The sequence below is a fragment of the Amblyomma maculatum genome, chromosome 2 (assembly GCF_055883805.1).
Source record: "Amblyomma maculatum isolate TAMU_Amacu chromosome 2, ASM5588380v1, whole genome shotgun sequence".
Lineage (NCBI taxonomy): Eukaryota > Metazoa > Arthropoda > Arachnida > Ixodida > Ixodidae > Amblyomma > Amblyomma maculatum.
This window is the reverse complement of record NC_139345.1, coordinates 128727235-128849130: the sequence shown is the minus strand read 5'-3', so window position 1 is coordinate 128849130 and position 121896 is coordinate 128727235. Positions and strand designations below refer to the sequence as shown.

At 46.5% G+C, this 121896-nt stretch overlaps 2 protein-coding genes across 2 annotated transcripts; one reads left to right on the top strand and one right to left on the bottom strand.

The window, feature by feature from the left end:
• Window positions 1–6715: 6715 nt before the first annotated feature.
• On the bottom strand, window positions 6716–60397 carry LOC146199816 (transmembrane 9 superfamily member 2-like). Its single transcript, XM_084595256.1, has 16 exons — window positions 60122–60397; window positions 54803–54870; window positions 54437–54530; window positions 53014–53271; window positions 41091–41236; window positions 38040–38157; window positions 36504–36583; window positions 33472–33580; window positions 33093–33225; window positions 31102–31163; window positions 28413–28470; window positions 27420–27637; window positions 25923–26074; window positions 17879–17990; window positions 16883–17051; window positions 6716–10447 (listed from the first exon to the last, which is right to left on the bottom strand). The coding sequence occupies exons 1-16, from the start codon at window positions 60287–60289 to the stop codon at window positions 10380–10382; spliced, it is 2013 nt and encodes a 670-aa protein (XP_084451382.1). The 5' UTR covers window positions 60290–60397; the 3' UTR covers window positions 6716–10379.
• A 27409-nt stretch (window positions 60398–87806) lies between these two features.
• LOC146199815 (uncharacterized) lies at window positions 87807–95580 on the top strand. The gene is made up of 6 exons (XM_084592200.1): window positions 87807–87957; window positions 90491–90573; window positions 92690–92803; window positions 94284–94322; window positions 94787–94831; window positions 95363–95580. Exons 1-6 carry the CDS (start codon window positions 87807–87809, stop codon window positions 95405–95407), a joined length of 477 nt encoding a protein of 158 aa, XP_084448326.1. The 3' UTR covers window positions 95408–95580.
• The last annotated feature ends 26316 nt before the right edge of the window (window positions 95581–121896 follow it).

The window sequence follows — 121896 nt, the reverse complement described above, 5'->3', positions numbered from 1 at the left end:
TGTTAAGTCTAGGTCAATTCGAGGGATGAAAATACAGCGATATAATCCTTGATATGTCATTTCAATTCACTACAATGATAAAGCTAAGGTGCCTCAAGAACAGGAATCATTACAGTGGAGAATGGGCGATTATATCACTCTTTTTTTCACGCTGCGCATGAAGACATGATTGTGACGTCACAGCCATCTCTTGGATAACGAAACCGAAACTGGTGAGAAAGGAAAATTTAATTATAAGTTATTTTGCGATCGTAAACGAAAACTGCGTGCGGATTGATATACAGTAATGACTTACACATCATTAACAGGAAGAAAAATGCCACCAAAGTTTGGTGTCTATAGTCCTTTAACGGAATAAGGATTCTGGGCAGGAGTTGCGATCAGGGGCCCTATTCTCGACACCATGGAGGAAGGAAACAACTAAGGAGAGGCCCTTGCCATTCTCAATGCATTGGAAAAAGTGTGGCGGAAGTGACGTTAAAATTTAGGGTTAGCCAAGTCGGGCATTAGCAACGGCATCGGTGTTGCTATGAAAACTCGGGCCACTAGCAACAGCGTTGCTAAGGGCCCGAGCTATACCGCAAGGCTTCGCTCAGTCTCAGCAACTACCAATCTGCCGCGCTTTTAGTCTAGGCAAAATTTCGGTTCGTTGGTGTCAAGCATTGCATCGCTTTCCTTTTCTGCGCGCTTTTGGAGTTTCGAGTTTGGTTTCTCGTTTGGTTGGTGTGTATTTCCTCCAGTGTCCCTTTGTGTTCTTTTTTTTTGTTCTTGATGCAGTCTCAGTGTAGTTGAGAAAGAAATTGCGGAGGGTAAAGGAGAAGAGACATTGCAGTGTCCAGTCGCGGAGCGGCCGCGCCGACTTCAAATAAGTGACGGCAGGGCCTCTCCTATGTTGCTTCTTTCCTCCATGCTTCTAACACTACCTCGACCAAGGAGGTTATATACCTCGACACATATGGCTATAGTGCCATATTCTAGGCACTATAATATGGCCGCCGTTCGGCGCCATTTTGTTTCTCTGACTGGTTCTCAGAACAGTCACGTGTTTCAAATTTGTGGCGTGAAATTTTGGTGTGTCAAAATGGCTTTTTGCGGTGACGTAAAAATGACGTGAGCGTGAAAACGAATTTTTAGCAGCGGTATTCATGATGTCTGGATGGTATTTATAAGTAATTGTGGAGGGAAAACAGAGGTATATATGATAGAAAGGGAAGCACTCACCCTTGTATTACGAGTGGGCTGAAATGAACTGCCCACTGTCAAGAGCCGACTCCTGAAATCTGATTGGCTCACGTTGTACGGCGGGAAATTCGTCATGCATAAACATTTAATGATGACGTCAAAATGACGTTTCATTATAAGTTGGGCGCCGCATTTCGAACCACTTTAGTAACTTTACAGTGGCTAGAATATCTAATCACTGTAGTAACTTGAATTGGCCGCGAAAAGCACATGACGAATTCGATGTTCTGTACAAGCCGCTGTTAGCTCACCGCAGTTTGGTAAACTGTTTGGTGGGCGGTGAAGTAAGCTGACGAATCTTGTTGTAATTGCATAAAGTACCGAAACGACGTCATTAAGAAACTTTTCAGCTGCGTCATCTTTCAGATGATTAATAATTAAGACGCAGATTTACAGCCGCACGAGGGTCGTAGCTACCCTCCCGTTGCAAATGCTTTGCACTCATAGAGAAACCGTCGATCCGCTCCGTCGTTGTCAAGCGCAGCAATGTGGCCCGCTAACTCAAGAGGTTGATCTGCGTGAGCCGAGGAATTTCAGAGAGCAACAGAAGGGAAAGGTGGGCAAGTTGTAGGTTATTCATGATGGTTTCTTGAGCGCTCTTTAGCACAGAGACAAAGAAAAGAAGCGAAATAAAAGCGCCAGTCCCGTGTTTTCTTCTCTTTGTGTTAAACAGCGCCCACCAAATCATTATGAATTTCAGAGAGCACCGCGATGCTTTCTAATTATCTGTCTGATCGGAGGGGTCATATGGTTCGATGGTTGTGCAGGAACTTCGCGCGACAGGCAGCGAGGGATCACCAAAGACTTTCTTAAACGTCTGCCCTAAACACTGCCTTTTTTGGCTTGCACTATGCACTCACTGCAATGTTAATGAATTGAACAACCTTTCCACGATGAGCAAAGCAAGCAAAAATACTCACAGCTTCTATTTTAATAAAATAATGTATGTTCCATGTACATGGCGCATGTTTGCTTGCCACATGCGATGTGTTTCATATATTAAATTTTGTTTTAATATATGCATGTGGGCTCACCATTTGCTTATTTTTCAGAAGAAAAAAAGTACTCCGGAGCAGTACGGTACCATATGATGTAGTTGAGTGACATTTTGGGTTGATTGCTTAATACAGCCGGAAAATAAATTTAGCCGGAAATTTATTGATTTGCATTTTACCGTTTCGACAGTAAGGAATACGCGCGTGCGGCGCCACCCTAGCTTCATACCACGATTTCCTCAGTCATCTTTTGCTTTATTTCCTTATTCTCCATTTATCCCCCTCTGCACGCGTACGATAGCCTGGGCATCGCCTAATTAACCTTCCTGCTACTCCGTTCTCTGTTTTTTTCTCTTCGCAGTGTATGCCTTCCACTTCGTGTGTGTGTGTGTGTGTGTGTGTGTGTGTGTGTGTGTGTGTGTGTGCGCGTGCGTGCGTGCGTGCGTGCGTGCGTGCGTGCGTGCGTGCGTGCGTGCGCGTGCGTGCGTGTGTGTGTGTGTGTGTGTGTGTGTGTGTGTGTGTGTGTGTGTGTGTGTGTGTGTGTGTGTGTGTGTGTGTGTGTGTGTGTGTGTGTGTGTGTGTGTGTGTGTGTGTGTGTGTGTGTGTGTGTGTGTGTGTGTGTGTGTGTGTGTGTGTGTGTGTGTGTGTGTGTGTGTGTGTGTGTGTGTGTGTGTGTGTGTGTGTGTGTGTGTGTGTGTGTGTGTGTGTGTGTGTGTGTGTGTGTGTGTGTGTGTGTGTGTGTGTGTGTGTGTGTGTGTGTGTGTGTGTGTGTGTGTGTGTGTGTGTGTGTGTGTGTGTGTGTGTGTGTGTGTGTGTGTGTGTGTGTGTGTGTGTGTGTGTGTGTGTGTGTGTGTGTGTGTGTGTGTGTGTGTGTGTGTGTGTGTGTGTGTGTGTGTGTGTGTGTGTGTGTGTGTGTGTGTGTGTGTGTGTGTGTGTGTGTGTGTGTGTGTGTGTGTGTGTGTGTGTGTGTGTGTGTGTGTGTGTGTGTGTGTGTGTGTGTGTGTGTGTGTGTGTGTGTGTGTGTGTGTGTGTGTGTGTGTGTGTGTGTGTGTGTGTGTGTGTGTGTGTGTGTGTGTGTGTGTGTGTGGACTCTCTGCGCGGCTTTCCGCGCTCTAAACAACTCAAGCCGACACAATATGTTAGAAACTTAAGCAGACTTGGTGACCTGACTGTAGCTGGTCATAACGCGGCTTTTCGAAAAAGGTGGGTAGCACAGCCGGCACCTAGCAGTAATTGATACTTTGAGACTGCGAGCGTTGTCCTCAGAAATGGACAATGCCGGCCTCACCGGCGCCTCTTCGTCAGTGCTGGAGCTACTTTGGAAATCTGTCGATTCCTTCTGTGTACGACCAAGTCTTTAAACGTTTTAATTCCTACATTTAAAAGTGGCTGATAAGTGAACGTCATCGGCGCTTATGAACAGCAATGCTACTTCCCGCTCCCATTTTGCACCACTGCGAATATTCCGTTGCCGTTTTTGCTCTTCAGCAGAAACTCGCGCAGCCTTTCTGTGCGTAGCTGATGCCGAATGTTCTACAAGTATGTCATGACACACTGATACCGCAACGCTACAACGTACTTCACTCGCCTCACTGCAACCCGAGGCTTCTGAATCGCGGAATGCACCGCAGCGTCACGGTTCCTGGAGGAGCATCGTCGTTTTTCATACTTGGCGCCAATATATAGTAGCAGACGACAGCGCGTTTTTTCTGTCGCTTTATTTCTCTTTTTCTTCAGACTACGTAACCTGGCACCGCCCTACTGCACACGTCACGTGTACGTCACAATTTGAACAAAATGGGGTAGGGGGCCTCCTACATCGGTGGAAAAATAAAGTTCATAACAACAAAACAAAAATGGGGCCCCAGGTGGCATGTGAAATTCTTGAAGCGTTCATGATCGAAAAAAAGGGAAACACTTGTGTTAGCGACTCTCCTGTATCCCACCGCAGAAATGGTTTCCTTTCTTGATTTTTTGTGACCATGTAATGTGCGACTTTTCAACTCTGCTTTTCTAGCAGCAGTCTGAATTGTTTGTTTAGGCGGGTTGTTAAATTTGTTATCGGTTTTATCGTTTTTTTCTGACTGTTTTTGCTTCGTCTGTTTGACTATGCTTTTACAATGATTGTCTGTGGTTTTATTTTTTTTTTTTTTTTTATTGTTGGCTTTAGGTTTCGGCCTGCTTTTGCTACGATTTTTTGACACTGCTTTAGCTAAGAGATGGCCCCTTTTTTCGTTTGACTTTTTGCTATGATTGACAATGCTTTTGCTAAGAGATGACCTTTTTTTCGTTTCTAATTTTTTTTATCAGAATCTGTTAGGTTATCTGCAGGGCTTAAAGGTTTCTGGTATATTATTCTGTTGTTGCCGCTTGTTTTCCATGTGTTGGGTTTGAAGCGATAATTGCGATGAGTCTCATTCTTGAGCTGAATGTATAAATATGCCACTTTTCCGGTTAATAAATAGTTGGTAGTGTGCGCATGGTAGTGCCTCCTCCTTGTTTTTGTCCTTGTTGCGCCGCCGTTAATTTCATAAAAAATCAGCCAACGTGGGATGGCTGGAAGGCGGCCCTGTCTAGCTCGGACCTTGAGGAACAACGAGCCCTCGTCGAAAGAGCACGGACGGCGGCTTTTTACCAATGATATCCCGATGATATCCCAATGATGTCCCGATCAGCCTTCCCTTAACCTAAGTACTTGCTGCACTCAATAAACGGACTCCCACCTTGCCTTGTCAGATGGAATGATGCACAGGTGCGGCCACATTCCTCCCTTCCCTTACGGCGGCGCGGTTCAGGTGTCCACAGAAAAGTGACAGATACTGCGCCTTTCCTTTCTTGTCAACCAATAGCATGTCAACGCCGAATTTGGCAATGTTACTAGAACCAGCGCCTCCTTTGTAATGCCCACACACGAAGAGGCGTCCGTGTGCTGTGCGACGTCAGCGCATGTTAAAAATCCCCAGGTGGTCGAAATTACTCCGTAGCCCTCCACTATGGCTCCTCTTTCTATCTTTCCATTTTCACTCCCACCTTCCTCCCTTCCCTTACGGCATGGTTGCGGTGTCCACAGAAAACAAGTGAGACAGTTACCGAGCCTTTCCTTTCCTATAAATCAATCAGCACGGGTCTGTTACTAGTAGGCTCTGTAGCTAAGCCACCTCCGCTGCCTCGTGCGGACAGAAGTAAAGAAAAAGAGGAAAAGACGCCCGCCGCAACAGCCGTCGTCCACCACCTAAGCGGTGGCGGGTGCAATGACGGCCTGCAACAGAAAAATTCAGTGGCAGGCTAGCCCCCGCTGCAAGCGGCTTTGAACTACCAGTCCCGTAGGGCCAGGAACGGCCACCCTTCACCGCTATCTCTACGCACATGCGGCGAGCTCGGACGCCGCTTCGTCAAACGATCGTTTCCCAGTGCGCTTTCAGCTGAACACACAGTTTGCGCTCGATGCAATGCCCAGGCTGATTCTGACATAACCGTCCCATTTCATAACATAACGGTATCTCATACATAGCGACGTTTTTTTTATGCATCAGAAAAAGAATTGGCTTTACATTCTGAACATTTTGACATCTTTGTGCCCTTTTTCCAGTTTTACTTTTTAATTATTTGAATTGGTGAATTACGCGGTCTAAGTATTCCTAATTAGCATCACCAAGCATTGGCTTTTTATTCTGGGCATTTGACACCTTTGAACCCGCTTTCTACAATTTTTCCGACGATTTCAATCGATAAACGCTCCAATTTTTTTCGATTAGCATCATTAAGCACTGCCCTTCAATCTGAGGATTCCGACACCTTTGAATCCCCTTTTCTCAATTCAATTAACAATCAATTACAATGATTTCATTAACTCACTATCACCCATCACACACCAATCAATCATCAATCACTAGAACCACGAATTACCGTAATTTCTTTAAGCAGCCCCATACACGACGCCCAACTGTGAGGACCACAGAATGTTCTTTCCCACAAAAAAAAAAAAAACAGTGCCAGTGCCACACGCATTTGCACTGTGTATTCGTTTTGTAATCATAGTCCTGCAAGCTCACAGAGCCCAGAAATATGAAATACAGTATTTTCGGCTAGACTGTCGCTTCAAGCTATTTTCTGGATTTTAACCCAATCCCAGAGCATTCGCCATGAGCAGAATGAAACTCTTAACAACCAAGCAGCATCACAACCAGTTGAGGCATCGCATCCAACAAACTAGTATGCAACCGTTAGGAGACGATATGCAGTGGCATTTCGCGTATGCAACTTTCCGTTGGCAATGTGCTTTACCACCGTAACTAAAACTTCTCCTTTTTGTAGTACTACCTCTCGATTAACTTTAGCCCCCCTTCTCGTCCTCAATTAGTGGGCCATTAAATTAGGCACAACAACTCAAGCATGCAATGTCTGAACTAGGCTCCTGTAACGAGTTACTACAAAAACCCCAAGACCTATAAAATGAAAAAGGGAGGGGAAGAGCTCGCTCTAAGAGACAGTAATATTTTTTATTTACTCAGAACACTTCCCAAGATGTGCACAGATAAATACGCCTGAAAATTCAGAGCTGTTGCACAGACTGAACGACCATCTGGCAAAAATAATTGGCCAAAATCTCCTCTTGAAAGTTGAAAAGTGAATGAAACAGAGCCTCACAAGCACTGCGGCCTTCTCAGTAAATGACAAATATAACATCCCACCTCTGGACACTCGGCATGCGACAGCCAACGAGCAAGCAAGACGTCAGTCACGACCAGCGTCACGCGTTTACCCACTCCGGTACGAGGCCCTTGCCTGCTATTATAGGCTATGGATATCTGAAAGTGGCCAGTAGGATGCCAACTGATTTAACTTTTTTGTCTCGCACGATGCCTCCAAAATGCATGTTTATCACAACCGCTATGTGTATGTGCAAAATGACTATCATACCTCCTAGTCATAAAAGCCTTGAAATAAATCCCCTCCACAAAACTTGAACTACTGCAAAGCACATCCAGCTGGATAATACACAAAGTAAAGCTAAACAAATGGCGATAATGGAGGCTTGAATCATAAAAAAAAAGCAGGTTAAGGAGAAGAAAAACCAAGATTTTTTTCACAAAGGTGTCAAGAAGTGAAGACAATGACATTGTACGCAGTGACCAAGGTGTGTATGCGCGAAAATTTTCTAACCAATCGTCTTTATACTTTCCAGCGTACAGACCAATATAGTTTTGCATAACACTGCCTCATTGCTTGATCACTGAATAGCATGCCTACGTGCAAATGTGAGCAGAATCCTGGTGGTCCAACATGTAGCATGGTGAAAGAATTGCATGAAGAACAACTCGCAGCAGAAATCCAAATCCCACCACACAACGTAAGGGGTTGCCACTGCCACAACCGGAGTAGATATCTAGCAAGTAAATGCCCTGTGCTCGCACACCACATAAAAGTGGCATTTTTTTCTTCCAGAGGTTAACAAATCACACTGAATTATAAGCGCCTGGTTAACATACTTTCTTAGCAGTATATACTAAATTATGTCTAGCAGATATCCAAGGTAATCAATGAAGCGTTGCCCTTTAAAAGAATGGCTGCTAAATCTGTGCGAAGAATGTAAAACTGCTGGGGCTGGCTATCGTAGAAAGGTGAAGTCATCAGTGGTTGAATCCTTAGGAATAACAAATATTCTGCCTTTAACCAAGAATCACATCCAACCAAATCCAAAACTGCTACCAGGGTACTTCAATCATTTGCGGAATACAGCTGGAATTTAGCCTCTTTCAGTGATCTCATAACAATGAATAGGCCTTCCCATTACGCTAGCACACCAGCAATAAAAGTAGGGAAACCTTTGGTTGCTCTGCACATGATCAAAAAAAGACTTGTCAAATATCACTCAGAGATCATTGCATCTGCAACACAAGAAATTGCATGCTTCTGAAACAAACAAACAATAAAAGTACAAAAACACAGTCCTACCAATGGTAAGCATCACTTTATGCAGATATGCAGTGCAGAACACAGCACAAAACAAAACCATTTTTTAGCAACACTGCTTCCTCCATGTGCAGTGTAATGTTGCCAGAGCCCGCCCCCTCCCCAACTTGAGTGCACACACAGCACAACATACCATGCAGCGTTGAAAACTGAAATGCAGGACGATACTTCACATTATAGCGAGCAGTTCCTCAGCTGCAAGCTGAGTGCACATCATGCACGTGCTTGAAGAACTTTTTCCCAGCACGTAATTTTGCAACAAGGCAAAGCAGCAGTAACGAAAGTGAAAAAGAGAAAAAGGAAAACGTGCCAGGAAATATTTGCACTTCTCTCAAAAAGGATTCGTGAAAAGAATACGAGGCACAACGATCTGCGCCAATCACATCATGAACGCTACAAAGCACGCACACTTCTATATTCTAAGATTCATTTATTCAAGAATCTTTGCACCTGACTATCACAAAAAGAAGGAAGGGAGAAAAAGGGGAAGTGCTCGTCAAGTGAGGCCACTGCTGGAAGGGGCGACGTTTCATACACCCATGAATAACATGCACATTATGTAAAAACCATTCTGCAAAGCACTTCTCATGTCATGCCGAGCAAACCTAACAGACGCAGCAAATTGCCTGGACAGAAAATGTTGTGCACTGCATCAAAGCCTAGAATGCAGTGATCAGTTTTTTGGTCAACAGCCGCCATTTTCTGCCACCTTCATCAATGGGGATTTAGGCACGGGCACATCATGCACACACGTGGCAGCAAAACAGATGGATCGAGACACAGCGCTTATCCATGTACACCGAGAAAATAAAAACAACGGAAAAGGCGTCATTTTACAGCCAACTCCCACTCAATTGCCTGTACATTTTTTTTCCCCTTCACTTCTTGGGCTACTGAACTAGAAGAGCTAACAGGGCATGAAAAGTGCACAGAGCAAAACATGCTGGAAATAATGAAGTTATATTATACACACGCTGGTTATATTATACACACGGTGTTGCTACCTCTCTGTCTGCAATTGACTTCATAACCTGAACTGACCAGTAAAATCCACGGAGGGTCTGCGAAACTCCAAAAACAGACTGCATGAACCAATAAAGGGGCAACGCTCACCTAACACAGGAAATCCACTAATGCTTAGGAGCGTGCTTGCACAAGTAAGCATTAATTTGAACATCACACACACTCGGACACACGCATATACGCATATACATACATGCACAATTCCCAGGTGAGGGACAAAAATAGCGATGAAGGAACCTTCCTTGAGGTAACCTGCACGTTCTGAAAGCAACTGAAGCACACCTGCAGACTGATGACAGACGTGAAGGCAAAGATTGAGGAGACTGACTGACTGCCAAACTCAATCACGAGGAGAGCACACCACAGGAGAGCAATGTTTGCGACAAACAGGCAGAAAAAAGAAAAGAAAAGCAAAAATATAAAGATAACAATAAAAAGCTGGGAGATAAAGAGTTGACTGAAAGCAGGAACCAACAATGCTCAGGAGAACTGGTGCTGCAGCTTCACCATAGGCGAGCGACGCCGTGATCTGTGAACGTGTCCTTCCCTTGCCTTGGCCCGGCCACCCTGTTCAAACTAAGACGTGCTTGACACGAGACTCAGGTTGATGAAAAAAAAAATAATAAAACTGACAACTCAACGCACTGCACACCGGGCAAAAAGCAACAAGCAGTTGAGACATGATGAACCAATTCTTGCTATAAAAATCAACACTTCAGACTACAAAACCAACAGAAAATTATCATAAACAGACAAAAACTATTAATTACAATGCGAGAAAGCCAAGCGGACACACGCACCGCTGTCAAAGGCCCTTTCCGGCTAGTGGTCGTGGGCCCGCTTACCTTTCTCCGCTCTCCTAGGGTACACTACATATATACCTCCTGGGAGTATATAAACACAGCCTAGTCACTTCAGCTCTAAAACACCTCTCGTGCAAAGTCGTTGCCTGCTTTTTGTTGCTGGACAGATGAAGCTGTCTGCAGCGAGACAACTCGAGTCTATTTCCCTCTTCCTTTTCTCCTCCCCCTCTCCTCCTCCCGCCACGCACTGCGTCCCACGACAAGGGCGCTTGGCCAGCCACGACAACCACCGAGCATTGGAAGAGCGTGGTGCCACAGCTCTCCACCTCCTTCTCGCCACCACTCAGTCAACCTTGACAACACTGTAGATCTTGCGCACAAACCAGAAGCAGGAGAAGAAGCCCACCGTACCTGCACAGAATGAAAGGTACAGCTGTGAGACAGTGCTGTAAACGTCGAGATCGACTTGGTGCGGTTATCCATGCAAATCCATCTCAGACTACAGTCTGCGATAGCTGCTCTTGGCTGTGAAGGGAAGGCCACTGGGGCAGAGCATTCCTAACTGCATTGTCCCAGCAAATACTGTATACTGCCGATTATAAGTCGACCCCCCAACTCGCGACCCCCTTTGGGCAAAAAAAAAGTTATACTTCGAATTTAGGTCGACGCTGCCACACTCTGCGGTCCTAGCTCGCCCAAAAAGTATTTCAGAAGGCCGAGTCATAAAGAAACATTTATTCGTTCACGAGACATCTGTCGTCGCTCGTGAGGACACAGTCGCGATCATGTTATGAGCCACTGCTGCCGCTGGTCATCGGAAGCGGTGCCGAGATGCCGCACGTGGAGAACGCCGCTGAGACAGTGTCTGTTGGTAGCCCATACCAGGCATCACTGACCCATTGAGCCACTTCGCCCAAAGAAGCTCGCTTCAGCCGCCCTGTTGGTGTCTGGGTTTTTTTGCTGGAGCCACTCGTAGAATGCACCGATGCAGTCTTTGAATGGCTTGTTCAGCGCCACATCCAGTGGCTGAAGAATAGATGCCAATCTGCCCGGAATGATGACTAGGTCGCATCTCGCGTCCGCTACCGCTTTTTTCACATGGTCGGTTATGTGGCCACAGAAAGAGTTCAGGATGAGCAGCTGCGGGGCTTCAGCAGTGCCCCCAGACGCCTGCACCACATGAGACGAAACCATTCGAGGACCATTTCATCATTAAAAAAATCCCTTCTCATTCACCCGCACGATGACTTTTGGCGGGAACTTTTCCTTTGCCGGGATCATTTTCCTCTTGGACAGAAGGAATGGTGGTAACTTGTGCCCATCTGCCGTACAACATAACATAACCGTGAAATGATTGTGCGTGTTGCCCGTTGTCAGCTGGCGGACCTGGCGCTCCCCTTTTGCGGACACTGTCCTATTTCTAGGCATATGAAACCAGACTGGAGTCTGGTCACCGTTGCCTATTGACCAAGCAGGAATGAATGTGTTGCCCGCAGGTGACTCACATGGCGCAGAAAGGCGCTCAGTTTTTCTTCGTAGGCTTCGGGCAACCGTTCGCATACAGTCGTTCGTTGCCTTAGGCTTTTGCCGTTCCTCTTCATGAAATTCGTCACCCATTTCTTATACATTTAAGGGGAGATGCTCCTCGAAAACATTTTTTTCTTAATATTGATGCTAGGTGAATGAAAATTGCACCACTTATAGAGATTGATCTCCTCTTTCTAAATATGCTTTTAGTTTTAAAATAGCTTAATGTTTTTATATTCTAAATGCCATGCATAAGTGAAAAACAATGCATGTTTGTGCAGCTGCTGTACACAGCAGCAAGCATGGTAGGGCAGAGCCAACTAGTTCTTCTTGTCCCCAACACTCCACTGAGTGCAAATAAGCAACATAGCAACAATCCCTTGGCATGCAATGTTTTGAGACAATTTTATATCTGGTGCCTTGTTTTTAGTGGCTAGCACCAGATAATTTTTTAAATTTGCATGCCCAAAAATACTGCTGATTGCATTTAAACCTAGATACTTGCATTCTACACATCCTAAAGATTATGCATGCCAAATTTGGTGTTGATTGAACTAAAATAACGACATAAAATATTGTGCACAAAACTCATATTCGGCCCAAAATACGAATTCGAGAAAAATGCGATTTAAAGATACAAAAGCTGTTTATTGCTGTTGTAGCAGCACTATCTGCATGAAAATTGCACACAATGCAGGCCAGGGTATTATGATACAGTGCACAGTTTTAGAATTCACCAGCATCATATGTTGCTCCCACAGTGACATTGTGAGCAGCATTCTCAAGGCGTGCTTTCTTGGCTATTTAGTGATGCTGAGACCTTGCTTCTGTCCGCCACTGCTTTGTAACCACAAGGTGCACATTTTTTGTTATGGCATTAAACTCCTTACGGTGCACTTGTTTCGGCAAACCAAGAACCACACAAAATCGGGAAAGTTGATTGTATCCAGCACCAATAACGAGCGCCGCAACCCCTGCATTGACGTTCACGGCAAAAATCTCCCTCGGGCTGGCTGAAGGGCGTCGTCCACCGGAGCTGCACACCGCGCACGACTACGACACAACGGACGTGGCACACGCTACACTGCTGCAACGCAGCTCTAGAAACGACGAGAGTCCTTTTCACTTCTTGGCCAACTCGCGAACGGAAAGTTAGCAGCGTCCGCGCTCCCGACATGCTGCTCGCTCGCCAGTGCGTTCGCGGCACCGATCTCGCCGATAAAGGCACTCGCCGTACTAGGTCTCCTCAACGCTCGAAGATCCTTATCTTCTTATCCAATGCACTGACGAAATCGTCTAAGCTGTCACTGAAACTTCAGTGCCCAGCCAGCTTCGAGCTGTCAAAAGTGTCGCCTCCGCCGAGGTTAGGCCTAGCTTCCGCGGACGTCTCCACTGCACGCCGTTTCACTTTGCCGGTGACTTCCCTTGAACGCGTGGTTTGATCGGTACTTTCGACACCGAAAGTCACGTTTCTTCTCGGATTCTATCGCAGCGACGAGCACGAAGATGCATGAAATTTTGAAAACACGCCGAAAGAAAACTAGCGGGCCAGCGTGACAGCGAGCTACGCGTCGCATGAAGAGCAGACGAGCTATGGCCGCTTCCCACACTGACAGCCAATGGCGTGGTCGAAATCGCACCACGTGATTTAAATGGCCAGTGAAAATGCTAGGTTTGGGTGGCGAAACTTTTTTTTTTTATTACTTGCTGGGGGTTTGTGAAGCGGCAAAGCCAGCTTTGGGGAGAAAAAGCGTAGGCCTGCCGCCTTGCAAAATTTCAGTGGCGTGCGACGCCGCGATTTGACGCGTCACGCGCTTGAACATGGGTCGTATCTGCCCCTTCTTCAGCCACCTTGCGTGCTTTAACAGACTTTTTAAATGATTTCGCGACTGTTTTCGGCTCTGATTTTTTTATATATTAAAGAGGAAGGATCAGTGTTGCTGAAACAGTCAAAATCACAAAAGTGACTTTTTTACTGAAAATCGCCGTTTTTCGACCCGCGTCTCCCCTTAAACTCGGTACGCGGGATGCACATCTCCGCGACAGCGTGTCCCTTTGTTTCAATGTCATTGTAGCAAACACTCAGGCTCTTGCTTCTCTGGTCGTGAACCCAAACTCAAACCGCCTCCTCAACAGCAGGGTATTGTCTGGACTTCGGCCCGCGAAAGCAACGGCGTGTAGCAGTACACGCAAAAAGTTTACTTCTTTGTTTTCTCCAGCCTCTCATGCACTTTTCTGAGACGTCGAACTTCCGACCTGCTTCGACGTTGTTTTCCGACTCGGCGCAGAGGATGACTTGCCGTTTGAAAGCAGCGCTGTACTGTTGTCAAGGTTACGGCGGCATCTTGCAAGGCGTCCGTCGAGTGACACAAACCACATACACCGCTGTCAGCTGTCACGTCGGCTAAAGTCCAGGCGGTGCGACGAGAAGAAATGGCGAAATGCATACAACGTTGCACAACATGCGAAAATGCTTCTTGGCTCATGTGACTGGTCGCATGGTTGTTTTGGACTGGGTTGGATTTGTAGCTGTCCCATTTGTATCAAACATTGCCAGCCCGCCCGGCTTTGGCCATTTTTTCGTGGAACGCCCACGGTTTGTCGATAACACGTCATCGCATTAAAACAAGCCTTTGGTTCAAATCTCGATTAAAATTCATTTTTTTTTTTTAAAGCAGATTCACTTTCGCATTGTGTCTGACAACTTTTATGGAATTATGAGCGCACGGGGCATGATATTATCCGCGACTCGGTTGAAATTACTTTTGACCCCGCATATAAGCAGACTTTAAGACTCCGCATATACGTCGACCCCGATTTATAAGTCGACCCCCCAACTTTTGGAAGGACATTTTAAAAAAAAGGTCGACTTATGCGCGGCAATATACGGTAGTCTTGACTTTGCGGCATGTTTACACCCTTTCAGCTAGAAATGCTGAAAGCTTCCTTTCAGTCATGAAAACTTTTCTGAATGCTGAAAACTGAATGCTGAAAGTCGTCAGCTGTGTTCCAAATATGCATTAAACAATGAATACTGACAACATACTTTGCTTCAGGGTGAAAACTAAAAACAGCAAGCAGGGACTGCGCAAGAAGAGAGGGTATGTTTTGGCTCCACAGCTTCCGCTCCATCAAAAAAGAAAAAAATAAATTTGACGGCAAGTACAGTCGCCGACCGTTTTTTTTTTTGGACTTGGCGGGACCCGGAAAATGGTCCGAATAATCGAACAGTCGGAAAAATCCGTGAACTTGAAAAAAATCCCTTTTCTGAAAACGATCAGCTTTAAAAATCGCGAATTTCACTGCTCCCCATATTTCGTTTATTTCACTGCTCCCCATATTTCGTTTATATGCCAATAACAGGGAATCAGCATAGAGTCCTCTGCTACTGTGATTGGCTTCCGCGCGCCGCCGCCAATGTGCATGCGCTGGCGTGATTCGATTTCGTGGGCACGGCCTGCACGGCTGTGGATTTCGTAGGCGTTCGAATATCACTTTGCGGAGCCCCATCTGAGTAACACTGCTCTAGAGCAAGCTATGCCAGTGCAGGATGCAATCGGTGAGGTTCTTCTGGGCCATCTAAAAGCTAACGAACTTCAGCATAGTCTCACTAGATATACAAGTAACGCAACACTAGCCAACAAACAGTCATTGCAGCATTGCACTGCGACGCTTACATTTCGCAGGAGTTCTTACATTTGCATGCTTCAACTTGAGCGACATCAAGGAATTGAGAAACTTTGTAATACTGAGCAAATTTTTACAAGGAGCCATGTTACATTTGCATTTAACTACACATCAATGTTGAACATGACAATGCAGAATACTGACTACTGGCCACAGAGCACAAAACGCAATTGATAATTACAAAAAAAAAAAAAAAGAGGCATGTACAGTGAAAGCTAGTTAATTCGATCCTCGATAATTCGAATTTTTGGATAATTCGAACTACACTACTTGGTCCGGCCAAGCTCCATAGAGATCTGTGTATTAAAAAGCCCGTTAATTCGAACGCGAGTCGGTTCCGCTACGGATAATTTGAACTACGCGCCGCCGCGTCTGGATAGCTTGGCGCACATCACGCTGCAAAAAAGAAAAGAAAAAAAAAAAGTAAAGAGAGACCTCCGCGATCGGTAGGCATAATTAGAGGCTGCGCACGTCCAAAACGGGGCAGAATAAGGAACCAGGTAAAACCATCGAAGAGTGGGTAAAACTTAAATGGCGCCATGACCGGCGTGGTGGCCGGCGGCGTTGAAGGGAGGCGACGCGGCCGCGACAAGGTCAGTGCATGACCGCGCGGCGGCGGCTGCCTGCTCTCTCTTCTGCGCAACCTCCGTAGCTCGCAACTAAATACTCGTTAATTCCAACCCTGTTAATTTGGAAATAGGGATAAGTACTGTCGGCGCTCCCAGCCAATGCCCATAAAAGGCTATAATCTCAGACAGACACTATGGGTTAAACTTTCTTTCTTTTTTTTTTTTTTGCGATAGCCATCCATCCTTCCATTTATCAGTCGTCAACAGAAGCAGGCGAGTCAGCCGCGATCAGCACCATTCGTTCGGATGATCGTTGGGGTGATTGGAGTTTGGAGTAGCAGTAGACGGCGGCGCCGCCCGCCCAAGTCGCTCACAGCATGATAAAGCGAACATACCTATTGAAAAGGAGGTTTGCACAACCAGACAAGCGCTGGCACTTAGCCAAGTTCACTTTCCCCCTGCCCAAGCTAAAGTCAAAAGATAAACACGCCGTTATCGCCGCGCAGCATCTTGGCGCACTGCCAAGAAATGTGTTGGGGACCGTGAAGGCGCGAAACTGAGGGACGCGCTAACGACTGACGCCTTTATTATTATTATTTTTTTTTTCAGATTCCTACGCACAAATCGGGGCTGGGCGGGTTCATTATGCGAGCAAGTTCGTTACGAGACTAGGTAAATATGGTACATTTACCGTAGTACAAACAGTTTTGGTCAGTTTTTTTCGAGGCCATTCGATAATCCGAACATCAGACAATTCAAATTTTTTTCCCGGTCCCGTGAAGTTCGAATTAACGAGCTTTTACTGTATTGAACGACAAATAAAGTGTGAAGCATTTGAACATTTCTGATGAAGACACTAAGCTACCGAGTGTTTCAAACAGACTGTTCCACTCAAACTATTCCACTCAGGTTGTTTCGTTGCAGGAACATCGTTTTAAATAAGCATTACAGGCAGATGCAAATGCACCAGATAAAGTTAACTGCTAAATGCAGTCTCTGCCTGATGACATCTGGCTCCAAACAAAGGCCTCCACACGAGTGAGAGGGTGTGTGCACTACTCACCCGTGAGCAGGAAGAAGAGGAACACAATGATGAGGGTGTACCCAAAGTAGAGAAAGGTAGAGGCCACACCCGTAATGCTCAGCCGGGTGAAGTAGTGGATGCAGTACACAAACAGGTAGAAGGCCGTGCAGCCACTGGTCAGGAAGGACCGCCACCACCAGTGGTAGTCCTGCAAGGCATCATCATCCATCAGGTCACCCGGTGGAACTGGCAAGCCAGCGAAAGAAGCCAAGCAACGCAGTATGCCACTCGAAGATTGCATAAGATTGCATCAGCATAAGCTTTCAGCCACAGTCACAAAGAGTTCCACTAGCAAAAGTGTGTCGATTACTTTCTAATTCATGCAGAAATGACATTCAGTAGCTGGTTTTGCTTAGTGAGATGTAGTTTTGCTAACAACGAATCGATGCATTCTGCCTTAAAAAAAAATCTAAAAGAAGAAAACAGACTGAAATCCTGGTGGCATCATCTGTTTGCATGAAGCAAACCTGGAATAGTGAAACTAACGCGCACTTGAGTGTCATTAACCTCGTTCTTGCAGAGAAAAGCAGCAAGCCCCTCACTGCAAATCTTGCTCTTGCCGCAGACAACCCAATTTATGACTTGGAAAAAGAGTGGGCTTTCCACTGTTCCATAAAAATAGGGCCCAGTACGCAAACCAGGGTCAAGCTGCACTCTAACTGAAATGTTTTTTAGCCACTGACACAATGGATCAAAGTGGAGCTGGACATAAGTGCAACTTGTTCGATGCATCTTGCACGTGGCTTTCAAACTCAAAAGAGCGGCAATGAATTTATTGCTACAACTTGCCAATTTAGCAGACATCACCCTTGGTGTGATGTTTCCTTCTGCATCTTGGCATGAGTGCAACTTTGCTATGACACGACACTACACATTTTATCAGTTGCAATGTTCTAACAACAGTTGGTTAGCGTGAGCCAGAGACTGCAAGTGTTCGATATGTCACACGTGTGGCTAGTAGCGACTGCGACCCACCTCTGAGCAGAGGTGGAAGTAGCAGAGCAGGATGGTAGTCTCCGAGCAGGTAATGATCAGGATGATGAACACCAGGAAGAGGAAGCCAAACATGTAGTACATCTGGCTCGACCTGAAAGGCAATCAGAACGTCAGCTATGAGCGGCAACATCACAAATGAGTGGTTCACAGTATACAGTAAAACCTCGTTCATCCGGGCCTCTTTACCTTAGAAATTCAGTTATCTTGGACACGCTGTGCGGTCCTGGCAAGATTGTGTACAGTTCAATGCCGATAAACGCTCATTATCTCGGAGGCATTTACCCACACATTGGTTAACTCTGAGAACTTCGATGAGGGCTACCGACCTTCCCGTGCGGATGTGCATCCATAGCGGGTGGGCAACAAGAAACTACACGAGGCGAGCCGGTCTGCATGCTGTGCGGCAAAATCGAAAAACAGCGACAAAAAAAAAAAAAATGCATGGCTAGAAATGTGATGATGATGATGACAGCAGATTGGGTGAGCAATGACTAGGTGGCGCTGGCAGATGCACAATGGGGGATGTGACCATGCGCTTCAAAGGGAGAAGCCACATCATAATCATCATCATTGTCAGGGCGGTGAGACTGTCTTGAGTGTATTAACTCTGTGGTTTGCACTGCTGTCACTTGGCTGTCACGTGGCTGTCACTGCTTTCCCGAGGCTGTGCTGACTACACGCTTGATTTTTTGTCTCAATGTTTTGCGGTGCGACAGTGACAGTGTGCGAATCGTGCCGATAAGCGCCCGCCGGCCTTGCGATCTACAACAACGGCGACCGCCTCTCCAGTGAAGCAACCACAGCAGCCAGCAAAAGATCTAGAAACAAAGGTGAAAATACTAAAGGAGCTGAATGAAGGAGTTTCTTGACAGGCAATCATGAATAAGTATGGCATCAAGAGGAGTACATTTGGTGACTACGTGAAAAATCAAGCAAAAATCTTTGACGCGAATGACAGTGGTATATTCACCAGAAAAAGAACCTGAGGACGGTAGCGAACCCGAAGCTGGAAGAGGCTCTTTTACGGTGGATAACAGATATCAGATCGACTCGTTCAGTGCACCTGAAGGATGGTTCACTCGCTCCAAGGAAAGGAGTTGGTTTTTTGGAGCGTGTGTGGCGAGAAAGCAGCTGTGAACAAAGGTCGCATTGATGACTGGAAGGAGCTTCCCCAGTACCTGGCTTGCTATATTCAATGCAAATGAGACTGCACTTTTTTTCAATGCCTTGCCAGATAAAACCATCACATTTAAGGGTGACCGGTGCGTTTGAGGCAAGAGGAGCAAGGAGCGCATGACCGTGCTTCTGGCATCAAGCATATTAGGCATAGGGCACTGCCGCTCCTCATTGAGAAGGCAAGCCACCTAAGATGTTTTAAGAACATTCACCGGTTGCCTGTGAAGTACAGAGCTAATCGGAAGGATGACCTCCGACACCTTCTAAACTTGGCTGCGGCAGCTTCACCGCTGCTTTTCCGCTAAAAAGCGGAAGGTTTTTGCAGTGCGCACATAGCGTGACGGGCTTGGAGTGCATTGAGCTAGTGTCTCTGCCTTCACACACGACGGCGGCTCTGCAACCGCTGGATCAAGGAATAATCCAGCACGTGAAAATCAGATACCAAAAGCTGCTATACAAGGAGGCAGGTTGAGATAATTACCTAAACCTCCTCGGCACTATTCATACTTTAGCATGCACCTGGAGTGACACGTTGGCAGACGTGATAGAGAATTATTTTTGACACTGTCAGATGTAAGAAGCCAAATACAGAGGCGTTTTGCGAAAGCAAAGAAGACGACGATGGCGAAAAGGATTGCGTGGACCAACAACGAAGAAATAGAAGAAGTAGTCGGTGACATGGCAAGCACTGATTGGTGAACAGAAGACGATGAAAACGACAATAAGGCTGATGTGTATGAACGCGGAGGTTATAAAAAGGCGTAATATGAAGAGGCAAGGGGGTAGAAGCCAGAGAAGCGGAGGCTCCGGGAGGTGAGGGACGCCTTGGCTGGGAGTAAGCAACGCCAGCTGCTGTACCGGTGTACTCATGTTCCACGGCACTGCACCGTAGACTCCCTGCTGTTCTCGAACCGGTTCAGGTGATTGAGCGACTATTCAATCACCTGCTACGTCCAGGGGGCACCTCTAGAGCTCGTACCACCGTCCACCTGCAGCGCCCAGGTGGTTCACCTCAACGCCGCCGCGAGCGCCAACGTTGCTTCAGCCCACACTTCAACGGGAGTTTGTCCGTTGTAGCCAACTAGACCAGCTCATTGCAAGCCGAACACCACCTCGATGCCGAAGCCATTGCCTGGACCCACGAAACACATCGCCCGCTTCGAACTGTAAGCTCGAAAGTGGAACGCTGTCTCTCAGTGTGAAGCATCGTGTCTAGCATTAGTCTTTGTAGGTTGTGTTAGTTTTTGTTAATTTTGTTTGCGGGTTAGCGTCTGTGAGCGTGTGTATTAAATGTGTGTCCGTGTGGGTACGGCTGGCATCTAGTTCATGCTTTCGGCCTGAGCGACGCCGGATATCCGTGACAGACACAGTGGATTCGTTCGTCCCAATGACTGTGATTGACCAAATGAAGCTGTTGCTGAAGACATCCCAGAGCCCACTGAAAAGATAGACGATGAAGAGGTCAGACAGTTTCTGCTCCCTAGTAGTGTGCAGCTTCGTGAGTATACCGCAATAGAAGATATTGCCGTCGCTGGCATGCTGACCAATGACGACATATTATTGGAAGTTCTAGATGGAGACAGAAATTGTTCCAAAGATGGAAGTCATTAGCAGCCTCTGCCACGATGCTGCATTATCAGGGGTGGAAGCAGGCTTGAGCATTTTGGAGCAGCTTTGGGAGCAGTAATAAAGCCATTTCGGAGCAGCTTTGGAGCAACGAAAAGAGAGTTTTGGAGCATTTGAATGATGTTTTGGAGCATGTTTCTAAAGCATACTCCTTTGATAATTGACGTTTTTTTAGTTTTGAAATATAAAATCTCCCATCTGATTCCTTTTTATGCAAGTTCAATGCCTTTCCAACTTTGCACTCCTCTCCGACAAGACAAACGACCAAAGCATGTAAATATATGCAGTAAAACCTCGATAATTCGAACCCGGTTAATTCGAAATCCCGGATAATTCGAAGGTTTTCTGCGGTCCCGTATTTTCTAATGTAAACTTGGCCGGATAATTCGAACAGGCGGCCTGCGCCAGCCCGGTTAATTCGAAAATTTGGACTGCTATGCGGCAACGCCTGATCCACGTTTCGCCGCGAACCCGGCGAAACGACGGCCCTACGGAGCTGCGAGGCAAAGCCACATAGTAATGGTGATGATTTATAGGCGAAGCGCCCCAGCCGGAGCACTCTCTGCACAAAAAAACGGTCCACAGTGCGCCTCGCGCACCGCCGAAACACGCGCCTGCAGAGGAGAAGACGTGCTACACTGCAACACGGCGGGCATACCGGTTTTTATCACGTGACCTCGCCCCCACTCCATCCCTTGGTGTGCTTCGCCCACTCTTTCCCCGTGCCTCCGACGCTGCAAGTACGCCACCACCACCGCCGCGCCGGTCTCGCCTGCGCCATTTCTTTGTGTTGTGCGCTGTGGTTAGGGGTCGGCTACTGTGCCGTTTTTTTTGGGCGGGACTCTGCAGAAGTGCTAGCTTTGTGACCGTAGCAGTGCAGAAATGCCAAAGTACAAGACTTTAACGCTGCAGCAGAAGTTCTGCTTGATCCAGGAAGCAGGCAAGAGCGCTTGTTCGAAGACCGAGTTGGCTGCTTGTTCGAAGACCGAGGATGAGTCCAACGCAGTCGGCTTCGCCGAGTATATCAACATTGAGAGTGAAGAGCAGACTGGCTACTCTGACTTGGAGAGTGAGATCACAGCTGGTACGAACATGTGCGATGACAGCGACGGTAGCGACGACGACACCGACGAGCCTCCACACCTGCTCTTGGTGAAGTTATCGGATCGCTGAACGTTATCCGCAGTTTTGTTGAGTGCCGTGGTGGAAGTTCAGAGATGTTTCGTCTATTTGACCAACTCGAGAGCATGACCTTAGGAGCCGCAAACTACTGGACGCGGCAAACCAGCATCTCTGATTACTTTCAGTAGTAATTCAAAATATGCCGAATAAAGGTAACACGTTCCTGCAACGAATTTTTTTGCCTAAGTCTTATTTCTTGGTGTGTTCGGTTAATTCGAAAACCCGCTTAATTCGAAGATTTCTCGCGGTCCCGATGACTTCGAATTAACGAGGTTGTACTGTATAATGGAGGCTGACCTTAGCAACAACACGGAAAGTACTAGCAGCAAACAGAACGCTTGCTGGTGCACTTCATAACTGAACACCCAGTCTGGCCTGAAGTGTTCGCCTATTATGACTTGATAGATTCAAATGTCAAGTTTCAATGTGAACTAATTTGGAGCTCAGATTAACGGGCACAACATTTCCGTTCTCTATCTTGTGCATATCCTTTCTGATCTCACCCCTATGCTGATAAATTCCTGATGAGCACTGGACAGTAGTGCCTTTAGGAAAGATAGATGGCACTGAAGGGTAGCCTTCATCCTTCAGCTTTTTTTTACTGCACTGCCTGTTGCCAATAGTTCATTAACCTTTCTAGATACATTATATCTTTGCACCTAGTGCTGTGACCTTGCTCCTGTGTCCTGCTAAATTCGACGGCAGAACATCAAGGCAGCTAGTTTGGAGCAGTTTTGGAGCAATATTGCATTTTGGAGCAGGATGGAGCAGGGAAAGCAGTTTGGAGCAGACTGGAGCAATTGGAGCAGCGCTTCCACCCCTGATTATGCAAGAGGCCGCCGAGGCTCTCTTTGTACTGGAGGAATTTTGCATTGGATCATGCGACAGTGAGTGTGTGCACCTCCACTTGATGGGACTGAAAAAGATTATCACGCATATTCCTATAAAGAACTAAACAAAAATAATGCAGTTTTCCATGAAATAACAGATGCAGAGTACATTTTTTTTTTGTTTTCATGGTAAATTTGATGATCCAGAATTCAGTTAAAGGGACAGAATACTGGCCAAAATATGTCATGAGATTATGGTGAAGATGAAAAGATCTTGCCTCATATAGTGCAGATCGAGCACTACAATATCAAGGAAAAGAGGCTTTACAATTTTAATCTGCCATTGAAAATCGCATAAAAACAACACAGGCGCTATCTAGTGGAGAAATCCCAGCACTTTCAGTGTAGCCTCCCACTTGACTACATGTCAGCAAAATATAGCTGATTTTCGTAACTGTGCACTGTTTTTTTTTTTCTAGGCGTGCTGGCCATAATTTATTATATTTTGCGCTCTCTCCAGTGCGTTCTTAACTGAAAACCACCCCTGCTTTCAGGTTTTGCCACTAGATAGCACCACAGTGTTTGCAATTTCGTGAATGAAGCGATGACAGTGCCCACTAAAACTTTCTTCGACGAGGGCGTGCATTATTGTGCCGTAACAACATTGAATGTGAAACTGAAAAGGACGTTACTATACGCAAAATATGTCTGATTACTGTCTGGCGAGTGAAAGTTATATTTGTTTTCGGTACGTCTTTTTTGTCGACCACCTACTCATGGTTTCCAGCATCTGACTACATAAAAGCGGGCGCACGCATTGAGCGAAAAATTCCCGGTAAAAATTTTATACACCGGTTTTAACAAAACCGTTATGGAATTGAACATTTCAGACATCAATTTTTCCACTGCCGAGAAAAAAAATTCGAGATCTAAATTCCAGTGTTCTGTCCTTAACTCGGATATTTTTGCCGGTCCAATTGAGATCCGGATTAAGGGGGGACACGGGTCTTGCGGACCAAAAAATCGCGAAAAAATCACTTTTTAGAAAATGTGATTTGCGAAATCAGTAGCTCTTTATCTACCTATCTGCTAAGTTTTTCATCTCTAGGGTCGGTATTTTAGTCACAATGCCAATTTATATAATCGATGTCGCCCAAATTTGGGCCGAAAACGACCCCCGAAACAACCATTTTCCGCGAGGCGTAGCTCCCATTTTGTGCGCGGCACCGTAGCCATCTTGGTCTTATTCGAAAGAGCCGCCTTTCGTCTTCAAACTGCCGCCTCCGCTGTTTACATTCGCCCATTGGTTGCATAAAAAATAGCAAAAAAGAAAACGTGGCATTTGCAATCCCATTGGCTTTCGGGGTGCACGTGACGATAAGGCGTCCCCGCATTGGTGGAGCTGGCTGACAGCGTCTGCTCGGCGCGCCCGAGCCGCGGGGAGACGGCGGAAACGTGACGCCGGCCGCGCTTGGTTCCGAACCGCGAGGTGCGTTCTTGGCAAATTTGTGAAAAAAGTGAAAAAAATAGTTGAATAATCATCTCAAGTGACGCCCTGCCCCGGCTGTGCGCGCTCCGGCCGACGGAAATCGTGCGCCGAACGATCGTGTGTACGAGCCTGAAGTAGGCCTAGCGTGTTCCCCAGCACGGGGGACTGCTACTGCCAGCGGTCGCACCCGCCGCGACAGTGATAACGCAGGCCGCAGATGAGCAGAAAGATAAGCTCAAAACAGGAAAAGCTTGAACTCGCGCCAACTCCAGCAACGAAGCGGTAGACGGATTGTGTTCGTAACGATGACGGCAGCGCGGCGGACAGTCCGCTTGGCGATGCGGAGTTCACGATCGTCAGATCTAAACAGTTTGCCGAGATTGGCGAAGCGTAAAACATACGGCGGTGATATTGGCATTTAAAAAAGTGAACGGGGATAAGGAATCGCCGTCAAACTTATTCTCCAATGCGTAAACTGCGGGACACGTCGTCTTCGTAGAGCTCGCCGCGCGTTTGCGCCGATCGGACCTCGTTCATAGTCCTTAGGGAATTCACTTGCTTCCAGTGCAATGCAGAGCACTGGGAAGCAGCAAACAGCTCCAAATTACATTTCTTTTCCGCAATAAACGTTCCTCACCGCGGTCTTGATGCGAGGACGTAGCAAAACGACGTACGTAAAAAAAGTGACAACTGAATGTGCTGCAACTGCAAATCAAAATGAAAGAGGCGACACTTGGACGTTCGAAAGCAAAGAGACTACATTCCTGGAGGTTTATAGCCATTTTAAATTGTAAACGTGTGCATTGCACCAGTGAATGTCTGAGAGCAGAGAGGAAGCGTGCTTCCTCTGCAGCTTTTCAGACTGCTGCAAAACGAAAGCAGAAAGGCAAACCCAATGCAGATTACTGTCCAGGAGCCTTCTAGGCCACAGTGGCCTGCATTTCTACAGTTTTTGTTTGATTAAATTAGTGTTTGACATTGCAATTCGTTTTTTCCATTTTTCTCAAAATGAAAATTTTGCCTACCCTTCTATTTTGCAGGTGGCATTGTGGCTCTCCTACTCGTTAGATTGTAATGATTTTTTTTTTACTGGCTCGTGAGTGTTAAAGGAACACAATAAAGCTATTATACAAGGGCTCAACTGCATGAAAAATTTTTAAACATAAGAAGATGTAGAAAGGGGGTGGTTGCACTTGTGAAGCTGAAACTTAAAACTTCCATAACTTTGGCTTGTAGTAAGGCAGGAGCACAAAACTTGTTTTATTGTGTTCCTTAGACATTCAGGAACAGATCCATGTGCGTTTTAGCAATTTCCCTTCAGTAGATATTTTTACAATCTTCCCGCAAGTCTGGAACAGCAAAGATGCTGTAACTACTCAGCAAATTTATGTAGAAGAAAACTAACAACATATTTGAAACCAGCACAAGAATTTACATAAACCCTGCAAATTTCATACTGACAGGACAAATATTAAGAAAATTTTGCTCAAGACCCATGTCCCCCCTTAATGAAGTTCTGCAACACTGAGTGCAGAATGCTTTTTGTACTCACTGCAAGCACAGTAGAGAGCTGACTGAGTGCAAAGTGCAATGAGCAACGTACCGTGCCAAATATGATAAAAGACACTGCAGCACTGCTAGTACCATGAACACAAGCCACTCAGCCAAAACCAGAAAGGGCGTTCAAAACAAGGAATAAGGCAGTGCATTTTCCACTCACCAGATGGAGTTGAGGATGAAGAAGAGCTGGATGAAGATGCAACCAAAGGGCAGGATGCCCCCCATGAAGATGGCTGGCACCACTTGGGTGTACAGGGACTGCTCAGGAATCTGGCGCGGGATCTGGTTGGTCCGCACTGGGTTCTCCAACACCTGTGGCAACCAGGCGCAAGAGAGGAGATAAAAGCACCGGTAAATGGCAAAACCTCTTATCAAAAGATGCAGAATCTTTTTTCTGGGCCACGTTTTTCTTGGACTTATTGTCCGAAAACCACAGAGCAAGAATATATGGGAGCGAAAACCCACCAAATGTGTGACCACAAACCGTCAGCAAGTTAACACCGTGTGAATGAATGCCAACAGAAGTGTACTACTGAGTGGTGGCAGCTTACCAGCAGTATAAACCATAAACTACCGTATTTACTCGCATAATGCTTGCACCCCAACATTGGGCGTCAAAAATAGGAATTTTTTTTCCTTGCATAATCATCGCATCACTAATATTACCACCGTGAGCGTTGTCTGCTAGTAGTAACAAGCGCCATCTTTGGAACGCTACTGAACCTAGCAGGCCTCGTGTGCACGCTCTGCAGGCGGCGATAGCGTGCTCGGGTAGATCATCATCATAGGTTATGCTCATCTTCTTTTCTTTTTTCTTTTCCATGATGGTCGAGGTGTCTCCGCGTCTAGCTGTCATTGTTCCTTCATTCTGTCCGTGTTACTTGCTTTGTTCCACCATCTACCGTGTTCTTGGTGCCGCATCGTTGGTGAGGCGGTACGCAAGTAATACAGCTGCTTTTAAGCTAAAAGCTTTCGAGTACAGGCTACAGCATAGCAACCGCGCTGCTAGCAGGCACTTCGACTTCAACAAGTTCTGCGTAGTGCGCTACTGGAGGCAGCGATTGCAGTGCCGATACGGACTCTGATCGAGTCTCTGATCAAGAGTAGAACTGTATGGTCTGCTGTGAGCATTATACCACGGAACGCGGGGAAAGCGTGCGGTAAATAAAGAGCTTTAGCAATTTGTGCTTTTGGGGAGTGTACTTTTATAACCTTGTACTTTTTATACAAAGGATAAATTCTGCTTGAACGTAATGTTTTGGTTATAGTATTTACAATAGCTGACCTAAGAATCCCGATTTGCACCTATTTAAATTTGCTTTTAGCGCTCCAAAACATTTGCTCGAAAATTTTCCCCGCATAATTATCGCATCCCCCAACTTAGCATCAATTTTTCGCGAAAAAAAAGTGCGAGCATTATGCTAGTAAATATGGTACTCTTCCTGTTTTTCTTTTAAAGGAAGCCACATCCTGACTCCCATGCCTTAGAGTGAAAATGAGCATCACGAGAGAACCAACATGTAGCCATGAGCATGGCTTTCCCCTTGGACACCAGAACATGGGCAGCTCTGAATGATCCATAAGAGAGCGTGCCAGAAGGACAAGGTCTGTCCTCCTACATATCTAGCTGCAAAGTGAATAGATTAAGTGCACGCACCCTCCTCTTGAAGCCAAAGTAGGCGCCCACGAAGGTCAGGGGCAGGGAGATGCCAAACCAAAGTGCCAGCAGGGCCAGCAGCGTGGTGAAAGGAATGGCAGCCGAACTCTCCTTGGCCCACAGCAGCAGGTTGAGCACAAAGAACACGCCAAACACCAGGCCGGGGCACACCAGCGCTGTCAGCAGCACGTTCAGCTTCCACTGCTCCCCACCAAATGCTGTGGCACACACACACAAGAGAAGGCATCAAAACACAGGTCGAGAGGTCTGAGAACATGCTATGCAGGCTACAGCCCTTCTCCATGATGCTGTGAGAGTGACTCATTACCAGTGTAACTGTGTTGGAACAAAACTGATATTTTTACACATTTTTAGACCTCCCATCGGCCTCTTACATCCTGCGGATACTGACCCCACAACCCATCTCTCACAGGCCTTTTTCACATTTGATTAGAGCCTCCATAAACTCCTGCATGCTGGCCCATCCAAAATAAAGAGGTACAAAAACACTGAATAATCATTAGTGACACCAAAACAAAGCCCTGCCCAGGCGTATTGCTGCTGATACATGACTCTAATGGTTAAAACTTGGTGCCCTCCTCCACTTGCCTTTGGTATCTCACCATACGAGACACAAATTCTGAATCAAGGCTTTGCAATCTGTAAAATTGAAGAGATCCGGTACTGCATTGTTTCTATGCCACCCTTGAAGATGACGCAGCAACAAAGTTTTTGCATTTTCATGTGTTCAAAAAGAACAAGTTTTTGCACAATTATTAGTCAAAAGTAACAGCTGGTAGCCTTTTTGAATCGTGGCTAAAAGCCATGTTTTGTTGCCCTTTTTGCTTTGTAACATCCGAGGCGACCTCTTTAGTGCCAACAGTGCCACCAGTAGGAGACAACACAACATTGACCTCCCAACAAGCACCGTGCATCTATCTAGGCAAACAAACGGGATGAGCGAACACTCATCCAGATCAAGCAAAAACTCACACTTGTAGATCCTAGCCGAGACGTAGCCAGCCGGTGTCCCAAGGCACACAAACAGGACCTGATACAGGGCAAATTACAAAGGACAGCTTCAAGTGTGAAATAAAAGAGTACAAAATTTTACAGTATACAATGTGACAATGACATCACAAGGGGAGCATGATGGAAGATGAGTCAACTCACAGGGCTTTGCACAGTAACCTTACTATACTTCTGGACAGCTTTCTGTGGCTTTATGGCATAGGCTAGGCAGAAACGGGAAGGAGACTGCCTCTGTCCCCATCCTCTTGGGAATAGTCCACCTCCACACCAGCGGCCCCGCATTCTCTCCTCACCCCTTCACCCTTTTACTGCCTAGCCTCCACTGCAGAGGCACAGAAAGCTGTGCGTGATTATGCATACCAAACATGTTACAAGGAATTTATTACTTGTACCAAATTAATATTTTTTTTCCCATTTTGCAATGTACTGATTTAAATGTATAATGTCCTCAGTGCTCCAATTATTCTTTACCTGCTAACAGAGCAAACAAAAAACTAACTGACAATTATTTTAGAAATTAGGATAGTCTAAACTGCTGCCCCCGTCCCGGCCTATGCCCATGTAAATGTAGAGCAGCAGAAGCTCGCTGCTGAAAACACTACAGGTCCCGCATCGATTGGGTTGAACCGGCTCCCAAAGAGAGAACACCTGCCACTATGATGGGAGTGGCAAAGATAACCGATATAGCCCCACTCGACACCTGCTCCATCCTACAGTCACGCACGTGTCTCTGACCTACAAAGACCCAAAGAGCTTCGTGCCAGCCAGCCCACAGTGATAGCTAGCTACCCAAGCAGCCAACCTAACCTAGCCCAGCTGAGCACAGTTTCAGATCCTGATTGGAGTGTCACACTTATAGCCTATAGACAAAACGGGTGCCAATTATATTTTTCCTAGCACTTTTAAAGTTTGAATGGGTGTATACTGAAACAGTTACCAGTCACAATTTGTTTTCAGAGACAAGTTTCGAGCACCTGAACGCGATGAGACTGGTGTAGCATGTAACTATCTCATGTTAGCGTAATAATGGCTGAGCCGAAGAGAAGCCATGTGCACGAAGACGTTGCAGCAGGATGTTCATACGTGCAAACCAGAATAGCCTGGATCTGACTATGTAACCCCATGTTCTGCATTTTGCCTTTCACCCCAATGGCACAGTAGAATGCCGTGATTGGTAAGCTTGGGTTTTATCGCCTCCAAGCATGAACAATAGCAAAGCGCAGACCATACGGGCAAATTTGAGGTGGAAAGTGGTGTCCTTGATTCTAAAGCAATGCACCTCCTTGCCACATGTACATGGAGGTACATAATTTCAGTGTTGTGGACAATGCGGGGGGAAAAAAAAATGCCCCAAGGAAGCTTCTAAAATAAAGTAAAAAATAAAACCACTTCAAATGAAATCACCAATGCACATATTGCAATAGAATAGTACTCCAGAACCCCAAGGACAAATAACCAGAAGAAAAATGCACAGGATGAAGCGCAAAATTCACAGTATTCATTCTACTGCGTGCTTGTTTGGTTTGGTCTCTCGAGTTGTCCCAGAGTGAGTCAAGATAGAGGGGCGCTGTAGTGGTTCTTGTGGTGCTATGGCATAGATCTTTATAGGTCACCTCTAGCGTTTATCGATCTCAAATTTTACTGGGATTTCCACTGTATGCTCTCAATTTGCTGGTCATTTTTCCCACATTTGGTGTGGTTTGATGCTTAGTTACCATACAAATGACGTTTTTTTAGCGTTTCCCAAATTTGGCGTCAATCAAGATTTCCAAGAGCAACCTTGCAGGCATGACACCCCTGGATGCAGAATTATCTATATTTGCCTTCATTTGGTGAAGGACAAAAAATCCTTCCTTTTGGTCGCTTCAGACACTCTAGCTGCAACTTATAAAGCCTGCACCCGATAGGACTTGTGACTATATCCGGGATGTCACAGATTGATCGGTAGTGAAGCCACAGGCTAGCCGAAATCTATTTTTAGTTCTCCAGTTCTTGCTCTTTTAGGATATTTGATGCTCTGTAAAACATTTTTTTTTGCAATTAAAAAAAAATAAAACTCGAGAGTGTGACGCCATTATAAACTCAAAATGCTTTTTAAAAATCTCCCGGAGCTGCCTTTTAACAACTTGCTGAAATTTCTACCCTTTTATATCTGTGCCCTGAAAATAAAAAGACGGATCAACAATAACATAACAATAAAGGATTGCTTCTCAGTAACTCTTCAGTTACTTTTCATGAACTGCAACTGACAACTGAAATAAGTTACATTTCAGATTAATTAACTGTAACCGTAATTGGTTATTTGTTCTATATAAAGTGACTCCCTGCACAGAAGCCGACCGATTCTTCAGACTACTTCCATAATTTGGACTTGCACAACATTTCGGACTACGTTCAGGAACTGTGACAGTGACACGCTCCCTAAAAATGTATCCTAGAAATGTTTTACATGTTCAGAACAGATATTTTGGGACTCTGGGGGAGGCGGAGTCCGTAAGTTGTAGTTTTTGGACTAAAATATATGCAAGACATCAATCACCTCTTGGCCAGAGGGAGGGAAAAGGGAGCTGCGAACGCACACACAAAAACTCAAAACCTTGGGGAAAAAAAACCTTGTTGTGGCTGGTTATCCAATGCCCTCACTACTCACCATAGCGCAGGTCATGAGGGCACCCCTATTGGCTGGCGACAGGAAGCCCAGGCAGGCAAACACTGCATGTCAAGAAGAGAGGCTCCCCATGAGGCCAACAGTCTTCGCGAGAACTTTCGAAACCAAAGGGTTTTTGCATGAGCTGAAAAATGGAGCCGTCACGACCCCATTAATGACAAAGGGGTCCTAAATGTTAGAAGCTGGTTCTTATTGCAAAAACAAACCTCTACCTAGCATTTCAAGCCACCGTGGTCTGTAATGGTGTTGTGACAGCTCCATTTTGCGGCTGATATGAAAATTCTTTGGCTTCCAAGACGTTTTAGCAAGACTGTACCCCCCCCCCACCCCCCCTTTTTTTTTAAAATCCAACTGCAACCAGACCTCCTTAATACTACCAGTTGCGAAACTTCCCAATGAGCCCATGTATCTAGAAATGACGGTTTTGATTGGTTAAAACTCAGGAGTTTACGAATGGTGGCAGCACCCGCGACCATTGAAGGAAACTGCGTCTGAATTCCAAACTGTCTGATTATTGATAAATGCACAACTATTATGGAAAATAAAATTAGTTGAAGACTTGCAGCAGCAAACAATTATTAGGATAACAGCCATATAATTAGTTAAGATGGAAAAGAAGAGACAAAAATTTGATTTCCAAAAGGCAATGGCGGCAGTAGCAGAAAGCTTGTATTGAGCGCTTCCAGATGGTGCGACAATTCATAGACACCTGAAAATTGCGTACAAAATTCGGTCACTTTTTGAAGCGGAGTTTCGCAACTGGTATGATCCAAAAACGACTACAACAGCTACTTGCAGCCTCATACTCTGTGCACAGTGCCACATCATACATGTCTACAGTTAGTGTAGCAGTCACACAGCACACAGCCACCTTGCGTTTTGCCCCCATCGAAACACATTTGCTGTGGCCGGGAATGAACAATCATCCTCGTGACTGGCAGTGAAGCACCCTAACTGCTGAAACACCATAAAAAAGGCTATACCTGATAGCACTGTGAGGGATGACCTCACTTCTGTTTTTATTTTTCCGACAAGACGACGTCTGACACCTCTGTTGTCGAACCATTACACGAGCGACGTCGTCAAGATTCTGTTGCATCATCAAGTGCAATTTCTGATGCATCTCGTAGCAGTGACTCGGAGGATGAATGGAGCTCATCAGATTTTAGTTCTGAAGATGGAAGAGACACTGGAAACTAGCCCGGGCTGTTGTTACTATTTTAATTCTACTGCTGTTTAGTATTTTGTTAAATAACCGTCGTTCAATAGCTCAATTATTCAGCTTTCTATTGATATTTATTCTAGCACTGTGCAATGAATATTTACGGAGAAAAAAATATATATAATTTTGCAACCTGGAGCAAGAAAGCAGTTTCTACTAGGCAGAAAAGATTTTTTTGTAACTCGTGTTTCTTGCAGCCTAGAACATTAAAACTTTCATGCCTTATAGACAGTCTATAAGAACACATTTTGTTTATTTCAAAATGTTTCCTTTCTAGTTTATTTCTGTATTATTTGCATGACAATGCACAATGTCCCGTCTATTTTTCAATAATTTTTTTTTTACAAAACATTTCACATAGCCTCAATATCTGTTTTCAAAATTACAATTTTTGCAAAGTAGTGTACATATATTTAGCTTTCAATTGATATATGACGACATTGTAACCATGATACTACTAATCTGAAAAAATCATTACTAAAACCTTCAAAAAGTGGCACATTTTCATCCCATAGTAAGGAAACAGTTAAATGATGCAACTTTTGAGCTAGGGATTGAATTTCTAAGCTCCCACAGTAACTATAGTACAGAAAGCTAATGCAAGCTTTTTCTGTCCCACCATCATTTGCAGTAGTGTGAAATTTCACACCTATGAGAACTCGAGCTCTGCTCACACACACAATGCATCCAGAACGTTTCTTGTGCACCTTAGAAAAAAAGAAAAGAGACATGACAAGCCAAGTTCACTCACGCAGAGTGATGAAGGTCATGAAGAAGATCTGTGTGCCACTGCCCAGAAACACCGACAGCAGCATGCCCCTGCGTGGCGTGCGGAAGACGTCGCCATGGACCAGCTTCCAGCCGAACTCCTCTTGGGCATCGTCCTACAAGACGAAAAATAATGAGGGAGCGTGGGGGAAGGGGGCAAGCCTGACACCATTCAGAGCATTCTGTTGCCAAAAAAAATCACCAGCTCACAGATCGGACAGGCAGCCATTTGATAATTCGAAATTAAGATAATGCGGACATCTTTTATGGTCTGTATGTGTCGTACTCCACCTGTTCGATGCTCAATAAGTAGATGCGATGGAGAGCGACAAAAAAGAGTGCAACAAGCGGAGAGGACGCACCCCGGAGTCCATCTGGTTGTAGCGGGCGATGTCCTTGTGCAGGGTGCGAAGCAGGATCATGGCCACCATGCCCGTCAGGAAGAGCACGATGATCAGGCTGTTCATGATGCTGCAGGGAAAAAAGATATCGTGTAACATGCATTTCAGTTGCCCCACAAAAGTAGTGATGGCCCTTCATCATCACTGCCATCTGCATGCAGTTTCTCTGACCATTTTGTTTCGTATGACTTTCTTTGACGAAAGTTAGCGTGAAATACCAACATTGTTCCTCCAGGAACTGTTCTCACTATTTTAAGGCTATTTTAAGAAAGTCAATGACCACTGTGTATTTTTAACCTAACTATTTATTGATGTGACAGCTTTTTCACAGTTTTCTCGGAGACAGTCAACAATTTCATCTTTGCGTGATTGATAATAAAGAAGTGTTACTGCATCAAGCCTTCGTGAAAAAAAAAATGCTTCATAGTCCTGGCATGCTGATCACTATGCCAGCAATCAACAGTGTTCCACTTCACAGCCCAGTGAAGCAGTGAACTCAGCAAAGCAGTGAAGATAACGAAGTTATCAATTTCTGCACTAAACCCAAGTTTCCAAACACGTCACTAAGTCCTTAGTTCTATACACTCATAAGCCTGACTGTAAAAGTGAAGGTCAGAGTAAAGGTAAGCCTTCAAGAGAAGTTTACTGGTCTGCCTTCTTATCTTCACAACAGGGTCGCACAAATATTGTTTTGAACGTTTCGAATATTGATGCAAATAGCACAGTACTTGATTTGGCCTTTGAAACAAATATCAAGGCTAGTAAAAAAAACCTTCAATATTGAAGGTATCAAGCATTCATAGGACGAGCTTCTGGAAGAAGCAGTCATTAATGACCTTATACACTCTCTGGCGCTTCTGCACAATTACACTGCTCTGGATGTCGATACATCATGCAAAACCCGCAGCTGCCGAATACTCGAACTTGGCCTTCGATATCTGTTTGACCCGTTGGTATCAATAGCATGCGATATGTGATTAAAACCCAGATGTGAAAGCGAACATGACATGACTGGCATTGCAATGCAGTGGCCGCATGGAAGGCCCGATAAATGAAGCTGATGCAAAAAGATAAGAATGCAGAACTACCAATTCGTTCGAGGAAGCACACCATCAGTGCCGCCACTTTTACAGCTGCGGTTTTGCTGGAAACCAGCTTCGAATCCACTGATGGCTTATAGCTTACACCCTTTGACAGATGACATCAGATGAGAGGTGAAACAGCAGTTATTATAGGTGACGCAATAAAAAAAAAAGCTGGGTCCACAAAGCGATTCATGGCGGGCATACAGTTTTCGCTTCGGAGGGCACTGCCATTTTCTTGCTCTCACAATTGTAGGAGATTGCCTCTGCCGCATTTCTCTGCTACCCTTCTGCGTGCTTAGATGAAAAGGACTCCCCTCAGAAATGTTTTCTTTAAACTTGCTCTTCTCGGATAAATGACTTTGGCCATATAGTCTAACCGAGCAGTGGCAGAAACGTGCAATCCCGTGTGCATGGCGCAGCCATATGGCTATACGCCGCATCAGTAAGGTCAGAAAAATTCGGATCCGAACTTTCAGCCACAAGTTGCACGCTAAATCTGGGATGCATGACTCTGTGTAGTGCAAGCCTAGAGTATGAGTGGTGTAACTTCAAAATTCTGTCAGCAACTTTTATGTTTAAAACCAGCACCACGTAAGAATCGCGTGGAAAGGACTGAGACTACGAAGCTGAATGCACTTTGGTTTGATGCTGCTTAAAAAAAAAAAAAAAAAAAAGCAGGTGTGGAAGCAACAGTTTTTATTTCGTTTTGTCTAACGTTTTTTTTTTGGCTGCCTGGTGAATATCACACACCATATCTTGGCGCATGCTACTGAGGTCGAAATGTTGCCTCTTTTTCTTGCCACTATAACTGTAATCTTAAAATATTCATTTCAAAATATTCGAAAGAGTCACTATAACTGTAATCTTAAAATATTCATTTCAAAATATTCGAAAGAGTAGCTATTCACTTTGCATTTGCTTAGAGCCAAAAGTGCCCTCTTTACACAACCAACTTTATACCATAGTCAGCAAGGTCTTCCCGTGACACTCTACCGCTCGTGGGCGGGGCGTACAAGCTGATTGGTTCCGATGCGCCAGGTCAATGTGCCGACATCAAGTATGTGGCGCCATCTATCGGCATGAAAGTGATCTGGGCATGCGCAATGGAACGCGCGGTGACGGTTCACGGTAGCGGATCGCGGATCACGGTATGCTAAATCTCTCTATTAGCCAGCGAAGTGCCAAGAAGATATGAACGCAGCTGCTTTCACTGCAAGAAATCGACGCAGGGAAAAAGCGATTCGGCCTCTACAGACAGCTAGCATTGCCCCATCGACTGCCGCGATCATTATGAAAGACCGAGACAAGGTTTTCAAAGCTCAGGGAGCATTGAAGATGGGGTCATAAAAAACTGCCGATTTTTTTTTTTTTTTTTTGCACATGGACAAAATCCGTACTTTCATTGCTTGGTGCCATCATGCACGCGATGAGGTGTTCCGGAAAGCGGAAGGTGTATGTGCTGTAGTGGTGTAATGTAGTGCGCGGTCGTGTTTGCTGCACGCGGCAGAAGAAAATAATGTATTTCTTCAAATAAATCAGCTTTGGAGTTAGTGCTACCTTTTCACTTGAGGTTTTGCTTGTCTACACACGTGCCTACTGCCAAGGTACGTCATTTTCATACCTAGGTTTGACCACTGGCTTATAATTCCAGAATTTTTCATTACAACGATATTTCAAAATAACGAATGATTTTTCGCGGTCCCGCGGGATTCGTTATAACGAGATTTGACTGTAGACAAGTGTAAGAAGCTGTCTACCCCCTGTCTCACTCTCTTTATTGCAAACATTGTAGAAACCTCGTGTCTAATTTTCCCGCTTTTAAAATCCCAGAATCGAAGTGTGAGGATGTGGAACTAGATCCCTAATCAAACTAGCTTTGTCAAGCAATGAAGAGAGTGAGGCGCTCACCTGAACCACTGGATGTTGGTCTGTGGCAGACTCTCGAGGATGTAGTCCCACCTGGACGACCAGCGGATGTGGTCGTTCCTCTGCGAAGTAAAGCAAGCATGGACGCATCTACATGACCCCTGTTACCAGCACAACGTAGTTACATTACACACTAAGCCAGCGTGAAATCGCGGGACTGAGCATTTCAGGCAGCGAGGAATGCTTGTAGTGGGGGACTGTGGTAATTTAGACCACGTGTAAATCTGCAACGTGTGAAGTCTCACAGTACAAGGGCACCTTGCATTTTACCTCCACAGAAAAGTGGCCACCGCGACCAAAATAGAACCCACGTTATTTGGATTGCCAGTTGAGTGCCCCAACCACTGAGCCACGGTGGTGAGGCCCACTGTCATGCTACTCAACAGAAAGAAAAAAGAAAATATTCTTCCCAAGAAGTACGCACAGTAACTGAATGCTGCACCTAAAGCCGTAAAGCAAACGAATTCACCGTAGCCTCCCTGATATTTTTACTGCAAATTTTATCTTGCTCTTAACAGTGCCATGCTTTGGTTTCGATTCTAAGTCGACCCCCCGCCCACTTCAGATTTTCAAGTTTTAACAAATGGGTCGACTTAAATTCGTGTAAATATGGTAAGACTGAATCCTCAAGGAAGCTTGCTTATGTTCAAATGTTCAAAAGAGCCTGAAGTCATTTCCTAACTTCAAAAGCAAGCAAGAAATGTACAAGGCAAGCATATCCTTGCAACAATGTGATGACAACGATTGCAACTTAAGTGCATTCTCAAGTTTTGACCTTGTATCTGTATTATGACCACAGGTGAGGTGCCGATAATTCAAAAACAGCTTTCAGCTTTCATATGCACTCAGTGTCGAGTGCATGTGTATGCCAGTGCATCCCTCTGTGAGCCTCCGTTAGGCAAAAGCGAGTGAGAGCTGGAAAATAACAGAAAAAGTGGAAGAACTAGGAAATGCCATGTTTCAGAGAGAAGAAAACAAGAGAAGAAAAGCATGCTGTGAAAGCTGGGAATTTGGGGTCCTATAGGCTGTCTCTTGTTCCCAGGCGGATGAAATACAAAAAAAAAAAAAAGCAAAAGAAAAGAGTATCAGTAAGTGTTGATGGCTGCAACTGCTCGTTTTGTTATCAGGAGTCAGTAACATAATCATGTACTCAGATATCAGCTATAAAAGACGAGCAGGTTCTAAGGTCATGTTACATATCTGCTTTAGTAAGAAACCTCCTGCGTGTAACACTATCACACAGCACTTATGGGTGCAGAGAAAATGGGGCTCTTCAACACCTGATAGCAGAGACAACAAAAAGTGTTCGCAAGGAAGAATGTAGGCAATCTGAGCATGCTATGGCTACCATACGGCTCAAAAATGAAAGGTTTGCCAACACTTCTTGCTATGCACACTTTTCCCCATCATAAAGCTATCAGCGGCGAGTTGCTAATCCCTTCTCTCCGATTCACCCTTTAACCAGCTTCTTCCCACATTTGCAAGAGGTGTGAAACAGAGTGCAGCAGTGAGACTCACCACAAAAGTCACACTGTAGGTGTAGGTGATGTTGAGGGCCACATTTTTATCCTTGAGGCTCAGGGTGAGGTGCTCTGTAGAGTCACATGTCGGCCTGTCGTCACTCTTGTGCTTGATGCTGTGCACAGCAAGAAATTACACAGACAAGAGTATTCTTAGCAGGCAGGATTCTTATCCTCAGAGCTGGCTTTGAGTGTACATTTGCTAGACTTTCATAAATAAGGTAATCATTGATTTTTATGCCTTGTAATGCCAGTACTACAGTACTAGAGCTCTCGCAAAATTTCTTGCCATACAAAAATGGCTACCTCTGTCAGCAAGTGAGCCTGCAAACTTGCTCAACTATCACTATGCCAATAAAGCCAAGCCCACAAAGATAGAAATCTGCCCTTTTACAGGTGTTCCATGTCCACTTGAGGGAATCAGAGCTTTGGAGAAAGCTGAACGAAAACTGGGGGCGAACACTGCCATAAAGCCCACAGCCTGTCCGCCCTGGTGACCATAGAAGTTGCTTTAAAATGTGATGTAAATCTCAACAAATATCACAGTATAATCTCAGCCCTAATCTCATGCTAAAAGCATTTATATATAACAAAATGTGAATACAATCCAAAATGAATTAAATCCTTTTGTGGAAGCAGGAGAAATACATTCTCACCGAACTTTCCAAAAAGTCACCGCTCACTACTGACAAATAAGCAATGCAGAACAGCGAGAAAACCGCTACTGTAGTCAGACAACACAGAGCCAGCCATTTTACATTTCTACAGGTTGTCGAGAAGGATCGACCTTTCTCCCTATGAAGACCTAAACAGGGAGCAGTGGGCAGCCTGCAGACAACTGCAAACAAATCAGTACGTACCTAAACCTAAGCCTGCTTAGTAAAATTCAACCCACAGTCTACGCAAGTAGATCCCCACTCAATAGAGAACACCCAACAGTAAGTCTACACACCATGTTCCCTGCTGTGTTGAGTTTGTAGTGCAGAGGCGACCAAGGCAATCATGCACTAACACAAGGTTTGATGAGTTCGTGAGGCGGGTGAGAAATGAAAAGCTTTTAAGATGACTTGTATACAATCCTTGCTTCTTTTAAAAAACTCAAAATACTAATACCACGTTGCATTGGCCCATTGAAAAAAAAACAGAGGTAGCGCTAACACCCCAACACGAGAGTACTGGGAGGCCCCTTGCTATCAAACACAAGACGAAGACTACCTTGAACTGAAGTGTGTGCCCCTCCACAAGATTTTCTTTTAACAATTCAATAGCTTTTTTTTTTTGCCTTCATTCTGTTATTCATTTATAATGCATACAGCACTATCGGTAATCACGATGTCAGCACTGGCCACACACTGCTTCTCGCAGGTACACTGTGACTGGCAATCATGATGTCAACAATGTATAGGCAGCAGCTCAAGAGTGTGATTGTGGGTTGTGTAATTGTATCATCCATAGCAAATCAGGACAGTGTTCAGAGCATCTGAAATTGTGCACTTTGTACACAATGCACTCCAGATGGGAAATTTTACGCATTCGTTCCACCCCAAAGTTCATATCAACTGTGCTTGTATTATTGCAATTCTACTGTAGTTGCCTTCAGAATATGTACTACAATCTCGACACACAAGAATTCCAGAGTTGAAACAGAGATAAATTAATGGTTGTGGATATGCCACGGCCAAGTTTACTGATCCGAGTTTTATGGTGAGAGCATTGCAAATGAATGTATTTACTCACATAATGAACCCACATTTTGAAGCACAATTGATGACAGTTTGGGGGTAGGGCTCATTATGCGGGAAAATTTTCTTTTTTTGCGAAAGTCGTCCACCCTCTCACCCATCAGTCATCAATGAAAGCATGCGGTTAGCCGCGATCATGACAACTTCATGCACGCTTCATGCATTCCAATCATCTTGTGGCAGCGCCCACCAAGCCCAATCACGGCATGTACTGAAAACCAGCACGCTTGTGCAATCGGACCAGCCAAGCAAGTAGCTGCTAGCTTACCAGTCAAGGGCCCTGGCATTCTGCCAAATTCGCCCCCCCCCCCCCCCTGCACTCCCACACACTTCAAAAGATACATATGCACTGGGACGGTATTGCTGCGCAGAGTCTTGGCACAATGGCGCAAAACGAAATGACGCACTACAAATTTTTTTTAAATTCTCAGCCGGCAAAAGTGGGGTGTGGGTTCATTACGAGAGTAAATAAGGTCACAAGAAGAAAAAAGGCTCTGCCTGCAGTACAATATTTATAGCAGGCAAGCCAATTTTACTAAGATCCTACCAGGTCTGGCTCAGCTAATCCCACGAGAGAACTTTGCATCCATAGAGACTCTCAGAAAGGCAAGAATGGGCATCTACCAGATGTGCTACCAGTATCATCCAAAGAAGGATTTCCAATGTTTGGACACTGGATAAATATGCTTTCCATAGAAAGAGAAGTTGCCACTATACCGAAAGACGTGTGTAGCTAGTGAAAAACCTTTACAGGAGAAGCTCAAAGTGGTAACACATGCAGGCACAAGAAGAATGCACTGAAAAACAGAATGCTGTGCTCAAAATACATATGAGATGATACGTATGACATACGCCGCAGGCAATGGTTCCAAGCACAAAAACTCGCTTTCCATGCCATTTCCTGACAATACTGTCCTCTCATGTACGCGACAATTAACTTTTAACTGCCACCCCCGAGATATCTCGGAAGACCATACGTGCACAACCCTTCCATTCCCGAGTATACTCATGTTGCTGTTATAACTCACTCCCTACCACTCCGGATAGTGCTCGTATAAAAATAATACACTATGAAGTGCTTGTTCATAGCTGCACCTGAATGTGTTATGAACTCAAGAGGAATCGATGCCAGTGAAAAAAGAATGCAAGGAACAATACAATTGCAAAATACAATGTACTCGCACTAAGGAAAAAGGACCATTTTAGGATGACTTGTTTAATGAAAATTTCAGGGTAATGCTCAACGTGACTAGGCTAAAGGCAAGGACCCTGGTGGTCATGGTGGAACACACGTGCGTGCAACTGACCTTCGTGGCTGCACCTTGACGGAGATGATGCGGCCGCCTTCTTCGATGAAGGAGCTGCCCCAGGACTCCCGCTCACTCTTGTGGTACGAGATCGTCAGGTCCACGTGGTTGAACAGGTAGAAGGTTTCCGGCTTGGAGAACTCAGACTGCACCAAACATCGAAAGAAGGAGGAAAGAAAGACACGACAAGCACTTTAACGAGCAACATTCAATGGTGCACAATGGATACAAACTGCCTTTACAAATGGACATCCCTGACTAAGTCTCCAAATCTTTCGACATTGCTTGGAACACGCAAAGCATATGATAAATAAAAAATAAGACACCCCTCACTTTTACCGCTACACTAGAGCATGCACTAAATCAACAATCTGGAAGATTAACTAAGTCCGTGCATTTTGATGGAATGTAGAAAAAGAGGTTTACTGAAATAGCAACAGAAAATAGGATTAACACACCACAACCATCTGGCAGCAAGAAGCCGATATTCAAAGCATTCACATGGTGGACTGTACACACTAACACAAAGAAGTCCAACAAACTAAAATGAGAACTAACTAACTAGGTTTTGTGATACCAAAATTCATCAACTGTGTTTACCAAGAGGACAAGCAATGGAGCTGCTGCTCTGACAATGGTTAGCATATGTTTCCCGATTTCAGCACTCTAGCAGCTGCAGAGACCACACTTATCTCAGAACCAGCAGCAATGCAAGCTCTGTTATGGGCGGTGCAGAAGGCAAAAATATGGCATAGCTTTACCGAGTGGTGCAGGCTGTGATCGCAGCGCATTTAGACATATCATGCAGCCGTGTGATACTTTAAACAACCTTGCTCGTTTTCTTGCCCCATAAAAGTGGCTACGCAAAGGCTGCTCGGTTAGACTTGAGCAGGACTATTTTCATGATAACTTTTCTATTCCCACTTAAAGCCAAATTTAAAAAGCTAATTTCAACTTTATTTAAAGAGAGGCAAGAACATACAAGACATTTATTTAGTGTGAAAGCAGTATTTTATGGGGCAAATCTAAAAACTAGGAGGTAGCATATTCAAAGTCTTGACCTTTTTTTTTACCTTGCCAGAAAATTTCTGTCCGAGCAGATGCAAACTCATGAATTTCTCTTAGGAAGCAAGAATGGAGCCTCATAGCTATCATTGCAGGCTATCGCTCCTCACGTTTTACTGTTACTCTCTCGCGCTGTGCGCTGCATGTTGTCTTCATCAACATCATCTGTGTGCGACGGATCTAAAACAAAATACTATCACATTGCCTTCATCAGTTCAGTTCAGTTCAGTCGTTCAGCCGTGTCCGACACTTCGTGACCCTATGGACCATGTCACGCCACGCTTTCCAGTCTCTATCTTCCTAACATCACATAACTTCATCTGCAGTGCCTCGAGGATGCCATCTAACCATCGCCTTCGCTGCCTACCCCTTCTCCGGCGACCCTCAACCTTTCCCAACATCAAATCTTTCTCCAGCGACTCCTCTCTTCTCATCAGATGACCAAAGTAGCTGAGCTTTAACTTTAGAATTTGACCCTCCAATCAGCAGTCAGGGTTTATGATCGACAATATCGACCGATTTGATCTTCTGGCAGCCCAAGGAACTCTCAAGAGTCTTCGCCAGCACCATAATTCAAACGTGTCAATTCTTCGGCGGTCAGCCTTTTTCACAGTCCAACTCTCGGATCCATACATCACAACTGGAAAGACCATAGCACGAGTTATACGGATCTTGGTTGGCAGACTAATGTCTCTGCTCTTTACTAGGCGGTCAAGGCTAACCATTGCTCTCTTTCCCAGAAGCAGGCGTCTCAAATTTCATGGCTGCAGTCTCCTTCCGAGGTAATCTTGGAGCCCAAGAAGAGAAAATCTGTCGCAGCTTCCACTTCTTGTCCACTGATGCTCCACGACTTGATAGGGCAAGACGCCATGATCTTTGTCTTTTTAATGTTCAGTTTAAGCCCAAACTTCTCACTCTCTTCTTGTACGCCCATCAGAAGTCTCTTGAGTTCCACTTCACTTTCTGCCATTAATGTAGTATCATCCGCATATCTAAGGTTGTTGATACGTTTTCCAGCAATCTTCACTCCAGCTGAAGACTCGTCCAGACCGGCCTTCCTCATGATGCACTCTGCATATAGGTTAAATAAGCAGGGCGGCAGTATGCAGCCTTGCCTCACTCCTTTCTCAATCGGAAACCAATCAGTAAGACCATGCCCAGTTCTGACTGTGGCCTCTTGCCCTTCATACAGGTTCCTGAGGAGACAGATGAGGTGAACTGGGACTCCCATCTCTTGGAGAGCTTGCCACAATGCGGTAGTTGGAACAATCTTTGGCCCTGCCTTTCTTTGGAATGGGAATGTAAACTGACCTCCTCCAATCCTGTGGCGACTGCAGGGTTGCCCAAATCTTCTGACATAATGTATGCAGAATGTTAACAGCGTCATGGTTGAGGTTTTGAAGCAACTCAGCTGGAATGCCATCAAATCCGCTAGCTTTATTCTTAGCAACGCTGGCTAAGGCCAATTCAACTTCACTCTTCAGAATGCCCGGCTCGAGATCAGTAATCACAACCGTCTTATGTTGGGTTTGCACATTCGGGTCCTTCTTGTACAGTTTTTCTGTGTATTCCTGCCACCTCTTCTTTACCTCTGAGACTTCAGTGAGGTCCTTGCCTCGTTTGTCCTTTATCACGCCCAGCTTAGCACAAAAGCTTCATTTGATATCTTTGATTGTCTTATACAGAGCTCTTGTGTTCCTTAATTGGCTGTTGTCCTCAACTGCTTGGCACTGTATGTTCAGGAAGGCATTCTTATCTCTCCTTGCTATTTTCTGAAAATTCGCATTGAGAACCTTGTATCTTTCTCTTTCCCCCATAACTTTTGCCATCCTTCTTTCCTCAGCTATTTGCAAGGCCTCTTCAGATAACCAGTTTGCTTTCTTGCATTTCTTTTGCTTTTGAACTACCTTAGTAGCAACTTCTTGTATTACATCCCGAACATCAGTCCACATCTCTTCGGGCTCTCTGTCTTCTAGATCTAATTCTTGAAATCGATTCCTCACTTCCACAGCATATTCTAATGGAATTTGATCCAGATCATACCTGAAAGGCCTTCTAGTTTTCTGCGTTATTCCTCAATCGAAGCTTAATTTTGGCAACAAGAAGCTGATGATCGGTGCCACAATCGGCCCCAGGCCTTGTTTTTACTGCTTGTATAGCGCTTCTCCATCTCTACCGGCAAAGAATATAATCCATCTGATTTCTGTACAGACTGTCCAGTGAAGTCTATGTGTACAGGCGCCTCTTGTGCTGTTGAAAATGAGTATTCAGGAAGGCATTCTTATCTCTCCTTGCTATTTTCTGAAAATTCGCATTGAGAACCTTGTATCTTTCTCTTTCCCCCGTAACTTTTGCCATCCTCCTTTCCTCAGCTATTTGCAAGGCCTCTTCAGATAACCAGTTTGCTTTCTTGCATTTCTTTTGCTTTTGAACTACCTTAGTAGCAACTTCTTGTATTATATCCCGAACAGCAGTCCACATCTCTTCGGGCTCTGTCTTCTAGATCTAATTCTTGAAATCGATTCCTCACTTCCACAGCATATTCTAATGGAATTTGACCCAGATCATACCTGAAAGGCCTTCTAGTTTTCTGCGTTTTCCTCAATCGAAGCTTAATTTTGGCAACAAGAAGCTGATGATCGGTGCCACAATCGGCCCCAGGCCTTGTTTTTACTGCTTGTATAGCGCTTCTCCATCTCTACCGGCAAAGAATATAATCCATCTGATTTCTGTACAGACCGTCCAGTGAAGTCTAGTGTACAGGCGCCTCTTGTGCTGTTGAAAATGAGTATTCGCTATGGTCAGGTTGTTTTTTTGACGACAAAGTTCTACTAGCCTCTGCCCAGCTTCATTTGGCTCGCCAAGACTGAACTTGCCTATAATTCCGGATATTTCTTCACTCCCGACCTTAGTATTCCAGTCTCCCATGAGAAAAACGACGTCTGATGATGGGGTGCAGTCTAAAAGGCATTGTAGGTCCGCATCCGCATAAAATCTCTCAACGTCAGCTTCTTCAGCAGTAGTGGTCGGTGCATAGACTTGGATAACTGTTATGTTGAAAGGGTGACCTTGGATCCAAAGTGAAATCATTCGGTCGTTTTTGGGGTTGTACCCTAGCACTGCTTTGCCCATTCTTCTGTTTACTATGTGGGGATTCACAATCCCCTTCCTTCATTATAACGCCCGCGCATAATTAACACGCGTGATTACGCGCGCTGGCAGAGAGGTTGGCGGAGGAGAGGGCATGCTTGCCACCCCCCGCCGCCTCCCGGGCCTGCGGCGACGCTGCCGCGGGCTTCCCTCTTTCCTGCCGGCGTAACCGGGAAACCTCCTCTCCCGTTCCGTGTCGAGGAGCGCGACTGTAGCAACTCGCTCGGGGTTCTTCGGCGAATAGACGCGCACGCGCGCGGTTAATGATTTCCGCAGAGGAGACCACCGCAGTTACCAAGAATCGCCCATTGACCGTAGGCACTTACCGCAACGGGATGTGAGCGAGTAGCCGTGTCAGGTGAGAAGACTCTTCCTCTCACCTCCCTGGCGCGCTTCCCATTAGGCGGTTTTTATTTCACCCCCGTACGCAGCGTTCGCTCGCTACACGGTGGTTGTTCTTGATTGCTATTCTCTTGCCGTGTACTCGAGCAGTGCAATAAACTCTGTTCGAGTACGTAACTCGGTGTTTGTCCCCTCTGGCCCGAACCCGCCGCAGTGGCGATTTCTCGCACCGCGGGTTGGGGGTCACAGCTCTGTCTGCTAGGGCTGGCACGTCGGGGCTAGAAGGCGACTGTAGGGTCTAGCCCCCCCGTGGCGCATTCTCTGCGAGAAAGAACCCCCATATTTTGGCGCCCGAACGTGGGGCCAGAGGTGTGACCAATCGAGTGTCTGTGTGTGTACGACGCCGACACATAGACTAGCCATGGCAGTGAGCAGGACTGACCTTTCAGTCTCTTCTAATACTGCAGTGGTGATTGCACAACGGCAAGCAAGCAAAACCACCTTAACTGTTATTATTGCGAGAGATCAGGCGCTGGACGCTAGCCACTGTGATCTTGTGATTTTCTGCGAGAGCAGGATGTCACACGACTCCACCGCTCTGTAGCAGGGTGACGCGCGGATAATGGTGTGATGGGCATTCTCTCGTAGTGTTTTGATTTCCCATGCTCTACGGGAGAACGGGAAACGTTGTAGCGTATGCACTTTCGCGCGCGCACGTTGATGGCATGAGAAGTGTTATTACTATCCTTTCTGCCGCGCCCGTTAGCCAGTTCGTCGCGATAGCTCGCAGCCTCAGAGAAGAGGCGGCCTACCCGGCTGCTCTGAGTTTAAGTGGTGACCGTTTTAATTCATCAGTGCAGTGGGGAGCCTAGTCAGCCTTAAGAGAGCTTTAGGAAAGCGGTAGGATCCTGTTTTTTATTTTATTTTGTCGACCAGTGTTCGACGGGCTCTGGGAGCCGAGCGGCGTGGCCGCGGCGCACAAAGGGCACGCTGGTATTGCTGCCTGCGCGGGCACTACACAGCTTGTATTGCTGTGAGCGCGTTGGATCCTTGCCATCTGTACTCCTATAGCACCTTGTGCAATTCTTTCCCCACGCGAAGGATACACGTGAGTCCTTCGAGTTTGGTCACACCATGCTGAGACGAGCTATATCGCACATGTGCATCGCTGAGCATGCGAACGGCCTTAAGGGGGGACACCCCTCTTAAAACTTTTTTCCTTATTTATGGGTGGATCTGACTGAAACTCGCACCATTAATGTACTTTTGCATGCTGATTTCAAATATCTGATTAGTTTTCTTGTAGATGAAATAGCTTTCAAAATAATCCCTAATTCATGTTCTTCGTTTGGAGGTGAGTTAATTACTAAACACTTTATGGCATGAGGAGAATAGCCCTGCCAGAGTGATCTAGAAGGATCATAGAGTGCCGCTAGTCATGAATTAACGTGGTAGAAGAATTTGAACCAAAGTTACAATAAGTCAAACTTTTATGAATAAAAGCCCAGGTTGGCACCTAAGATTGATAATTAATTCTGTAAATGTTGCCGCATAATAACTGTACATATTTTTGTCCTACGGCACTGTCGAAGGTTTTCTCTTTCTAACAAGACAAGAATGAGAGCTATAGCACAAATAGACTAAGAGATATCTCTCCTCCAAAATTGCAGCACCCTCAAAATTGCAGTTTTGAGAAAACGAGGAAAAACACTTCACAGCATGTAGGTGTAAATTATGTCAATGATTGATATGTCAACAAGATCAGAAACAGGTGGAAAGTGATCTGAAGCGAAAATTAATGGCCTATGCCAATTTGAGCCAAAGTTACGCAATAGGAAACGCTTGAAAGGAAAATTCCATTTGGGTACCGAAGACAACATAACCTTCTCAGCAAATTTTCTTTTGTCGTCACTGCATTTACCTTGGTTTCATGAGACTCGCAGGATTCCCTTTCTAGAAAAAAATTTTTTAAAGCAATAGCAAGAACAGGACCAGAGATATTGATCTTTAAAAAATGCAACACTACCAAAATTGGGGGATTGTCGGAAGCACTCAAGCCTCACGGCATTTAATCAGGAAGGGCAACCCCAAAGACCTCATGCTATTAAAATGCACCAGGAGCATAGTCGGGGTGCATGCTGTCGCGGTGTTTTCTTTTTTCTGTTTTAGCAACGCCAAGCGAAGCCGCCCGCTTCTTTGCAGAACGTACGCTACGGTGCAAGTCCTTTTCTTCAGCTCTCCTGGACCCAGTTGCTGTCACATTTGTACTGCATTCTTGCAGAATTGCTGCTGCTGTATGCTTGCAGCCGGCATTGAAGCGCAGCACAGCTTCTGCTGTGGCTGCTTCCACAGCAAACAGTGATGAGTGCCGCTCTTTGTGGATCAAGGTCCAGATGACCGAGTGGAAGCTTTCGTTCGAGTTCTGGGTCTTCCCCCGAATGCACCTCTGCAGCAGGCTCTTCTCTGATAAACGACTATAAACAGGCAAAAGAGCATCAGCCACATCTCTTGGCAGACTGTAATTGTGCTTTGGTGCAGGCTCCTCTTTTGCCTTTGCAGCGTTGTGGCGGCACCATGACTTCTCACCGGTAGGACACAAACTGTGTTTGGGGCAGTCATCAGTAGATGTGATGTGGTAATATGTCGCCATCACAGCTCGCTGCATGGCATCCACATCACCTACATTTGATCGAAGCGCTCGGCCATAATATATTGCCAGCTTGTCAACTAGATCAGCTGTCAGCCTTCCTCTGCCGCCAAGACTTTGCTTCCCTGCACCCTTGTGTCTCTGCAAGAGGTTGCGCAAAGCTGCTCCCATACGCTTGTGCACGTGATTTATGCAGTCCTCTTTGACTATTTCAATGTAGCCATAGATTGCAGCATCTTTAAGAGCACTGAACGTGCGACTGTCCCCATCGCATAGCATGGTTGTGTAGCGCATGTTGTGGCGCTGCAGAGATCTTTCAAACAGAATTTTGCCAGCCTCTACTTCCATTTGACCAGCCTTGGAGTTGGTGTTTTTTTGGCACTGGTGGCGTGATTTCCAAAGTTCGTAGCCGTCAGTGTTTGGCTTGGGACCAATTTCGCAGCCCAGACAAAAGTTTGACAACACCACATAATCAAGCACGTAACCAGTGAAGAGTTCCACCACGGCACCGACGCCTATATGTGATGAGTGTCCGCGCGTCATCCATGTGCCGTCGTAGCACACGGCAATGTTCCCCCTATGCCCAAAACACAAGTCATCGTAGACCTTCGCCACTGCCTGCGCGGCTTGTGCCATAGCGGTCGTGGCGGCTCGGGTAGCAGCGGGTTGCAGTGTGTTCTTCAGATGCCGTTGAAACGTCTTGTTGTGCATCCCGCGCCGCGACAACCCCATCGCCGAAAAGATATCGTTCATTGCTGTCTGGCCGTTACCGGTCGACAGCATTGCTCGACTAGCCAGAATATTCAGCTCAAAAGGATTGCACCTTTTCTCGCCGTCAACCCTCCGCGAGTTCCACTCGGCCGCAATCTCACCGCAGTTGTCGCACAGCACGATCAGTTTTACGGCGAGGCCATAGCTCCGGTCGCTGGTAATTAAACGCACGCATCCACGACACGTTTTGCACCGCACGGTATCCAGAAGGATATTCACAATGCTGAGGTCAATTACCGCATAGGAGGCTGTTCCGTCCGCATCTGACTCTGCGGACGCACCACTTGCATCGGCGAACAGCGCGGTCTTTCGTGCCGTCGCCGGCGTCGATACCAGTCTATCAAGCGTAGCCTGCTCACGGGCACTCACTTGAGTTATGTCACTGTTAGTGACAGGCGCGGTATCAATACGTACACGACTGCAGTCGGCACGAAGAACAGCGCCGTTGTCCAGCGGAATCGGAGAAGCGTCGCCGCCCGCAACGTGATCGTCACACAATCCCGCAGCACTGGCACTTGCTTCTTGCACAGTATGCAACGAAGTCGCATTCTTAACGCGTTTCTTTGGTTGCTTTCGCCCGAACTTGTGCAAAGAGCGGTACTTCTTCGCGCCTGGCATGACTCTCGCGTTGCACTAGCGTGGTCGGCAGAAAGACAAAATGGCGTCACTGGGAGTCCGCATTTCAGGGCTAGCTTGCTGGAACCAACCAAACGACGCCATTTTGATCACGTGCCTTAACCGGCCAATAGTAGCGCGCGCTGCATGCTATCTTTTTGCTTGTTTTTTATGGGGAAGGCGGAGCGCACAGGGTTGCTTTCCGAAAGAAAAAATAAGCCGAAAGCGCGCGCTTTCGAACGAGACCAAAATCGCCGCGGTGGAGCGCGTAGTTCTCATGCGCCGGGCGATCGAAATTGGGTGTCGTTTGTCCACAATTTAAAGGGCAGTGGGTGTGGTACTGCATTTTTTAATCGCTATAACTTAATAAATAAGCGGGGTATAAGGATGAAAATTTGCGTGCAGATGCGGAATGGTGCAAGGAATACGAAAATGAAAAAATTAAAAATCCGATTTTCAGGCCGATTTTCGGTGCCAAAGAGCCGTGTCCCCCCTTAAGACTTTTCTTCAAGTTGTGTCATTTCGCTGCCTAGTGATGTGCATGGTGACGTTGTCGAATGGGTAGAACTTGCTCTATAAGTTCGCAACAACGCCACGGTTGCTGCGTTGGGCACACGCCGACGTGCGACAGAGCTGCAAGCAAAGATGACAGAGCTAGACTTTACACAAAGCGCACTGCAATTCGAGCCCCGCTGCGTGGCCCGAGGAGGACGCACTCTCCCACCAGCAGGCAGCTGCAGCGAGAGGCAAGACTTGGGATTTCGAGCATTGCGCCTCGTTACGACTTGCACCCACGGCAGAGGTAACTCTGACCAACGCGCAGGGAGTAATTTCTTGTGCTGAATATAGATGGGACGCTCTGTCGATATTCAGCGCATTTTACTTCCAGAGCAAGCACGCGCTTTCTCTTGGAAAAGATCGAGTGAGGGTAGATTTGAAAAAGAAAAAAATGTAACTAGGGAAAAGACAGCATTGCAGCCAGCAAGGAGGGGAGCCGGCGGAGGCCACGATGACCGTTGCAGCAGCGAGGGGTAAGCTGTCCAAGGAGTGGCCGCGTTCCTGCACCCAGGGCATGCTGTCACCGTCAACCAGGCCAAGACAAACGGTTTCCGGTCGGCTATGGAGCGAGCCAGCCGGAGTTCGTGGAACGGGCCCATGCGTCTAGCAGGACAAAAGCTGCAGCAAAGGGACCGCCTCGGCGCCGTTCGGTGCTCGCGGCCGTGGCTTCACCAGCGGGAGCAGCTTGGCGCCCCACTGCCCTCGCCATCGGCGGCATCAACAACGGAGGGAAAAGAGGCCGGCCGGGAGCGAGCGGACGACCCGCTGAAGGGGGCCTGCAGCACGCTACGCAACGCGAAGACGCAGTTCCTAACTGTTCCCCGGCAGGCTGCCCTGGCTGACCAAGGATGAATGCAAAGGCCCGCCTGCGGCCATCGATATTTCCGTGCTGGGCTGACTGACGGTGAAGAAGCGGGACCTGCGGCCGCCGCACGTGTGCCCCCAGCTCCAAGGTCGTCTCCTGTGGTCGTCGGCCTTGCCTCCCCCTCCGACACCCGTGGCTGTGAGCTGTCTGCAAATTTTATATATTGGCACTTTTCTTTGGGCTTAAATGGTTTTCTCTGGGTTTAAAAGTTAAACGGCGTTTAGCCGGCCCCTTGGTATATCCCTCGGTGAATGCGACTACTTTTAGCCGTACGGCGGTTTTAAGGAGGGGGGGATGTGGGGATTCACAATCCCCTTCCTCCATTATAAAGCCCGCGCGTAATTAACACGCGTGATTACGCGCACTGGCAGAGAGGTTGGCGGAGGAGAGGGCATGCTTGCCACCCCCCGCTGCCTCCCGGGCCTGCGGCGACGCTGCCGCGGGCTTCCCTCTTTCCTGCCGGTGTAACCGGGAGACCTCCTCTCCCGTTCCGTGTCGAGGAGCGCGACTGTAGCAACTCGCTCAGGGTTCTTCGGCGAACGGGAGCGCACGCGTGCGGTTCATGATTTCCGCCGAGGAGACCACCGCCGTCACCGAGAATCGCCCATTGACCGTAGGCACTTACCACAACGGGATGTGAGTGAGAAGCCGTGTCAGGTGAGAAGACTCTTCCTCTCACCTGCTTGGCGCGCTTCCCCATTAGGTGGTTTTTATTTCACCCCCGTACGCGGCATTCGCTCGCTACACGGTGGTTGTTCTTGATTGCTATTCTGTTGCCGTGTACTCGAGCAAAATAAACTCTGTTCGAGTACGTAACTCGGTGTTTGTCCCCTCTGGCCCGAACCCGCCGCAGTGGCGACTTCTCGCACCGCGAGATGGGGGTCACAGCTCTGTCTGCTAGGGCTGGCACGTCGGGGCTAGAAGGCGACTGTAGCGTCTAGCCCCCCCCGTGGCGCATTCTTCCGAGAATTAACCCCCATAACTATGAGAGCGACCCCATTCCTTCTCCTGGATTCGTGACCACAATAAAAGACATAATGGTCGCTGGAGTTAAATTCTCCCATTCCGGTCCACTTGAGCTCGCTGATACCCAAGATATCAATGTTCAATCTGTCCATTTCTCGCTTGACGACATCCAGTTTACCTTGCATCATAGATCTTACATTCCATGTTGCTATGTAATATATCTCCTTGCAACATCGGACTTTCCGGTCGCTTCCTCGACACATCCACAACTGAGTGTCCTTTTGGCTTTAGCCCAGCCGCTTCATTCGTCCTGGAGCTACTAGGAATCGCCCTTTGTTTATCCCCAGTAACATGTGGGACGCCTTCCAACCTGGGGGGCTCATCTTCGGGCGCCATATCATTAATGGTATTGTGACTGGCCATAGGGTTTTCTTGGCAGGAAATACTGGAGTGGGTTGCCATTACCTTCTCCAGTGAATCACATTTTGTCAGAACTCTCTGCCGTGACCTATCTATCTTGGGTGGCCCTACACAGCAGAGCTCACGACTTCATCAAGTTTTGCAAGCCCCTCCGCCACGACAAGGCAGTGATTGCCTTCATAGAGCGTGTTAAGTGGTCCCAAAATGTTATAGTGTTCTAGCTTAACAAAGGACCCCATTGACTGATTTTGCTCATTTTTGCCTGAAGCTTCAGACCCTAGGCTCAAACCAAAAGTGAAATTAAACATTACATGCTTGAACACATTTTTCGCATTTGGCCAACTAAACAATATCAGCTACAATTTTTTTTTCTTCCTAACTTCTAACATACACTTCATTTCAAATTAGAATCATGCTTTTTTTTTTTTTATAAACTCGATCACTTTCAAATAAGGCAGCCCATACACAACAGGGAAACAGTGAAAAGGTAAACCTTCAACGGCTTAGAAAAGAACCAGACCCACCGTGACGCTGCACAGGCCCCGTGGCTGGCTGTTGCGGTAGGTGAAGCACCCCATAGGAAACCCCATGGAGCAGTACTGCTTGTCAGTGTCGATCAGGTAGCACCAAGTGACCGGCATGTTGTCCACTATCCAGTGGTGCCGGTACTGCTTCATCATGCCCTTCTTGAGCTGCTCCAGCCGGGCCACTGAACCGGGCACGTTGGGCCCATACTGGCGCGTGCACACCTTGGCACATGACTTGTTCACCATGAAGTCAATCTGCGCAGCCGGGGGAACAGCTTAACTCTCACGAGCTGCTAGCTCTTGAATAACAGCCATGGAGGACAGTGCATTGTAGCTTCTGGCTAGCCTTAGCCACTGCTGAAAGTATGCTACTATATTAGGCAATAAGCAGCAATGATACACATTAACAAAATTGTTTTAAACTTACATGTCAGACCTTAACGTTAACTGCCATAACTAACCCACATCACCTTACGTTTTGCGCATTTATGACCCATCCAGTAGCATTGCCCTTAATACTCAACTGTAATGATATTACAACTACCAAGAGACCTTGAGTTGACATGAACGCAAAAGCTTCCAATGCATCAATATTCATGGCACGATCGAGAATGTGTGCACACGGATGGGGATGACTGTTACTGAACACAGCACTAAACAAGCAAGATACTAGAGTGTAACTTTAAAACGTAACCCAAAGTACAGTGGTCCAAACAGCGTCACAGCACAGCTAGACAGCAATTTCAAAGGACAGTTTTGAATCATCCAAACAAAGCCCAATACATTTGGCCGCAATCCAATAAACGTGATGAAAGGCTGCTTGCTATAGTTTCTGTTCAATGCTATTCGCAAGTTCTTCCACTCCTGTTGCCCATTATAGTCACAACTACTTCCCTTGTGACAGTCGTGATAAGCAGTCCATAGCGACAGTCAGAATGACGAAAATGCTGAATATGCACATATTTCTCAAATAATTGAGAAATTTCCAATGTACATTGAAGGCCGAAATCAAAAGGCAAGAAAAAATCCCGTTCATGATGAGAAAGGAAATGCTTCGATTACTTTTCACCAGAAACTATGCAACCACAGAAAGTTTGCTACAATTTTTCAGCTTTCTTAACACTCAATTAAATTTAACGAACTTTTTGTTCACGTATGCCTTTCCCTGCTTTACAGCCTGAGCGGCATTACTTTTCACGCCAACTTAACTTCGCCTACCTGCTACCATTAGAGCCAACGGCAGTATATGCACATGAACAATAAAAACGTACAATGACAAATGAATAAGTAAAAGGCATAAAAGCATTGCAGTGGGCAACCATATCTGTGAGCTAATCCAGCATTAACAAGAGAACTCTCTATGCATGCACAGCTAGCAACAGGAAACAAACCGGATAAGCACAAAAGCCAGGCAACGTACCAGGTAGGGTGACAGGCGGATTCTCTCACCGAACACCACCTGCCCCAGGTTCTCGGCAGGAGACGTCGTCACATTGGTCGTGCAGAAGTCAAAACTGCGCACACAAGAAAAGGTAGCACATTTAGGACTCATTCCCAAACACTGTAGACAAAACTTCTAATAAATATTCAAGAAAGGGGAACTGAAAACAATTGCAGTGCAAACCCAAACCAGAGGTTTTTTTTTCTTGGACTACAATGTGCAGACTACGCGCGTTTAAATTTCCTTTCAGAAGCAATGATATCCTGTAGTTTTTGTTGTTTTACACAACTGGCCATCGACTCGGGGTCCCTTTATATTTCCTCAAAAGTAGCAAAACATACTCACTGGTTGTACTCATACGGAATGACCGATTCGTCGGAGTCTAGCCTGTTGACAAAGAGGTCGATCCTCGTCTGAAAAACAAAAGAAGAGGATTAATGAAATACCAAAAAAAAAAAGAAAAAAGCAGTGGTCAAAAGTGCTTGATATCAAGCAATTAAACAACATGTCTTGTCACATTAACCAGGTGGAAGTTTGGGCTGGTTGGTGCATGATCTGTGGCTAAAAACAGTGCTAAAAAGAAACGAGACAAAGCAGAGAGAGGGGACAGCATCTTGTCCCCTCTCTCTGCTTCATGTCCTCTCTCTCTGCTTTGTCTCATTTTTTAGCGCTGTTTTTAGCCACAGAACATCCTCTTACACAGAAGAGGTGGATGCAGCTTCGCTCGCAATGTTAGGACTTGAGCACAAGCTGCAGATGTACCTCCATCTCTAAGCAGTAAAACTCGACAGTAAAACTCAGCACTAAATGGGTGGAAAAAGATGAATGAAAGATGTTAACCAGGATCTCTGGGTGCTAGCACACTAGCTGCCAGCCTGTGAGCCACACATGCATACACAGGAAAGTATGACACAGCTCAACCCATCTTTCAAATGAAATGCACATGCAGCTTCACAGATGCTGTGCAAAGGAAACAACGCATGGAGTCCGCAGCTCTATGACCACAAAATGAAGCATGACTCACAAAGCAATGCTTCACTCAACAAACCACCCACGACTCCACTCTTGGTGCAAATAAGAGCCCATGCTCGACACTCCCCCAATAATTCTAGTTCTCACTCAAGAAAACTGGAACGTTGCCTGCAATAACAATGAAGGATTTGTTTTTTGTTTTTTTGTTTTTTGCGAGAAAAAGTCCGTAATGTCGAAACACCTTACATTTGCAGGAAGGCTTTCTTTGTTACTGAAATAGAACAAATTTTTCTCATGGGCATCTTTTAGGACTCTTGACATGCGTTTGAACAATAATTTCAGACTTTAAATGCACGCTGTAAAATAAAGCAGGAATAAAAATGCCTAAAAATAAAGCTGGTGCTCATCGATCATCATTAGATGCCCTCAGGTAACAGTTCTGGCATAGCGTTGCATATATTAGTTGCAGTCAAGCTAAAAAACATGATGGTCTGTATAAAAATGAGGCAGGGACGTCTAAGAAGTTACTAGTGAAATGCTTGTAGTCTTTAGTATTGCCTGTCTTGCACATGTCAGTATGTCATCATTCAGAGAAAGCATTTTGCCTACGTTCATGCATAACTACAAATGCTAAGGTCTTCAAAAATGCGCTATCAGTGTGTTGCAAATGAATCCTATTTTCTAGTTTCTGCCAACTCTCAGATCTGATGAGCTACCCGTTGAGTGTTAGGTTTTTGCCAAATAAATCTTAGCTTTAAGACCATCGGCAGAAAAGGTTATTGTTCCCTCCTAACATAACATCAAGGGAGCCCGGAAAGTAACACTGACGCTCTCGAAACCCACAGAGTGTTTCCCAAAACCCACAAGACGAGTAAGTCTATCTCATGAGCGACTGCTGCACACCAAAGTTTTGATGCCAGGTGTGCCTCCCCTTCAACGCGTTTCTGCCACCAAATCTCAGGAAAGTATGCGAGTTGAGAAGCGAGCTGCTTTAGCAAGGAGCATCCCCCAAGAGTTAAGGCCATCCAGTGCAACTGGCTTCCTTTGCATCCTGGCGCTAACATTTCTTACTTCTACAAGAAATACTGGGCACATACATATGGCAGGGTTTCAACACTAGTGCCTTAGAAAGAAGAAAAAAAATGGCAGTGTTGCCGCAAAACGTGCATTCATGGTTCCTGATGCCGCTTTTGATACCTTAATGCACAACTCTCGTGCTGCGCATAATGATGCTGCCATGCTTTCACGACACAATTTCCTCGCATTCCAAAACAGAACATGATTTCACAACTCACTCTCCCTGGTGTGGAACATAGTGCCGCAAGCATAAGCTGGTTTGCAACGCAATGATCAGCACCAGAGATATATAGAAAAACAAACACAACCATGGCTGACCAGTCATCTCAAGGTCAGCCATACTGGACTAAACGTAGTGCCTTGACTAAATTAGGTGCCCTGAAAGTTTTAATTACTGTACCTGAACATGAACAGCCATCCGTCGAGTATTATGCTGTGTTTTATGGTGCATAAAAAACAAAGGATATCATGCACTAAATACAAGGTTAAGTATCTGGAGCATTTATGGATAGTAGTTATTTCAATCTATATTTTGCTCAAGATATTTGCTTCTCTTAAAAATGTAAATACACAGGACCTATCAATAAAGGTATTTTCACTTGAAAGCAGTGCTGAGTGAAGGATGGGTTCAGTGTAAAACAACACAAAACATTTTTTTCTTAGTGTTTCATGTTGCCTGCACGAGAAATGTGATTGACCACATGCATTAAAAAGGGTTTTGCCATTATAAAATTCTGTGTTAGGTGTGTGCCTTATTCAAAGACGGCATAAAGTAATTTCCATGAAACAATCTTGGCATGCACATGAGTTCCACTCTTCTAACAAAGGAATTATGAAGTGCAGCTCTTTACTTACTCTGTTGTTCCAGGTAAGATGCCAATTTTTTATTAACTTATTATGCACCAACTTAATGCAATTTTTAAATGGTATGTTTACTTTTTCTTCCTTTTCTTGTCATGCTCTTGAGAAGCTCACATGTCTGCTCTTTCGTTACTTGTGATTCCAACTTGACTCTAGACCCAGGAGAATTTGATGCTCCATCCTTGAGCGTTATATTGTGTATGATATCTTCCAATACCGGTGTGATCGCATTTCTTGAGTGAAATGCTATAATTAAACATAAAGATGGTTTGTGTTAGTTCATGGGGTTTAGCACACCAAAGCGACTGAGACTATGAAAGACGGCGTAGTAGAGGGCTCCGGAAATTTCGATCCCCTGGGGTTCTTTAATGCGCACTGACAACACACAGCATGTGGGCGCCTTGCTTTTCTCCTCCTTCGAAAAGCGGCCAGGATTCGATCCCGCATCCTTGGGCACAACGGTCGGTCACCGTGACCACTGCACCACAACGGCAGGCCTTAGACTTGGATGAGTCTGTGTAAATGTCACTGTTGGTGATGATCTCCTTTTATTATTTCATTTAAAGCAACAAAGATGACATAATATTCAGCAGTGAAGATAGATGCACACTGTGGAGTCTTGTTGCTTGCCCCCAACCTCCTCATACTACTGCACTTTCAACATTAACGGCCGGTTTTGAACTGTTAGCATAGATGTCTGTGAAGGTACTGTATTTTCCTAGAGTCCTCCAAAGTATTCAATGATATGTTCAGATAGAGTTCATTCTTCAAGTGTTGAAATCAAAACCATGTGACAGAAAAAATGATTTATTGGACGCAGGCAAATGCAATATGAGGGTCCACATATGCTAATGTCTCATACATTACAAGAAAGAAACCATGCAACCAGCGGTTGATGCCTATACAGCGCTAAGCACTACCTGTTACCCATTCAGTCACACACGCAATTCACATAGAAATTCTGAAATGGCCAACTTCCCATTTAACAGCTCTTGGTGCAAAAACTGGAAGCTGCTTTGGTGGTTAAATTATCTGGAAATTGACTGCCTCAGGAGTGAAAATGTTACTGCTAGGATGATATGATTTCTATACAAATACAAAGAAGTATTTTTTACAGTTATGCCACATGCTTGTTCACAGAACAAGCGCAAAACTGTGCTTGTTCAGAAGTTTTTGTACCGCGTTCAATTAGCTGCATAACATAGGCCTCATGATGGCAGTTCTCAAATTGCTGTCAAGGATAATTTTAAATGCCTAGAGGTGCTCATGGTGTCCGCAAAGCTCTTGTTGTTTAAAGGAGTCCTAAAACAAATCTCAGGCCTATAGCTCTTAGGACACAATACATCAATATTTAATCAAAGAGCCAAAAGCGTGATACTTCGCGTTTTTAATTTCTCCACGAAGTGCTTGTTTCGGCAGCAGATTTGAGGCGAAAAATGCAGTAAAAGCTCCTCACAGGGGTAGGATGCAGTTGCATTTGACAAGTGCAAGTTATGACGAAAACCAGCGAATGAATGTAGCAGTGGAGACCAATGCTTCACAGATGCTTTGTGAAGGCACGTGAAAGAATGCGGCAAATGGATCAAGTAGCCGAAATCATAACAGTTACAGCAAGCGAAGCAGCATCAAAGGTGGGACCTTTAGCAGTCTACCGAGCTGAATGTACTTGAAAATGCTACAGAACTTGAAATTGCCATCCGGTGTGTGTCGTTCAGCGTAGGTGTATGAAAAAACTTGCAATGAAAGTTAGTTCATCTTTCTGTTTCTTATATTTCTTTATATATTCATCCACAGCGCTAAAATCTGCTTAAATATTTTTAATCAACACATTGTCATGTTGCATACAAATTTCCCATTGTCAGCATTTTGCTAACAGTGGTGTCATTAAAGATGCGACATGCTTATTAAGCAAGCTGACTACTCAGAAGATGACATAGTTGATCTCACTAGCCTCAACACTTAAAGCACCACGTGCGGGAAACTAACAAAGCACATCGACGCCTTCGCGACGTCACAGGCAAGTAGACGGCCGGAGTAACCCTACGAAGTTACAATCCGTGTCACTCCTTATCTCGACCGCTTATCACGCTACGAAGACGTGATGACTCATGGCCTCGCTGTAACGCCACACACATCTTTGATCGCAGCGCTCACAAAGATACAACCTTTAGTAAACGAACTCGGCATCGAATCATCCGTCACGCATACCGTCGCACAACGGCGGAAGAGCTACACGACGGCCCAAACATGCAGATTCGCGCGAAATCAAGCCGCGAGCGAGCGACGACGACACGCGATCAAGAACTACTCTCGCTATCATTTCCATGCCGATGTGCTGTCTGGGTGTACCGCTACAAGGCAAGGGGCGAGACGATGCCAACATGCATAAAAGCTGCGCATAGAGATTCGCGTAATTTCAGGCATCAACGTTAAAGATGAACAACGTGGCGCGCTACGACGTCGTGAGCGCTTGCGAATAAAAAAAAAAATAAATGCCAGCACAAACACTGTGGTTTCGTGTACACGACGACGGGACGGATCCCTTCGTGACGCAGCCCGCTGAACACCTGCGGCGGCGGCAGGCAGCGCGCTGCGGCGACCGCCTGGAACCGCTCGTATGTGTATACACTGCTGGCCTATTCTTGTCGATATTGGAAGACGGAAACCATCGCCTTCCAATCACACGAGTCTGTCAGCTGTCGCTGACATCTGTCGACAAGCGGTTAGGGGGTGGTGGTCGAGATCGCGTCTTACTTGGCACTGCTTGGTGGTTGAGCCTGGCTTGCAGTAGTTGACGGGGGCAAGGCCGGGCAGGTAGAAACCGGACGCAACGTGAAGCAAGACCGGAATTAGGACTGTGACGAGCACCGAAGTCTTGGGAGACATGGCGAGGCGTTTTCTTGTACACAGGGCGCCAAACATCGAGGTACGGGTGTTGAAAACCGCGACGACAAGGCGCCGTAAACCCTCCCAGCAAACCTACATCAGCCGTTCCACGGGTTCTAAAAAAAATAGGCGGCGTGTCTGTCTGTCAGGAAGCTCGTGACAACTTCCTGTTGTTGTGGCCAGACATGGTAGCCATGATAAAAAAGAAAGCGCGCAAAAACGAAACTGAAAGTAACTAAAGAGAGGATTTTCTCGTGAAATTGACTGAAAAATAAACAGCTGAAGGCACATATGAATACAAAGCCCTCTTGTGAAAAGTGTTTCCGGATTTTGATTAGCACAAAGCAAAATGATGCCAAAAGCCGTTTGTTTCACACACAGTGGTCACTCGTTTCCTCGACGTGTGTCTTCCTCACCTGCGACTGTGAACTGGTGCCTGCTGCGTCGTCGCCCACAGCGATGTGGCGATGTGGAGTGAAGCTTTGCAAAGCGTGCCGCTCGCGTTTTCAGAGCTACGGGTGCCTCTAGCTCCGGATAGAGTCACTCGATAATTTTATGCACTCGACTTACGGCGGCGAGCGCGTCCCTGTCATGAAGGCTAGAGCAGACGACGGCGCTCGCAGTGCTGTGCCGTGCTGCGCCCGTCATCATGAATGAGCTCTGCGCCTCTCTCTCGATCACATATTCCGCATAAAAACAGCTGGACACACTTCTGTGTTGTAGGCCACAGCAATACGCACAGGAATTCGCCTGCGGGAAAAAAATTTTACCGCTTTCCAACACGGCATTGGGAGACGGAATGACGGCAGCGCTGGATTAAATTGGTTCACAGGAAAGGAAAGGCGCAGTAACTGTCACACTTGCTCTGTGGACACCCGAACCGCGCCGTAAGGGAAGGGAGGAAGGTGGGAGTGAAAGTGGAAAGAGAGAAAGAGGAGCCGTAGTGGAGGGCTACGGAGTAATTTCGACCACCTGGGGATCTTTAACGTGCGCTGACATCGCACAGCACACGACGCCTCTTCGATTCGCCTTGTTCGTCGCGAAAAATAAATTTAGGCTGCTTTTTTTTACGCGCATCATGCTGCAAAAGAAGGCACTTGTTGAAGTCTTACAATATTCAAAAGAGGCGTTTATTGACATCTGCCGTGCATGCTGCAAATACATGACGTTGGACAAAGGCGCTGTAGATCGTTCATTGCATGCGTGTAGCAGAGGATGCTGCTCATTTGTTTTTGCTTACTTTTGCAGCGAAGATGGCACTGATTGGGTGCCTTTGGCGAAACCTAAAATATGATGCAGCCGTTTTGTGGTAAATGCAAAATCGAACAATGTAGGGTGTGGTAAATGCAGAAGAAGAGATAACATCGATAGTATACGTAGTGACGTATCCATCACATGAGCTATGAAATCAACGTTCTTGCTGTGAAGGCAGCTACGTCCTAAATGTCTGGTAAATCGAACAATGTAGGGCACCCGTCCTACGATTCAAGTATTTTCAAAAGAGCAAGTGCAAATGGCTCTTCCGGACGCTATCACAGACACCAGTGGCGAGAATGTAACGGTAATCCGGACTGGTTGTTACATTGCATAAAGATAGTAGCTCAACAGTCAGAATGCCAGCAGATAAAACGTTTACCAGGGACTTTAGCGATTAAAAAAGTGAAACTCAATAGCCTGAGATGTCTTATTTTGTCTAGCGTTCCTGCCATCTGCAATCCCACACTTGAATGCGCCAAGGAACGATATGCGGCAGGAGCGATGATTGATCGATTGATTGATTGATTGATTGATTTATAGTAAGGAAAAGGCGCGGTAACTGTCTCACTTGTTTTCTGTGGACACCTCAACCTCGCCATAAGGGAAGGAAGTTGGGAGTGAAAGTGGAAAGAGAGAAAGAGGAGCCGTAGTGGAGGGCTACGGAGCAATTTCGACCCCCTGGGGATCTTTAACGTGCGCTGACATCGCACAGCACACGGACGCCTCTTCGTTTCGCCTCCATCGAAACGCAGCCGCCGATGTACCACCGAGGTCGGGTTCGAGCCCGGGTACTCCGGCAGAGTAGTCGGGCGCCTTGCCACTACACCACCACGGCGGGGCCGGCAGGAGCGATGGCGTACCATCTAAACGAACAGTTGTCGGAGAAAGTGTGACAGATACTGCGCCTTTCCTCCAGAAGTCTAATCTTGCATAGCGTTACTGCCATCTGCAATCCCAGACTTGAACGCGCGCCAAGGAACGCCACGTGACAGCCACCGCAAAAGCGGTACACACTTTGCCCACAACAGAATGAGCCATTAAAGGCTTTCGCCCTAATATATTGCTTACCTTTAATTTGATGTTTTAAGGCGAAAGAACTTAATGGCTCGTACTGTCGTGGGCAAAGTGTGTCCCGCTTTTGAGGCGGCTGTCGCGTGGGCGAGTTCATGTATGGGATTTCAGATGGCAGGAACCCTAGAAGAGATGAGATTTCTGGAGGAAAGGCGCACTATCTGTCACACTTTCACGAAGTGTGCGTTTGGATAGTATGTCATCGCTCCTGTCACGTGGCGTTCCATGGGGCGCGTTCAAGTGTGGGATTGAAGGTGGCAGGAACGCTAGAAAAGATGAGACTTCTGGAGGAAAGGCGCACTGTCTGTCACACTTTCTCCAAGTGTGCGTTTGGATAGTATGCCATCGCTCGTGTCGCGTGGAGTTCCTTGGGGCGCGTTCATGTATGGGGTTTGAGATGGCAGGAACCCTAGAAAGGAGGAGACGTCTGGAGGAAAAGCGCAGTATCTGTCACACTTTCTCCAAGTGTGCGTTTGGAGTACGCCATCGCTCCTGTCGCGTGGCGTTCCTTGGGCGCGTTTAAGGTTCAAGTATGGGATTGCAGATGGCAGGAACGCTAGAAAAGATGAGACTTCTGGAGGGAAGGCGCACCATCTGTCGCACTTTCTCCAAGTGTGCGTTTGGAGTACGCCATCGCTCCTGTCGCGTGGCGTTCCTTGGGCGCGTTCAAGGTTCAAGTATGGGATTGCAGATGGCAGGAACGCTAGAAAAGATGAGACTTCTGGAGGAAAGAGCAGTATCTGCCACTTTCTCCTAGTGTGCGTTTGGGTGGTACGCCGCCGCTCCTGTCGCGTGGCGTTCCTTGGGCGCGTTCAAGGTTCAAGTATGGGATCGCAGATGGCAGGAACGCTAGAAAAGATGAGACTTCTGGAGGAAAGGCGCAGTATCTGTCACACTTTCTCCTAGTGTGCGTTTGGATGGTACGTCATCAGTCCTGTCGCGTGGTGTTCATTGGCGCGCGTTCAAGCAACCTAAAGACATCACGAAAATAGCCACACTCTTCCGTAAGGCGCATGTAGCCGCTCATAATGGAATGTTGCTGGCTGTTGGATACTTTAACGCACCCCATGCAGAATGAGGCTGCTCAGTTAACAGTAGAAAGGGAACTAAATTATGAGAGACAGCCCAGGCGCTAGGGCATGCCTTACTCGTCGACCCTGATAAACCTACGCGCATTGGTAACAGTGTAACCAGGGATACGTGCCCTGACCTTACCTTTGCCAGAGATATCCCCGATGTGAGATGGAAAAACCTAAATACAAACATAGGAAGCGACCACTATGTACTATGTACCACTTTCCGAGCCACGCATTGCAAAATTCGTCGCCAGGAAGTGAAGCACACGAACTGGGACGCCTTTAGATATGTCCGCTCGCAAAGGCCAGCGGAAGGTATGGCAGATTTAAGACAATGGACGGAGCGTCTGTTGCAAGACGCCGCAAACAGTTCAAAAACTGTTACCCTGGAGGGCAGTCCCAGTCCGGGCACTAAGCTAGTGCACATGATTGAAGCACAAGGAAGTATCCATGCTCGATGGCGTAAAAATAAGCACAACTGACGTTTAAAAATTCGGCTAACCCTGCTTGAAAAGAAAATTGAGGCTTACTCGTGGGAACAGCCGAGAAAAGTGGCATCAGACTTGCGACCGCCTTAATGGGCAACTGGGCAACAAGAACACGTGGTTTTTACTTAGACATTTACTGGATCCTACGAGAACTAAGGCCGAATCCCACATAACCTACATAGGATCTCGCAATCTTTCCAAGGCACCGACGAAGAGCTCATGACCACATTAGAAGATAAATACATTAACACCTATATATACCCATGCCAGATGGGTACTCAGGATTTGATAATCCTCGCATGGATAGCGTCTTTACCGTAGCAGAGATCAGAGCTGCTCTTAACCAAATTAACACCACCTCGGCACCGGGGGAAGATCGCATCACCAATAAGATTGCGCAATTTAGAGGACCAGTCAGTAGAGGCTCTTACGGACCTCTTCAACAGGTACTTGGACAGAGGGCAGCGTCACTGAGGAATGGAAGCACGCTAAAATTATTTTCATACCTAAACCGGGCAAAAGACTCGAGATGGGGAACCTCCGCCCAATCTCGCTAATGTCATGTCTCGGGAAGGTAATGGAACACGTTGTCTTAAACAGGCTCCTTATGCACACCGATGCGGAAGGCACGTTTCCCCCGTCCATGATTGGGTTTCGAGCAGGTCTTTCGACTCAGGACATTATGTGGCAAATTCAACAAGACATTCTAGATACAAATCGCATAAGAGCCACGCGAACCATCCTGGGACTCGATGTGAGTAAGGCCTTCGACAATGTGTCACACGCTTCCATCCTCACTCACCTCTCACAGTTAAACGTAGGCAAACGGACATACGACTACATCGCTGCCTTTCTGAATGCGCGTACGGCTACGCTCCATTTCGTTGACAAAGCTAGCGACAAAATTACACTAGGAACGAGAGGAACACCGCAAGGCGCCGTACTTTCACCTTTTCTCTTCAACATCGCTATGAGCGGCCTCCCGCGTCTGTTAGATGATATCGCACACATACATCATTCCATATACGCCGACGACATCACCATATGGACCAATTCTGGCTCCGATGGAGATATTACAGAGTCATTACAACGAGCTATTGACATGGTACAGTCTTATGTGCAGGAAAGCGGCCTTGCCGAACAAACAAGCTTCACAGGCAGAACCAGATTCTCGAGAACCTATCCAGTTACCCATTGACAACCATCCGATACCCCCGGTAGCCACGATCAGAGTTCTCGGAATTCTGATTCAGAATAATACGCAGAACACAGAAGCTATACGCCGGCTACGCGTCACGGCGCACCAGATAGGTGGGCTGGTGAGACGCATTGCCACACGTCGCAGAGGTATGAGAGAAGCCGACCTGTGCAGGATCATTCAAGCCTCTATGATAAGCAGAATCATATGTACGCCTGCCCGTACTATCATCTACGTCGTAGGGACGAAGATGCACTTACTAGCATAATTAGAACAGCATACAAAACGGCCCTTGGCTTGCCAGAATACGCTAACTCAGATCGACTACTGCAGTTGGGAATTTTTAACACGCTATCTGAACTAATTGAAGCCCATAAGACAGCACAAGTGACCCGCTTGTCACTCAGCCTTGCGGGACGCGTAATTCTCGACAAGCTCCACATATACCCACTGAGGAGGTGTGCGCAACATCCCATTTATCGGCTGACATAACTAGTAGACTAGTAGTTAAACCAATTGCCAAAAACATGCTACCAGGCAGACATGATGCCCGCAGGAAGACAAGGGCACAGACCCTTGAGAAACAGTACGAGGACGATCCACAAGCAGTGTACATGGATGCAGCTCAACACATCAAAAACGGAGCATACGTGGCATGTATGGCCACTCCAAAGTCAACCTTCATTAACGCTATAACATTTTATGCTAGCTCCATATGCGAGGCAAAGGAAGTAGCTATCGCACTGGCCATTGCGGATCCCCGCACCAAAACTATTCTAAGCGACTCAAAAAGCGCCGTCCAAAATTTCGCCAAAAATTCTGTAAGCGCACTCACGGCGCGAATTCTGCGCAACCGATCTCTCAATCACAACATCAATCTCGTATGGGTTCCGGCTCACGCGGGTAACTCCGGAAACGAAGGGATCGACCGTATAGCCCGAGGCTTAACCAACCGGGAGACGGGAGATCTATCGGGAACGGACGCGCCTGTCGAGGCGCCGCACACATACGTGGAGATAACAAACTTTTATCGCGAGCTAAGGTGCGCGTACCCCGCCCCTCATCCCGGCCTCGACCGGGCGCAAGCCACGACACTCAGATGCCTACAAACAAAGGCCATTCTTAGCCCCTACCGATTATCGTTAATTACGAGCGGAGAATTCAACCCTGCATGCCGGCACTGCGGTGACGGGACGCAGGCCACTCAAGACCATATACTGTGGGAATGCGCCAGCAATCCCCTTCCAAAGACACTCTTGCCAGCTCCCTTAGCGGAGGAATGGAACAAGCTGTTGGCCAGCCCAAGAAAAACTACGCAAGCTCAAGTGGTCGCTCCCGACTGGAGGCCACCCTAGACTCGCCCCAGCACGAAATAATTCCTTTCATTTTGTGGCAATAAAAGTTGTTCCACCACCACCGTTCAAGCATGGCATTGCAGATGACAGGAACGCTAGAAAAGATGAGACAAGCTTTCGCCTTTCACTATACTTTAGTCGTAAAGTCCCTCTTAATTTTTTTTCGCTGGCGCACTGATTCTTGTATGCGCAACGCACGGGGCTGTTACTTGGACTTCATCACACGAAATCACACGACTTCATCACGTCGTATACATGACCTGCTTCAAAAAACGGTTAATTCCTGATATTTGCGCATCGAAATAATTTTTCAACCTTATCGACAGCTCCAAATCCCGCCTCTACAATCAGCGGCACACCGTTAGCAGACGACATTCTTGCGGGAACGCGGAGGGACCCTTTATGACAGGGACGAGGAACCGGCCGCGTGGGGCACTGAACGTAGCCTCTAGAACTCATCTCTATCCGACCACACTAAAATAATTTGACCTCAACATCGATGGATGTGGTCCGCACAGTGGTGAGATCTGCGATATATACCACATGGTGTGGGCATGCGCTCAGAATCATCACGTTCCCCAACCCTTACCCAAGAGGCATATGGGAAACTGCCCTCAACTGCTGCGTACCGGAAGCCCAAAGGGCTCTAGTAAAACGGGCGCGAGACGGGGCCTCATCGTGCGTTGTCCGGGACTAAACTGATTGATTTATAGGAAGGGAAAGACACGGTAACTATTCATTATAAGTTAAAGGCGCCATAACAACACGCATACACACAAGAAAAGAGGAACGGGACGATTTATTGTGCAGGAAAAAGTACATATATAGCACTGCCGGCACATGCGCAAGGAACACTATCAGCATCATGTAATATAAGATAAGCTATGTTCAAAAAACGCTTCCTCTGCATTGTACAGATTGATCGACGTGTCACTGACACACAAACTACTTTTCTTTCCAATATAAAATGCTTCAATTAGCTATCTGGCCATCGTATTGCCACTCCTTGCAAGAATCCGCACATCAGAAAAACATGGTTCACAAGTGCCTGAAGGGCAGGATCTGGGCAGGTTCGATCCCAACCGCCGGTGGCTGCGTTTCGATGGAGGCGAAACAGAGGAACGTCCGTGTGATGTACGATGTCAGCGCTCGTTAAAGATCCCCAGGTGGTCGAAATTATTCCGAAGCCCTCCACTACGGCACCTCTTTCTCTCATCTCTCCGCTTTTACTCCCACCTTCCTCCCCTTCATTTACGGCACGGTTCAGGTGTCTACGGAACAAGTAAGACCGTAATGGGTGGCGCCTGGCGCGAGCGGAAACCTTGGCCCGCCAATACGGTAACAAATCAGGCGTATTCTACGTACGGATGCCTCGGGCCTCCATCCGGGGGGATGGTAACGGCCGCAGTCGTTCACAACGGCAACACGGTCGATGGCCGTACCTTCAAGACCAAATCTATAACACACGCTGAAGAGGTAGCCACTGCACTCGCCGCGTCCGACCGCACCTCTAGATATATCACCGCCTCACGAGGGATTTGTCGGAACGTCGAGCAAGTGTGGACCACCTACTGAATGTATCAAATTTGCAGTCAGGACACGGAACCCACGTGCCGATATCTCGTCTGGGCTCCTGGCCACCAGGGTCTTGCAGGGAACGAGATAGCTGGCGCAGCTGCCCGCGCGCTTTCTCTTCGAAAAGTCTATTCGGGATTCGAATCGGCTGAGAACATCGATTTCAATCCGGCCCGAATATTCAGAGATTGTAACTTTCTAACAAAACTCGCATCGGAAATACCCTAACCGCTGCAGAGAGTTGGGAAAAGCGAACGAGAGGCTGCTCCTGCGCCTCTTAATCAACACGATGCTGTGCGCGGCAGTACTTCAACATTTTGACTCCAAATTCAATGGCCAGAGCCAATTGTGGGGAGGTGGCTGACACCTACCACATAGTATGGGCCTGCCAACAGAATTCATCCCTTCCTCCTATCCCTAACCCTTCCCGGGAAGATGGGAGGCGACCCTGCTCAGCTGCTGCGACCTACAGGCCCAAATGGCCTTAATGCGATGTGCGGGGGCGGCAGCAACCGCCAATGTGGTCCCTGACTAGGGACTCCACCTAGTATTTGTAAGGCCGAGGCCCTTAAGGCTCCGCGCCAAACACCTCCTTGTAAATATCGAATAAATGATTTTACCACCGCCAGATACATGCATTTTCTTTCTTGTGGACCAGTTATATATCATATTAGGTTTTCGCCACCACCGCCACCATTGACAGTTTCCTTCAGAGGTGGTGAACTGCTGCCACTACTGACAATCTCCCTTTTCTCCCCAGTGCAGCTGTTGTCTTTTCTCTCAACACCCTCCGGGGCCACCGTTCGCATTTTCCTCAAGGCTCAACGCTCCGTCGCCATGCAGAATAAAGGTATATTAGTACTCTTATTCTAGAGCACTATAGTACTCTGCGCTGCTGTTTGCCTGATGAAGATGATAGCGTTGCCTATAGTCACTTTGTAGCGGATGGCGCGCTCCGTATTTTTGTTACCTCAAACGTGATCTTCAAATAGAAATTTCAAGCTTTCTCTTTAAAATAATACGTGAGAACTGGCGAGAAGCATTACAACAATCATAAATAAGATGAAGAAGATCAGCTGCACTTCGTGGTGGAGAGTGGTTGCTCCTGGCATTACGTTTCAAAGGTGGCGAAAAACAATGAAAACAAACCGAGGCGCACAAAACAAATAATGTTTCTCGTTGCGTAGATATAAGTGCTTTTGGGAGGTAAAGGCGCATTTTTAAGATGATTTTGAAACAGACGGCTGTCCGCGAGGCAATCCAATGATTCGTCAATGATTCTTATAATTATGAGGCTTCAAATGTTTAGTCAATACCGCGCGTGTTTCGCGCCGTATAAGTCGCACCTTATTGTAAGTCACACCCTCTTCCAAACGACATTTTCTTGCGACAAAAAAAAAAAAAGCACATCCAAGTCGCACCGGTGAATAAGACTTTTACTCGATAGAAAACTCGTTAAGGATCTCGTTGTGAGAAGATGCGAGGAAAATACATCATTGAGGCCGCCGCCCTGATACGCAGTGATCCCACAGGCGCCTGCGTGCAAACACTCAACAGTACTTTTCAAAAATGTTTTATTTTGATACATACATGTGGTATAACCACTTACAGATGCCGCTTAGGCAAAACCAGCGGTGATTTTGTATTGGATTGGAAAACATTTATTTCGTCGCTCAAGCAGGTGTAAGGAGAGACGTACTAGATGGCCGCTAGTCCATGGCTGGCGGCGACCTTATTAGCCCGCTCGATGGCCCGTAGTTGAATTTGCGGGTCCGAGCTGACCAGCACGGCTTCCCACTGCTCGGGAGAAGGGAGCTGTATTAATTCCACCGCAGGTGGATCATTTGCGCAGTTCCAGAGAATGTGATTGTATGTCGCTCTTTCGCCGCATTTACTGCAGGTTGGGTTGTACTGGACTCGGTACATCAGGGCAAGCACCACCGGATTTAGGAGAGAGCGTGTTTGTAGTCGGCGCCAGGTAACTTCCTGCGCCTTTGTTAAAGATTTGTGTGTGTGGGGGGGGGGGGGGGGGGGATATGTGCGCCTTTCCAGCCTGAAGTGATTGGTGATGTCATGAAAAGAAATTAACCCGTCCTTCATGAAATTCGGGTCGGAGGGCACGCTAAAGGCTGTGGCTAGATTGGTAGTAATTTACGATATCTTTGAATGTATAAGCCGAATTAGGATCAGCGTCCTGGTGTGAGGGGGGGGAGGAAGAAACTTCCCGGAGAGAGAGCGCGCGGGCGTCGGCAGCCTCGTTTCCAGCCAGCCCCTGATGAGCATGGAGCCCAAATAATATATCGGGTAGCGGGGTCCCCAATGTAGGAGCTATGTTGAAGTATTCGGTAGGCTAGATAAGGGGTCCAGCCCTGTTCGACATTCCGACAGGCCCCTCGCGAGTCGGAAATTATATATTTCGAGTCAGAGTGGGAAGCAGCCAATGCTATGGCGACCTCCTCCGCATGAGTTATGTTGCGGGCCCTGAAGCTAAGACCGTTGACTGTTTTCGCCTCGTGGACGACTGCGGCCGTGTACCACCCCGCATGGTGCGGGCCAGAGGCGTCCACATAAAAAACGCCGGGTTTAGAACCATAATGGCGTGCCAGGGCTTCCGCCCGCGCCAGGCGTCTGCCATCATGGTCTTCGCGTGCCATTTTGGCGGGAAGAGGGCGTACGCGGAGGGCGCATCTCCACGGCGCTGGAATGCGTGCCAGTTCTTCCATAAGTGTGGTATGTTTGATGTGGAGCCGGACAAGAAGGCGGCGGCCCGACTGCGTCTGCGACAAACGCGTATATTGATTTGTGAGGTGCGCTTCCCTCAATTCCCTGAAGGTGTTCACCATTCCCAGCGCCATGAGGCGCTGGTTTGAGGTATTCACCGAAATATCGAGGGCCCGCTTAAGGATTTTGCGGAGAATGTCTTCGAGGGCATCCTCATCTTGCTTCCGCAGGTGGAGATATGGAGTCGAATACAGGATTCGACTGGTTACGAAGGCGTTTGCCAGCCGCAAGGCATCCTTGCTTCGTAACCCCCCGCGTTTATTGGAAACCCGGCGGACCATGCGGCCCACCTGGTCCCCCACCTTGCGGAGTTTAGCCAATGTGGTGTCTGGCTTGCGGTGTTGGTGAATGAAGAGTCCCAGTACTCGGACTTCTTGTGTTTCTGGAATTGGACCTGATTGAAGAGTAAGTTGAATTTTAGTAGTGCATTTGGGAGAGGGGCGGATGTGCACAAATTCTGATTTCTGTGGGGAGCATTTAAGGCCGCAGCGGCTAGCATAGCGGTCTACTATAGTCGCCGCCTGCTGCAGGCTAGCCTCAATGTCTCCAAGCGAGCCCTGTGTGGCCCACAGGGTGATGTCGTCGGCGTACAGAGCATGCTGCACGCCCTCGACAGCACCCAGCTGGGCCGGCAGGCGCATCATGGCCAAATTGAATAGCAGGGGAGAAAGCACTGCGCCTTGCGGCGTTCGCCTGGTACCTATGGGGAAGGGGCCGTGTTCGTTATTCTGAATGCGGAGGAATTGGAGGATATATTGGAAGGCACTATGGCCACAGTTGGTTTGGCTTAAATGAGTGAGAATAATATCATGCGTTACATTGTCGAAAGCCCCCTTAAGATCCAGAGCGAGTACGACCCTGTCGTTATGAGGGCACTCGAGGGGGTCAAGGACTTCCCGATGTAGTTGAAGCAAGACATCCTGTGCGGATCTGTGTGGGCGAAATCCGCACATGGTGGATGCGGAGGGAGGTAGACGTGATGCGGCCCCTCGCGAAATTGCGAATGGCTGTTTTAGAATCACTGAATATAATATCGGCGGACGTGTTTGCAATACCGGTTAAAAAAAAGGGGGAGAAGGAGGAGGAGCTAGACAACCGAAGGGAAATATGCAACACCAACCAGGCAATTGCCTGGCCTTCATGGTCGACTTTTTTGTCCGGAGCACGCTGGCCGTTTTTCTCCAGTCCCATATAGTTTTTTTTTCCTTTTTGCTAACCGCAAACTGCCTTTCTGCAACCCGGTAAAAATGTTCCTCGACAAAAGCAGCTGCACGCAGCTTGAATTTCGCGTCGCCACTTTTTTCGCCGCGTGGGCGACGCATTAGTTAGCGAGAAATAAGCGACGATGCGACAGATGTGAAGCCCGCTTGGTGGTTTTGGTGTAAAACGGCTGTTGGTATGGGGGCCAAAAGTAAAGAAAATTACATCGCAGTGTTGTGGGCGACCTTCGGGCTGCCGATTCGGCGTCCAGGCCGTAAAGCCGCTACCGCCGCTACAGCGATCACTGCAGTGAAGATGCCGTGATCGACGGACGGAAATAACGAGAACGGTATGTGCTCCAAAAATTTAAACTTTCTACTGGCAAGCTACCATCTTTAAAGGAACAACACATTTTACTCCCTCAGAATTAAACTGTCTATAAAAACGTATGAGCTGAATTTCCCTTCCGCGAGACAATTTGATGCTACTTTTCAATTCTTTCTAAATACAGTTACTGTGCGTGATAAAACAGCGCGCGCTTGGGGCGCGTAATTTTCTGGCTCTGGCGCATGCCTGTGCCACCCACCCGATATTTTGCCTTGTGAGAATTGTAAATTATTCGGTTTAACGGTCCATAGTTACATATGGGCTATGAGCGAGGTCGTAGTTGTGGGCTCCGAATTAATTTCAGCGTCCGCGGTCTCTTAACATGCGCTGTCATCGCGCAGCGCACAGAGACAGTTTTCGGGCACTGACCAAGCGTGGGCGCCGCAGCACACCTTTTTTCTATACATAAGTCGCACCGATGGAAAAGGCGCATTGATGAAATTTTCAAAAAAAAAAAAAAAAGAAACACGACCTAAAAACCAGAAAATACGGTATATTCGGAGAGCCTTCCGGTCGATTTCATGGAGCGCTGTGTCCCACTTCTTGTGTTCTTGAGTGCAGAGCTTTGTTATTTTGAGATGTATATTCACCAACTTGCTCAGTTGACTGCCTTGATTCCATGGAGTCTTAGCTATCACTGAAAAAATATACTAACGCTGCTGCTGTGTATTTCAGTTCTCGCGCCGCTGTATTTCGCGCTTTAGAGCCTGAGTGCGCGTCTTGTGTTACTTGGGCATTGCACTGGAAGCGCGTTGATGAAACGTGATCTACAAATAAGGCTTTTCTCATTTCATGCCAGCGAAGGGCACAATTCATTTCCGTGACGTATGGGAACCTGAGGGAAAACAGTAACCTTCGTAATTCTTCTCGTGTAATATGCAACTATAGCAGACACCGAACCTTTAGCAAACACGTGCTGAGCGATTATTTTTCCAGCTCTCACCTTGCGTCCGTTTCACACGCGTGTCAGTGCTAGAAAGTCCCCTTTAATCCTGAAAGCCCTGGCCGGCATGAACTCGTACAGCCCCGCTCTAATGCTGACAGATGCCGATACATTAGAGCCTAATTAATGCCTCTGTTATCCCACTGATGCTCTTTAGCATGCGGTTGCAAGCTAAAACATAGTGCGAAAGAACACCCGACATATAGACCCTATACAGCGCGAGCGCATGGGCGCTGCCATATTTGTGCCGCCATCGCCGGCCTTCGGGCCTTCTGGTTTGACGGCTTTCGGCACGCTGGTACCCGGGGACAACGAGCTTGTAGACAGCCAAAAAACTTCACGTGAATGCTCATGGTGTGTGTGTAGGTGCTAAAAAAATGAAATGTAAAATTTACCTACGTATTTCATTTATTGCGTCCTCCTAACTATCTGCATTGGTTAGAACGTTTCGACAAACCGTCAGCCGTCGACTCGTTTTTCTTTTTTCTTTTTTTTTACCAATTCTCTCTCTTGCGCTCTTTGTGGAAAACATTGTAAAACTGTATAGATTACAAACTGATTATCCCCTCAAACTTTTTTAATTTTCTTGCGCAAGGGGCAAACGCATGTTCAGACCGTGCTGGCTGACACGAATTATGAATGTTCCTTTAACATTGTGGACAATATTTATTGCTCAATATGACGCATGTGTAATCCCCAACAGTTGAAAAGGTATAATTTTACCTCCTGTAAACGTCCTGGATTCACAAGACTATTACGCTGCTTGAGGGCCGCCTCAGGCGCTCACTGGCATTCACCTGCGCTCAAACGAAAGTGACTGGAAACTGCATCGAAACTGAGAACCCACAGTAGGCAGCCCAAGCAAGCGGGGATATAAAAACACCTTCTCATGGTAAATTTCATCCTTAGCCCGTGCATTAGTTTCATAAAAGCAGCAGTTATTACATATATTGCAGCAGTGCTTGTCTAATTAAAGTTTGGTTTGATTTGTGGGGTTTAACGTCACAAAGCAACTCACTATGAGTGGAGGATGCGGAGATTCTCACCCCCTGGGGTTTTTTACGTGCACTGATACGCACAGCACACGGGCGCCGGTGTTTTCGGCTCCATCGAAAAGCAGCAGCCGAGGCCGGGATTCGATATCGCATGTCTTGGGCACAGTACCTAACTAAAGTAAGCAGATTCACTGACATGCCCAAACTGACTTTTCTTTTCTGCACAATCAATTCTTAAAAATGCATATACATTAATAGCTACGTCAAGGTACTTCTTAACGCCCTGCGAAAATAACGCGGCAACAGTGGCGCAACATGCAACTCTTCAGAAACGTCAGGGTCGTTCTCACATTCACTTCCGATGCTAAAATGAGCTGATGCGTGAGGTATAGCCTTTCTCTACAACGCACAGGCGCTTTCTTGTCCCAGCAAGGAACATGAACTCGTGATACACCTCCGAGAAAAACGGTGGCCTAGGCCATGATGTGCACCTTATGTAGAAAGCATGGTCTGTTCTTCCGCCAATAAGCAACAGGTTCATTAGATGACCCCTGCATCAAAGCAGCGGTTTTTAAAAGTCAGCCGGCATTCTTACAAAAGAAGCACTACAGAAGTCCGAACTGCGTGCCGATGCCTTCCGAAGGCCAGCAATGACGGCCGTACTAGTGGCGCCACCTGTTGGGGAGAGTGGAACTACACTCTGTAAACGGTCTATAGCCTCCATAAGAGTAGTATATGTCTGCCACGGAATGCAAGGGTCCTTTAAGGTTCGGTCCCCCTCTCTCTCATCTGATCAAAATTTGTTGGAGGCGCTCGTTGGAAGTGCTCTTAAGTTAGAGTTACTGTATATGTTTTGGTAGCATATACAGTAACTCAACCTTAAGTGCGGTAAGGGACTTTCCTGCGACTCTGCATTAACTTGACGCTTTTTCACTAAATTGCACCTTTTTTTTTCTCCTTTTTTTTCTCTTTTCCCACGCTTTCTACAATTTTGACGTATTTTGCACAATTTCGATGTCCGTGACCGTTTCAACGTCTGCACACTATATCGACGTCCTTGGCTATTTTGGCATCTAATTGACTTGCTTGGCTTTAATTGATTAACTAATTTTTTTCACATAAACTAAATTTTGCATCAATACACAAATTTCATCTTCTACCTCATACAACCGTTCTTTTACTCGTAAATGAATTCATTTTTCGACAATGACGGCGTGACTTCTTCCGCGGACGCACAAATCCTCTACAAAACCCGAGTTGGCATCGCCTGCCAAATCGGCCATGCACGTGACGTGGTCGCGTGACGTCGTACAGCCCTACGATGACGTTTTCTGGAGAATGGGGTCTTTAATTATGCCATGGAATTTGTGAGGTGCCCTGCGGATATCAAGAATCGGTATTACTACATACACACAAACAACAATGACTCGAATGCGTCGAAGAAAGACTTGATAGGCATGCAGCAGCCTGTTTCCGAGACAAGCGATGGACCTATCTTTCACAATTGAAGAGCTATCCACAGCTATCGCGGAGTAAAACAGACGGACGTCTCCGGGTCATGATGAGGTAAACTATGACCCAGTCGCAAAGCTACTTCACAATTCCCGTCTTCGACTCCTTGGATGTTTGGTGAGGTCCACACGGAATGGAAGTTGGCGAAAATTGTGCCTGTTTTGAAACCTTCTAACAGCCAACAAGTTATGCATTCTTCTGAGCCATCGCCCTACTGAGCTGCTTAGGTAAGCGCCACCTGGTTCCTCGAGAGCCGAAAAGAGTATCCTCAAGAAATGAACGGGTTCCGCCAAAATAGACCTGCGACTGATAATGTCATCGCACACTTGTCTCATCACTTGAAGAATACCTTCATGCTGGATACATTTTTCAAAGAAAACGGCTTAGGGGTACATCCCTACAGCCGTTTTCTTTGACATAAAGGCTGCTTTTGACTTTGTGTGGCCAGCCTTAGGCTCGGAGGAAAGCTTTACAACTGGATTGGACACTATTTACAAGAGCGGCAAATATTTATCACCACTCCACATGGTCCAACTCTTCTTCACGCAGTGAAGAGGGGCGTACCTCAGAGAGCAGTATCAACCCTCTCCTGTTTAATATTGCCCTTATACATGTAACAAGAAACCTTCTACGAGGAGTACACATAACCATTTTTGCAGATGATATCTGTATCTGGAGTGCATCACGTTCGCGTTATAAAATGCAGCAACGGATTCAGAGAGCGTTACTATCTCAATATACCTGGCTCCCCGGAGTCTTCGCCTCTCATCAGAAAAGAGTGCTGCTATGGCTTGTACAAGGAAAAGAATGACTCGATACCCACTCCGCTTGGGTGGACGGTCACTGTTGTATGTATGATCACACCGATTCCTAGGTGTTATAATTGACATTATACTCTCTTGGGTACCTCAGATTAAAAAACTCCGCGAGAGAATCACTGCAGCATCGCAGGTTTTCAGATTTATGGCGGGAACACGATGGGGCAGCAACTACCCGTCGATGGTTCTGCTTGTAAAGGCCTACGTTGAAGGAGCGTTACGCTACTATTTACCGGCGCTTTAAAGATTATCTCTAACAAGTAAGAAGATTCTTGAAGCCTCACGGAACAACTGCTTTCAGATATGCCTTGGACTCCCAATGGGATCCTCTGTATCAGGAACACTTGCAGAAGCAGCATGTCTCCCGCTAGATGTGATTGCCGACTAAGAAACTATGCGCACCCACCTCGACATGTCCTCCAAGGGAAGAAGCACTTCTTGCACCATGTCCACTTAACTCACTGTAACTCTGGCTTTGGTCAAGCTGTACAGTTTCTGCCCCTCTCTACTATTATTCAGCCACCTAATCTACTACCACTTACCTTTCCCACATGAACGCTATTGTCTCCAAGGGTGAATATGTCTGTTCCTGGCGTTGATGCGAAGAGCCGCATGCCACAGGCAGCACTTCTGCAAGCCGCTCTCGCCTACTTAGTCAAGGAATATGCGCAGCACACCCACATATTACCCGACGGTTCAAATTTAATTATTCATGTACCTACAGCGCCCGTTCAGGGCGTTATTGTAGGGGGATACAGTATCAAAGCATATATACAATCGTCATGAAGATGACAACTTGCAAGAAAAACAATAAAAACAATAAAAATGATCAATATACAACGCATTCCATTACTGAGCAAACTGATAACAAAAGATTCATGAAAGCATGAAAGATGTAAAAAATGGAATACTGTAATAATAAACAATCGCATACAGAAAAAAAATTGAAAACGCACAGTACATAAAAAAAGGGGGGGAAAAAAGGTTAATTCAACAAAAGGCACGAGAGCATTTTCAAACGAAGATTGCGGGACTAAGACAACTTCTTCTGGCAATTCCAGTCATATGCACTGTTTTAGAAAAAAAAAAATGAGTTTTTAAAGGCATTTATACGGCATTGGTGTTCCTGAATCTTTAAAGAATGATCTAAACGGGAGGATATATAGCTGGGAGCTTTCATATATAAATCTTTAGACAAACCTGTTGCGCCTATAAAAATATTGTAAAATAGCTTAAGTCTAAGGTATCTGCGCCTGGCTTGCAATAGAGGCGACCCCAAATTTTTGCACATCAAAGAAGAGCTTTTAGTGAAATCATAGTTTGCGGACACAAACCTTGCTGCTCGTTTTTGAATTCGTCCAAGTTCGCTAATAAGTAATTTTGTTTCAGGATCCCAATTCGCACAACTATTTCTAAGATGGGACGCACTTTTGTTCGATAGAGTGTCTCCAAATCAGCAGATGCCCGCTTGAAATTGCGTTTTAAAAAGTTTAACACACGGCTAGCTTTGGCAGAAATATGGTTTGCGGGGTCGTTTCAAGAAAGGTTGTGTGCGAAGTACTTGTAAGTACTTGGCTCACATTCCTAACAAATTATAAGTTTCTGTCATTCATATGACGATTGCTAGTACCTACGATATAAGCTGTGCCTTTTGTTTATCAAGGTTCGAATGGTGGTGTTCATCCAAAGCTTATCCGTTCGACACTTCGACGAAATGGTGCGTGCGGAACATACGTTTGCACTAGGGCCAGCAGGAGTTTTGTCTTCAGTAGGTGCCACGTGGGATGTATATCAAGTCTGGAACTGTGATATCTAAATTCTGGGAGAAAGGCATCGCGTTCACGCGATAGCGAGACATAGTCTCGTATTTCGCAATGAAATACAGTACGTGATGGCGGCTTTCTGCGGTGCTTGGCAGAACAGGACAATGTTGCGATTACCACTTCATGGTTGCTTAATCCGGGAATTGTGGTGATTGCTCAAGACACTTCTTACTGTAGCATTTATGTACCCTCAACAAACCATGTCCTGTCGTACCGGCTAGAGCGGGAGACATCATCTACGACAGCTGAGCTCCGTGGCATTAAAGAAGCTCTTTGCGTCAAACTACCGGAAGATGGGTTGTCTTCACTTATTACAGAGCATATATGCGAATCCTGATTAACCTGCTCAGGAAAAGCAATCATCCTCCTGTTTCCTTTGACATAGGGTATCTACATCATTTGGCTGTTGCCGCAGACCAATGCGTAACATTTCAGTGGATACCAGCTCACTGCGGCATTAAAGCCATTGAAAAAGCAACTGTAGCATCTACTTAAAAGCCACCAACATCACAGATACACTCTGACCTTCTTCGCGAAATCTGGTGCAGCCCAACTGGCTAAAAAATTTGCTTCCGAAACAAAGTATCGACTTAGGAGCTTGCCGACACATCACTACCAATTTCTTTACTCAATTGACCCACATCTGAGATCGAGATTTCCTCCGAAATTACCACGCCAACTAGAAGCTTTTTACCACCGACTTCACCTGAACTGTGCATATACGAATGGCTTGCGCTACCGTTTCGGTGAAATGAACAGTTCGCATTGTGACAACTGTGGCTCGTTTGGAACTGTGGAATATATCCTACTTGAGTGCCCTGCGTACGCTGACGAGCGTGCGTACTATGAACATAGCATGGAGAAGCTTTCCCCAGTGCCTTTACCTATGAACAGTGTCTTAGGCCCCTTAGCCTGCTCCAGGCAACACAGACTCGCAATGTACTTTTTATTTACGTATTTGAAAGAAATTGGACTCCTTGACAAACTCTAAATTCACAATGCATGTTACCCTCAGGCATTTTTCAAGCTGTGAATTCTGTAAGCACATTTGTAGGATTATGTATTTCATCATTTCATTTCATACCATTACTCTACGAAGCACCTTACAACGTATTTAATGGCCGCATTTTCCGAATATGCCCCTTCCTACACAGAGTAGCATGTCAGCGACATCTAAATGCCGGCAAAATTATCTGTTTTTCATTAAAGGACCCCTCTCTCTATCTCTCTCGAAACTACTTGTGAATTACGAGATCAAGCATGCTAAACAGACACATGCGCTGTGCGAACGCCGCAGTAGAGGGTTCCGGGTTAGTTTCAACCACATGGAGAGCAGAAGGATCATATAACTTTATTGACTCCAAGAACAAGGTCAGGTGAGAGAGGGTTGAGGTTAAAGGAAAAGAAAAACGGTGGACTTTCAGGCCGCTATATGTAGCCGAAACGGCTTTGGCAACCTCCCTGGTCAAGGGCGCGATTGGTCTTAACTTTAACTGCACATAGAAGCCTCTCTCCCATTTCCCCTGGCGCTGCGTCTTCAAGGATGGAAGCAGGTTTGTTGGGGCAATTGCAATATAAGGAAATAAACTCAGTTCGCGGGCTCGAACAGACATGACGATAAATACACTGAAACTGAAAGTATAGCGACCATAGGCGGCAGCTCCGACCCGTCGCCATATTTGGTCCAGTGCGGCTGAAACTATGACCGTGCTGTGTGGATTTTAAATTAAGTAACGCATGTGAATGGACGCGAACGAGGATCCATAAGGGAGGCCGGAAACGAGAGCCACTAACGCTATTGTGTTATAGACCTTTTACAGAAAGTAGTTCCATTCTCCTTAATAGGTGGCGCCACTAGGACGGCCGACATTGCTGGCCTTCGGAACGCATCGGCGCGCAGTGCGGACTGCTGCAGTGCATCTTGTGTGAGAATGCCGGCTGACTTTTAAACACCGCTGCTTTGATGCAGGTGTCAGCTGTATTGTAGAAGCATTCTGCGAGGAAGTAGAGCCAATGACCCTGTTGTTTATTGACGGAAGAACAGACGATGCTTTCTACTTAAGGTGCACATCATGGCCTAGGCCACTGTTTTTCTCGGATGTGTATCACGAGTTCATGTTCCTTTCTGGGACAAGAAAGCACGTGTGAATTGTAGAGAAAGGCTATACCTCACGCACCAGCTCATTTTAGCACCGGCAGCAGCCATGGGAATGCGAGAACGACCCTGACGTTTTCTGGGGAGTTGCATATATTGCGCCTTTGCACTGCTACTGCGCTATTTTCGCAGGGCGTTAAGAAGTACCTTGATATGGCTATTAATGTATATGCATTTATAGGAATTGATTGTGCAGAAAAGGAAAGTCAATGTGGGCATGTCAGTGAGCGTTCTTACTTTAATTAGGTACTGTTCCCAAGGATATGCGGTATTGAATTCCGGCCTCGGGGGCTGCTTTTCGACGGAGCCGAATACCAAGGCGCCCGTGTGCTGTGCAATATCAGTGCATGTTAAAGAACGCCGGGGGGTGAGAATTTCCGCATCCTCCGCTCATAGCCTGAGTCGCTTTGGGACGTTAAACCCCACAAACCAAACGAAACTTTAATTAGACAAGCAGTGCTGCAATACATGTTACAACTGCTGCTTTTATGAAACTAATGCACGGGCGAATGATGAAATTTACCAAAGATTTTTTATATCCCCGCTTGCTTGGGCTGCCTAGTGTGGGTTCTGAATTCCCGTGCAGTTTCCAGTCACTTCGCAGGTGAACGCTGCTGAGCGCCTGATGCGGCCTTCAGGCAGCGTAATAATCTTGAAGCCAGGACGTTTATAGGAGGTAAAATTATACCTTATCAATTGTCGGGGATTACATGGGCGTCCATATTGAGCAGTAAATATTGTGCACAATGTTAAATGGTGAACATTCATAATGCGTCTAGCACTGTCTGAACATGCATTCGCCCCTTGCTCAAATAAATTTTAAAAAAGGTAAGTTTGAAGGGTAATCAGTTTTTTGAGGGGATAATCAGAGGGAATAATCAGTAAGCTATTCAGTTTTACAGAAAATCGTGTTTTCCAAAAAGAGCGCTAGAGGGGGAATTGATAAAATAAAAGAGTGACGGCTGACGGGTTTGTAGAAACGTTGCAGCTAATGCAGGCAGTTAGGAGGACGCAATAAATAAACTGCGTGGTTAAACTAAATATTTTTAGCCCCTACACATACTATGGACATTCACATGAAGCTTTTTTGGCTGCCTAAAAGCTCGTTGCTCCCAGCGACAGCGGGTACGCCGCACCGTGCAGCCGAGTACCAGCGCGCCGGAAGCCGTCAAACCAGAAGGCCCGAAGGCCGGCGATGGCGGAAGGGTCACATGACCAAATATGGCAGCGCCCATGCTCTCGTGCTGTAAAGGGTCTATACCCTTAAAGGCGGAGCTTAAGTGTCCCCACTTTTTTATATGTTAGAAATGTCTCCTGACTTTGCGCCGAAGTGAGCGGAAAGAAAACATTTCCTGCGTACACTTTCTTCGAACCTTACGACGGCTCTGCAACTTTACCACCTTTGTCGCGAATGGAAATGAGGGATAACTCAGGAATAAAAGACGGATAATTCAAAATTTCTGATGTACTCATAGCTCTTATCGAATGCCTAAAAGGCTGGAAACATAGCTTTAACGGTAGGGAAAGTTGGCTTAATGTCGTTGTACAACTGACCCACCCTTATCTGACGGGGGCTCACCTCTCTGGAGCCTGTAACGTTTGTTGAGCAGGTTCAGTTCGTATATCCATGCAAGGTTAATTTGGTCCTGATGAGATTTTTCCCCCGCTGTAGAAGAAAGGGAGTTAACTCTGTCCGCATTCAAAACTCGGCAGCCGTCTCAGAAAGGAATCATTTCATGAAGCATATGGGAAAGATAATTGCCTCTAGGTTGCCGCCCGGAAGACCCTTTAGGATGTATGCTTATGTCTAGTAAGGCAGTAAATTTTGGCTCTTGTGTATCTTATGGAATAACCTCAGTGATTACATCAAACTTGGTCTTGACTGCCAGATTCCTTCTCGAAAACCATTGAAAACAAAGCAAAGAGGATTGTACGTACGCTAAGGGTTTCTGTTCAGTTCAGTCGTTCAGTCGTGCGCGACTCTTCGTGACCCTATGGACCATTTGCACAGGGTTTGCACAGGACGCCAAATTAAGTAAAACCGGCCACTGTACACAAGTTTATTCCTTTCCGTTGCTGCCACCTCAAGGAAAATCATATGATAATTTCAAATTGAAGTTTTAGCACTTTACTGGGAATTTAGTAGGAGTTTAATAGTAGACGGCGTATACGACGTAATGTGGTTACACAGCTACCTTAGTGGCAATACCTCGCTCATTCAGCGAATTTACGGTCGTTTCTCATAAATCCCAATAACTATAGACAGAAACTGTAGCCTCTTTTAAAATAAATGTTTCTTTCGTTTAAAGCTACCCAAAAAGAAAGCAGTAAAAGTTTCTGCTTACAAAATTTTATTTATGCAAGCGGGCAAAAATAGTGTTCAGCTTGTGCGCCGATAGCTCGCTCGCTTAGAACATTGTTTATGCATTGTCCTCAGGCATAGTCATCAGACACAGCCGTCATCCCTTTCAGGCGCAACAATTATTTTTCTGCCTAAATAAGCCCCATGAAGTGGGTTACGTACCGGCCGCTGAGGCCACGTTTCGATGTAGATAATCACAACGCGCACGCGTACTGTGCGATATCAGTGCACATTAAGGAACCCCAGGGGGCCGAAATTGCCGATGTCTTCTACTATGGCTTCATTCATAGCTGAGGTCGCTCTGGGCCGTTAAACACCACACACCATATACCATAAGGTAAATGGTTTATGGCATGTGGGTCAACTCCGCGTTTGCGAAACGTGCTGTCAACTCTGACAGCGTATTGTCAACTGTGCCCGCGTCTTGAAAGCCAAATCGGGTGGCCCGCACCGTGATATCTTTTTTTTTTCTAAATACCCAGTCCTAAAGAAATGCAATCTTTAAATTTCCACTGAGAGAAGGATACATTTTATTTTTGTGGGCACATACATGAGCTTTTTTTTGGAAACTATTGGCCTTGAGATCGGGCAGAGTCGCCACCTTGTGGCTCAGCGGCGAAACCTACTCAGTGTGGATGCGTTTTCGCGTCGCGTGCCAGCCCGCAGTGATTTAAGCGCGCGCAGGCGGCGTGTACAGGAGTGTTTTTGTTTGTTTTGCGGTTCCTGTGAGCTTTTGCTTTCCTATATGCCTCTTGCAAAATAAATATGAACAGTCTATAACCCCCCCCCCCCCCCCCCCCTCCACTCTTCATTACAAAAAAAATATACTTGTCCGTATCGAGCATGTCATGCTTGGATAAGGACATCATCTACGCGGTCTTCGGCGATGCCGTATGCACGATAGAGTTGTGTGAGTACTTTTGTTTTTTGCTTTCTTTTTTTTTTTGCTTTTAAACCTCTGTCGCGGTGTCTCAATGGTAAGGGCACTCGACTGCTGATTTCGAGAACGGGGGATTAAATCACAACCGTTTCGAAAAGCGTTCTTCTGCTGTGGGATTTGACTGCACAATAAACAATCCCACGCGGTAAATGTGGTGTTAGTAATGAAAAAAAAAAAAACGACACCAAAATCAGCCTCTGCAATCATCCGTCATAGCCGATGCCGCTTTCATGCGTTAAACCCGGGCCAATATGCATTTCTTTTCTTTTCTTTTGTTGTTGAAGGCTTCTGTGCATCCGTAAAAGTTTTAGTGAGCACATTTTGCTTTAGAGAAATGATCGAATGTTTGGGAAACATATTCCCTGCACCTAATTGTTACCCTAAATATTACATAATACATCTAGATCAATGTACTTTACTGGTAGCCTATTATAATCATTATAATCCCTTTTCGTCCAAGTGCTGTCTTCCGACAAAACTCGTCATTTCTGACAAGGGGAGTAAAACAGCTTCATGCGGGCTTAAATATCAGTGTTTAGTTCGGGAATAAATACATTTTTATAGTTGCATGATAAGATGACCTCCATTTCTTTCGGAATAGTTTTATATCCGGCATCTGTTTTGGAAGCAACCCTAATATTTTACTTCGCATAAGATTTAGTCACTGCTAAATAATTAGTGATAAAGAAATTTTCAGCCTGTAAAATTGCTTCCCAGAACATGACAGTGCCCATGCGCTGTTTATAACGATGTCTTCGCAGCGAGTAATTCGTAGCTTGCACTTTAACGTTACTGAAAATTAATCGCTGATTATTGTAAATTCTGTCAAGTGTGTAAAAGTTCTCTCACAGGGTGAAATTTATCGCATTGCAAAACAAAATAATTACACTACTAATTTACCGTTATATATTAACACCACACACATCAGAAACCCCTTATACTTTCCTCGGTTTCAGGAAATCATTTACAGTTAGTGGCGCATGCATTAATACACTATCACATTCTATGACAGTGGCCGCAAAAAGCATCTCGACAAATTCAATCCACTCAGCGCTCTACACGTAAACAATCGGCTTTCCTGTGCGGCGAGGTTTCCTGTACAGTGTCGGCGTGATCTCATTTTTCGGGAATACTTGTGCGTGGTTGTCTGGGCCAGAGTTGATGTGCACTTAGTCTAAAGCAACTCGTCATGCAGTGCGCTGCCAATGCTACATTTATACCTGATTAATCCTGGAGTCAAGTACGATATAATGAACCAGGCTTTCTCGATTCATTCTAAATTACTGCAGGTCAGAGCACGAACCTTGTATCTGCGTGGGCTGACACTAAATTCGCCGGTCTCACTCGAATGAGACACGTGCAAACTGTTCTAAAAGTCGATAAGAAAAAAAAAGCTGTCATTAGGCAGGCCCAAGCATTAGGCGTGTGAGCGCGGTACAGCGCAAGGAACGTGCAAAGTAAATCTAGAAGACTGGTGGTTGTGTGCTTTGTTTTCCTAAAATCCGCTCTTCTTCTGCTGCATTGCCGAAATCCTTGGATTTTTTCTGCAATATTGCAGAAATACTGCAGAAGACATGTTTTCATCGCCAACAAACCCGCCATAAACTCGGAAGCAGAGCTACGCAGCGTGCGTTTCTGCGAGCGCCGCCGGCTGCCGACCCACACTACCAGAGTGACGGTGGCGCCACCTCTAGGTCGATCTCACGGCGAATAGAGAGGGTTGGAAACTTTAATGGTAGAAGTTTATGATAAATATAAGGACCTTGAATTATTTTTAATTCCGAAAACGTACGTAAGAGACGCAAGAAATTCACAAAAAAATTTACAACAGTTTTACCACTATCATTCAATAAATACGGTAACTATACGGTAGCTAAGACCGCGCGGCATATGCATCTGTAGGTAAGTGCAGAAACGGCTGCAACGGCAACGAATAACCTCATTCGCCATAGTAGCTAAACTCTATGAGTGAAGAGGCAGTCACGGCAACGTTACTTACTGCGTAATTGTTTTCGCCTATCCATCCGTGCTAAAAATCCCCATGTTTGCAAGAAGATGGCGGAGGCCGCGGTACAAGGTCATTGCTTTGCAAACGCTATATTTGCTTTATATTAAGAATGCTAAATTCACCTACAAAGAACAAATCAATCATGCTTGTGTACAGCCCACTTTAGGAAAAGAGCGCGAGTTTGCAACGTGCTCAGACGCCTTTCAAGCTGATCGGTTGGAAGCTATGCCATCGGAAAGGGAAAAATATATACAATATCGACAGCCAGAAAGATGATGAAATATTGATGCCAGGGCATTTTGTAACTGTAGACATGGAATGGCGGCCGTCAAGGTGGTGAAATGCAGGTTCTGCCGTTACCGAGTTCGTCAGTAGCATGCACTGCGAGCTCCCAGTGCTGCTGGCTCCAAGGTCCTCGGTTGTGCTGCGCTCGTGCCGTCCCCTCACATCACCTGTGTCCGTACCGTGCGCTCCCGTATCTTTCCCGAATGCGCGTGTGCAACAAGCCCAGCTACAATTATTTCTATAGATTCTTCACCTATGAAATGCCAATCAATCAATCAATCAATCAATCAATCAATCAATCAATCAATCAATCAATCAAGATAAAACGCTGACACAAAGTCTAGTGGACATTTAGCACGAAGCTGCATAGCAGTCGAACAAACTGATCTAAACTGATCTACCATTTGTATACCTAGTGGTTAGCAATGGCCAAGGTCACCACGAACGCCCGCTACCATGGACGCTAAAGCTCACGCGAGGCACCGATTCGCTGTTCGGCCACGTACGGAAAGCAAATCACAGGGTAACGGGTGTAGAGGTGAGAGTTTATTGGTTCAGCCTATAAGCTTATTAAAAGGCGGGGCACGCGAAACGCGTTTACTGCAGCTGTGCCGCAATGCTTGCAGCAGCTAGAAAAAGGAAAGGAAAAAAACGAAAATAATCTTAAGGTCACTGAATGAGGAAAAGGAAAACTTGCTGCAATATGCTAAGAGCACAGGAATGAGAGAAAAAGAACGCCGACGGATTAAACTAAAGCTGCAGTCCAGAACCAAACCGCCGTGAGACATCTCCCTAAAGCAAGCAGCTGACGTTTTTTGGTCATCAAGAGAAAAGGAAAGAACCTTATGAATCTTTTTGTCGCTATTTGTGGCGTTGTAAGAAAATCCGGACAAGAACTGTAGCGTTGTTTTTATGCACCGTGTGGCATGTTCCCAGGAGCGTCAGCATCGCGTGCCAGGCTAGTACGCTGCCTGTGCACGCGAAGATGTAATTCGAAAACGCGGGTTTGAACACCCCTGCTTTCAACGTTTACGCCCGTTCAGAACAGCAGCTGCACAATATGCTTGCGCGCTGAAACGCCTGACGTCACAATATTCGTATTGTGAGAACAGCCAACTCATTGGCCAAGAGGGACGTCAGTGCAAGCCAGCCCGAATGTATCCAGTCAAAAGCTTCGTCGAGAGGGAAATGCCCACGTCAGGGGCAGTTTCCAGCTGCAGGCGGTCTCGAGATATATAAAAGCTCAGCCCAGCTCCGTTCGTACTCCTTCCAGAATTAGTGAGATAAGGAGCCCCCAGATTGAACTACGGACGAGAGTGGAAACATGGCGCGGATCTGGATTTGCTGCTGTCTTCTCAGTCTGATAATGGTCGCAGTTTGTGACGATTCAGACAACACGACCGCAGCAACTGTCACAACCATCGCCAGTTCTAATGATACAATTGCAGTCACGAAGAAGCCTTCCCACTGTCACTGTGAGTGTGCTACGTTGCTACAGACTTTGAATTATAATGATGATGATGATGATGATGATGATGATGATGAAGAATTTGAACGCATGCTGCCATTGTTGTACACCTGCTCAGTCGTGAGGCATCCAAGGCCATTTCATCCAGTGATGAATTATTAGTTAACATCGGCGGGCTGTCGCAGTGAGAGCGAGGGGAGCTATATGTGCCGGAGAGAGGGAGAGGGCGTCACACTGTTGGTCACTAAATGAACAAAGTACTGACGCCATGGATCCCTGAGAAGTTCCTGAAAAACACTATCGCGGGGTAGAACCATCAACGCATTTGTTCAAGCAGAGCAGAAAGCGCTGTCACGATCAAATGTCTTGCGGAATGCGTATTCTAAAATAAAAAAAAGAAAACGTACAGCCATTCTACTGCAGCACTGCCTCGCGACCAAGTCGTGTGATATAATTAACAGGAGATGCATATGTCCCTCGTTTCTTGACTAATTCCAGGAGAATGGATCACGTGACTGCGAGAAATAATTTTCTTTTCGCGCATTTGCTTCCCGCAACCCTTGATTGCAATAGTATTGTTCGCAATTTTAACAAAATGTCTGTAGTAAAATATATAAGCACAACTGCAGTCACACCTTAAATCGCATTTCCGTGACTACTCAGAATGTGTACAATGAGAGAGACGGAGAAAGCTAACATTTTGCCTACTTACGCTGGGAGATGGAAGACGCAAACCGGCAGCTTTAGCAGACCTATTCCGTATATAATCCCTTGAAGGACCAATCTGGATTTCATAGAACTCACTGTCTCACTGAACTCACTGTCTGGCCAATTTTCATAGCGTTAATTCTTAATGGCCAGGAGCGGAATGCGAGAGTTTTCAGTTACGATGTACTACAAAGCCGGTTGCGCTCACCCTGACGTAGATGCACTGTAAATATTGAACGTATAGCTGCGAGTTCTTCTTTGAATGTACGTACGAAACACTATATCCTGCTGGTAATACGTGCATGGATGCGCAATATGCCTATGCTCTCTGTCTTTTCCATGCCCGCGAGCATCTATTTTTGCGGTTCGGACCTTTTTATTTCTAAATAAATTTCATTTAAGATGGCGCCTCCCCATAGCTTCTTATCTAGTTAAAAGTAGAAGCAAACTGAATTTTATTGCAAACTGAATTTTCCTCTAATAGAGCTGGTGTCCGTACGTTACTAAGCCGACATTGTTGTCTGGGGGAGAACCGTCACGCCCTCAAATGTAACAAATGGACGGACTTCGTAGGGCAGCACTCCAGACGCGAAGTATCATATAGTGCTCGCCACTTGCAACGAAACTAGAAAGTTCATTTCTACTCATGACGGTATGCATCCGCCAGACACCCACCGGTAAAAACGGGTACAAGCCTCCTCCGACTTGGCGCTCGACGTTTCTAGGGGTGTGCGCTTGGGAGAAGCTCCGTAAACCCCGCTGCGCCCCCCTCCCCGGTGGGCCCAAACCCAGTTTCGAACCTCGCAGCCTGCAAAGGTGGTTCATGTTCGTCCTCCAAGGGTACTTCCTTGGAGGGGATAAAACCGGATACTGTGATCTTCCAGTCGTAAGAAAACATGTAGTAGTTCCCTCCCTAGTTGTTACACAGTACCAACCGGTTTTCTCAAGAAAGTTCTAGCACATTAGGATCTCATAACCCATGAGAGGTGCTATTTAATGGGAATACCGATATGGTATGTTAGCCTGTATAAGAACGGAATTTCCATCTGATTGAGTGCATCATTTTCATATATATTATCACGGAATAAATTCAACCTACCTCAGGCAAAGAAAGAAATTGAACTCTGAAAAGTATGCCACTGTGTTTGAAGCGCAAAATAAAATGAACACATCAGAAGGGGTCCAGCTGCAGTTACAGCAACATAAATAAAAGTTCTTCTTATCGCTAAAATAGCATTCCAGGAAAGACTGCAAAAGAAATCATGCGTTGGATTGGTTCTTCCGCGATGTCTTTAGTCCCTACTAAAAAGTATAAGCCCAAGGAACGTGTCTCAAAACCAAATATAGCCACATGTATATGCATACGCCTTTCACTGAATCGTTTTCCCAGGTTGTATACAAGTGAGGAGACGGAGACAACGACGAACGTAGACAGTGACATACTGAGTGCCTTCATAGTTTCAGACTGACGCGTTTCCACGTCCGATACGTTGCAACCTCAAGTCCCTGTGTCCAGCGATACTTGTCACTGTGCACCAAGTTAAAACCTTTGATTGCCAAAAGAAAATTGGTGATCCCCTCACGTGGCCTTTCGTGCGAATGAGGTATCATACAGCGCACATTAAAGCACGTGAAGCGCATCCTAAAAAAAAAAGAAAATTATGATGTGGCGTATTGGTCTATTACGTATGTCATGGACCTATAGAGAAAAAAAGAATTAAGTACACCACTCATACCTCTTCAGCGCACACTCTTTTTCTTCTATGCCTTGGGGCCTTCTACTTTTCTTGATAAAATATAATGACAAGATATGCTTCTCGACAACTCTGCAGGTCTGCCTCTCGACAAGGCCCATAAACGAATGCGACAGTGCAAGGCCAAGTACCACGCGCCCTCCAAGGCCGAGGCTGTCAAGGTGAGAGAAACGTTTAAGGCCGAACCATGCAGAACGGCATTTGATTCGTTATTTACCTGCAAAAAAATGTCAAAATTGGTGTCGAGCATCCAATACTTTCCTATAAGCAAGGAGAAGCAGTGATATTCGTGTTTAGTTACGTTGTTGAAATGTATCGTACTTATGTGACAAATGAAGACAGAAACGTAAGGACCAGCAGCAACTATCCAGTGCAGCTGCAGAATTGTACTGTTGTGCTTGTCTTGACGGCTTCATTTAGCTTTTGCCAGCATGTATCACACAGTACAACATCAAATCAGAAGAAAGTTTTTTTCTGACATCCACTGCCGAAAGCTAGAAAGGAACCAATACGAGGAATGCTACAATAACGCATTGGGAAGTTTAACCTGCTCAAAAACTTAAAAGTAAACAGGTTAAAGGTTATGAGAGGCACTAAGCTCCGCCCTTAACGGTGTGACACGACAGCGTAGGCTACCAGCTCAATATAAATTCTCCCTCCTAACCAAGCCGCATGAACGTACATACCGGGTGTCCTATAGGGTAACGTTTGGTTTGGTTTGTGGGGGTTAACGTCCCAAAGCGACTCAGGCTATGAGAAACACCGTAGTGGAAGACTACGGAAATTTCGACCACCTGGGGTTTTTTAACGTCTACTGACATTAGGGTAACGTGAATGCAAGGGTCCTAGCTGGCAGGCTGATTTTGATATCACCCTCCCACATGAAAGGATAGGCCCGAGTTAACAGCTCCTGCCAAACAATGGTAGGCAACCCAACGTCCAGTTAGTCATCGGCCATGTCAGCTGCCAGCAACCGCCAGCCAGTGTCAAGCTCGTGCTTTTTAGCTGAGAAAACAAATGAAACGGCATCGGCACTGGGGCCGACGCCGTGAGAGAACTAACGCCGACGCCGGACGCCGGTGCCGACGCCAGCTTTTCGGTGAACAGAGGCCCTTAACGCTACCGCATTGCAAAATTTTGCGGACACTTAAGCTCCGCCCTGGTGGGCATGACATGACAGAGTTAATGGCTCCCGTCGGTGGGTGTCTTTATAGATCCTCGTTGACGTATATACAATTTGATACTCGTTCAGTCTTTAACTCCTTAAGCTGTGTTTCGGTTATGTCACACGTACTGACTGGCATATAGTCGTAATCTACCGCATCATGTGAAAGACCACTCGACCAAGATATAAATCGCCGCTTTAATCAAGGCGCACCAAAGTGTTTGCATGGCCCATGACCTATAGGAGTAGCGTGTCTGACTTTACTGCACGTATGCGCAGATTAGTATTGGGGCGTTTTCTCTGGCCATTACGTAAAGTCAGCTAATAGAAGTGTGCATATTTTTTATTTGCCCTGCACAAACGACTGCACTATTATTTTAACGTCTGGCACATGTTATATAACACCTCAAAAGGGACAGCAGGATCCGTATTTCGGATTTGCGTCGGCTTCGCTTTCACTTCGAGTCGCCTGATTGGCGGAAACGCCGGAACTGGATGTCAGTTCATTTGTCACCACTTCCGGTTCCGGCGTTTCCACCAATCATATGAGGGCGGACGCAGAGAAAACGACACTTCTTAAAACGACGCAAACTCAGAATACGGACCATGTACTGTACTTCTATTCGGTTTATACGACACACTTCAACTGGACACTCTTGAGCAAATTGAAAACCTCCTCGCTCTTTTACGGGGCCTCACATCTAGACGTATGCTGCGTTCAGAGGCTGCGAGTCTGGCCGCAGAACTTTTGAATCCTACCAGTTAGGAAACTCCGCTTCAAAAAGTGGCTGATTTTAAAGCGCACTCTTCGGATGCCAATGAATATTCGGCCATCTATAGGATTTCTGCTATTGCCATCATTGCCTTCTGGAAATCACTTCTTTCTTTTTCACCATAGTTACCTTAACGACTATTATTTCTGAGAGTTTTCGCTCCTGTAACTCCCGAACGTATTTTATTTTCATGGCGGTTGTGCATTTATAAAAAATCTTCGCCACTCGAATTTTGACCCATCAAAACCGCCGTTTTTTAATACATGGGCACTATGGGAAATTTCGCAACTGGTAATAGTAAAGAGCTCTGTCTGGCCGCACGTCACACCCGCCATGCAGGTGCGCAAGGCTGAGCGTTGGGCGTTCATAAACTGCACGGCCGAATACGCCCGAGATATGCACGCGGTGGAGTACACGGAGAGACTCTTCGACGACAGCGGCTACGGCAAAAAGGTGAGTGCGGAGCGCTCGTGTTTCTAAGAAGAGGTCTTCTCTCTGTCTCTCTCGCCACCTCCACTTGTAAAGTATATGTACTGCAAGCATCGTGGCTTACCTTAGCTATTACGAGTGGTTGAATCCTACCATTGTCAAATGGTACAAGACGCAATGCTAGCATTCATTCTTAAGTCAGTCGCATGCGGTTTTTCTTTTGATGCACTGCGAGATAATCTGCAGACGCACGAAGTTAAGGGCTAGTTGCAAAGCTTTACACCTCTGTTGTTCGTACAGATCCCTCGGTAAGAAAGGTTACTGTGCGCCTATAGCGTTTGAAAGATTAGCAGAGTACGCCATTGATATCAGCAACCGAAATACATCCGCGCGCCTAAGAAACTCTACGAGACAGTCAAGGGTATAGCTGTTTGCTCACAACAAGCCAACGACATGATCGGTATGACCGGTTTAAGATATGATGAATACATGTGAAAAGCATACATACCTCCTTGAAGAGTAAAATAAGGCCCGAAAATCCAGCGTCTGAGGCAAACGAAAAGCAGAAGGCACGGCTCTGCGGCGAAGGATGGACAAGACCAGGAACGCAAAATGAAATTACTTACCAGTGCTGTTGGTCTAAAAAGACTCACCGCTATAAACTCGCAGCATATCCACTATCCCACACAACGTGGCCATTCTGACAAGTGCCAATTTTCTTCGCGCCCGTCTGCTTGTAGATTCATTTCCTGAATCCAAGGCAGGCAAGTCAATAAAAAAAAAAAATAAAGACACGCTGGAGACTTACGCGAGTCTAGACAGCCTTTTATTACTAGAGAGAAAAATATGTTTTAAGCTGGCACATGCAGACAGAAACTGCGGGTTCTAGACTGCGCAACAACCGACGAAAGCAAGATGGCTATGTAGCGCTTGTGTTGCCATTTCGTCGTCCATCGTTTTTCATTGTTGGGCAGGAACCCATGCTTTCGTTTTTGTTTTGTTTTTCTAAGTGAAAGCTTCGCTACACATCCTCGGGCCAAGATCAGCGACGACTAACGTTTGACCTTCAATTAGTCAGAGGATACTCATCGCGGTGGTCCTGCCACCGGCACGCGCGCTCTCTACGCCGCCGCAGCTGGAGCCGGCGCGCATGCGCTCTCCCGCTGGCAGTCTGCGTAACTCGTCGCGCGCTTGTCCGCGGTTTAAAAGAGGAGCGCACCTCTCGGCTAGGCAGTGCGCGCGTCCCATGGGTCCGAGCGAAGCTGAGCCATCTCGGAACGTTCACAGAGGAGTTTGCAACATCGGCAACAGGCGACATGCTCTCGCTTTGTATAATGAGGTTTACAGGTTTGCCCTTCAGCCATTTTTTTTTTCAAGTTCAATTCGAGTGTATAACATGATTTAGCTTGAATGTTACGCATTTACTTCAGCTTGCTGCACTTCCTCCTGTTATGTAAGCTGGTGTATCGCTGATTTAATGCGCTACAAATTTCTTTCCTTCCAGGTTTTGGACTGTTACCAAAAACAGCGCAAGGCCTCGATGGTACGTTGCTTGCGCCTCGTTTTTAAGTCAAACCAGCACAGGCTTCAACCTCCTCTCCTCCGTTGCTGCACTCCTTCCCTGTCCACGCGAAATAAGAAACAGTGAAAAGTTGGGACGCAAGAAGATAGCTATAATGCCCTTGTGACCGAATACTACGTTTTTCAATGCACGTGTCAAAATGGTTGAAGAAACGATGAACGCTTAAAATGATGTTCTGTCTGATGACCAGAAGATACCCTAGTATTGCCAGCTTCCTTTCTTTTCTTTTTGCGTGCGAAGCAGCACCGCTGGTAGTAATTAGTGTGCAGGGTACGGTACGAGACCAACCAAAGTAGAAGGTCTCGAACTCTACACGGATTCGTTGAAGATGAATGTTTTCATTATGACGGGCACCTGGAGGCTTAACCATTGAATAAGTTGCCTCAAAGGTGGACACAATTCTCTCTCTCTCTTTCTCATTGCAGCTCGCGAGGGGTCTGTCGCCAGAGCTGTCCAACCGGTCGTACAGGGTGAGTTTTGTCGGCCAGCCATGTTCGCGAAAACAGAGCTTGATGACTGCATCACCCACCACGCGGTACTTGCAGCCGGTTTCCAGGCACTAACAAACCTTTGCAGATATTTGTTGTCGCTCTTATTGGTACTGCATGTAGGCGATAGTGCGTAGGCCGTTAGGCGAAATTGCGTTATGACTAGTTGAAATTCCTCTAGACGCATGATAGTTTCTTAGTTTCTGAAGCGATCACTTCATGACGCCAGTGCAAATGGGCAGGACTTCGCGATATAAATGTTCTAAACCTCGCTCATAAAAACGGTTACTCGTGAGAAGCAGTTATTAAACTTCGCTCCGGAAGCACCTGACAGATGCAAGTGCGTAGTTTCTTCGTTTAAAACTTCCTACTAATTATTTAGAGACAAACACTGCTACAACTTGCATTTCATTTCAAATTGTTTGTTTCAAGTCACTTTCTTTTTTTTTTCATATCTAGTAGGGGAACTGTGGTTTATTAGCTAATCCAGTACAAATGTCTATATCATTCCAGAAATGCCTCGCGGACGCCATGAAGACCAGCAGCAAGAAGGACTGAGGGTGAAGATTTGCGGTAGCGAAACACACTGTACAAGGGTAAACCACAGCAACACAAAGCACAGGTCGCACAACGTATGGCTACTAGCACTGCATCATTCTAAGAAGTAAATGTAACAAGCCGTGGATCAGTACAGCCAGAATATTTTGCACACAGCTAGTCATCATGCAATAAGAGAAAAGATTTCGAAAAAGGAAAGATTCGGAGAAAGCCGACGGGGCAAAAATGCCTTGCGGCTACATCTTCATAAGGACAGTGGCAAATCACGCCATTCTGACGTGATGAGAAACACACCACTTACAAATTACCCTGAGAACATCGAACCAGCATCCCGCACGGTTATAGTAGGTGCCAGTTTTGCATCGCAGTTTGGAAGGGGGGGGGGGGGGGGGGGTGCGCAGCGTTGTTTTTTTTTTTTTTTAATATTTTGATAGGGTGCACCTTTCCTTCTTTGATTGTTATACAGCGCACCAAATGTAAGCCTTCTATCTGCACCATTAGGAATCGTTTGCAGCGTGCACCCGCGTAGAGTGGGCGGGCGCATAACAGATTTTGTGAGGAAAAGGAGAGCGCCAAAAATACCTGGTATGCATATGCCGAAGCATGGGACCACTTTCGAGAAGTTTCCTTACCAACATGTGACAAGCGCTGCAACACAGTATATCTTCACCGCAAGGCACCTGATGTTTTGCACATTCACACACACGCGCACGCATTTTTTACGAAGCACTCACATTGCTACGGTGGATGTCGTGCTTCCTGGGGAAGAACACTAGCACTAGTACTTGTGCTTACTCTCTTCACCTAACTTTGTCTGAATGCCCGTAAGTACACATTGAAGGCTTGCTGTCACATACCAAGCTTTGAATAAAGTTCGCACACTGCCCTTTTTTTCGAGTTACAAACCGAGTGATGTTGGCCGCTGCACCTGCTTTTCGTTGTATCTTGGGTGCAGCCGGCTTGCATGCTAAACACCGTTCACAATTGCCGCAGCAGAGTTCTCACCGACACCTTTGCATACTGCATTCCTGAATGCACAAAATTACACACGGGTAAATGAGTGGAACAGCATGCCGCATACCTACAACAATGTCGTGCGTGTCACAGTACTTTTCTATCAGGCCTGAGTGCCGCCTTTCACTAACAGTTAGGTAATTATGTTAATAGAAACAGAACTGCTGCTGAACGACAACGATACTCTGGAGTTCAGACTCTGAGATGATTCGCCTCATTCGATCGCTCAGCGCTGTCTGCTCACGCCAGCAGCCCAGCCAGAGGTACTCGTACAATTGCCCTCTTCCCTGCGTCCCGCTTTGGCAACTTTGGCGCAAACACACTCTTTATGTGGCGATGCACACTTCACAGGTTGCATGTCGCGAATGTTTAAGTTCCCTGCATTGCGTTATTCTTTGTTTCCTGCCGACGCACTCTACACCAACTCGATGTGAAAGCCATAGTCACTACGGAACACACCGTGGTGCAACTGATTTTTCAAAGAAGGCTACTCCGTAAGGCTTGGCAGCGGAGTGATTACGGATGTTTTTTAGTGGCTACCGCAATCCCTTGATTAAAGTGTCGTTAATAAAAGTCTAATGAAAGCACAGTTGGCCGGTTGAGGCTGTCGCAAAAAAAAAAAAATGTTTTTGTTTTACTATGTAAATCATCACATACTGTACATTTCAAAAGTTTCAATCGGGTTACGTATAAAGCCGTAGTCGTGTCTCTAGAAGGTTATATAGACCACTGTTCGCTGCACAAACAAGGGTGTATATTTTAGAAAAGGAAGAAACAAATTCACTTCTACCCTCTTGCACTGAGCCGCCTTTGAAGGGGTGCACATTACTTTTTCTTATTTTCTCTTAAGTTAGCAGCGAAAGCTGTCATAGGATTTGTGCATTCACGGCGTCAACGGTAAGACTTTAATTACTGATTGAGTTAAATTGTCACTTGCCATAGAAAGCAGGTGCCAAATGGAAAAAGGAAAATGCTCATCTGTGATTTCGGTAGGGAGAAATAAGAGAGAAAATGAGTGAATAGAGAGAAGATGGGAGGCGACATGCACGTGACCTATGACTTATCAGGATATGGTGTGGACGGTAGATGTGCCCCTCATTTACAAATTTTTCCTGAAAAGGCAGTTAATATCTGATGATGCAAATAGAAATGTCTTCTACTTCGGAACTGGCTTTCGTCATATTTGCGCTTGGGCTAATGGCTAACAAATAACGTGGAAAGCGATTTACGCGAACCAGTAGCAATGAGCTAAAAATAACATAAATATGCAATACAGTCAGAGTGAAATCACTGTACATTAACGGCCCAGTTTCCACGCGGGATTTTTCTGTTTGTCATTCGCTAAATTAAAGCATTGCGCATATGTTTGATACCAGCTATGGTAATCTCTGCTAAAACCAACCTTTTTGTAAGCTCGCTCGCCATGATTTGACGTAAAACTGTGATCAAAAGTGGCTTATAGCGCAAACTGTTCTCGCGTGAGGCAAAATCTTCTATATAGCGACCTGCCTCTCCAAAAAACAAAAAACAGAGCAAATATAGTGCAAACGATAAAAGTGGATTTCAGCGATAGTTCACGATTCAGTCATGCAGAGACTCAGCACAGCAAGATGAGGCTACAGACAGAGAAATGGGCGAAATGAAATTGTCCTTGTCCTCTCATGCTGCAGTGTGCCTTTTTACAGATAGTATAAATACTTATTTCTGCTTTCCTGAATGTGCGTTACGAGTAATCGGCCCCTTTAAGGTTGTGTAAGACTTCAAGAAAAGCATATAATTAAATATCTGTACAAATAAGATCTTCAAAGAAAAGCTTCCTACAAATAAGGTACTGAACAAATTTACTCCAAAAAAAAGTAAAATCAGAGAAACAATTTTCACACTTTATCTTATTCTTTATCTTCTTATACATTATCGTTTTCTTCTCAGAAGCGGGTCGTCAGACATATCTAAAATAAACAGTATAGACAGGCACATATTGATGGTTGTCAGCGTTGCTTGCGGCAAAAAAGCTTGAGAACTTCTGCTTTAACCTTTACTCCCCTAAATTCCCTCACTGAGAGAATCGTGCTACTCAGTGCCACATAGTGTGGGCCAGTCAAGTTTTACTCCCTCTCCTACCCTGCACCGAAAATTAAGTGTGGTTTAGCTTGTGGTTGAACGTGTAGTTGCGCGAGGGCAATCTTCATGGCTACGCTAGGTTCAGCTTGAAAGTAAAGGCATGACGTTTGCACTATGCAGTTTACTGTATGGTTTCAGCTTTATTGTTGCGATAGGGGAATCACTTCACGTATGAGCACCCCTCGCCTCTCGCCCTTTACCCTTCTCATTTGGGTGTAGAAGACTTCTAGTGGTATGACATCGTCTCTACGTCGAATGCCGGGACACACCACCGTCGCAACTTTCGAACGAACCGTCCATCCTAGCAACTCGCTGTTGTTGTTCGTCTCTACCAGCTACCGAGTTATCTGTTTTCGCCTTCTTCTTCTTTCTTCGTTATTCGGATAAGCACGGCGAAATGGCGAGGCTGTGGCCAATGTAGCTCTCGTTGCAAAAACGGGAGGCCCATATTTAGGATCAACAACTGGAGACCCAGCAAGGGCCGGCTGCCACGCTGCAACTGCAATTTCAACCAACCGAATCCTCGACTAGGAGTCCTCGTTCTATCACACTACCTCTTCAATAATGATGTCTGCGCCTATTAAAGGGATACTAACGACAAATTTTTATGTTAGCAGAACCCGATAGTACAAAATATCGTGGCATTGCTGTCACTTGACCGGCAGCAAAAGATGCATATATTTACGAGGTATTGCGATAAGAAGTTGAGCAGTTTTTTTCCCGCCGTTTAATTCAAACAGTTCAACCGAACTACGTAGTTGGATGAACTGACGCCGTCCATGACGTAATACAGACACCGTGATTGCCGGCGCGCGGCGAGTGGTGTAGTCTAGCAGCAGCCGATATGAAAGCATGAAGGCTACCGCTGGCTTTCACGTCATGCCGTGGTCGTGCCGTCGTCAACATAATTTCGCTTGCACCAGCCAGTTTCTGAATCCGACAACGATCGTAGTTCTCGCAGCGACCGCTGGCCTGCGCTTCAGCGGCCTCAACCTCACAAATCGTGCGATGGCTTTTGCGGGCCGAAGCGGCGCAGGTGCGTGGCGAAACATGTTCTTTCGGTGAGCACTTAGCCGCTTCAGCTGCACGTCGAAAACAAAACTATGCGAGCACGCCTGCGCCGGAACAGCACCGAAACTAAAAACAAAGCAGCCTGGGCACCCCCAACTATGGTTCTCCTTGCTTTGTCCCATTTATGTTTCCTTTCGCCGACGTCTCCCCATGATAAAAGCATGTTATTATGTTGGAGACAAAACTTACTACTAAATTCAGACATGCAAAGTTATTGAAGTTTGTGAGCCTCAGAGATTTATTGCGCGTCACGTGACTCGCAGTTGCGCGCTTCGGCCGTGTTGGTTGTGGCGGTGGTACCTGTATTTCCGTTATTGCTTTTTTCCGCCTTACTAGAACTTTATTTTCAGTAAGAGTGGCCTCTTTGTGATCAGGAACTTGTATTCCATCGATGAAAGCCTACTTCACTTTTCTGTTCAGTGTCCCTTTAATACGTTCTGATGCACAGAAATATAGTCCCCATTCGGAGTTAGTAGTTGCCTCTTAAGACGTCGCTCATGTTATTAATACTCTTTAATAATGACCCATATTTAACGTAAATGCCAGCTATGAACGCTAGCGCGCAGAGTGAAAAATAGTCATCTTTCTTACGAATGTTGCAGGCACGTTCTGCCTTGCATAAACGGCGCCTGCATTCACAAAGTGCAGCAGCCGACAAGTGACCAACGTGCCAGGCATCCACGCGTAACGTCCTGCACCTTATTTATTTTGTGGAATGAGACAGTTACAGATGTTCCACTATTGTAGCTATATCTTCATTGCCTCTACGTCTACAGCTTCTACAGCACCCTAAGCTGTGGTGACAAATTTATATTTTATCTTTAAACAATTCCCCTATATTTGCCACATGGGGCAAGCCGAGTAGAAACAACTGTATGTTTTAATGCCCAGCACCGTTACAACTACGTGTGTTGTGCTTTGAATCAAACAGGCTGAAAAATATTGTAACTCAAACAAACGGAGTCTGTAAAGAACAAAGTGTAGAAACCAGTGCGACGGACTTCACTCTTGGAACGTCTTTGGTGGGCTCTTGGAATTCATCCAGAAAAATGCTTGAATGGCAGAAATGGTCCTGTGCTCTGAAAAAGCATCACTGGAGCACAAAGTGCAATGAGAGGGACAGGTAGTCGGGCAAAGCGAGTAAGTTGTGGTCACCTGTTTGTTAAAAATGCATAGAAAGGTTCATAGACGCGGACAGCCGGGGCTGCAACGAAAGGGGCAGAGGAGAAAACTACCCCAGTACTGGTGTTCTGCCACTTGTTCGAGACTACTAAATGCAGACTCTAACGAGTGGAGTCGAACATTCTAGAGATATAGCCGACCTCGACGAGCGTTTCGAGACATTTGTGCGATAGCATATCGTTAATTCACGGAAAGATATTTGTTCATAAATTGGTGGAAAAATTATTCCCTCATTTGCAGCCTCCGCTGAGTATTTTTCTGTCGGAGTGATTTCAAGAAATAAATTTATTCTGCACTTCCTTCATTCCAGGTGTTGTGTTTGACAATTTCAGTCCTGCTTTGAAGAGTTTAGTGTTCAACATGGGCCATGTAGAGGATAAAAATTGAGAATAGGCAAGCAGTAGCTAATGTCATTATGGTGCCCCTGGTGGGCTAACAGGTGGCGGAGGGTACTTGCTCGCGCTGCCGCAGAATCACATTCAGGAATCCATTGAAAGGAATATCTTTCTGCAAGAGGCATGTGAGCGGGTAGGTCACGTCGGCAAACTTAGGGATGAAGCGCCGAATCAAAGCAAAGTCCCAAGAAGCTCCTGAGTTCTTTCAGGCTTGGGCTTTTTGGAGCAGCTGACAGCTTCAGTCTTCTGTGGGTCCGGCCTAACACTGTCGTTGACAACCAGATGCCCAAGCACAACGATCTGGCGTTCCCCGAAGCGGCACTTCTTAGTGTTCAGAACAAGACCGGCTTTCCCCATGCAGTTAAGGTCAACAGCTAAACGGCTGCTATGCTCGCCGAAAGTTCGGAAAATCACCACGTCATCTAGGTACCACAAGCAAATTTGCCACTTCAGTCGACGCAAAACAGTGTCCATAGATCTTTCAAAGGTAGCCGGAGCGTTGCATAGGCCGAAAGGCATCACATTAAATTCATATAACCCATCTGGAGTCACGAATGTAGTCTTCTCTTTGTCATTCGGATGCATCGGGAAAAGTAAAAAAAGTAGGAAGCTGAATGGAGGCAGTCAACGACATCAGCAACACACGGGAGCTGTTAAACATCCTTCTTTGTTTAGTGTTGAGGCGGCGATAGTCTACACAAAATCGCCATGTGCCATCTTTCTTTTTCATGAGAATCACAGAGACAGCCCACGGGCTAAATTATTCCTGAATAATTCCTCGTTGCATCATATCAAGGACCTGTTCGTCAAATATCTCACGTTCTGAAGGTGAGACACAGTATGGTATCTGTCTAATCGGGTGTGCAGACCCAATGTAGATCATGTGGTGGGTGCGGGAAGGTGGAATCGGTAGTGGCTGATCTCGAGCAAAGTCGAACACGTCCACATGTTTCATAAGAACTTCCATCATTATTGAGCGGTCGTTGGTGGGTAGCGATTCGTTTATCATGGACTAGAACTGGGATCGGTAAGTTCAGGACGTCTAGGTGAATGATCAAAACCGTCACTGAACGCGGCGATGTGCATAGAAAGGCGTGCTTCTTCAAAGTCGGTGAGTTTCAAACCACGCGGCCATATGGCAGGTTCGTCGAAATGGTTGACAGTCCAAAGCATGGCACGGCCCTAGTTCACTCGAACAACGCTACGGGGCACCAGCACATTTTTTTTTCGCGCCGGCAAGGGAAGCGGGTTCTACCAGAGCGTGGAAGGCATTGGGAACCGCGCACAACTGGGACGAAGAGGCAGACATCGCCGGAATGACGGTATCTTCGAAAGCAGAAAACGCTTAAGCAGCCCGCGGCAATTCTTCTATGAGGGCCGATCGAAGGCTGGGGCTTATTGATATCCCGCCACTGCTGAAGTCGAGAGCTGCGCCACACTGTTGTAAAGTGTCAGCTTCTAGAATAACGTCGTGCGTAGAGCGAGGGAGCACCGTAAATTTAGTTCTAAACGTGCCCAGCAATCACCAAGCGGAACCAACAATTCTCCCCTACGCCTCGAAATATGGCAATTCCAATCCAATGAACATAGTTTTACAGCCGATGCAGTTATTAAAATCTAAACTCATCACGGGCGCCATACCACCAGTATCCACTAAGGCCGTAACACAAATACCGTCCAATAACACTTCCAGGCGGTTCTTTAGCATACCGACAGGTAGAGGAATTGGCAAAATCGATGACCTGGTGACCGCACCTCCATCGGCCGCACACGCCAGTTTCGCGATGGCGGTGAAGAACGACGGGGAAAGGGTGAACGTCGAGAACAGAAAGCAGGAGGGATCAGGCTCCGGTCAGAAGCTGGAGAACCGTTTCACAGTGGAGTGTAGCAGTAGGGGTCTGAAGGAGGTGGAAAGGTGGGGTCACGAACTTCTGGACTGACATTATGTCGACGACTCGACCATCGGCGCTGGTAGCGGGGAGTCTGGTTCCGGCGTCGGCAGAACCGGGATATGTGACCGAGCATACCACAGCGGTAGCAAACTGGTGGTTCACGAGGACGGTCAGGATAATAGACCTCTGGGACGGGATCGAAGCGATCAGCGAAACCCAGCCGCTGGCGCCATTGCGGAGGAGGTGGCGGACTGTAGTAGAAACAAGTTAGTGGAGCAGGGTCGTAGAAGTCATTCTGGTGTTCATGGGCAAGAAGATTGTGGCTGGTTCAGTTCAGTTTAGTCGTTCTGTGGTGTCCGACTCTTCGTGACCCTATGAACCATATCACAACACGCTTTCTGGTCTCTCACTATCTTCCTAACATCACTTAACTTCATCTGCAGAGCCTCGAGGATACCATCTAACCACCGCGTTCGCTGCCTACCCTTTCTCCGGTAACCCTCAACCTTTCCCAACATCCTCTCTTCTTATCAGACGACGAAAGTAGCTGAGCTTTACCTTTAGAATTTGACCCTCCAATGAGCAGTCAGGGTTTATGGTCGTCAATATCGACTGATTTGATCTTCTGGCAGTCCAAAGAACTCTCAAGAGTCTCCGCCAGCAACACAATTCAAACGCGTCAATTCTTCGGCGGTCAGCCTTCTTCACAGTCCAACTCTCGCATCCATACAACACAACTGGAAAGCACGAGCTATACGGATCTTGGTTGGCAGACTAATGTCTCTGCTCTTTGCTAGGCGGTCAAGGCTAGCCGTGGCTCTCTTTCCCAGAAGCAGGCGTCTCCTAATTTTATGGCTGCAGTCTCCTTTCGGGGTAATCTTGGAGCCCATAATAATAATAATTGGTTCACAGGAAGGGAAAGGCGCAGTATCTGTCACACTTACTCTGTGGACACCTGAACCGCGCTGTAAGGGAAGGGAGGAAGGTGGGAGTGAAAGTGGAAAGAGAGAACGGGAGCCGTAGTGGAGGACTACAGAGTAATTTCGACCACCTGGGGATCTTTAACATGCGCTGACATCGCACAGCACACGGATGCCTCATCTTTTCGCCTCCATCGAAACGGAGCCGCCGAGGTCGGGTTCGAACCCGGGAACTCCGGACAGTAGTCGGGCGTCTTACCACTGTCTGTCACAGCTTCCACTTCTTGTCCCTTGATGCTCCAGGACTTGATAGGGCAAGACGCCATGATCTTTGTCTTTTTAATGTTCAGTTTAAGCCCAAACTTCTCACTCTCTTCTTGTACGTGCATTAGAAGTCTCTTGAGTTCCACTTCACTTTCTGCCATTAAAGTGGTATTATCCGCCCACCTAAGGTTGTTGATACGTTTTCCAGCCATCTTCACTCCAGCTGAAGACTCGTCCAGACAGGCCTTCCTAGATGCACTCAGCATATAGGTTAAATAGGCAGGGCTTTACAGTATGCCATCGGCCGCACACGCTAGTGCCCCAAGAAGAAAAGCGCTGAAGCGGAGCTGCCTGAAGAGAGCAGTTGTCACAGGGAAGGGCACTGCGGCTCACATTTTGATTCCCGGAGTGTTCATCACGAATAATTTGTCGAATTATGTCTGATAAATACGGAGGGCCATGGGAATCCACGTTTGCGACAGTGGTGACATCAGGCACGCGGCCGAACTTCGGGGTAATGCATCGCAGCTTAAGAGCTTCGAACGTGTGACAGTGTTTGATAACGGCTGTAGCAGCATCCAAGTTATCTTTTGTAAATAAAAAGTTGCAGACATTCTCCGCGATGCCTTTTAAAAGGTGGCCAACTCTGTCTTCTTCAGACATTCGGGGATTTGCCGCTTTGCAGAGTTTCAGCACCTCTTCAATGTACGTTGCGCACGTTCCTCCAGGCACTTGCGCTCACTGGAGCAAAGTCTGCTCAGCGCATTTCCGTTTCACCGCGGTATCCTCAAAATAATTCCTGATCTCCTCTTCAAAGCTGTGTCAGCTCGTTAAGGACGCTTCATGGTTCTGAAACCATGTCAAGGCTGTGGCATCCAAAAAAAAAACAGCGTTGGCCAGCTTGACTGTGGCGTCCCAGCGATTGTATTTGCTCACCCGCTGATAGTTGGTGAGCCACTCATCTACGTCTTCGCCAGCCTTGACAGAAAAGGTCCGCAGCTCGAGGTAGTGGTGCCAAGCGAATGCCGCTGCGCCTTACTGTCGTGCTTCGCCTTCCTGTAGCGTGTTCAAGTGCAAAGGAAGTCCAGCGAATCAGCGGCTCCAACGAGGTCGAGAAACGTCCGTGGTTATCGTTCCAGCACCTGCCACCACACTGTTAAGTTTATTTACAGAGATGACCACTTTAGTATAGTGTGCGTTCACTGAACGTTGGCGAGCTTCCTCTTCCTCACGCTTCCGTACTAGCTGGCTTCTTTTTCACACTTCTTTGTTCTCTCCTCTGTGTTGCCTGACATTATTATTATTAGAGCATGTACGTTTCTCTATTGACTAACGCATTCCAGGAGACCGGATAACGTCAGTGCGTAAAACTGTTTTCTTCGCGTGGCCGACAGCCGGCGGTGGCGTTTCGATGGAGGCAATAAGACGAGGCGCGTGCGGTGCGATATGTTGTTGTTGTGACTGAAGAAAGAAGGAAAAGAGAATGTACGGGCCTGTAACTGGCTCTGTAGCTGAGCCGCGTGATTCCGTTCTCTCAACGGTAGGATCCTCTGAGCAGCGTCACCTGGCGACAGATAGAGGAAATATTGTAAAAATGAATAAGAGCGCATTTAAAGCCTGCCGTACTCGTTCCCTCAGTGGCGCAATCGTTAAACTTATTGGGTGGTAGTTTTCGACACAGAGCAATCTAGCCGCGTCCTCGGTTTTTGGAATCAGTACTACATGGAACTTGCGGAAACATGGTGGGACAAAGTTTTTCTCATAACATTCAGTTATCACCCGTTCTAAACACACAGGTATTTCTACCTTGAATAACTTATACAAGGCTGCTCCAAGCCCGTCAGGTCCAGGTGACTTATGAAGACTTAATTCATCTATGGCACTTTCGATTTCCGCGGCTGTTATTGGTTTTTCCAGCATTTGCTTGACGTCATCATCCAACCTGGGCATGGGTGGTAAAAAGCTCTTGGCAAAGCAATCAAGATCCTTTGGCTTCTGGCTGAGCAAGTCTCTGTAAAATGTGGACTATCAAGTATACATGAAGGTCCTAGCCAGAAGATTGCAGAATGTCATTACAACCCTTGTAGGACCTCATCAGACGTGCGGAATTAAAGGCAGGACTATATTCACCAATATTCACGTGGCGAGAAGCGTATTGGAATGTTGCGATGACATGCAAGATCACGTAGCAATGTTACAACTGGACCTGCACAAGGCCTTTGATCGAGTTGGGCATGGTATCTTGTATGCACTTTTGGAGCATGTAAATGTTGGGAGTGTAATCACAAATGGTTTTAAAATGGTTTACAAAGACTGCGTTGCAAAATTAGTCATAAATAGTAAATTGAGTGAATGCATACCGGTGCTATCTTCTGTTCGGCAAGGCTGTCCATTGTCACCCCTTCTCTTTGACTTATACTTGGAACCTTTCTGTTTAAGGCTTCTCTCCAGCCAAGCTATTACAGGGTACACATTTTTCAATGTTGCAGTTAAGGTCTTAGCCTACGCTGACGACATCGCAGTGTTTTGTGCGGACCAAGAGAGCATAAAGGAAGTTGCCAAAGAAGCTGTGGAGTACTGTAAGGCTACTGGCAGTGCAATTAACTGGACGTAATGTTTAGTTTTCTGGTATGGAGACTGGGAGCACACACCGGAATACTTTTGTAACATCAGATGGACGATAACACCGGGCAAATACCTTGGTGTGCCACTTGATCAGCACAAGAACACGAAAGAGTACTGGGAGGAAGAAACGCAGTGAGTTAAAAATCAAACGAACAAGTGGGGAGGACACAACTTTTCTATGTTTTCTAGAGCTGCTGTGTGTAACGTATTTTTGGTTGCCAAGGTATTTTATGTTCTTCAAGCTCTATTGATGACAAGAGCTATGGTGGCTAGAAATGTCACCATAACAAGAGCGTCTGTACAGAAACTTCACCGTGTATTTGCAACGTTTATATGGGCATCCACATGGGAACGCACGAACCGGGACAATCTGTTTCACGCAGTTCAGAATGGGAGCCTTGGGTTGACGCATCTATTTCTCAAGCAAATTGTGACTAGATTTTTTTTTCTGCGTGAGCAAAGTGACACCTTTTCTAAGGACTGTAATCCAAGTGAGATTACGTGAGTCACTGCCTGATTACGTCGTATCTGCTTTTTCAAAACCAGTGGCATTAAGCCCCTTTTTGCGGGAAGTTGTTTTATCTTTTCGTATCCTTAAGGCAAGGTTCTCAACTGAATATCTGTCAATTGTGCCGCTGAAGAAGTTGTATAAGGATCTGCGAGATGTGTTTATGGCAGTGCCAGTGTACCGCGCTGTGTATAATGTAGGGTCTGAGCGTGACGTTTTGAAAAGGGTAAAACGTATGCCTGTCAGAGCTGGTGCAAAATCATTCTTTTTTCAATTGCATTCCGGCACTCTTCCAGTCAAACCATGGCTGCAGAACAAAGGGCTCTTTGTACCTTGGTTTATTAACTGCATTATTTGCTGAAAACCCGAGACCATTGAACACATCTTGGAGTGCCATGACTCAGTTTTCCTCTGGGATATCTTGAAGCGAAGTTTAAAAAAGGAATTGCCAATAGCTCCATTCGGTCTCCGATATCTGCCATGCGCCGACTCTGAAGGAGTGCCAAACGACATGCTGATGCTATTATGTATGCACAGCGTATGGAAAACGCGTATGGATGTCAGGCATGAACGAACCGTTGTACACCCCGCTCAACACTACTTCATCGAGAGCGTGGTATACCTGACAGAAATTCTGCGTGCACAAGATAATTCTCCGGAGTGGCTACCTGTACTAGACCAGCTGGCTTCAGTAAAGCCCTTTTAAATCTAGCGCTTTAGGCAGAACGTGCCTAGTGCTTTTAGCATTCCTTTTGTTTTGCTTTGTTGTTGTGTATTCAGAGTGTATGCTGTGTGCTTTAAAAAAATCGGTAATAAAAAAAAACTCAGTGGCGCAATCGTTTAACATTACTAACCTGAATACTTAGCGAACAAAATATATGTTCGAATCCTGCGCTTGTAACTTTTTTCTGAATTTGTTTTTTAAGTTGCAACATTAAAATAAGCTACCTATATATTTCCTGAGGGGTGTCCCTCTTTAGGTTGCATCATGTGATGTTTTTAATTCTTAATAGCCACAAAACCAGCCGTGAACACCGCCACGAAACAACCTCTTTCCTTAGCTACTTTCTTTCTTGTTGTTGTAGTTGTTGTTGTTGTGGCTGTAGGAAGAAGGAAAAGAAAATGCACGGGCTTGCTACTGGCTCTGTAGATGAGCCGCCTCCGCTGCCTTTTATTTATTTATTTATTTATTTATTTATTTATAGGAAGGGAAAGGCGCGGTAACTGTCTCACTTGTTTTTAGTGGACACCGCAACCGCGCCGTAAGGGAAGGGAGGAACATGGGGGTGAAAGTGGAAAGAGAGAAAGAGGAGCCGTAGTGGAGGGCTACGGAGTAATTTTCGACAACCTGGGGATTTTTAACGTGCGCTGACATCGCACAGCACACGGACGCCTCTTCGTTCCGCCTCCATCGAAACGCAGCCGCCGACCTCGTGCGGACAGAAGAGAAAATAGAGAAGAAGGAAATAAGTAGAGGGAGAGAAAGACGCGCGCCGCAACAACAGCCGTCGTCCGCCACAAAAGCAGTGGCGGGTGCAATGACGGCCTACAACAGATGAAATTCGGCGGCTGGCTAGCCCCCGCCGCAAGTGGCGTTGACCTACCGTCCCAGCCCCGTAGGGCCAGAAACTGCCTCCCTTCACCCCCTCAATCTCTCTCCTCCTTCTTTCCGCACGAGGCAGCGGAAGTGGCTCAGCTACAGAGCCAGTAGCAGGCCCGTGCATTTTCTTTTCCTTCTTCCTACAGCCACAACGTGTTCTTACGTCGCACAGTACATGGACGCCTCTTCGCTTCGCCTCCATCGAAACGCAGCCGCCGAGGTCGGGTTCGAACCCGGGTACTCCGGCACAATAGTCGGGCGTCTCACTAAAAAACTATATTCCCGAAAACGTTTAGCTGCCGTGACGATCTAACTGATATCGTAGCGAATATAAATTGTCCACCCTTCCACAAACCATTGTAGTATTCTCTCAATGCCAAATATCTAAACGCCAGATTTTACTCCACGTTCCTCTTAATAGAGCTCACATTCATAGACTAAGGAGCCGACATTGTTTCTCTGAAACAACCGTCACGCTACCGATTGCAACAAACGGACAGATTTATTAGAGCAGTGCTCTCGGCGATAATCGTCACACTGTCCATCACGTCTGACGAATAGAGGAAATCCATTTCAACACATGTAGACAGGGAATGACGACCGGTCCTTAGGTTGGTTGGAGTGGTTTGTGGGGTTTAACGTCCAAGGCAGACGGGGTGGTTCAGGTGGGTCACCGCTGCTTGCGGCGGAGGCTGGCCTGGCACCGAATTTTTTATCTGTTGTAGGCCGTCATTGCACACGCCGCAGCTGGTGGTGGACGACGGCTGTTGTTGCGGCGCGCGCCTTTCTTTCCCTCTTGCTTTTCTTTCTTCTCTATATTCTCCTCTATCTGCACGAGGCAGCGGAGGTGGCTCAGCTACAGAGCCAGTAGCAAGCCCGTGCATTTTCTTTTCATTCTTCCTACAGCCACAACAACAACAATAACTTTAACGTCCCAAAGAGACTCAGGCTATGAGAGACGCCGTAGTGGAGGACTCCGGAAATTTCGAATGCCTGGGGTTCTTTAACGTGCACTGACATCGCACAGCACACGGGCGCCTTGCTTTTCGCCTCCATTCGAAAAGCGGCCGCCGAGGACGGTATTCGATCCCGCGTCCTTGGGAACAGTAGTCGAGCACCTTAACCACTACCTCACCCCGGCTGGGCAGGAGGTAAAACCATTGCTGTGATCTTCCAAGCATAAAATATATTAACATGTAGTTCTGCCCGACGGCTGCGTTTCGATGGAGGCGAAACAAAGGGGCGTCCGTGTGCTGTGCGATGTCAGCTTACGTTAAAGATCCCCAGGTGGTCGAAATTACTCCGTAGTCCTCCACTACGGCTCCCCTTTCTCTCTTTCCACTTTCACTCCCACCTTCATTCTTTTTCTTACGGCGCGGTTCAGGTGTCCACATAGCAAGTGTGACAGCTGCTGCGCTTTCCCTTCCTGTGAAACAATTATTAATTATTATTATTATTATTATTATTATTATTATTATTATTATTATTATTATTATTATTATTATTATTATTATTATTATTATTATTATTATTATTATTATTATTATTATTCTGCCCGGAATTTTTGACAAGCGCCAACTGGTCTTATCGGAAAGGGTCAAGCTGTGTTGCAGCAACATAAATAATATTCCGTTATTTAAAACAGCATCCCAGGAAGTAAGGCAAGAGTAAATCATGCGTTGGACTGGTTCTCCTGCAACGTTGTCATGTTTCTATACTAAAACACCGTAAACGTCATCGTGCTTAAAGCCCGTAAAAAGTATTTGGACCCCAACACTCAGTCCGTTGCCAGGTTGTTACACAGGGGTAACAATGAACGCCGACAGTGAGTGATGAGCGCGCTCATATTTCCACATCCAATACATTGAAAACTCGAGTCCGTGTTGTGCGGCCAGTTAACAACCTGCTCTTGCGTAGAGAAGATAGGGGATCCCTTTATGTGGACTTAGGTGCGGAGGAGCCACCATAAAGTGTGCTGCAGTGATTTGCAGCGATGATAATTTTTAATGCGTAAGCATTGTATGACTATGTAGGCGGGTTTCGCATGGCCATGGCCTTGTCTGAGCTCTAAAAGAGGAACTAGTTGGTATATCGGAAAAAGCATGGTGTGGAAAGGTGTGGAGGTGACAGAATGGTTAGCGTGAATTAATTAGGTAATAATTAGAGCCAATTAGGTTTGTATTTAGGAGGCAAAACAGCCACCAGACAACTTCCGGTTTGGGTTCGCAGCTTCTGGTCACGTCTCTGTGGACGTAAAATGCCATACGGTACATAGCGCGCCCCTTGAGGAGCACAACAAGCGTTCTGTTGAAAGCATCACACAGAGTGAGAGAGAAAACTTTTATTTGCCCAGCGGAGTGATTGATTGATTGATTTATAGGAAGGAAAAGGCGCGGTAACTGCCTCACTTCTTTTTTGTCGACACCTCAACTGCGCCGTAAGGGAAGGAACGAAGGGGGGAGTGAAAGTGAAAAGTGAGAAAGAGGGGCCGTAGTGGAGGGCTACGGAGAAATTTCGATCACCTGGGGATCTTTAACGTGCGCTGACATCGCACAGCACATGGACGTCTCTTCGTTTCGCCTTCATCGCAACGCAGCCGCCGAGATCGGGTTCGAACCCGGGTACTCCAGCATAGTAGCCGGGCTCCTTACCACTCTATCCTGCGTTTCGAAGGTTAGACTCCGAAAGTGGAACAGCAGCCTTAGTTGCAAGCTACGTGGACTCTTGGAGTTCTTGTACTCCGGCGGAATCTTCGGCCAGTCGAACAATTTCTCGTTGGACTCGGGTCTGAGCTTTGCAGAGCTGAGGTGTCTTTTATTACATATTTAGCCCTTCCTGGTGACTTCGCACATTCCCATAATATGTGATCTAGTGATCTCCTTTCCTTACATTACGAAAATCGGCCTGATCTCATTTCCGACCATATATGATTGAATAGAACTTTGTTTGGATACGTATTTGTCTATAGCTTTCTCCACGCTAATCCTTATTCTTTTTCTAGTGTGGGTTCTAGTGGCGGTAGGACCCTCTAGCTTAATCTATAGTGCGTTGTTATTAACGCGAAAGCGTTACTTCACTATGTTCACAGATTTCTGTCCGCAGATCGTGTCCGCAGACCGCAAGCCGCGTCCGCAAAATCGTGGCCGCAGCAGTTGCGAATAATTGAGAAGTGGTAGAGGTTAATGAGTGGTGTCAATCGATATAGGTTGACGTAATTATGCCTCAGAAGTAATAATTAGGTCAAAAAGGTCATTAAGCAATAAATTACAGGCAAAAAATGTATAAGCTGTCCGCAGCAGTTGTAATTGAGAAGTTGTAGAGATTAATGAGTGGTGTCAATCGATAGAGGGTGACGTAATGTTGTTTTTGAAATAATAATTAAGTCAAAAAAGTAATAAAATATTCAATTAAAGTCAAAACACAATCATGGATCCATCGATTATCGAAAATCAATATGCAGAAGAGTAAGGTAATGGTCAACAGCCTCGGGAAGGAACAGCAGTTTACATTAGGTAGCGAAGTACTGGAAGTAGTAGGCGAATATGTCTACTTAGGAGAGGTAGTAACCGCAGATCCGGACCATGAAAAGGAAATAACAAAAAGAATAAGATTGGGATGGAGCGCATTTGGCAAGCACTTGCAGATTATGACTATCAGCTTACCGGTATCGCTCAAGAGGAAAGTATACGACAGCTACATCTTACCTGTACTCACCTATGGGGCTGAAACGTGTAGGCTAATCAAGATAGTTCTGAGTTCAGTTCAGTCGTTCAGTCGTGTCCGACTCTTCGTGACCCTATGGACCATTTCACGCCACGCTTTCCGGTCTCTCACTATCTTCCTAACATCACATAACTTCATCTGCAGTGCCTCGAGGATGCCATCTAACCATCGCGTTCGCTGCCTACCCCTTCTCCGGCGACCGTCAACCTTTCCCAACATCAAATCTTTCTCCAGCGACTCCTCTCTTCTCATCAGATGACCAAAGTAGCTGAGTTTTAACTTTAGAATTTGACCCTCCAATGAGCAGTCAGGGTTTATGGTCGACAATATCGACTGATTTGATCTTCTGGCAGTCCAAGGAACTCTCAAGAGTCTTCGCCAGCACCACAATTCAAACGCGTCAATTCTTCGGCGGTCAGCCTTTTTCACAGTCCAACTCTCGCATCCATACATCACAACTGGAAAGACCATAGCACGAGTTATACGGATCTTGGTTGGCAGACTAATGTCTCTGCTCTTTACTAGGCGGTCAAGGCTAACCATTGCTCTCTTTCCCAGAAGCAGGCGTCTCCTAATTTCATGGCTGCAGTCTCCTTCCGAGGTAATCTTGGAGCCCAAGAAGAGAAAATCTGTCACAGCTTCCACTTCTTGTCCATTGATGCTCTAGGACTTGATAGGGCAAGACGTCATGATCTTTGTCTTTTTGATGTTCAGTTTAAGCCCAAACTTCTCACTCTCTTCTTGTACGCGCATCAGAAGTCTCCTGAGTTCCACTTCACTTTCTGCCATTAAAGTGGTATCATACGCATATCTAAGGTTGTTGATACGTTTTCCAGCAATCTTCACTCCATATGAAGACTCGTCCAGACCGGCCTTCCTCATGATGCACTCTGCATATAGGTTAAATAGGCAGGGCGACAGTATGCAGCCTTGCCTCACTCCTTTCTCAATCGGAAACCAATCGGTAAGACCATGCCCAGTTCTGACTGTGGCCTCTTGTCCTTTATACAGGTTCCTGAGGAGACAGATGAGGTGAATTGGAACTCCCATCTCTTGGAGAGCTTGCCACAATCTGCTGTGATCTACGCAGTCAAACGCTTTCGCATAATCAATAAAGCAGAAGTAGATGGGTTTCTGGAACTCTCTTGCTTTTTCCATGATCCAGCGGAGGTTGGCAATTTGGTCTCTAGTTCCTCTGCCCTTGCGAAACCCAGCTTGCACGTCCGGAAGCTCCCGATCCACATACTGCTGCAGCCTACCTTGGAGGATTTTCAACATCACCTTGCTAGCATGCGAAATAAGTGCGATCGTGCGGTAGTTGGAACAATCTTTGGCACTGCCTTTCTTTGGAATGGGGATGTAAACTGACCTCCTCCAATCCTGTGGCCACTGCAGAGTTGTCCAAATCTTCTGACATAATGTATGCAGAATGCTAACAGCGTCATGGTTGAGGTTTTGAAGCAACTCAGCTGGAATGCCATCACTTCCGCTGGCTTTCTTCTTAGCAAGACTGGCTAAGGCCCATTCAACTTCACTCTTCAGGATGCCCGGCTCGAGATCAGTAATCACAACCGTCTTATGTTGGGTTTGCACATTCGGGTCCTTCTTGTACAGTTCTTCTGTGTATTCCTGCCACCTCTTCTTTATCTCTGAGGCTTCAGTGAGGTCCTTGCCTCGTTTGTCCTTTATCACGCCCAGCTTAGCACAGAAGCTTCCTTTGATATCTTTGATTGTCTTGTACAGAGCTCTTGTGTTCCTTAATTGGCTGTTGTCCTCAACTGCTTGGCACTGTATGTTCAGGAAGGCATTCTTATCTCTCCTTGCTATTTTCTGAAAATCCGCATTGAGAACCTTGCATCTTTCTCTTTCCCCCATAACTTTTGCCATCCTCCTTTCCTCAGCTATTTGCAAAGCCTCTTCAAATAACCAGTTTGCTTTCTTGCATTTCTTTTGCTTTGGAACTACCTTAGTAGCAACTTCTTGTATTATATCACGAACATCAGTCCACATCTCTTCGGGCTCTCTGTCTTCTAGATCTAATTCTTGAAATCGATTGCTCACTTCCACAGCATATTCTAATGGAATTTGATCCAGATCAGACCTGAAAGGCCTTCTAGTTTTCTGAGTTTTCCTCAATCGAAGCTTAATTTTGGCAACAAGAAGCTGATGATCGGTGCCACAATCGGCCCCAGGCCTTGTTTTTACTGCTTGTATAGCGCTTCTCCATCTCTGCCGGCAAAGAATATAATCGATCTGATTCCTGTACAGACCGTCCGGTGAAGTCCATGTGTACAGGCGCCTCTTGTGCTGTTGAAAATGAGTATTCGCTATGGTCAGGTTGTTTTCTTGACAAAACTCTACTAGCCTCTGTCCAGCTTCATTCGACTCGCCAAGACCGAACTTGCCTACAATTCCGGATATTTCTTCACTCCCGACCTTAGCATTCCAGTCTCCTACGAGAAAAACGACGTCTGATGATGGGGTGCGGTCTAAAAGGCATTGTAGGTCCGCATAAAATCTCTCAACGTCAGCTTCTTCAGCAGTAGTGGTCGGTGCATAGACTTGGATAACTGTTATGTTGAGAGGGTGACCTTGGATCCGAAGTGAAATCATTCGGTCGTTTTTGGGGTTGTACCCTAGCACTGCTTTACCCATTCTTCTGTTTACTATGAGAGCGACCCCATTCCTTCTCTTGGATTCGTGCCCACAATAAAAGACATAATGGTCGCCGGAGTTAAATTCTCCCATTCCGGTCCACTTGAGCTCGCTGATACCCAAGATATCAATGTTCAATCGGTTCATTTCTCGCTTGACGACATCCAGTTTACCTTGCGTCATAGATCTTACATTCCATGTTGCTATGTGATATATCTCCTTGCAACATCGGACTTTCCGGTCGCTTCCCGACACATCCACAACTGAGCGTCCTTTTGGCTTTAGCCCAGCCGCTTCATTCGTCCTGGAGCTACTAGAAATCGCCCTTTGTTCATCCCCAGTAACATGTGGGACGCCTTCCAACCTGGGGGGCTCATCTTCCGGCGTCATATCATTAATGGTATTGTGACTGGCCATAGGGTTTTCTTGGCAGGAAATACTGGAGTGGGTTGCCATTACCTTCTCCAGTGAATCACATTTTGTCAGAACTCTCTGCCGTGACCTGTCTATCTTGGGTGGCCCTACACAGCAGAGCTCACGACTTCATCGAGTTTCGCAAGCCCCTCCGCCACGACAAGGCAGTGATCCATGAAGGGGAAGAGAGTTCTACTTAAGTTGAAGACAACCCAGAGGGCTATGGAACGAAAAATGGTAGGGGTAACATTAAGAGAGAGGAAGCGTGCAGAGTGGGTCAGAGAAATAACTCAAGTTACCGACATTCTAGTGGAAATTACGAAGAAGAAACGGACATGGGCAGGACGTGTAGTGCGAGGAGAGGATAACCGATGGTCGCTTAGGGTAACAAATTGGATTCCAAGGGAAGCAAAGCGTAGCAGGGGGCGGCAGAAAGTTAGGTGGGCGGATGAGATTAAGAAGTTCGCAGGGGTCAAGTGGATGCAGCTAGCACAGAACCGGGTTAAGTGGAGAAATATGGGAGAGGCTTTTGCCCTGCAGTGGATATAGTCGGGCTGATGATGATGATGATGACCCCTTTAGAGCCTTCTACTTCAACGTCACACTGGCGTCACGTCATGTGAGCTTCACAGGGATAACGGGCCACTTGGTGCACCTACGTGACTATGCCCCAAATTCACATGGCGACTATCAGGTCACGTGACCTTGACCTGCACTTTGACAGTGGTCACGGCCACTTGGTGGCCTACGTAACTACGCCCAAAGTGATGTGACTTTGACCTTGAACGTTGTGACGGGTCACTGTGACCTACGTGACTATGCTCCAAAATCACATGCCGGCCACGAGGCTTAAGACAGAGTTTTGACCCCCCAATGTTCCTCAAGGTGAAAACCGTGCATATCCGACGGCTGGAACAACCTGACGTAGTAAGCTTACGCTTCATTAGGAATTCTACAGGAATGGGAAATAAATGCTCCTCTTGCAGTTAGAAGAGCCTTGTCGTGTTTAGGTTTCGCAATACCAGTGATCGTTCTCGTACACTCACCTTGTAGCGTTGTAGCTGAAAGTCCTGGCCAAATGCAGATACCACGAAGCGTTCTTCTTCTTCTCCTCACCTTCCAACTGTTACTTCTATCGGGAAGGTCTGATAATTTGCTCTACGCGTGTTTGGTGTGCTTTCAGGTTTATGTCTGCGTAATACGAAGAAAGGCGGAAATGAGCGTAGGGTATCTAGGTCTTCCACGTGTTGTCAGAGAAGAATAAAACTAGTCACATATTCGTCTCAAAAGCAAACAGGCTACGTTTTCGGGCAGACATATAGAAAACAAAAATTTCTAAAGAAGATTACGATCGTTTAGCGCTGCAATGTAAATATTTTTGCGATATATTGAGGCTAATAATTCGAGAGATGCTTCTACATATATATTTGCACTTACAAACAACTCTGTTGTTCTCACGAGCCAAAGAGAATTTTCGGAAACGAAAAAGGAGCCACGAACGAGTGGCTCTTCTTTCTCTTCCTCTGAGAAATTCTCTTTGGCTCGTGGCTGTCTCTCTCTCTCTCTCTGTTTTTAGAGTCACTATATAGACGTGGCTCAACCGCCGAAAGGGTGACTAATTTTAAGAGCTGTACTCTAAAACAAACTTCATACGGTATAGACTGTTTCAAAAACAAAAATATGTATGCGCATGACTCTACGCGCTGCCAATCCGTTTTATATAGGCGCCGCCGGGAGAAATCGCCATATTAGTTGCCAGCTGGCCGTAACATTTTCTCTCACCTGAAGATGGGAGAAGAGAAGACGAAGAGAAAGTCGTGCCGTCGTGAAGGAGGAGCAGGATAAATTTTAGAGAGAGACAGAGAGAAAACAAGAAGAAAACAGTCGCAATTGCGCGACCTTGGAGACTAACTTTAGTGCGGCTATTGTCGACGCTCAGCTGGCCAAGGCCACGCATTTTGACGTCAAGGCAAAAAGCAGCTTCCCAAACTGTGTCCAACCACGCTATATGAAGAACTTGACTCTGACCATCGTTGCTGTCTGCTTGACCCTTAACAAAACCAATCAAAGAGCCATACACATGGCGCTGACTTGAAAAGCCAACAAGGCCACCTACTTTACTCTATTTGGCAAAGTTTGTCCCAGTAAATGTAAGAGCACGGAATGTGTTCCGCACATCATGGAGCAAATGAAAGAGTGAAAGGTCGGGAAAAATTGAGGCGACACTTAATTAGCTGGGGTATTATGCAATATCAGCCCAGCGTCCCACATACACATCTTTGTTAACATACAAACATAACGTAGTGCTTTACATTCAATAGGTATCAACCCACTCGATCTCAAGGCGTATCAACGCGTTCTGAGTGCCTTATAATTGGCATAGAGTATTGTCACGTAGTGGTGACGAGGTTGGCGACACAAATGAAGGGGGGGTCGATGATTGCACTAAAGAAACTCTTTATTTGGGCTGACTTGCGCCCGCAAAATAACTAAGCAACTCGGCGGCGGCGATAGAAACAAACGTGCTCGTCGATCGTCGAACAAAGAACGCTCGTCACACTCGGCAACGTTCAATTTAAAGGCTGCACCGAACAATCTAGATAACGTCGCAAACAGCTACCAGCACGGGCTGGAACATTGTGGAAAGACACCCGAGTGGCCGGAACCTTCCAGACAGATCTCGGTGCATCTTGCGATACAACAAAACTGATAAAGGTGTGACTCGCGACATCGAGCATTAACAAACAAAGATCGCGGAACTGATACGCGGTCCAGAATCAGAGTGATAAGCCTGTATGCCGGCAGCTGTTAAAAAACAACAAATACTGTTTTGAAGGTTTTGCGGCATTGCTCCCCCCTTAAAAAAACATCGCCTCGATGTTCCAAAACAAAGCAACTTAAACATAAACTCTGCAAACTTTAAACACCACATATTCTTTAACGCGCGTAATATGGCTTCAGTCGTACAACATGTACAATTTCTGGGCGTGCGCGTCGCCGTTGTGGTGCTGACGGTCCGTCGGGAATGACTTCATAGTCCAGTGGTCCGACGCGGCGAATGATTTTGTACGGCCCGAAGTATCGACGCATCAACTTTTCACTTAATCCGCGACGGTGAATTGGTGTCTAAATCCACACTTGGTCTCCTGGGTTGTACTCTGCGTGGCTTCGTCTTAAGTTGTATCGTTGGCTTTGGTGTGCGATCTCGGCTCCGTCGTTTCTTCAGATCATGGCCGCGGCATACCGTTATTATTTTCTGGGCGGCGGTGTCTGCTTGCATTCTGGTCCTGCGGTCGTCGATGTCGTCGTGTGGAGCTGCGATGAAATGTTTGCGTCGTCGTTATTGGTCGTCTGCGGCGGAGGATGTTCGTCTTTTCGACGTTGAGCAACCTCACCTCCAAAGGTTGCTCTGTTTAGTTTCCCCTGCGCGGGCTTGGGGACCTTCCGCGCATACTCTCATCATAGGTACGGCCTGGCGACGCAAAGCGGGCCCTGTACGGCGATGGAGATCTGAACCGACGGCTTAGTGGAGCAATCTCACCGCTACGCAGATAGTTGTCAATTTCTTGTGGTCGTTCACCTGGGCGTGGTCGTGGGGAGTTGACTGCAAATCCGCGGAGACCGATTCGTCGGTACGGGTAGTGCCGCAGAATGTGGCCGGCCTCACCGCAGTGGAAGCATAATGGCCGGTTGTTCGCTTTCCTCCATGCGTCGCACTTCCTGGGGCTTGTTGGTCGTTGGTAGGCTTGGCGGGCGGGAGCCAAGGGACGGTTTTCAGGAACAGGCTGGTAGCGGCGAGGGCTCGGAAAGTCATCACGTCGGGGCGGAGGGCGACGTAATGCACCAGCGTAGTTCATCGCTGTTGCCTCTTGTGCTGGAACAGTCGCAGCCGTCGCTTCAGGAACGCCCAGCGCCTGCTGGACTTCTTCACGGTCGACGTCCGCGAGCGTCGCCACCTGGGGTTGTTGCGATGATAGCTGCATTCGGCGGAGCTCCTCTCGCACGATCTCCCGGATGAGGTCACGAAGGTTCTCTCCACTTGCAGATGCGCTGGGGTAGTGGCTTGAGTAGTCTGGCTGAAGTGGCCGCTCGTAGTGGCGCATCCGGGTGTACAACGTCTTCTCGATGGCAGACGCTTCCGTTTCAAATTCCGCCACTGTTTTTGGCGGATTTCGGACAAGACCCGCAAAGAGCGACTCTTTAACGCCTCGCAATAGAAGTTTGACTAGCTCACCTTCGGTCATAATAGGGTCGGCGCGGCGAAAGAGGCGCTTCATCTCCTCAACATACGCCAAGACAGGCTCGTTAGGGAGTTGAAGTCTTGACTGAAGGAGGGCCTGGGCTCTTTCCTTTCGGACGGCGCTTGAAAAGGCAGTCAGAAACGCTTCCTTGAAAATCTCCCAATCCTTCATAGCTGCCTCATGATTTTCGAACCAAACTCGGGCATGTCCTTGAAGAACAAAGTAGACTTGCCTGAGTTTCGCGGCGTCGTTCCAGCCATTGAATTCTGCAACACGGTCGAAAAGGTCCATCCAGTCTTCTGCATCTTCGTCCGGTCGTCCATGGAAGCAAGGGGGCTCACGGGGTTGAACGAAAACAACCGGTGCTGTAGGCTGGGCCATTGTCAGCGTCGATGTCTTTCGAAATCTAATGGTGTCAGGTTGCAGACCGTGCTCTGGCTGTAGGCCTTGAAGTCGGCGGCTGGCTCGGTGACCTGTAGGCTGGTCTTCCAGGGCGACAGGAACACGGCTTGGGTCTTCGCTTGAAGGATAAAAGGCAGCACCTCCACCAGATGTCACGTAGTGCTGACGAGATTGGCGACACAAATGAAGGGGGGTCGATGATTGCACTAAAGAAACTTTATTTGGGCTGACTTGCGCCCGCAAAATAACTAAGCAACTCGGCGGCGGCGATAGAAACAAACGTGCTCGTCGATCGTCGAACAAAGAACGCTCGTCACACTCGGCAACGTTCAATTTAAAGGCTGCACCGAACAATCTAGATAACGTCGCAAACAGCTACCAGCACGGGCTGGAACATTGTGGAAAGACACCCGAGTGGCCGGAACCTTCCAGACAGATCTCGGTGCATCTTGCGATACAACAAAACTGATAAAGGTGTGACTCGCGACATCGAGCATTAACAAACAAAGATCGCGGAACTGATACGCGGTCCAGAATCAGAGTGATAAGCCTGTATGCCGGTAGCTGTTAAAAAACAACAAATACTGTTTTGAAGGTTTTGCGGCAGTATTTGGCTCACCGGGTAATGGATCCCACTCATTAGGACGTAACACTTAAAGTCTTAAAATTTTTCTTTGGGCAAATTACTGATGTGACAGGTTGCCTTCTTCGTTCGTTCAATCGCAAGCCAGAGGCTTATGTTATAACTGTTTCATTGCGTTGGCAGTGGCCCCGTTGCAACAGAGACGCTACTCAGTCAGGTACGGGTATCTTGTTCGCAACAGAAGGGTTTTGAAGACTGACGTAACTAGTGACAATTATATACAAATGCTTATTTCCTCTTCATAAATAGCGATATTCACAATTCACTCCTACAGCAGTACAAGAAGAAGTGGCTCGAATAACGTATCTATGTATCTAGGAGAGACGGAGAGACTATGAATTTCGGCAGAGACGATGGTACAGGGAACCAACCTTAGACCATAACCCAAGCCAGTACAGACAACTATCTCTGGGAGTTTTTAGTTCCAACCACGGTTTCCCACTCTTTGGCTGGAATCCTCCAATCATTGGTCATAAGTTGTAGTATCACTCCCATTCGGGGAAAGTTTACACGCCGAGCATGTCGTCTGCAGGGAGACTAGTCGACACAGCTCTTCCACTTCACTGCCAAGACAGGTGTTGATGGAAGGGGAGTGATGGGAACTGGACTGCTCAGAAGTTGGGCAATCAAAAAAACTATGGTATATGTTTGCATTTGGGGAGTGGGATCCATAGCTATATAGGAAAAGGCAGGAGAGGCAGCGAATCGACGGTGCCTGGTTAAGAGTGTCATAGGCGAATTGACGGGTCAATTTCTTGCCGTCAATACTTGTATGCCCAGTTACCTAACGGAAGAAAGCAGCGGAAGGCTCTAATGTGG

Excerpts from the sequence above, each read along its gene's own strand:
- LOC146199816 (XM_084595256.1), bottom strand. The coding sequence starts at position 60,289 with ATGTTTGGCGCCCTGTGTACAAGAAAACGCCTCGCCATGTCTCCCAAG. Across the intron at positions 54,871-60,121 it reads CAACCACCAAGCAGTGCCAA|ACGAGGATCGACCTCTTTGT; the intron begins GTAAGACGCGAT and ends TTTGTTTTTCAG. Across the intron at positions 17,052-17,878 it reads ACTTCCACCTCTGCTCAGAG|GACTACCACTGGTGGTGGCG; the intron begins GTGGGTCGCAGT and ends GATGCCTTGCAG.
- LOC146199815 (XM_084592200.1), top strand. The coding sequence starts at position 87,807 with ATGGCGCGGATCTGGATTTGCTGCTGTCTTCTCAGTCTGATAATGGTC. Across the intron at positions 90,574-92,689 it reads CCAAGGCCGAGGCTGTCAAG|GTGCGCAAGGCTGAGCGTTG; the intron begins GTGAGAGAAACG and ends CCCGCCATGCAG. Across the intron at positions 94,832-95,362 it reads TGTCCAACCGGTCGTACAGG|AAATGCCTCGCGGACGCCAT; the intron begins GTGAGTTTTGTC and ends ATATCATTCCAG.